At 35.6% G+C, this 122,047-nt stretch overlaps 1 protein-coding gene across 1 annotated transcript; it reads left to right on the forward strand.

The window, feature by feature from the left end:
* Positions 1 to 51,528: 51,528 nt before the first annotated feature.
* LOC113080298 (low-density lipoprotein receptor-related protein 1B-like) lies at positions 51,529 to 118,947 on the forward strand (the record flags this gene model as incomplete). Its single annotated transcript, XM_026252496.1, has 15 exons — positions 51,529 to 51,685; positions 67,751 to 67,888; positions 85,912 to 86,031; positions 91,434 to 91,562; positions 94,278 to 94,535; positions 95,758 to 95,920; positions 102,053 to 102,275; positions 105,982 to 106,168; positions 106,389 to 106,532; positions 108,212 to 108,448; positions 108,654 to 108,834; positions 114,960 to 115,179; positions 115,882 to 116,071; positions 118,288 to 118,355; positions 118,936 to 118,947. Coding segments are annotated over 15 exons (2,427 nt in total), but the record flags the coding sequence as incomplete, so codon positions are not given.
* Between the last annotated feature and the right edge of the window lie 3,100 nt (positions 118,948 to 122,047).

Below are 122,047 nucleotides of genomic sequence, written 5' to 3' on the forward strand. Positions count from 1 at the left end.
TAAATAAGTCGCCCCTGACTATAAGTCACAGGTCCAGCCAAACTATGAAAAAAAGTGTGACTTATAGTCCGGAAAAAACTGTATAATTTATTTATTTTTTTGTCCACTGCTATGTTCAAGACATGGTTACGGCCTTAAGGGGACAATGCAACATCTAGAAACTTAAAAGTAACTTTAAAATAACACTGTTCTGGTTCCTTGGCTGCCAGGTGTTATTTTTTAATTATATTTTTTTTTGTGGGCCAACACTAACAGAAATTAAACACACTTTGCCTATTTGTAGCAGTTGCCAATACTGATATGCATTTAAATTATTCTATAAGCTTCTGATTGGATGCACAGTACACGTTAGTGATTGGTTACCACACATCACTGCTGCTGCTGCTGCAAAAAATAAAAAAATATAATAATAATAAGAACACTTGTAAACGCATCGTAAATGAGAGATGAGAGTCTACAGAGACCTGGCAATGCTGTGTTATATTGATACCGAAGTCACTCTGCAATAATATTGCAATTCCTTTTTAGAGTTAAAGTTATTTAAAACTGATACATTGTGATCTTTTACTTATTTATTCAACTTTCATCAGTCAGTGCTGGACTTCTGGGCTTGGCTCATCAATCTTTTTTTCACCTGAAATATTCTTGTGAAAAATTAGTATAAATATTGACTGGGGTAAGAATATCAATACAGTATCATGATGTAAAATATTGCAATACTTAGTAAATTTTTTTTTTCAGCAGCCGTAATCATAATTTCTATTATATTTTTGATTTGTGCAGCCCTGTTATTTTATTAGTAGTGAAATACACCACACCTGAATACCGAACCACTACTAGAAAATAACAAGGATACACATGACAGTGAAAATCCATGTTTTTGGATTAGTAAAATTCTTGGATGGAGGAAAGGCTTAAGGGATCATACGTTTTACATTTTAAAACCAATGCTTCCATATTCAGTGACATCATTTCAAAAAACAGACCATGTGCCATTTTCCTCAGGCAGTTTGGTGTAGCGCCATAAAGCACTAGATGTTCCTGGGGTTTTAAAATTTCTTGTGGCGTGGTTTATAATTAGCTAACGGTAGCAATGATAGACAGCTGTCTGATTTAAGTAGTGTCCTTCTTTTATAACTTTCGGTAACATACAAGTTCACTCATTTCTTCTGCTTGAGGTCATTACTTAAGGAAATGGGAGATTTTCAATGGCAAACCTGTTTTGAATATGGGCATAAGTCTGCATGAGTGCAGTAATGATATATAGGGTTTACCTGATTCGATTGGGAGTCCTGGAACATGGCCAATTTATACTGAATACCTATAATGCTTTTATTATGCATAGGCTGTACGATAAAGTACAAAGTGTGCTTAAGTAGAACCGTGGACCTTAAAGGACTGGTGAGGAGACGGACCGCTGTCACTGATTTTGATTATGAGGAAAGGCGGTAATACAGGCAATTCACCTCTGACCACCAACACACAGAGGAAAGCAATTTAGAAATGTATAGATGACATTAAAATCTCCTGCCAATCATAGCTCTCAGCCACCTTTAATTAAACGAGGAATCTGAGTTATAATAAGCCAATGCCCTTCGGGAAATGCAGCAGCTCAGATTTCATTTTACAGACCGTTTTATTTGGCAACTGCACTTCAGCCGCCCTCTCTTTTGCTACCTGATCACAGACACTGATCATTTCTCCCGGTGCGAAAATTGAATTTCACCTTTTTATATTAGCCCAGCTTTATCTAGTATGATTACAGAAAGAGAAGCTTCCTTTATATGCCACTCTGGATTAATTTGATTTGCCTGCTTTTCTGTAGCACATGTAACTTTCAAGATCCTTTGCAGTTGTCACCTAATTGAAATTTTCCGCTCTGCTCTGATCTACTGATTTATTCCATTTGCATCAAATTCTGCAATGGGAGGCATGAACTGAACTGCAGTTTATAAGATTTTAAATCAGAAATTTTATTTCAACGCCTGGCATTCTTGTACATATCCTTCAAGGGCTCTCAATAAGAATATTATGAGGGGCTTTTATAGATTTTTACGTGCTTTTCTATTGTGGTGCATTGAATTGAAAGTTTGATCATTGCATGCACTGTGACAGGATTAAAAGCGCAATAAAATGGCCCGATTGTGGAATTTACAAGTCTGATGAGTTCTAGACAGCCCTAGCTTTATGAATGTATCTGCCCAGTTAATGATTTAACACATTAATACCCCTAATAGTCTCTTAAACATGTTACCGGCATTAGCAGGGTTCAGTGTCTTCCCATAATATTTCTAAGACAACTAGAATTGCACTGTTTGGAAAGCACCGGCCTAATGATTTTGTTTACTTCCAGGCAGCAATTAGTCCATACTAGAAATCATAATTGTTTTTTGTTTTAGTTTTTTTGAGTCTGTTCATCCATCTTTGTCCATTCAGCAAAAGAACAAGATGTTACAGAGTGACTCCATAAAAGCACAGGATTCAAGACAGGAGAATTGAAATTGTGCATTTGTATGCTCCGACACAGCAAGCGAGACGATGCATAATATGTGGGCTTTGTTAATGCCATTCTGTGAGGCAGAGCATATTGTGCTTAACGTGTCTATCGTAGGGGTGTGCAAAACTTTGCATCTTCTAAATCAGCTATTCGGTGGGTTGCCTGAATGACTGGTTGGCTAAATTTTCTAAGGAGGCCTGTTTCCTAGGTGGCCTTTAAGTAAGATGCATTCTTGCATTTAAAGATATTCAGACATTGCGCAACAGAATGGAGCACTGGGATTTTTAAAATGCTTTTAAATTGCAGTCATTATGATACAGTCGATGATTTATCAATGCTTTGATTCTTTTTTTTTTTTTTTTTTTTGGCTGGCCCCTAAAGAGATAGATTAGTAAAAAATTCACACTAACCTTCATGTAATTTCAAACCTATATGGCTTTTTTTTCTTCTGAAGAACATTCAGAACATCGTTGAGTTTTATTGAATCAAAAAAAAAAAAAAAAGAGACAAAATAGAAAAAATAAATAAATAAATAAATAAAAATGTCAACTCGATTTTCCCCCAAATCGTGCAGCCCCAATGCAGACCTAATGCGGCTGGTTTAACTGGTTTACATTTGGGAAATTACTATTGGCGAGCTTTAACTAGAGGAAAAAAATCTCCCTGAAGACAGAAGCGCTGTAGCTTAGTGGCACATTTCAATCAGAACGAAACAGCAGGGGATATGTCTTCCACGAGTGGAATATTTAGTTCTGCTCAATATGGCCAAAAGCGATAGAAACGAGACTGAAAACAACAACAAGAAACATTACCATTCTGACTGTATTTTGTCCGGGCACAGGTTCAGACATTTCATGTAACTCATGTCATTTTTGTATGCTGTTAGTGCCTCCAATGGAAATGATGATTCTGTGATCTTTTCCCCGTGCTCTCTCCATGTTTTCAACTCATTCAATATCAGGGCTTATTTTACAACATTCATACCTGTTCAAGACGTGTTGGCTTTTCTTTGATTCTCTCTGAAACAGGCCACCTGTTTACTTATCTGATGTGTCGGCGGTAGATACAGTATGTCATGTATTTTAGTTGTTAAAGCGCTGGAGTGAAATTTCATGCCCTTCTTTGACTTTAAAGGCTTTTTGACAAGCCCCAGACCAGAGCGGTTATTGCCTGAAGGCAGCCCTTGGAGCAGACCCATAAAACCTAGGTATAGATGTTTCCAGGGAGGGACTTTGTACCTCTTTGACCGTTTAGCTTTTTAAGAAAGCCACTGGAAAACCTTTAACCTGTTATGATGATGTTCTCAGGCTGACATTTGATTTAGGATCTTTACTTTATGTGAATGCCCCTCGGCAAAGGTTTGGATGATAGTACCACTGAAACGTAAACGGGGATGTTATTGGGCCAGTGGAAAAAATGATTTGCAATGGTTACCTTAATGTACCTTTGTTGTTTATTATGTCCTGTAACCCTTTTTTTATTAACGTTCATTAGATTTTTTGTTGTTGAAAGCAATACTTTTATTAAGAAAAGATACAAAATTAAAATGATTTCTTCTGTCGAAAAATTTATGATTTTTTTTTTTATTATTATTTCAAAGAAATACAGTGTTTTTGAACTTTATATTAATCTAAGATTCTTGAAAAAAAATCAGCTTTGCTATCACAGAATTAAATAATCGATTTTAAATAAATAGAAATAGAAAGGTGTTTTATTATGCAATAATTGTATTTTTTTTAACAAAATTTTAATTTTAACTGTTTTTTTGTTTATTTGTTTTTTTAGATTTATTAGGATGTATTATATATTTACATTAGAAGACGCTTTTATCCAAAGCAACTCACAAATGAGAAAAATAGAACATTATTAGGTCATCATAACATTAGTATGTTCACTATATTTCAAGTCTCCTGAAGCCTATATGAAGCCTATATAATACAGCGCAAGTCATATAGACTGTTTTCATGGATATTTTTACGTTGTTTTCAGTCCTATGGGGAGCTTTGCAATCCATGGTCACTGTGAACTGTTCCACAATATTTTGTATTCCACAGTAAAAATAACAGCATAAAGATTTAGCATGACATTTTTGGGTGAAGTACTCTTTTAACATTGTTACAAGACAACATATTGCCTCCTTTCTGTTCCTTCTCACTAATTCAATCAAATCATACTTTGGAATCAGGATGTGTTTTTCAGGATGCCGGCCATTGTGGCAGGCGGGTTTGGCTGCGGATGCTCCTGTGTGATCAGATTTCCAGATACTTGGGTAATGTAGTCCAAACTCCTCTAATGAGAGAGCAGCTCTGGGCTCAACAGTACATGCCAACGCACCGAGCCAAATCACGGGGTGTGAAACAGGATGTTTGCAATTGCACAATGCCAATTTACTGCTTTAGTGTGGCTGTTATCAATGGAACTACAGCAGTTGTCAAAGGCACTTTCCAGATATAAAAATCACCACGGAATTGTTCAGTCAATGTGTGCTCATGTCACTTTGTTGCAGGTCAGGCATGTCAAATAGGTATGGTGTTGTGCAGTGGCGAGTTTTAGATTATTGGCATGTGTACAGTATTTAATGTATGCTTCTCTCCTGAGCACACTGCTTCAGATGGCTTGATCAGTGAGGTTGATGATTTTCTCCCTTTTTTCTTTTTTTTTTTTTTTTAATTGGCATGCCGACAACCTGGTGTGCATTAGCTGTTAGACAGCTGGCACAGTAAAAACCTCTTGGAGATGTTTGGTCTTTAAATTCATCACTTTTAAAGCAGCAATGCTACAGGCAGAAGAGTCAATCTGATTTGTCTTCTGTATATTGTGTTTAAAGATCGCATTATAGCAACCCTCTGATTAGGAGTTTTTATATATATAAATTTTTTTTTTTTTTTTTGCATATCTGTATTTTTTAGTATCTGAATTTTTCAAGACTTGGACTTCCTGGAGACAAAACTGCTTTCCACTGTTTGAGCTCCTTAGCTTTGCTGTTTGTGTAAAGTAAATAATAGTCATGGTATTGCTATTGACAAAGCCATTAGCCATTACAGTATATTAATGTGCTAAGTTATATGTAATTACAGTCTTTCAACAACTGTGAGAAAGCTTACGTAAAAGCTTTTTTGGAGCTCTATGTATACCCAGTAGGGTTCAAAAATCTGAAACCAATGATGATGCTTTTTATTTTAATAATTTATTAAAAATGGTGTCATTGCACATAAAGTTACTAGCATAACATATTTAAGCACAAAAATTATAAACGCAAAAAAACTATTTTATGAAACAATTTGCAGAGATTACCATTTAGAGATTTTTTTTTTTAAGTCCTTGATCTCATTATTTTTAATTTTTTAGAGGTTGGCGTTGTTTTAAAGGAAGTGATATATGAAACAAATTCAATTTAAGTTTTTATGCTGAGCATGGTATTAAATATCTACACGCATTAAGCACCAGCGTTGTATGGGAAGATTTACAGGTGATTTTTCTAGTCTTTACTCATTTATTTATGGTGCTGTATTGCAGCCTAAGCATTATGCATCTCTGGGATCATCCGTCAGTTGGGTTTGGCTCATTGGAATCGTGGGAATCAGCAGACTGTTCCAGGCTCAACATGAAACTCTGCCGCTCAACATTAACACAACAGCACAAACCTAACAAGCTCCCATCAATCACTGCAGGGATAGAATATTATTCTGAGCATCTGACATGTACAAGTGCCTTCAAGTTTATTTATTTATTTCCAGATTTAATATATAATATATATAAAAAATAATTTAAAAATAATACATTAAGAATCAGTTATTTGAAAATACAGTATTATGAATATTTCACAGTATTGAGCCCAACCCCATCCTCCCAACACTGGTGAGCCTAAGGGACTTCTTACACAAAATTGTAATGACCCAAAACCTTTAAACAGTATAAATATATTAGACGTTTTAAAGGGTTAGTTCACCCAAGAATGAAAACTTGTTTATCTTCTACTCACAATTGGAAGGATTCTAGGTGTATATGACTTTCCTCTTTCAGAATAATCCAATCTGAGTTATATTAAAAATTGTCCTTGCTCTTCCAAACCTTTCAATGGGGGTAAGCGGGTGATTGTTGTGAACAGTTCAGAAGGCGTGAAATAAAGTGCGCACATCTGTAATAAAACGTCCCTCACACAGCTCCGGAGGGTGAATAAAGGATACCTGTAGCAAATCCATGTTTTTTTGTAGGATAAATATCCAGGTTTCAAACTTAATAAACACTTTTTTTCACACTTCATCTGACCGTTGGGAAACGGAAGATGTGCAGAGGCGGATGACGTAGTACGTCAATGCTGATTGGTTAGTGACGAGTGCAGAGAGAGAACAAAACAAAACATTAGCAACGAATTAGAGGCACAAAATTAGGATTTGTAAAGAAAAACTTCGGAGGATTTCGATATAAGCCAAGAAGAGACTGGTTTTCTTTTGCCAAAGTAATGAGACTTTGTTTCCTTTGATCCTACATTTCCCAGAGGCGCGCGTGACACACATGCGTCTTCCGCGTCCCACAATCAGCAGATGAGAGAAAAAAAAGTGTTTATTACGTCCGACTGGATTATTCTTATAGAGAAAGTCGCATACACCTAGTATGCTTTGAGGGTGAGTAGAACATTACTGTATTGTCTTTATTTTCTGTAAAGCACTTTGAATTACCACTGAGTATGAAATGTGCTGTATAAACTTAGAAAGTGCCTAGAAAGTCATAAAGCTGAAACTTGAACACAAATTTGTAACTGTTTCTCTTACTCTGTGACCTGAGAAGGTTGTGATTGCTACGATTTATGGGCCTGAGAGATTCAGCTAATCATAGTCATCTCTTCTTCACCACCTACTCCCCAAAAAATAACTCCTACACACAAACATTCTCCTATGATTATGTTAAAAGGAAATCCGCTCCTGCATTTTTGAAAGACAAATTCATTATGTGGAACAGACAAATAATTGAGGGTGGCTGTAATGAGCATGTTTGAGTCCATTGTTGTAGATCTTCACAGTGCCTACAAATGGAAGCTCAGTGTAGTGAGTCTAATGGCATATTGCTTTTTGATGGGACCACTAAGCCTCTTAATGAGGTTCAGATGCCGTGCTCTACATGCGCGTACGGTTCTGCTCAAGGTAACATATTGTCCCCCTCTTGTGACCAAACTCATTCATTTAGAGCTTCAAACAATGTCTAAACATGAGGGGCTGAAACTCTGAAAAATGGCACAGTTAATTATTAACACTCTGCTTTACATATTGTGTGGTACTGACAGCCGGTAATTGAATGATTTGATCGCACAGATTTGGGAATAAACTGGTTGCTACCACAAGGCCGCTGTTAGAGCTATGATGAGCTGGAAAGCAGACCGCAGACATGGCGCCGGCCTCCCTAACGCCAGGTCTCTCAGTGCATGACCTTATTCCCTATGACATACTCCACCATTAATCTTTCGACATGGAGTGATGGAGTACCCTTCCAAGTCACAATGTAGCTGTGTCACACTGTTTGATGTGTTTCTGATGGGTCGCTCGACCTGGTTGCGAGTCACTTTGCTCAGCCATGAGGTGGCTGTAATTTAATCAGCTCTACCTGAAGGATCACTGCCTCAGGAGTTTGTTTTTTGTTGAAAGCCATTCATGTTGTATGTGTGACATTGCACTTTTTTTGATCATATCAAACCGAGAGCCAGTTTGCATATAAATTCCCTTTGGCTAAGTATGACTCACTGACGTTTCTTTCAGTGACTCATGAAGCAGGCCTGAATGGTTTTAGAATTTGTAGCACTTTTCATATATTGTAATTCAATTGTGCTTGATTACTCTGTGACAAGGGATGAGGAAGAACAGCTACAAAGTAAATAATTTGTATGATAAATGAAGAAAACATTCAGTGAAATGAAATGACGTTTATTCTTCATGGTGGATCACTGTTGAAAGGATAATTCACCACAAATTCATTTTGTTCTTATTTATCTTCACGTCATACTAAACTTCCATGAAACATACAAACTTGAAAGCTTGATCCTGATGTTTTTTCGAACTTCTGTTAAATTAAAATTAACATGAACATGTTTGGGAACCAGATAAAACAGATAAATTGACATTAGATAAATAAACCAGATAAACTGACATTCAGGCCATTACTGCTATCCCATAAACAATAATATATATATATATATATATATATATATATATATATATATATATATATATATATATATATATATATATATATATATATATATATATATATATATATTTTTTTTTTTTTTTTTTTTTTTTTTTTCTGTAGCAAATAACATATTACATTGAAGTCTGTCATACTAATCGTTTACATTGCTTCAGATGACACATTATATATATATAAATACATTTATGTTAGAAAGATTTCTATTTGAAATAAATGGCATTCTTTTTAACATTCTATTAAACAAAGAATCAATACATAGAGCCACAGTTTTCAGTATGGATGGATGGATGGATGGATGGATAGATAGATAGATAGATAGATAGATAGATAGATAGATAGAAATGTTTCTTTAGGACCAAGAATGTTTTCAGAAGGATCATGTGACACTGAAGACTGAAAAATGGAATGAAAACCCAAATTCAGCTTTGCTGTCAGAGCAATTAATATATATTTTTTAATATATATTTTTTTATTATGATACATAGAAAAATAATAGACCCCAAAAATGTAAACTTTATTTTATATATAATGGATGAGTATGGATTAAATTTATAATTCTACTTTTGTTGTCCAAGGACGAAAGTCAGTCATACATGTTGGAAACAACATGAAATTGAGTAAATTATGATACAGAATTTATTTATTTTTTCTGTGAGCTAATACTTTAACAATTTATTGTGTTGTCTGTGTGCCATTTGACAGTGAGCACAAAACCCTAAAGCAGAGAAGACAGATATTACAGCAGTGACCCTGGCCTTTTATCAGCCTCGCTGTACCATAGCCTTTAATAAGACTTTATAGATCGCAGTGATAGGCAGGTGTGTGGAGGGAGTTTATGGATCCGCTGATGAACAATATCGCCCCACTCTCATCCTTCTATCACTGTGGGCCCATACTAAATTAATGCTTTTCTCTCTGTTCAGTAGGCATTATTGCCCGAGGCTTCCCACAAACACTGCTGTGATTCTTGGTGATATGTTTTCATGATGAATTGTAGAGCGGCTGCATCTAGGAGAACGCTGTTTGTCCCAATGTCAAAGATGTGCCTCTGCTTGGAACATTTATTTTTGTGAGGACAGCTGTTGCAGCAGGTTCCCTACAGCACTCTGCGGTGCCAACCACCTTGGCATCCCTTAAAAAATGATGTAGATAAAAGGGCTGCATTTGAGGCCATGTCTCAGAGCACACAACATATTGTCAGCCCTGAATAAACAAAAAAGGCTCAGAATAGATCACAACAAGCTGTGCTTTTACTGCTGCCCATCTGCTGTAATTTTTAGTGATACAATCAACTAATCCTTCTCTAAACATGATTATGTTTCGTTTTTAAGTTTAATTGCTATGTTAAGACATCAAGAGAGTGACTCATATTTTCTTTTCTTTTTTTCTTTTTTTCCTAGTTAAATTTAAAAGCTGATGAAAGTCTATTGACTCCTCGTCTAAGTCATTTAGAGCAATTTTCTGTTTTCTTGAGAAGTTTTTCAGTGCTCAAAGAAATTGGTTTTATCTTTAGCTCTCCTGAATTTTCCTCGAGACATTTTCTATGAATAGAATTCAGATGGTGTTCATGCAACTATTATCCAACATAAAATGAACATGGAATAAAAAAGTGTCTTCTTTTGAATAATAAAAATAATTTGAAGCTTAATCAGCATTTTATTTTATTTTATTTTATGGTTTTGAGCCAGTTCATTCTAATTACACCCTTTTCAGTATGTTCAAATGTTTATGGTCAGTGTCAGTAAGATTTTTTCCATAAGATTTCTGGAATAGATAACTATTACTCAGCAATTGAAAGTGACAGTAACTTTGTCAACATTTCAACATTTCAACATTGTTATTAAGAATGCATATTTAGGAAGCATCAAATAAGCATATAAGAATGATTTAAGATGGATCGTTTGACTAGAAGACTAGAATAATGGCTGGACATTTTATTTTCTCTGAGTACATTTATTTTTAAAATATATAAAATAGAATTTCAGAATTCTGATTAAGTTGTAGTAGCATTTCACAATGTTACTATTTTTTACTGTATTTTTGATCAAATAAATGCAACTTTGGTGAGTATAAGTATATTAGTAAGTATATTAGTATATTAGTAAAACAGCACATAATATTTACAGTATTTTATTATTATTATTATTATTTTTTAAAAGAACTGTTTGGGCCAGACTTTTAATTTTGGCCTAGACATTTCCATTCATGACCAGTCGTCTCCATCACATAAGAATTAGCAAATGAAACCTCGGTGTATGCAGAATTTCTTTGGCATTAGCTCTTATTAACCTCATTCCAGATTTCTTTCTGAACCACCAAGGTTTCTGTACCCAAAGGCATTTGCTTTCAGAGCGCAGGAAGGGCTCGCCAGTGACCCTCATCATTTGAGTGGCTATATTGACAGGCAGAAGGAAGGGTAGAAAGCAAAGCTGCAGTATTACTCCCCTTGCGCTTCAATTTCTCATTTCGGCCTTTGAAATGATACTGTGGCACCCATGAGCCAGAGACTGAATTAATAATGAACAGTCAAGAGACACCCAATGTCCAATTCAGCCAAATATCACCTTGGAGTGACTTTGCTCAGGTATTGAATCCCGATGGGGGGGAAGATATTTGCAGCAAGGTTTTCTCCTTTAACCCTGCAAAGAGATGAATATGCTTTTTCTCTCCGCCGTTGGCCTTGGCACCCAGATTCGGAGCTCTCACGTCATTGTCACAGGACATAAGCTTCAGTGCAGGGAGCGCTGTGTGATTTTCAGGGTAATTAAACCCATGTCCACCTGCAGTAATTTTAGTCACTTTTTATTATTTGTTTTATTATTTCTGTTGTACTTTTATTTTTATTTCAGTTGTAGTAATTTTAGCCTTTTAACCCAATAAAAATGCTAGAAATAACTAGCAACTGAAACAATAGAAGCTTTTCATCTAATATTATATTATCCGTGTTATTTTATGTTTCTTTTGTATAAATACTGGAAATGACATCCATCCATAATTAGTACTGCTGTTAATTTTTACTTTTTTTTTTTTCTTGATGCATCCCCATGTATTTTTCCATTTTAGTTGACAAACTATGCAAAATTAAACCAAATTTTAAAACATTTTATATTAAGTTAAACATGTTTCAGCATGACATTTTATTGTGCAAAGTGCTTCAGTTTGCCGAGGACCATTCATTGTTCAATTTGACCTCGTACAGCTTAAGTGACTAATTCCTCATCACTGATGATAACTGGATTATTATTTTTTTCTAATACATTTTTAATGCATCAATAATTTATTGAACAGTTGTTTTCTCACATTTTTTAAATTCAAAATGTTTAATTATAACAATTGATGCCCATTTTTCATCTCATAGACTAATGATTCATGAAAAAACTTGCTTTAAAATTGCATTGACAAGGTTAACATTGATTTAGACCTGACTTTTCCTTTTGTTCATTAATTATGTCCATAACAGGTCTGACTCAATAATGTAGCCTTTCTTACTGATGTGACCTTTTCTTACTGGAGCTACAAATTGAGCATGTTGCTGGCAGAGTGTGAAGACACAATGTTATTTGTCAGAGTACTTTTGAGCCTATTCCAGTGAAATAGTCCCAGCGGTGTAATAGTCACCCCCTCTCCCTGCTGTAAAAATAATACCTCTATACTACATGAATTCTCAAAGCTGCGCTCATCAAAAATAGCCTCCTCTGAAGACCGAGACTCTGAGAGGTGCCACTCCAGCCTGATGAATCTTTGTGCTTCACGCTGATATTCCACCTCCGCACTTCAGATACGGTCCTCATATGCTCGCAGTGAAAACTGTAGCCGCTGTACACAATAGACATTTTTTGTCCCCTGTTGTGAAATGGGCATTAGCTTGTGTGTAGGGGTCAAAGATAGCAAATGGTCAGCAGGTCAGTTCAATTACACAGTGGGTGATTGTCTTCTCGCACTAGGAAGTGGGAGAAGTCTTCATGGCAACTCCCACATCATTCTATTTCTCTCCATTATCTCGCAACATAAACCTCTGTGCATGAGGTGTCGGGGCTCTGGAAACACATGGGACCAGTGAGCTAAATAAGAATCTTTACTGGAGCAAAGAGCAGTGCACTATGGCATCACAGGACGCTCTCGGAGTCTCCACTAATGAGCTTGTTAAACAGATGATAGAATATGTGCAAAAATGGTGATTGGCGAAAAGATAAAAAGTTCATGTTTACAGTTAAATGGACCTTCTTGGCATTAAACATACAGGATTGACTTTTGCCTCTGAACTGTGTGGGAAATGCTGTCCCACCCGGCATATCATTTGGCTAGGAGCTGAAAGGAAATGAGAAAAAGAATAAAAGACAGAACGTTAAAGAATTGAATTGTTCTTTTTTTATGTCTTCTTTTTAAAGACATCTTTAGCCTTGATTTGAGTACAAGGTTTTAAAAGTGGATTAAATATGGTAGCATTATTAAGTGCTTGATGGATGTTGATCATAGAATGAATTATATGAAGAAATTCTTGACATTGTTAGATCTGAGATTGCCTTTTTAAATCTGTCTAAATTGCTGGAATTCATCGCCTGGCATGGAGCACTCTTAAAATGAAAAAAATTTAGCTTTGAAGGACGTACCTTTTTATGCTCGAGAAGGAAACAGAATTAGACCTTGCTAAATGTATGTCAGCAGATGCATTTGCATATCTGGAACTGAATCTGTAATGACAAGGAGGGATGTGCTAAATGAAAAAAGTTCAAAATCGACTTGTTACCTTGAAGGACTAGTCGATTAATCACTGCATTCCAGAAAAAGCCAGTGGTGGGAAAAGCAACATTAAAACAGCGTTTTTACATTCATGACAGTAACATTTCTCCGTTATATTTAGGGCTCTAAACTGGTTCTAGGAATGAAACGAAAACCAGAAACAAACTAAATTTTGACAGAACCAGAAACGAAATCAAATTTTATAGTTCCGAACAGAATTGAAAATTTGAAATGGACATTAACCGCTTAATAACTTTATTTTATTGTTCCATTTAGGGTAATATTTGAAATTTTCACTTAAATAATTGACAGATTGGCAAAAAAAAAAAAAAAAAAAAATTCCTGAGTTTCGGTTCATTGTGATGCAAGTTCATTGAAAGGTAAACGAGACAACCGAAAATTGTTTTCTTTATTTTGCAAAAGCTTTAGAGTTTTATTTATTTTACAGTTTTATTTATTCAGCAAATCTTAACAGTTTCGAATAAACAACCAGTGTTTGGTATGCCCATATCACGCCGATGCCTCACGCACAAATGCAGACACTACATATTTTGCAACATTGCAGTCTGTTCATTATCATTAAAATATCAATATCAAATATCAAAGCTGAATATTGTTTGACCTTGAGTGTCACACATGGTCACACCAGCCCTCCATATTTCGTATATGTCTCCCTCATTTATCACACCTGATTCAACTCATCAACTCATCAGCTCATTAGTGGAGACCGCAAGACCTAAAGTGGGTTTGTCAGGCATAGGGAGACATACAAAATGTGCAGTGCTAGGGATACTTCATGGAGAGGTTTGAAAACCACTGTCTTGGGCTTTTAAAAACAGAGCTATTAGCATTTAGCCTTTAAGCCATTACTTGGCTTAAAATGCATTGCTCAGGATCCCTCAGAAAATATCCAACTAATCGACCTTTTCTTCCATTACATGTTGACTGTTGTGACCTAGGCCTTACAACAAGTTTTGTTCTAGCTTTGTGTATTATTGAGACATCTTCCCCTTTTGTGGCACCAGCAGTAGCACTGGAGAAGGCAGTTGGGAGGGGAGTTGATGGTCATCAGAGATAGGTGGAATGAAGCGTGCAATAGCCAGGCACAGGGGTGGACAAGCAGACCTTTTTGATGGAGAGCACTGCTGGTTAATGTTGACTTATCAAAACGAGAGACCTCGGCTGAGTGACTGCCCAGTAGAACGAGTTTTGTCCCTAGAGATCCTATCCTGGAGAGGACAAAATTCCAAGCACTTAGCTTGGAATTCATCTCACTAATCGCGGTCGAAGAAACGAGAGAAAGGGGCTATCTCGAGTCCCTGAGAGTGATGGAGACGAATTGGTGCTTCCATCTCTCGCAGATTGGATCTCGAGCGACTACTGATGCCATTGGATAGATCAGACATGTAGTCATGTGATACAGATTTCCAGAGTGGGGGCCTCCATCAGTAATTAGAGCTAAGTTATTATGACAAGCTTTCAAATGAGAGCAGCATAATGTATCGACAGACTGATGTTCCATTTACTCTTTCCATGTTACAAAGAACTCCATTTTTAGATCCTAATGAAATACCCTGCCAATGTAAGTTAGTGAAACTGTGAGTCTTGAGTTTTTAGACGTCTAAAGATGGGTATGACTGAAGTGCCATCTTCATACAAACTTCATACAAAGCTGTGCTGTACACACAATTTGAGTTAATAGATTAAACTGTAAAGCTGGCAGGAAAGTTTTGAAAGAAATTCCTGGCAGTTATTGAATTCGTTCAAGTTTGGTATTTCCACCCAGGTTTTGTAGTATTATATATTATATTTACTGAATTTATGACTTTAAATTTGATGTATTTGGTTAATTATGATGATGATAATAATAATTATTATTAATATATTTAAATACATATTTTATCTTCTCTTATCATCCTCTCATGTGCATGCAGTTGAAGGAAAAAAAATAACATAATGAATTAAGGTTTCTTTTCTTTCTTTTGTAAGCACATTTTCCAGAAACAGCATGAACAAATATCTTTAAAAAGGAAATATACAGTGTATTGTTTTTTATTTTTTATTTATTTTATATATATATATATATGTATTACTATTTTAAAAAATACTGTCATGTTTAATATTATTTAAATGTAAAACAATAGCATACACATAAGCAAAAATAAATGAAGGACTGAACAAAAAAACATTGAAAGTTAAAAACTGTTTGAATAATAATAATAATAATAATAATAATAATAATAATAATAATTCTTATTATTTTTATTATTATTATTATTATTATCATTAAAAAAAAAAACAGTTACAGGAACCTTATGAATAATTCATACATAATTTTCCCACTTGATTTTCTTCATCCAGAACAGATTCTGGACCTCATAGCAGTCTGTCATGAGCAATGTTCCTGTGCAGTCAGCGTACTTTCAGCTGTGTCTTTTAATTGAAGGAACTGAGAACCATTTCATGTGGGATGAGGTGAATAGATGTTTCACCTGCCTTTAGCACGCCAAGAATAGAAACAGAATGAAAGAGAATCTCCTGGTGCTCTGTAATGTAATATTACCCCCGGCCACCTATTTTAATAGCAAGGGGTAGGTTTTCTAGTGTGGTTGCATTCATTTGTGAAGCTTTATCTTGTCTTTTTGTCGTACCACTGGGATGTAAGGATTTGCAAGACCCTGCCATTAATTGTAAGATTTTTAATTGGCTCTTTCCCCAGATATGTGTCAGGTTTAAATTTTATTTTATTATAATTTTTTTTTTTTTTATGTAATATCATCCCAGTTGACCTTATTGTGCAATAGATCTCCTCTTATATTTTAAGCAATAATGAAGGAAATGAAGGATGATGTATGAACAGGAAATTTGAAAATCTGGGTAAAAAGAGCCGCTTGCTAGATGAAAATACCCACACCTGAGCGCAGATCACACTGCACTTGATTCCACTGCCAAATTACTTTTTAAATTATGCATTACTTTTTAATTTGTTGGGCTTGTAGTGGACATAGGCTTGCTGTGCAGATGTTATTGAAAGTAAATAAAAAAAAAAGGAAGAGGCAAACAGCATTACCACACACTCCTAGCAGAGATTAAAACCCCAACAGAAGGGGGTGTTCAATCTTCTGCACCCGCAACTTTATTTTATTTTATTTTCAGTATCATTTAAGCGATTTTGAGCATTGCACACAAAGTTTACATTGGTATTTTTCACTTTTTTAAATGACAGGTGTTTGCAAGTGAAGTATGTGAAGTTGTGTAAATACCGTATTTTTCGGACTATAAGTTGCACCTGAGTATAAGTCGCATCAGTCCAAAAATACGTCATGATGAGGAAAAAAAACATATATAAGTCGCATTGGACTATAAGTCGCATTTATTTAGAACCAAGAACCAAGAGAAAACATTACCATCTACAGCCGCGAGAGAGCGCTCTATGTCTTCAGTGTCTTCAGTGTAGACAGTGTAGACCTTATAGTCCGGAAAATACGGTATGTATTTTTTATTTTCTCTTTTTTTCCCCCCAGGTCTGATTATATCAATCAACATGAAAAGGTCATCATGTCATTACATTACATTCTATTTTTAATTAGATCCAATTAGTATTTTCCTTGAGAATGTAAGAACTACTGGAATACTTTGTCGTCCCAGGCTTTAAAATTTGTGCTCTGTAATATGCGTAAATATGTAAAAATCACAGTTTGTATGTTAAAATATTCCACCAAGAGCTCACAATTTTCCCATGCAGATAGGAAATGGAAATTTTTAAGCTCAGTTACTTCATATGCTCTCAGGGTAAAAATGTACCCTAAGTTTTATCACATTCCTCCAAAGTGTACAGCACCCCGTGTCCTTAGCCCCCATTGACCTTGGTGACAGAAGTGATTACGACCTCATTCTAAACCCACAGGATTAAAACTAGTAGCCTGCTTGTGTAGTAAATCACTTCACCCAGGGTCCATAAAGCTCGCCGTGTGTTTTTTTTTGTGCTCCGAGTGACTTGCTAATGCTAACTGCATCTCGTAGCACTTACTATCCATACGAAAAATGACCCAGCCTCCCTCTAATGCATCATTAACATTCCTGGAAAGGTTCACAATTTATGCGCTTGCAGTGTGTGAAGAGGGACAGGACATTTAATGTTGCACAGATAAAGCGATTGTGAATGTTTCAAAAAGAGAATGATTATTGTATGTCCTCAAACTGTTTAAAGGCCATTAATGAGAGTACTGCATTTTTGGATGTGTTTACACTTACTGTCATTTCATTAGATTTTTATCATTTATATTTGACCCACAGAAATTGGCTGCTGACCATCGTTTGTCAATTATGTATATGTAATATAATTTTGCAATTGCTGTGATTGACAATCAGATTGGCCTCATAAGGTTTTCTTTTTGAACGACATTGTACATGAATAATTACTGAAAATATTTCCAAATGAATGTTTTGAAAATGCCCTCAAATGTCAGTAACCTCTAGTGTCATTTCTTCTCCATGTCATTTTGTTGTAGAATCAACCGTTTGCCAGTGTCTTTGTTTGTACAGTACACCGTCATGGCCTCTCTGAAGACTCAACCTTTGATTTTCATAATGAAACCTTGTGTGGTCTGCCCTCTATACTAGACCAGAACGTAGATGCCAGCAAGCTGGCGTGGTAGCCATCCCACCTGTAGGCATTGCCAGCCTCTGGCGAAGCTCAATGAGCTGCCATCTGACAGGCCTGGCACTGCCCCTCTACCCTCTCAAACCCAGTTAAACCCTGTAGTGTGTGTGCCATCACAACACAGTCCTCATAGTCTACAGCCATCTGGGCCTGTACAACCGCCTCGAGGGAGAAACATCAATTTTCATGTCTGCCTCTGAACTCGGGCATTTTCCCAACAGCTCAGTTTCCACCTGTGAATGGACGTAATCAGTATGTCTGCTTTTTTTCTATCTATCTATCTATCTATCTATCTATCTATCTATCTATCTATCTATCTTTTTTTTCCATCTATTGTTTTATTGTTCTTTATACAACAGTTCTTTCTGGTCCTCGACTCTGATTGGCTGAGAGCCTTTTCCAGGAATGAAGTTTCAATAGTTTTTAGGTGAGAATGTAGTTGTTTGGACTTTAAATATGTTAATAATGATAACATCCATTTTAAAATATGGTTTGACGTTTTTGTAGATGTGAGCTCCAGGGTACTAGCATCTGTTCAGTGCTCATGGACCCTCCAAGAGCAGCCTAACCTTGGCCAGATCATCTGGAATTTGCCACCGGCTCTGATGTTTCTATAGTGGTTAAACATGAGATATCATTAGTTTTGGGGAAATCTAACTGGTAGTCTTTGGTTTCATTGGTCTGATCACTAGTTCTAAAATGAAATTTTTTGAATCATTAATGGAGGCTTGGGCTCAGCTGCTCAGCTGTCAAACTGAGATTTGAATCTGTGGCAGGCGGAAGTAGTTTTAGGCAGTAAGGACCTAAGAAATTAATTAAATGATTTGGCGAAGGGATATAGAAGAGTAATGTGGTCAAGACCTGGAGCTGTGTTAGCCATGTGATTCCTGAAGAGTAATTGCAAATCTTGGAATGTTTGTCATCAGATTTAAGCATTCAAGAGCCCTGTTATATAAGTGTAAATTAAATGTAATACCCACTTTTCACAATCAATCAATACCCGAATAATAAAATATGATTCTGCTGTAAATTCATTTTGTAATTGAAACATCATGATTCAGTCTGAAATATGTCATTATATGACAGGATGATGGGTTGTAAATGGTGTTACATGCTGACTTTAAGTTGTACGAGACCATTGTTCACCATGAAAGGCCCTTTTTTTTAGGCTGCGGTAAAGAGGAAAATATGACACATTAATGGCATTATTAAAGTTAATAGAGGGAAAAGTCTCATCCATGATTGGTAAACACATCACTGCCAGGCTCTGTGTACTATAATTGAAATGAGAGAGAATCATTCATAACAGCAGCATTTTACTTCTATTCCTAAGCACACTGATTAGATCAGAGGAAGGGGTGGATTTCTGTCAGCAAAAAAAAAAAAAAAAACTGTTTGTTTCAGCCTCCTTTATCATTTTAATGTTCTGCAAAACTGACATGTAGCAAACAATGTGTTTATATTAATACTTTGATGCTTTTACTATAAATGTTAAACTACATACAGATGTATTTTTCTGATCTGATAAAGCCTATATATATATATATATATATATATATATATATATATATATATATATATATATATATATATATATATATATATATATATATGATTTAAGAAGGCACAGTGATTGATGGTGATTGAAAAGCTATAGCTTAATTTAACCCATAATTGCCCATTTTTTACATAAAAAGTGCATTAAGATTCAACGGTTAATTACATTTCTGAAGGATATTATAATTAGTTATAGTGCTGGGTATCGATTCAGATGTCCTGATTCGATTTGATTTCTATTCTCAAGCTCTTGGTTCGATTCGATTCTCTATTTTATTATTTTTATAATTATTATTATTCAGTGAATATAGTTTTAATACAAATCCTATTGATATTTCTAAAAAATGAACAGTAAACATCAGTTTGCAGATGGTGAATTAATAATAGAATTAATAACCACAGGCCTCTTCTTTAAACCTATTATTATTATTTTGTATAGGGTACTTTTTTGAACAATAATAGGGTCCTATAAAATGGTCTTCTTGTTTTTTTTCTGGTAATCAGATGAAGGCATAAAACATTAATTTAATTTATCCTAAGCAAATTAAAATTAAACCCTTTTATTTTTTGGCAAACAAAGTTCTGCACAAAAGTGGTTTACTATTAAAATTGAAAAATAAAACAAATGTGATTATTCCTTTAAAAATAAAGATTTATTAATATGTATTAGCAGTAGTACCATTAAGTCTTAAGACTGCTAAATAGTAATATATTCTTAAATTTCTTAACATTAAACAGGGGCGGCGTTAGGGGTGGGCTAAGGGGGCTGGAGCCCCGAATGTTTTCAGTAAAGCCCCGAATGTTTTTATTACCACCATGCCATCAATGAGTTTTCATGCCCAATAAAGTAATTAGTATATTATATATATAGCATACCAATTAATATATTAGAATTTAAATAAATAAAAATCTCTCGACTCTCGTGTCTGTCAATTTACGCATTGTCATTCACACCCGACGAAAACCGCCCACTGAGTCTAGTGCTTCTGACTGACATGTAAACTGGCCAACCATCGATGAGCGTCTGTACGATCCAGCCAATGAAATTAGATCTTTTGGAGGCGGGCGGTTTGTTGTGTAGTATTTTACTAGATCAATTTATTTGAAAATTAAAATGGATATTTCAAAATAAAAAAATAAAAAAAAAAGGAAGTAAAACACCCCCAGCCGACACTTGAACGCCAAGATACAACAGCTTCAGGTATCTGTAACTTTTAATAATAGTATTATATTTCTTTTTCGGGTTTTAAATTGTGTCTGATTTAACGTTACATTTTGAACATCTAACCGTTAACCGTCTTTAGGACACACACACACACACACACACACACAAAGCAGTTATAATGTTTGCTTAGCACGGTCTGTGGCAGAATTTTCTGTCAGGACAACAATTCAATATACAAGATAATAAAAAAAGAAATGGTTCCAAACAAAGCATGTTGTTGTGCTCTGCAGCAGCACACAGCAGTGTTTACTGAATAAATTTGCTTGAGTAACTTTTAGCGTACTTTTTTCTGAATGAATCATCCGTTTCAAACGAATCCATTGACTGACCGACTCACTCATTAAGGCAGTGGCATGCCGCCTAGTGGCAAAGTATCATTCTAATTTTTTTTTTCATAATTTCATATTTCTGTATTCCAAATGTTATATTTGATACATTAGCCTCATAAGATTATTTATGCAATTTGTAAGTTCTGTGTACGTGCTCCTTAAAAAATATAAGTGTACAGAGCCCTGCGTTTATAATTTATTTATAGTGTTCCTGTAGCTCAATTGGTAGAGCATCGCGTTATCAAGGTTGGGGGTTCGATTCCCCGGGAACAGGTGATATGTAAAGATTGATAGCCTAAATGCACTGTAAGTCGCGTCTGCTAAATGCATAAATTTAATTATACTTGGCTTTAAGTGTATAAACACAGAGATAAAGTCCTTTGACTGGTATATCTTTGTAGAGTAAGAGTATGTCAGTGCACTGCTTAATGTTTGCTTCTTATCCTTGTTCTACCAGGACGAGTGTAGCCAGTCAGGCTTTATTGGAAAAGAAAAGAAAACCGAGATAGAGACGAAAAAAAGTGAGATAGAGAAACAACATCAGCATATGTGTCAGGATACATGGGTTAAACTTTAAATAAAATGTTTTACATTTGTTTTTTGTTTTTGTTCTTATTGTTTTTGTATATTTTAAACAAGGTAAATCTTTCTGATTAAAATAAAAAGTCACATATATGGATTTTTCTGGGCTAAGCCCCGGATCTCCACTCACCCTAGAACCACCCCTGACATTAAACTATATCGTTACTTTTATTTTGACAGATTGCCGTGGGGAACTTGCAGCTGCTGTGTATGTGATATGATGGTAGTTTTCTCAAATGAAATGGTAAAATGCTAATGAAGTGAATCTTAGAGCAGCTGGAGATGATATTCGTGTGTATTCATATCATTATAGGAGACAACAGAAGCTGAAAACACACCGAGCGTAGTCCGCGCTTTAGTATGTGTGTAAGATACGTTAGTAAACAAAACATCCGCACCATCCACCATTCATCATTGATTGCGGAAATCATGGCGCCTCATGCGTGATATCAAATGCTTCTGCAGATTTATAGTATTCCTATAGCATTTCACCTAAGTATTGCGAATCACGCATACGGTTTGTTATTCTCATCAACAGTATATCCACCATGATAAGTGCTGAATGAAAGACAGGCTTTCCGTTGGAACATTGCACAGGGTAAATAAGAGGGTGACATCTAACTTAGAGGAGAAAAGTAATAATAAGATTTGCGTTAATCAGATCTTGTTTTAATTGTGTGCTGAAATATCGTAAAGATAGATTTGTGACTTTTGAGAATCGATATCGAATCGACGTCATTTAAAAAAACGATTAATCGAAAAAGTTTTTTTTTGTTTGTTTTTTGCCCTGTCCTAGAAAGTCATGAAGCTATTGATATGATTATAATAAAAGGTTGATAATAATCTGAAGTGTTCCTTTATCTGATTTCAAAAGGACAATTAACGCAGTTGAATGTGACATTTAAAAATGTTATGTGTCACTGTTTTCACGTGTCTATATGTGTAATGATGGGCTCTTGCATATGGTAACACTTTTCAAAGATTATTTAGTAGTATCAGACATTTAATTGATTCTATAGACAAGGTCTGAGTTGATTCTATAGACAAGATATAGCTATATTTAGTTGACATATACTGATATTAATATTATTTTTTACAGCTTATAGCATATATTGTTGAAGTTGTGATTAATTTCATTGTATACATCAATATTCAGAATAACTCTTCTGCATTGACTTATTTTTTTTAATGGTTTCATGTTTATGAAAAACGAAACCGTGTTCAGTTACTGACAAGTCAGGTTACATCCATAAGCTTGTTGAGCTGATCCATTTGTTCCCAGTTGAAAGTCATGCAAGCCAATCTTAAAATCATTCTGTTTTATGATTATCCCACCACTGATGGCTCATATCAGATTAAACGTAGGTGTCTGCGTCTTACACTGATGGCGCCAAACAAGACATTCACTGAGAGACTTGCATTAAGAGGTCTATTAAGAGTGTCAGGGAGCTTTGAATATATGTGGATGATTGCTACATGAAATTGTATACCGCCATTAAGATTCTTGTAAGTGCATTGATACTCTAAGATGGCTTTTGATACTTGTCAAATGACAGAAATCCATTCAGTATTCCGGTCAGATACTTGTTTTGCATATACTGACTCCCTGACCTATTATGGATTTCCATTTTTTCAGATGTGTCTGCATATTACACTTTCATGTCTTATTTTTATGTAATTATTTTATCTGAAGTAGAGTTGGGTGATATACCAGTAGGCACAATTATCCAGTAGAAATTTGTCAGTTGGTAGAGATTTGCTGTGCTATATGGTCACGAAAACCTAATGTTTGTATACTGTTTAAAAACAACTAATTTTAAGCTGTTGAAACAATCAACAGTGAATGAGAGCTCATTTCACTATATCCCTGTGCTGTCTGAAAGATTGTTTCTAAGTGCTGTCAGAGAGGCAAGCGCACGTGAAGACGGTGCTTGTAGGGTGTGGGAGTATTGAATACGAGTTCGTTTTTTCTGCTTTATAGGCCTTGATTGCTAAGATACACACACTTGTATGTGTCAGAATGTCTGTCTTTGCAATTATCCTTATAAACACAATAATTTAGGTCTAAAGTGAAAGCAAACATCATGTGAAGATCCAGGCAGCTCTTAAAGTGACAGCAGTTTAATATTCCTGCTCTATGTGACTCATATTAATCTGAAAACAAAAGAAAGAAAATATCTCACTGCTCTTGACTAAAAATCTAAATATTTAATTTTTATACAGTGAAGAATAAGCAGTGTTTTTATTTATTTGATTACTTTATTCAATGTTTGTAGCATTTCTTATTTATTTGTTCTACTGTAGTTTTTTTATTATTTATATATATATATATATATATATATATATATATATATATATATATATAGTTTTTGTGTGTGTGTAATTCTGACACTGGTGCGAAGAATTATGAAATGTCTATGGTATCAAAAAATGTGTCTTATCTGAAGAGACAGGTTTATATATATATATATACAGTACATTCATCCATCTATCTATGATCATTGTTTTCTTAAGGTTAAGAACCTATTTTCTATTTTCAGTAACCATTTGCTGAAAAAAAAAAATGCTTTAAAGAATGTCAGGCCCTCTTTGTAACAATTTAATTTGCATATAACTCTTTCAGCACCACTAAAATATATCTAATCGGTGCACATGTGTGGAAAGAATTCCACCAATTACATCGTTAATCTACCACCTTTCCAGACTTATGACTGGCATGGCTCACTCTCTCGCTTTCACTTTATCTGTCTTTCACCGTTTCTTTGAGCAGCCTTCTCATGACAACCATGTAGCAGAAGCTCTATTTGTGGACTCTGCATGTGTGTATGTGTAATATATAGGGCTTATACTCTGGGCCGCAAGAGCTGGGAGTGTGTGGAGGAGATAGGAGAAAACGAAAGGAGACCCACTGTTCAGACCTTCGCACCTCTACATGGAACTAACGGCTGCCTCAAGCCCAGCATTGCCATTTTCTTTATTGGCTCATGACAGATTTGGTAGGAATGTTGGGAATAGGCCTGGCAGACCTCAGTAAACACACTGGGGTCAGCGGCACGATTTCTCAGTGATAAGAGCACTGGGAATGGCTGGATTACCGAACAAGGAGGACGTCGATGAGACCAAGAGCACCATTCTGCTGAGATTTCTCCCTCAACTTCACACGTATAAATCTCTGGACTGCACTGATATATTGCCTCCAGGCCTGCATTGTTTACAACATGCTGGCTGTCCAAATGAGTTGTTTATGCCAAAGAAAGGAGGCAACAGCTATAAATCTGATGTGCAAGATGCAATGTTTGGGTTGGGCGGCGCAAGGTTGCTACATGGAGCACACCTGTTGTGTTACACCGGGCTGATAGCCTGGGGTAGAAAAACGGCGGCATCCTGTGGACATTTTATCATCGGCAGATGCTTGCGGAGGAAATTAGCTGTTATACATCAGTAAGACAACATGAGCGCAAACAGAATCACATTAGCGAGTTGTTTTCATTATCATTAGAAGGCATCACGCAAACACATTTATTTGCATTGGTCGACTGCTGTAAAGTTACTTGCAGTAGCATTTGTCACCTTTGTACAAATCGCGCCTCCGATAGTTTAATTACACGGTCGCCTCCACCTGCGTAAATACCGTCTGAACCATCAAAGTAAAGACGCTAACGATTGCTCATGGGTAGATAATTTCAGTAGGACGGCTAATAGGAAACGAGGCCTGACACATTTATTTACAATAGGGACGCACAGTCTGTGGTGCCCATTAGCAATGTAAATATTTTTAGAGGACGTATTTAAATCAAAAGTAATTTCCTCGAGGAAATCTTAGCAGCATGTGCTAATTGGTTTGACTTTGAATGAGACAAAATGGTAAAGTTCCTGAGTGTGCAGTGGAGTGTGTGTGCGTGCATCAGAAGTTACATGCAAATGCAGCTTTCGAGTGCTTGTAAAATCTCTCACTTCTGCGGCTTTTCAGATCTAGCCTCCTGTAGTTGCTTTTTTAAAACTTCTCCCAAATAACTTGACAGACCTTGAAATGGCCTGGTACACTGTACGGAGGATGATGTCCAAGGTCAGACACTTCCTCTGCTTTTAAGAAAATCTGTAATAAATAATAATAGCATCTTCAGTGAGTTGTTTTGACAGAACTATTCTGAGAGATCTTGTGACAGTCAGACCATTACCATATCTGTCTATCTATCTGTCTATCTATCTATCTATCTATCTATCTATCTATCTATCTATCTATCTATCTATCTATCTATCTGTCTGTCTATCTGTCTATCTGTCTGTCTGTCTGTCTGTCTGTCTCGTCCATCCATCCATCCATCCATCCATCTGTTGCCTTTCGTTCTCTCTGTCATTCTAGCTGTCTCTAATTTTATAGTTATGACATTGTCTGTTTTGCTGTCTATATATCTATGTATGTGTCATTCTGTTTATCAATCTACTTTTCTATCTATCATTGTATTTACCTACAGTATCTGTCTGTCTGTTTACACTATCCAAATACAGTATTGCTTCATTGCAGTTAGCTACTTTTTATTAGTAGCTTCTAGAGTAGCTAACAACTTTTTCTGAAAGCTATCTAGACTGTAGTTTCATTCATTTTTTAATTATGAGTAGCTTGCCCCAAGTTACAGTTTCATATTAACTTCTTCGACACTGGTCATTTAGCTGTCACACAGTGAAAGCTGAAATATCACATCGGTTTTGCATAATGAATCTTTACCATGATTGCATCGTGTATATGCATAGTGAATTGTTTTGTTGTTGTTGTTTATATTATGGAGTTGTTTCCAGCTGAATATCCCCTTGAGGATCAATAAAGTATTTCAGTTTTTCTGTCCAAGCTTGGCAGATGGAGTTTCATTTATCCAGATGGAGAGAGAGAGGGGTGGGCCCAGCAGATGGTGGACTTAAGTGGTGAGGAACGGATGGGTCAGTGTTATAACAGTCAGGTGAAGGAGAGAGAATACTCAGAATTCACTTCACTCTTTAAGTCTGGAAAAACATGTCGCAGTGTACTATATGTTGATATTAATTTTGCAATTAATTATGCATAACATATCAAGTTATATGTGCATGTAAATTTATAACTCTGCTGTAATTATTTATAATATCAGAAGCTAGGGTCATATGACACAATGGCATAAAATAAAAATACCAGTCTCAGTGGAAAAAAGGTATAATAATAAAATACTTTGATGAGGTTTAGTTTTTATATCATCATATTCTGAGCTCATTGCTGGAAATTACATGAACAAATGTTTTTTTTTTTTTTTTTTTTTTTTTTTGGATTATCAACTAAATTAAATTCTTAGTAATGCATAAAGATATATAGTATTGAAATTATTATATTTTTGAACTTGCACAAACTGTTATATACTGTTTATACTATAATTATACTATATACTGTTACAGTGGTGTAAACTTAATACCAATTTAAATGAATTGATCATATTCCCCCTCCCAATTTGGACAATACAACGTAAAGCAAGACATTAGTGTGATTATGGCGACTTCAGCCAATTTAAGTTAACTTTTGAGTCATTTTTGAAAATGAGTCTCAAAGACCTTAACCTTTAAGATAAATACCATTTTAATCTAACCTGAATCTCCAGAGCATTTTTAAAATTTTTATTGATGTCCTACTTACTAGAATATTACATGTCTTACACTGGCCGACGAATCAGTTGCTAATCACTGGGCTTTCATTGGGGCCCTTGCAATTAAGGGTCGTAATTGCTATATTAACATGTATTATTAATATTCCAACCGAGGTTTGATTAATGGACTGCAGTTTAAATATGTGCCCTTCCATCACTGAACTCAGTAATTAGTTGCCTGGAAGAAGTATGAGTGAACGATGTAGAGTTTAAAATGTATGAGTGAACATTAGTGATATTTCTAAGAAGAGAGAAGAGTGACCAGCCAAATGCGTCACGGGCAGAGTTTCTGGGAAATTTCCCAAGAAGTTTGTTAAATAAAATGGTCTTTATCTTTAGACACTGAAAATCAATGTGAGGCCCAGGGATGCATTATAGAAGTGTTGTGTGCTGAGAAATCTGAAATGGGATCAATAATTTGAGATAACTTAAGGTCAATATTTCCTCATGTCAGCATCGGCAGGTCATCTTGGTAAATTACTCTAATTTGACTCAACATTTATTTCCACTGGATCCCTTTTAAATTGTTTCGTGATTGTTTTTTTTATTATTTTATTATTTTAGCAAAATCTGAGATTTAGTTTGTATGAAAACCAAAGTTGCAGCCGAATACTGTTTGTGTGTTTTTTCAGACTAAAATGTTCAAGTGCTCTTCTGAACACCAGACATTTATGACAAAGCCCTCTATTTTTTAGAGTCCTTGAAAACCAGCATTTTATATCTGCTATTTTCCCCCCCTTTGTTGAAATATTCAAGTTAAAGTAAGGTGAACTTAAATGACATCATCCTTTTGTCCAAATATGCATTTAGTGGACAAGGCCATAATTTAGCATAAGATCACAGGTCTTTTACTGCCCTCACAGTAACATTATCAGTGGCAAGTGGGAACCAATGGCAGAAGACTTCGTATCCTCTAGGTGAGAAGACATGAAGAAAAAAACTGAATAAAAGTAAAAGTAACACTGTGCACGAGTGAATAGTACAAATGAATAGTGCATGATATAATTTTTGTTAAGCATAAAGAGAAACCAGATCTGTGACTGTGCACTATAATGCAACGATGCTTAAATTCAGAAGTTGCATTTAAGATGATTTTGTACTTTATTTTTGTATATATATATATTATTATTTATCATTATAGTATTCATTAAAAAATAAACTGACACTAGGAATCAATATCTTGCTCTCCTTATGTTTCTATATGTGTGTTAACACAATTCAGCAGCAAATGAAGACTGACACCAGGATGTGGTTTTTCCAAAAAAAAAAAAAAAAAACATTTTAATTTGATTTCAGAAATAATTGAAGTCATATAAATCACTGTTTACACAACTCATTTATATTACACTGCTCATTTATATCTCATTCCTCACTTACATTACACTGCTTACTTAAATTACTCAGTTATATTATTCTGCTCCCTAATATTCATATGCATCTTTGCTCTTTTGTGTTTTTTCACCTTCTCCGAGAGATTATGCATTTTGGTGACACCTGTAGTTGTGTATGCAATGTCCGCCACGCTCTCAGGATGGAACAAAATGCAGTGGTAAATTAGCAGAATACCATCCTTGAAAATCCTCGTTTATACGATTTCCCGGCCTTTGTAGATACTTGTTTGATGTTTAAATTTGGTATTGGTTGTTCTAATTCTTTAATTGGCAATATATCCTTATTGCTACAACGAATGAATGGTATTTCTTTCCATGACACGATAGAATTTATCTGCGCTGAGGTAACGTTCGCCGTGATGTCAATCAAGTTCAGCTGACAAAGGCATAAATGTCCCCGTCTCTCTCTTTTTTTTCACATTTGATAAAGATATTAAAGTAGTTTTTCAGTTTTTCTTGTTATTAAAATTCAAAATAGTTTTTAAATATTATTGGATGTCACTGTTCAAGGTTACACATAATGACGAAAGCACGTTAGGGCTATCATCATGGTCAATCATGGTTTCCAGCAAAATATTAAGCAATACAACTGTTTCTAACATTGTTAATAATAAGAAAATGTTTATTGAGCGCCAAATCAGCATATTAGAATAATTTCTTAAGTGTATAAATATGGACTGTAGTAATGGCTTTGTAATCGAATGGTTTACGATTTGAAAAAAATATATTAAAATGGGAAACGAAAATTGAAGCTATATTTCACAATATTACTGTTTTTTTTCTTTTTTTGATGAAGTAAATGCAGCCTTGTTGAGCATAATATGCTACTTTCAAAAACCTTTAAACATGAGTGCAGTATTAACAAAAAGATTTTGCTTACTGTTGTCTCTAAACAGAACTTGACAGTCAGTGATTTACCAAGGGTTGTTGTCTCATAGAAAAGACCATATTATTTCTTGGGTGGTGTAATTCAAAGTTATATGACAGCTCTACTTCTCTATAAATTATGCTATATTGACAATCTTTAGAAATTCACTTAATTTCTTGCCCATTCCTTTATGGCTTTAGCATGACATACGCTTAACATATGACAGAGTCCATGAATGAGTGCCCCTACTTTATAAAGCATCCGTTGTGATTTGGGCTTGTTTGTTGTGCACGCTGTAATTAGCTGGGGCCATGAAGGGCACAGGCATACGGAGGGACATCACTTGATTATGCCCATTAATCATGTCTCAGCGAGACGACCGTAGGAGGATTTGGGAGCTGAAATGGACTGTGTCATTTTCTTAATGCTCCATTTCAGCTTCGGCTTTCGTCTTCAAACCTCCGCTTACCAAAAACTCCTTTCTTATGTACCACAAAACCATCTGCTGAGTCATGTATTTCACAGAAGTGGCCCTTTACCCAATACTTGTCACATAAAATCTATAGTGGACTTCTCCAGCACCCCATGTCCTTAAAGCATATGCCTGCAATTTGGTGTATAATTTGGAGTTGATGGGGCATTTTTGTGTAGCAAAATAATGTACCACTTCCATTGTGAGAAAAAGGGCATAAACCCGCATCCCTCAAACTCGCCCTGAGAGAACGCCGAAAGCCATTTGGCGCTGTGAGGCGTGTTTCTCCTCTAAGGGTTTCAGGGCATTTTTTCTCACTTCTTCCATTAGTCTGCATTCAGAGTGAATGTGAAAGCAATACCTGACCTGCATAACAGAGCTAAAGAGCTGTGATGCTGGAGGTTTCAAATAGAGTGTAGAAAACAAGAATAATTTCTTGCATGAGTTTAAAATCAACATCTGTCTCTTTAATGGTGAAAATTGGTGTCAGGTCTGTGTATTTTCTCTCTGTCCATTACAGTCAGTTATACACTATGTAGTCGTGTTAAAGTAAATATTCCTGCCTTTTTTAATTTCTTTTTTTTTTTTTTTCACTGCAGAGACCATGATAAGTAATCCTTTAAAAAAAGAAGCACTTTTTTGGGAAATAAGTTAGTGGAAGTCGTGTCCTAGTAGTTAGGGAGTATGATTCCTAACCCTAAGGTTGTGAGTTCTAGTCTTGGGCTAGCAATACCACGACTTAGGTGTCCTTGAGCAAGGCACCGGACCCCCAACTGCTCCCTGAGCGCCGCAGCATAAATGGCTGCCCACTGCTCTGGGTGTGTGTTCACTGCTGTGTGTGTGTGTGTTCACTGCTGTATGTGTGCACTTTGGATGGGTTAAATCAGTAGCGTAGCCAGAAAAGAGATTTTGGGTGTGCATATGAAAATCTGGATGTGCCACATTTATTGTCATATTACTGTGCAAAATTATGGGATAGAATTTTTGTCGCACTGCTTCCGTCCAACCATACTCCTAGTGGTAATTTGCAGGTCGTGTCAACATGTAGTTAATTGTTAAATGCAATAATTTTCTTCCAAAGACGATAATTTTGAACTTCTGGTACGATAATTTTGAACTTCTGGTATGATACTTGGACATTTCCAATCTGGCAACACTGTCTGTTGATGTTGGGCCCGGGGAGGGAGAAACATCCTCATCAGGTGTAACGTTAAGGCCTTGTGTCCGGCTGTCCATCAAGCCAAAGGTTTTTTGCTAAAAAAAAAAAAATAAGAAAGGAGCTCTGCGACGTATCGCTAGCTAGCCATGTGCAATCAAAAATGATCTGTTTATATCATAGACTGCTGGTGTCACAGTCAGCTGCTGTTTGCTGATTGGTTGGCAGTCCAAATGTCGACAGATATATTTTAACAAAAATAATTTAAAATGTAAATTACATTTTAACATTTTGAGCATTATGGCACCATATATTGGATTCTTATTTCTGTGCCCCCGAGAGTATGATTTAGAGGCGTCACAGACAGAACTGCCAGATTCAAACAGCTTTCGCGCGTTGGCTGGCACTGAGCCAGAGACAGACGCGCTCAGCGCTTGTCATATATCAGTGTTTTCAACCACATAATGTTTATTTTAGGTTTCATACATTTAAATATACATAATCACTAGTAAAAAAAATACATTGGTAGTTTGTAAAATACACACTGATGTCTATGGAAACAGCAAAAACTATCTAATCAAAAGAAATTTGCATACGTGTTGTATTCATATATCAGACACACATAGCAGAACAATAAAGTTTACTATATTCTTCGTCCAGTTCAACAGCCACTTACTTTCATGTATTTCGGGAGAAACTGGGGAATTCAAGTGTTGTATGTTAAATCCGGCTGACAGGACTCTGAACTGCAGCTCTCATCTCGTTATAGATCAAGACAATTTATAAAGGTTTTTAAACGAAGAATCAGAATATCAGATAGTTGACATGGTAAGCAAGTTTGTGTATATATTTTAATAAAAAAAGAAAAACTAAAAACGAATACCGATACATCTGTTAGTGGCTGCGGCGTGTCACGTGACAATCATGACGCGTTGCCATGGAAACAAGGGGTCAGTTAAAATATTTGTAATTTGAGCAAGCAACGCGAGCGACGTGCTCCCTTTCATAGTCTAGTGGACTAGACGCAAGCGTCACGGGCGATGCGTGTATGCAATACACCATTCACGCACCTGTGGGGTAGTAGAGTCGGGTGATATTAGTAGAGTCACGGGTCGCGTGATATTCAGATCACAGTGGCAACTGAAGAGGAGTGTATTCTGTTGCTGATGAACTATCGTATAAATGTGGATGAATACGTATAAGTGCGCATAATTTTTCTTCTTCGCCCGCCATTGTATTCAAAGCTTCTTCTTCTGTAAACACTACTTGAATTAATGTACAATACTTGCAATGTCGCCCCCACCGACAACGCATAGTATTGCGTGCATCGGCGCGTCGCGTATCAAAAACTAGGACGACGCATTTGGCTACGCACCGACGCATAATGGCGGCCGAAGAGTAACGATGCATAGCCTCGGGGACGCGTATGCATACAAATGCGTTGACTATGAAACGGCCCTTACGCGTTAAAGGGTTGATTTAATATATATATATATATATATATATATATGTAACCCCTCTCACCCGGGTCCTCTCTGACTCTCCTCGCTCCGAGCGGCGCTCGAACCCGGGTCTCCAGCATGGGAGGTGGACGCACTAACAAGGAAGCTAAATGGCTACAGCCACTAGTGCGTCTCTTGAGAACGGGGAGTGAGGTTTACCTGCACAACACCACTCGCTGGCCTCCGTTACACTCACCCCCCTAAACCTCACTCCCATCTGGGTCACGGCACCAATGTAACCCCTCTCACCCGGGTCCTCTCTGACGCTCTTCTCACTCGCTCCGAGCGGGGCTCGAACCCGGGTCCCCGGCATGGGAGGCGGACGCACTAACAAGGAGGCTAAATGGCTAGTGCGTCTCTTGAGAACGGGGAGTGAGGTTTACCTGTGAGGTTTACCTGCACAGCACCACTCGCTGGCCTCTGTTACATATATATATATATATTTAGTAAACATTTTTTATTGAGACTATAAAAAATAATTCTGCATCTATTTTTAGGTGTGCCAGCTGCCACTCTGGGTGGCACAGGCACAGGAACACCCTGGCACACCCGTGGCTACGCCACTGGGTTAAATGCAGAGCATGAATTCTGAGTGTGGGTCACCAGCTGTATGTCACGTCAATTAAAAAAAAAAAAATCAATAACTTTATGAAAGGACTTATTTCAGTTCTCTTTCTCATTCGTTAACCCTGTAAAAACTGACATTATTGTCAGAAAAAAAAAATATATATATATATTAATCGTATACAATTTATATGTTTATTATATATATATATATATATATATATATATATATATATATATATATATATATATATATATATATATACAGTATATAGGCATCGGCTGTCAAAAAACACATATCGGTCGACCACTAATATGAATTTTCTAAGTCCTTTTGTGACTAAATATATGGTCACCTTAAATGTAGGTAGGCAATCATGTGTTTTTCTTTCCTCAGCAGGCTTTTGACCCAGACCCAATGACTCAACATAGCTGTGAGCCTCACGAGTGAATTACTCCTTGCACATTAATCAGTAAACTCACATGGCACGTTTCCCAGCGTACCTCTAAACATTTCTTACACGTGATATTTTAACAGAGCATGACAGAAGCACTGTCAGTTATCTTTTTAATTAGGCTTCTAATTGTTCAGAGTGTCTTATCTGTATGGTCCATACTATATCACGGTGCAGGTGGGGGCAGCGGTGGACACTCTACATGTGAATCCAGCACTCGGTCTGAGATTATTAATTGAGAGCATCAATAACGGCGAGCTTTGTTCTTCTTTGCCCCGAAGAGCACATTCATCATATGAGGTCAGTGCAGTCAGGCCGGGGAAAATGGGACAGCTTTGGCCACTAGGAGCCCAGATTCACTCCACAGTAAATCTCGCTGGCCTCACGGCACTGACAAAGTACCATAGCAGCTGAGACGCTTGGTGTGAGATTACTAAAGCATGTTCCTGCCTGTGGTCGTGTGCTGGGGATGATAAATCCAACCTGGTATATGGCTCACTTGAATGAAGAACTGATGCTAGATACTGTACATAGAATCGGCTTTGAGACAAAGACATGAAAACTACAGAGCACATGCACAAGGTTAAAGATGGTATAGGGTTACTGGATGTCCATGTTTTTTGGGGGCAGTCCTGCTTTTTTACTGTGTGTTCCAAACATCCTCAATAAAATTGGTTGTAGAATGTTAACTATATGTATAAGAATAAATAAAAAGAAACAGAACATGGGAGTGGTGAGTACTACTGGTAAGTGTACTGTATGTGTGTATGTTATTGATTTCTCACCATCATTTCATTCCAAACCCGTTAGACCTTAAATGAAGATGTTATTGATGAAATCCGATCTCAGACCCTACATAGACAGAAATGCAACTGACACATCAAGGCCAATAAAGGTAGTAAAGACATTGTTAAAACAGTCCATGTGACATCAGTGGTTCTACTGTAATATTGTGAAGCTACAAGAATAATTTTTGTGTGCAAATAAAACAAAAATAATAACCCTACTGGACAATTTCTTCTCTTTCGTGTCAGTTTTGGATGTGCGTTCACGGCAGTACCACAACAGCTTTTGAGTTTGGACTGGATGGTGCCAGACATTTATATTTATTATGATTTTATGATGGTGAAATATTAGTTTGGAGTTCAGGTTGTTTTGGCTAGGCTTAGATAAATTATGTGATATGTTTAGTATTAGAGTTTGATAGCTAGTTCTCCTTTGGACTGGATTGCACCCAAAGGGAAAAACAAAACAAAACAAAACAAATAAGTTTGTAAGTAGTTCAAATTACCTATGTTTTATAAAGTGAAGACATAAATTTAATAAAAAATCGTGAATAACTCAGAAAAAAAAGTGTTCAGTCACCCATAATAGATGCCTTCCTTTATCCATTCAAATATATTTTTAGCCTTTTTGTGTTGATCCTAAAGCTCGTGGACGTTATATATGAAGTACCCACATACCTCATACAAATGAGAAGGACATTCTCTTTTGTTTGCTTTCATATGTAAATACATCAATCTTTGCTTCTTTTTCTGTTTTGTTTTATCTGCTGTGTCTTCAGCCTTGGAAGAGGAATTTTACTTTGAATAGCATCAAAATTAAACTTTTTTTTTAGGAAGGTTTAGAGCATTCTTGTGTGGTGTTGCAAGGGTCTTCTAGATTATTTATTTATTTATTTTTGAAGGAGGCAACATAATCAAGATTCCTACCTTTTAGCAGGCACGTGCACAGGTAGGGCTCAACCTGTGCAGAGCACATGCCCTTTTTGCCCTTACACTTCGAAGTGCCCTTTTTTTGGTTGTTTTTTTTTTTTTTTTAATCAATGCTATTGGTCACCCTTTACGTCTGTCTGTCTGTTTTACAAATATTTAGCAAATGAAAGTTCTTAAAACGAGCTTGTGTAAATCTTATTCGATCCTCAAGCTGTCACCAAGCTGAACACCGCCCCCTCTATGTTCATTGAATCAACTGAAGTTCCACAGCAGCTGCACAGTAACAGCGGAGCTGAACAAAGTTTTGCGAAGGGTAAATAAATATCTTGTTGTTTGAATAAGTACTACTAAACACTATGTCTATAAAGGCTCATATTTTATGTATTGGATGTCTGTCTGACTGACTGAGACATGTGGGACGTCGCCTGAGAGAGAGGGCTAGCATTTGCCATCTAGTCATAGCCAATACATAGCCAACACTTAAATAGCCTGTGCATATAGTAGCATTTCATCTTTTATAAAATGCGATTTTGGCCAAATGCATTTTACCAGAGGAAAAACTGAGCGCTCCATCTATATAGCTAGAAAAAATCGTTTGTAACCTGTAGATGAAAATGTAATGTGATGCCGTCGCCGTTTTAATGACGGACAAAAAAATTTCACATTTGCACACATTCGCTGGTCAAAAACTATATATTGATAAGTAATACAACAACATATAATTTGTTTTTACCATCGGAAAATCATAACAGGTGCGCCCCCGCTCTGTTTCATACTGGAATTTACACAAAGCGACGAGTGATCCTCGTCACCAGATAACCAACCCAGTCTCATATAAAAACGTACCCTGACTACGTTGGTCCAAAGTGCAAAACGTAGAGGGGTTACAATAATGGCCCTTGAATTGTATGACTGTTACGTTTTTTTTTTGCCTATTCTTTTCCTATTGTTTAGCAACCCGATAACATATATTTCTAAGAAATTCTTCTTTGATTTATGATTGCTGATACACTTAATTTATAATTTAGGCTAATCATGTTATGTTATACTCTCCGCTCGTCCTCACATGTATAAAATGTAGTAAAACATGGTTGTACTACAGTAATGTAGTAGTAACTAAAAAAAAATTACAGAAGATCACTGTGAAATCTTTATATTTCATCATGCAGAATGAAATTCATGATTCATTCCAAGGCTTCATTTATTTGATCCAAAATACAGCAAAAACAGTAATATTGTGTAATATTTTTACAATTTTAAATAACCGTTTTCTATTTGAATATATTTTAAAATGTAATTTATTTTTGTGATCAAAGCTGAATTTTCAGCATCATTACTCCAGTTCAGAACTCTTCAGTGTCACGTGATCCTTCAGAAATGCTTTTCACTGCAACTGTACATTTCACACTATTTTTATGTATTTTTTCATTGCTGGCTTATTTTAGGGAAAGTGTAGTGAATAAGAGACCTTCAAGAGACCAATATCGCTGGTCCACCACAGTATCAAATTTTTTTTCTGGAATTTTTCTGGAGTTGGACATAATTACTTAAATTATATTTCAAAAAAGTTTGTCAAAAATACTTGACTCATTGCTCACCTTCCCCTCTTCTCAATGTCATTCATAATCATGTAAACCAAATAATACAAATTAGCTTATAAAACCAAACAGAATAAAAAAGATAATATATATAACTGATATAAAAAAAGGAGGGGGGTGCCCTTTTTCAGTTTCAGCACATGCCCCTCAAAAGGTCTGTGCACGGCCCTGCCTTTTAGAACAGCATTTACATCAATAGTGCACCTAAAATGCCTCTGTTGGCAGCTTACTATCTACTGGATTTTGGTTTTAGAACACAATATGAATGGTTATGGGTTTTTTCTTGAGATATTTTTTTTTTCAATTGATCCAAGCACTTAGAAGCTGTCCAGATTCATCTTTACTTTGAAAGTTATGCCAAATAGCAGACAAACCAACTCTATTTCATTGAATTTGAAGGACATGAAATGTTATGTCTAGACAGTGCAGATGCACTTTATGTACTAGTAGATAGGCTAGTCGTCATTAACTAATTGAATAAACTCATTAGAAACATAGAGCTTAGGGGAATTTCATTGAATGGGCTCTTTCCATGGGAAGAAATAGACTATAAAATGGATTTTAATGTTGAATAGATCTGAATGAGTTAGGGGGTATATCTGTTTCTAAGAGAGCTAACATCTAACATGTTCGATACCTCTCCTGAGCATTGCACAGCTTAGGGGTGCAAAAAAGTGGAAGTGAAAAAATCAAGAGTAAAATCTGACAAATAAATGTCCTAGCGCTAGCGCCTGGGGTGTCAACATGAGTGGGGGGAAAAAACTCCACCATGTGGAACATTCATCTCTATCTGAACTCTAATGTGATTTTAAATAACTAAAAGGATTAAGAAGACCATTGCATAATCCAGATTTCAAAGTGTGGTGATTTGTGATGTTTTGCATCTAGTTCCTGTGCTTGTGTGCAGGTTTTAATCCTCAGCAGTGAGTGATTCCCAACCAGGGGTACGTGTACCCCACATGCTTCCAGAAACCACTTGGAAAGATTTTGTTTTTTATTTGTTACGCCTATAAAACAATATTATAAATACAAATGATTAAAATAAAATAAATTATTGTAGAATTAACTGGGGCAATCAGGAAAATAAATGGAACAAATTTGAACACTCATTGCGGCTGCAATTTTCATAAATTAAAATTATGCCTTTTGCTTAAAAGAACCAATAACAATACATAATTTAATAAGCAGTTATGAAGATTTCTGTGTTTCGCCATTCATGTAGGTAGGAGCAAGGTGTACTTGTAACGAGGCTGTTCTAGGTGGGGAGTGAACCCGGGTCAGTTTGGTCCAAAGTCACTGAATTAATGGATTGAGCTAACTCCCCACTAAATGAATCCAAGAGCAGGGATGATCAAATGGCCAGGAGTCGTGGGTCTTCAACAAGACAAAACTTTACTAATAAAAAGTGCAACAAAACAAGTGAAGCTGTGCTTCCAAAAAACTGTACAAAGAAAAATAGACACAAGGGTCCAAAGACTTAAACTTAAACTTTGACAGACTTAGCTTGCAACAGGTAACATAGGCTCAAGACTGAACAATAAGGCATGGCACAAACACACTTAAATAGGGCAAGACACAGGTGTGAGGCATCAGGCATAATGAGTGGTAGGGTTCAGCAGGAGTCTGGTGAGGGTCGCCACCTGCCGACCAGGAGGAAAATAGCAGTCATGTTAAGGATTCCTTACAGTACTGAAATCAAAGTTAAAATAATTTCTGTTTATGTTATATGCAGATTAAAAAAGTATGCAGTAGGTACCGTATGTGTTTCAAGGCCTCTTACATTAACCAACAATAGTGTAGGGCAGTGCATTTAAAAAAAAAAAAAAAAAAAAAAAAAAAAACTACAGAGATGATTGCCTTTAATTACATTTAGCTTTAATTTTGCTCAAATACCTGTATTTTTAAAACCTGTCCAGATAATTTCTCAAATATATGGCTGATTCATGGCTACAGTGTCTGAGTCACACAGAATTGTCTATATTGTAAAGAGGCCTGCCATCTATCTGTAGCTCAGTTGCCAAGCCAACAATTGCCTGTTGCACTACAGAAGTGTGTACAGAAGGGATACATGATGTTTGTGTACAATATCTGCCTTGAAGTGAACTGGAACAGAAGCAGCCCGATTGCTGTGTCAGATATTAAGACATTCTCCTAGGCTTTCCATGAAACAGAATACACAAGTAAAGGAGAAATCCAGTTTCTTTGTGGAGAGAAATTTCAGCTCATCAGTTTTATTGCTGATCAAGTGCACATTAAAAAGGTATGAAGACATCACTGTCAAAACCACAACACTGACCCAACCTCCACCTCCTGATGAACTAAAATGGTTCAGTTCATGAACACTTTGGCCTACAGGCATAATTCTGGTTTCTTTCAAAAGTAGGTTTGTTGTCCATTTGTAGTCTGAGCTTTTTTTCTGTTCTCTCTTCAGACTGAATTTCTAAATGCCCCTCATACTTTTTAGAGGATTTTTGCATTGACTATATGTCTTTCAAGGCAATTGGTTTCTTTCGGCAGCAATTTAACCTCTTCTTGATGAATGGGGAAATACCAAAATCTATATTTTTAAACTTGCACTCCAATGGCGCATTTCAGTCACAATTTAGTTTGGGGACCAATTCGCACTATTAACTAACTATTAACTACGACCTTTTCCTAAATAAACTGCTAATGTGCTGCTAATTAATAGTTAGTAAAGTAGTTTTTATGTTAAGGTATGGATTTGGATTAAGGGACCTAAAATATGGTCAAGCAGAATAAAGCATTAATGTACTAATAAACAGCCAATATGCTAGTAATATGCATACTATTAAGCATCTTGTCTTATAAGCGAGTTATTACTGCAAAATAGCTTCAATGCGCATGTGTGACCTGCTCATAGGTGTACAGTAAGCTCATACTATTCTGATGACGAAATTTACGTCATGCACACTTGTATGCCCCCCCCCCCCCCCACCCCCCGCCCAATGAAGGCAGAACTTGAGTAGAGCCATAATATTGGGCATTACAGTTTCTCGCATTCATTGTAATGCCATGGTTCCATCTCAGCTCTATAGTCTTGAACATAGTTACAGCTATTATAATTAATTTGACTTTGCAAATTAGGTCAGAAATGGCTCCATTTTGGATGTTTTTAATTTACATGAATTGCTGCTAATATTACTGCTCTGAAGCAGGCATTTGATCACATGTAACAAAAAAAAAAAGCATGGGAAAGGTAGAGTTAGATGGCATCATTAGCTCTAGTACACATTTCAGCCTGACAATCAACTACCATTGTTCCCTCAAACACTTTCCTTAGGCCAACATTTTAGCTACTGCCTTGACCCCATGACATTGCTTTCTCTCCAGCAAGAGTGGCCATTATTGAGCTTGCCCTCTACACAAACCCACTCAAACAGGCCCTCATATCACACAGTCATTGGATGTCTGTTTCTGCTGTTCACATGGAGGGTGAGGAGGGGTATAATTCAGGTTTTACCTGTCAGGAAGGAAAAAATTGAAGGCTCTTTGAGCCTTTTAGGGTGGAAAAAGTGAACAGCATTATTTGTGTCTGGTATAGCTGAAGTGACATGAGTCTTTTTCGGTGACAGGCTTCGTCATGGGTCTTTTTGGCTGCTATTTTAGATCCACTTTGGAAGCTAGAAGCATTTGTGCAGTATATTTTATATTAAGTCTTATTTTGCTTGTAGTGGAATCCAGTTTTTTGCAGAAATGAGAAAGCTGAAAATGAATAGACTGAAATGAGACTGAAAACGGTTTTATGAAATTTAGTGTTGAAATGTTTGAGATTAGCCAGCATCTCTGAGGATGTGCAGTCAAAATACTTACTAACCTTCACAGAAATGTACTAACCTTTTTAAATTATCCCATAAAACAATTACTAGGACAAATTTATGTTGTGAATGTGAGGCACTAGACATTTAATGAAGAGGATTGGGGTTGGAGGGATCTGATTAGCATAAATATGTTAGCAAGGAGCAGCAAATTTAATTTTATATGAAATGTGTATTGACGTTTTGGGTTCATACAATGAGCATTAGGTAATGAAGAGTTGAGGAAAGTTGTTTTTAAAATACAAAACATTTTAATGATGTTCTCATGGCAACGTCATCTCTCTCTCTCTCTCTCTCTCTCTCTAGAGATATAAGACTTTTATATTTTATATTTTTATTCTTCAGGCATTTCAGAGTTAAAAATAAATGTTGGAATGGACTTCATGTCAGACCGGATATCACAAAAGGAATATTTTTCTGTAACAATTCTTTTAAATATCATAAATGGACGTTTGGAAGCCATCCCAAATGTCACATTCGTAAATAATACATGTCAACTTAGAAATCAAATATGCTCAGAATGAGATACTGAGGGCGGGAATCAGGCAAAACTGGTACATTGGCAACAAAATGGAAAATACTGGTGAAGCAAATGTGTGCTGAATTTGACTACTGACACTTCTTTTCCTGTGTGCAGCTTCATCCACACATCTAAGGGTTTCCCAGGAGATTTCAAAACCCTTTCCTTGGCCTTTAATGAGTACACCATCACTGTAGCACCCGGGCTGTCACCAATTCTTGCACAGTTTGAATACAGATGCATTGAAAGCACAAAACATATTGCAGGAATAAATAACATGAATTGGAAGTTTGTGAGGTTTATCATTGTCTAACTAATGTCTGTGAAAGTATTGGTTTATCAAATTATGTAGAAAATGAGTTTGGAATTGTATAAATAACACAAAGTTTTAATGACATTACATGTTATATATTAAGTGTGTGTGTGTGTGTGTGTGTGTGTGTGTGTGTATACACACACACATACGTACGCTGCAGTTTCACTATTGGTATTCATTTCATTCACTATATCCATCTATCAAATAGTTTATAAGTCAGCAATATATCTTGTACTGTACCTCTAATTTGTACGCCATGATTTATGGCATTGCAAAATTCACTCAAAAACAGTGATGCATTGTCTCTGACTCTGTTTGAGTATTAATGTGATCTTCCGTGGTGTGAATGCAAAGCGATTAAAAGATTTATTTGCCAACTTAATGAATTAATTAAATTTCAAAGCTCTTTATGTCAGTCAGTTACGGATAATTTTTCAGTGCGCTTCTACATGTCTGACAACGGAACTGTATTTCTTTACATGCATCTGCTGTTGCTCTATGTATAAGATGCTATACTTGCAATTACATACTATAATTATGATGAAACGGTGTGTCTGGAAACCTGTGCTGCTAACAACCTTGTTAACTAGCTGCATGAATGAGGTCACATGTTAAGTAATGAGGCCAGCCACTAAGATGCACTGTAATTAGACACTATTTATTGCAAATAGCTATTTTTCAATTTAGCTGATCATTGCCTGTATAATGTTTTTGTTTGTTTTTTTGTTACTTTTCTAGGTTGACTGACAGTGTATCTTTGTCTGCGTGCATTTGACTCTTTGAAAACTTGACTAGCAGCTAAAATATTTGAGTCCAGTTTTGTCCTACCTTAGGCTGTTAAAGATGGATAATTTGAAATGGGCTGTTTTGCCAGTGTTCATGGTGTGTGAAAATCAAAAGCTAGTGGGATCAATACTGAGCCCTGAGGTTCAAGATTATGTGAAATCAATTCAGCCAATTGCCATTCAGCATGACAGACCCTTTATGACCCCTAACCCTCACATGCTCCATACGTGCACCGTTTGAACCTATCATACTAATGCATATGGTCATCTTATCTTAATGCAACTTCATATCTCACATTATTTCCCCTATAGTTGATGCCAGGTCAAACTTTGCTGCTCTCCAGAGGTCTTCTGCAGCAGATACTTTTATGTTCTCCACTCTTCTACCTGCAGAAGAAGATAGAGCTAATTGACTGAATAATTTGCGGCGTCAGAGACGTGCCATACCCTCCTTCTGCACTCATGGTTTATAAGGCTTTTAAAAAGCAGTGATCGACTCGCATGATAGATTCAAATGGAGCATTCCGGCCTCGTTTTGCTCTTCCACCTGTTCATTGGAGTCTAACCGGACCCATATAACAGTAAAGCTAATATTGATTTTGTTGAAAAACACTCATTGGTTTCGTTGTCACACTTAATGGTTGTGTCAAAACATTTCAGACTTCCTGATAGCACACTTTTCCTTTATAATCTGACCTCAGGGCTCAAAAGCACCTTTTAAAAACTCTTTAAATGGTTTTAATCTTTTGTCAGTAGTTCTAAGCTGTTATCATATCTTATACGGACGGAATTGTATTAAAACATTGTCAATAAGCTTTGGAGCAATGATTTTATGCTTTGAATAGCATTAGCATATAACATATAGAATAGCATAGGAGAATGAATAGCTGCTTTTTGTAACCCCCTCTTCCCCCATTCTGACTACAAAACAAACTTGGGATTCCTTTTCACTTTGTCCTTTTCTTTTGCTCAGAGCATGTCAAAGAGATCCTAAAAAGCACTTTAGGTAATTACAAATAGAAGCCAAGCTTTAGGCCCATGGGAAGAAAACTTCTCACACTCAGCCCTGTGTAATGATTCTTTAGTTCGTTCATCATTTTCTTATCTCATTGAGCTTCTAGACCTGTGGCAATGACTGTACTAGCCCTTGCTAGAAAATCAAGGGCTTCATAATTCAAAAACGATGTGCTTTTTTTTCTAGTTGAGCTAATCATTTGTGGATTTAATAGTGACTGAATTTGCTCTAGATTTCATATGGTCTTGTAAAAGGTGGGAAAAAGCCTTAGTTTCAGTATATGCCAATAGACTAAGCATTTATGCTAATTGTCCCAGCGGTAAGAGCCGACAGCTCTAAAGTCCCTGGAGAATGGCAGGGTCTATTGATAATTGTGGTATCCTGGGTTTATTCAGATTAGCTAAGTGACTTTTTCTCCATTAGGACTGTGAATCCAAATAATGACATAAATATGGAAAGATGCAAATAGACAAACTGAATTGTCAGAGTTTTAACCTCCTTCACAGCCCCCAGGGGATAAACCCCTTCACCTGAGAGCAGCAAAAGCAGTTTAATTCAGCATTTCACAACCACCCACATTATACTGTAGCATTTCAAATGATCTCAGCATATGGAGCAACACTTTATAAGATTAGCCCATTCAGCCGTACTTATCACCACCCACATGCATAGTAACGATTACATACATATTAACTTCACCCAAAACATCAGTTATAGCCCATTATTTTTGACCTCAGATACAAGATCATTAGCAGCTGAAGGCTCTAACTTGATATTGTTATGCTAACTTTACATTTAGATCTAACGTGTGTCCCTCTGATTTTAGGGGAATGAAACTAATCAAACCTTCTGGAGAAAATGTCCTGCTGCGTGAACCCCGCTGATTTCATCGGCAGATAAACTGCAGAAGCTGTAATATCAGAAGAGTTTGGGCATCTTAATCACAGCCCCCCTCTGCTGCCTCCCACACAGTGGGAAACTCCTACTGGAAATAACGGTCCAAAGTGGATAAAAAAAGTCTTTGTTAAGTGCTAATTTGGGAAAAGACTCTTATCTTTTTTCTTAAAAATGGTAACATGGATTTCAAGGAACTTGAAAAAACATATTTTAATTGTGTAAATTAAAAGAAGACGCATTGACTTGAAGTGTATTGTTCGAGTGCTCTTCTCTGTTATCAGGACTACAGAGGCAATCTTTCCCAGCTGTAATGAAACAATGATATCGAGAGAATAGAATCCTTCACGTCTTCCTCAAGAAGACATGTTGTTTAGGGAACCTTGACTGGTGGTTCACCTCATGGAGTGACTGAGATACTGCCTGCTTTAGTGCCCATTATCTTCCCTGATTGATAATCATGGCATGAGGGATATAAACCCATAAATGAGGCTTAGCACTGTTAAGAATGTCAGCTGTCCATGTGACCTTGAGCGGAGAAAGGAGATTTTGCACAATTCTGATGTTTGATGAATACGGTATAGCAGAGGTCGCCAGAGATGCAAATAGGGTCATGAGAGATTTATATGAAGTATGACAGAATGTATGGCATTTGCAAATTTATTTTTAAGTAGAATTTTTACAACTGTACAAAAAAAGTGTAAAAAGAAATATTGAAATCTTGTTCTTCTACCTTGTCTTTGGATTAATCTGTTCACAACTTGAAAAAGGTTTCCTGTGAAGACGTACTAAAGTTTTAGCAGTACATGCAAAATTAATAAGATTAATTTAATGGTGTATTTTTTGTGAGACATTATCTATAGGCCTATTAAACAAAAAAATACAAGGAAAACAGTACACAAATATTGTGAAATATCATATGTAATTTAAAATAAATGTTTTATATTCTCATACACTTTAAAATATAATTATTCCTATTCTTCCTTCAGAAATCATTCTAATATGCTGATTGCTGCTCAAACAAAATCTTTTTAAATTCCAAAAAAAAAAAGTGTTGTAAAAGGTATAAGTATATATATATATTTATTTATTATTATTATTATTATTTAATGTATAGGAAGTTTATTTGTTTTTTGCAACAGTGTCTTTACTGTAACTGGGTTACTGTGCCATTTTGAATGGTAGTCTGTATATGGTGCTTAAAATATTACGTTAAATGTAGGTTATAATGAATTCAAAGGTGACCTGGATGCAAAGATGAACTCCATGTGTCAAACCCACAGCCTCAAAAGATGAATATGCAAATATGCAAGTCTCACTAACTGAGCGTCCTTAAACTGCTGGCACTTTCTGCATATTTTTTGCACTTATTTTAAGCTCTCTTGTTCAGTCAGTAATAATGTATATATAGTAAAAAGTGTTGTTTTCCTCAAGAATGCCACCACTTATAAGTGTGCAGCTTAATTATTTTAGACAGATGCAGTGTTAAGTCACAAAATGTTTCAGACATGTTTAAAAGGTTGAGAGCCCTCGCAGTATAGCTTTTGATGCATTGCTTTTACATTGGCACTGTATACATAACCCTGAAACAGCATACAAGCATATAGTCGCCTATGATGCATTGTGAGTTTAAATCTATCTGATGTGTACAGAGATTTAGATTGTGCCTTTATTTGTCTTGCATCGAGCAACACCATGAAAGGAAGAATATCTTTTGAGGACTGTACATTTAAACTCACGCTCATGAATAATTCATTGTTTACAAGGTAGATTATACCAAGCAGTCGGCTTCTCTGGCAATGACTGTTAAAAATCTGACTGCGTTCCCTTTGATAATTTGTTGACATGCCCCCGCTGTTGTTTCGAAAATAAAAATGACCTCACTGGAAAAGTGAAGGTCAGGCAGAGCTTAATGAAGGCCCTGTTGTCCTTTCCTATTGATTTCTCCGCTAGCCTGGCTACACACAGTCCGACTGGCTCAGAGTTGCCATGGTAAAGGTCTTTTGGCAGAGGATGTGTTTCCTGGATGGAGTGCCTTGTGGAATTTGTAAATGTGCGGCACCTCCGAGCATCATTATCCCCTCCCTCCTCGAACTCAGCTGGCTGGCCGCACATGGGCACAAACCGGAGCCTCAAGCATGGTCTCCGCGAACCCCATTTGATGTGCTTTTTCAGTGGAAACGCAGATCAATATGAATGAAAAGTGAAGCAGAACAAATAGTTTGGCTCTCGCACTGACATTCACTGGTGTTATATGGGTGAATCTTGCTGCTAAATGACATTCTCAAGACATTTATGTAATAGGTGTCTGGTAATATTAATGTTAATCATGGTTTTCTGATCAAAACTGAGGCAGCTGACATTTAGATCAAAATACCATGTAGTATATGTCAAGGTGAGAATTAAATAGTTCACTGGCCGTCTTGGGTTGGGAAGCTCAAAAAGAGGAGCGCATGATGGTTGCATGTGTTTGTGTTAGACGCAAGGTTTAGCATGCGTGAGGTTTTATCCTTTCACAAGTGTCAGAGAAGAATTATATGGATCATATCTAATCTTGAAGGATTTTCACAGCCTTAGAATGACTTATAGCAAGATTTCCTATGAAATCTAACTAGGAGAATGTCATAGTACTGTGTACATTGACCTCAACATGAAAATGTCACTTACATGGCCTAATACCTTTTTAGTGCAAATTAGGTAAATCCTTCTATGCTGTTGACATAGTTATTTTCTCTTAGCTATTATTTAATTGACAGTGATTATCTTTCTTGAGTTTGGAAATTGTTATGTTGTCTTTTCTATTATGCCACGGTAGGGCTGTCAAGGTAAGGAGACAGTCTTGGGTGCGTTGCATGACAGCGAACAGTTGGAAAGATAATGAGACTGAAGGGGCTTGAACAGCTGTTGAGCATCCAGTTAAAGCTTAAATTAAATGCAAGGTGATTCATTTCTGAGGGTTATACTGGAGCATCATTGATTCAGGCTCATTAATGGGGCTCAAAATTGTAGATGAGCATATTCAAACAGTTGTTTTGTTGTCTTTGGTATATTAGGGATGCAATATGAAATGTAACAACATAGTTAGCCTAAGGTTAAATGCATATGTTTTTTTAGAGGTTTTATAATAATTTACTTCAATCAAATTAAAAATTGTACACTGAAGAAAATAAAACATGGATTATTGTATGTGTACATCAAATTTATTTTGGGAGAAGTATTATTTTCCCTATTTTTACCCAAAATAGTATGAATTGGCCATTATAAAGCACTATACACATATATATATATACGTATATATATATATATATATATATATATATATATATATATATATATATATATATATATATACACACACACAGTACAGAAGTTTGGAAACATTACTATTTTTAATGTTTTTGAAAGAAGTTTCTTCTGCTCATCAAGCCTGAATTTATTTGATCAAATATACAGAAAAAACTGTAATATTGTGAAATATTATTAAAACTTAAAATAATAATTTTCTATTCGAACATACTTAAAAAAAAATATATATATATATTCCTGTGATGCAAAGTTGAATTTTCAGCATCATTACTCCAGCCTTCAGTGTCACATGTAACATCCAGTCTATCAATATTCTTATTTATTATGAGTGTTGGAAACAGTTCTGCTGTCTAATATATTTGATGAATAAAAGGTTAAAAAGAAACTGCATTTATTCAAAATATAAAATTATATATATATATATATATATATATATATATATATATATATATATATATATATATATATATATATATATATATATATATATATTCTAATAATATATTTAATAATATATAATTGAGTATGACTTTCAGGTGCTTTATACACCACTGTTCTAATAAACACATGAATTGCATATGTTCAAACAGCGCGGCACGAACTTGTGGAACTGTCTCGTTAAGCCAGGGTTCCAAGTCCAAACTGCAAGGGAGAATTCTGCGTTGAAACTGTTATGGAATTTTCACACACAGGACGTGGAATGTGCTGCGCTATGGTACTCATTCATTTCTATGTGTGCCGCGCGAGGACGATTTGTTGCTGCATCAACCAAAGTGCATGCGAAGCGGAGCACACCACTGGCGTGCAAGCTGCCCTCGCAAAGTTCAAAACAGTTGTGTGTGTGTGTATATATATATATATATATATATATACTGTATATATATATATATATATATATATATATATATATATATATATATATATATATATATATATATATATATATATATATATATAGCAAATTAATTTAAGTATTAAAATATATTTTATTTTATTTTTTTATTGCAAAATGTATCAAATGTATTATGGAAAATGGAAATGGTTTGTGAAGATGCTTGAATGGGTTGTGCTTGAATATTTGGATTAAACAACATCATGTATATGAACTGAGCTTACTCTGTGGCATAGGCGCCTAGCGTCAAACAACTATTTTCCTTGACATGTTCATCAAACAAGATTGGCAGAGCCTCCATCTAGAGTTCTGAAGACCATCGCTTCTATTCACCAGCTCCCTGTCACAGTTTTACATATCGAAACTGACGGAATCACAAAGGCTGAGGAGCTTTAATGAGCCAAAGTTCTCTCCTCGTTGAGGTGGCAGCTTGTGTCAGAAATGAAGCTCATAATAACATGCCAGTCCAAGCTTCACTGAACATTTCCTACTGTTATGGTAATGGGTTACCGCTACTTCATCAAAGAGTTAGGGCCGTTGTTATTTTTATCTTCCTTCTTCGTGCCTGTATGAAATTATCTCTGAATGACCGCTGCATTTAGTGGTTCAGTGTAGCATTCCCTCCTTTCAGATGTTAATTCCGTTTTTGTGTCAGAAAACAAATGATGCAAGATTTTATTCCTTGACAGGTTTGAAGTGTTTTGTGCAGTTTTTCTTTTTGTACATTTTGAACTTTCTGTGGAGAATTTATTGAAACAGAGCTGTGGAAGCATCAAACACTCGAGTCAAAAAGTGAAGGCCTCTTGAGGTCTGCTGACGGGAGGTAAAGTGGCATCACTGGTCATTCCAATAATTCAAATTGGGCTATGCTTTAAAGGGCATCCCGACATGAAAGCAGATACACATCTGTGGACAGATGCCGCTCCAAGGCTCTGAAGTTGCCTCTTTTATGGGTTTTGCAGCTTGCGAAAGAAACTCTCCTCAGGTAAAAGGAATGTTTTTTAAATGGTAACCAATTCAGCTGCAAAGATAAAGATGCCTTCAGACTGGACTCAGGAGATCTTTTATTCGGAGGCCTGACCAAACCTTTCCTCTCCTTGGCTATTTTTCATCCAGTTGAATTTGATTCAGGTGAACTTTTTTTGTTTTTAACTGTCAGTCAGCATTTTCCTGCAAAATATGAAGCTAGTATCGCTTTGGCTTGAAATCCGTTTCAATAACCACTCATCCGAAAATATAGACATGTCTTTTTAAAGCCACTACAACAATCAAATCACCGTCACTATTCATTCGGGGCAGCAGAATTGCTGTTGTTTTTGTTAGTAAGAATGAAGGACAGAGGGCAGTCCTCATCATATTCCCTGTAATTGCTTTTTGACTGATGTGCAGCTGCCATTGAATTGAATCAGGCCAGATTACCAACCGAGTTTCTGAGCCACTGTGGCTCAAAAGAAAGTGAATCAATTGTAGAAGAACCCAGCCCTCAAACAATTTGCTAGATCCATTCTTTCCCATAGAACTAATCTTCAGTCATGCTAGAGAGAAATGGAGCAGTGCCTCTTATTATAAGATGTGCAAGAACACATTTGGATTTTAAAATTATGTAGGATCAATTTGTGAAGTCAGTTGTCTGGTGCTGAATTCCCATGTTGCTGCATTTGAAGATGTGTATCTGTGTATTTCTAACCTAACAAAACACCAGTTTATAATTACACGACATGTTCAATAGTGCAAGTGCTTTGTTCAGTTCCTAGTGAGATATTAAAGAGATTAAATTTAATGTGATTGACTCATGCATATGTCAACTTGAACTTCTTTCGCGTTCCACCAAAGAAAGTCATAAAGATTTGAAATGAAACTGAAGGTGAGTAAATTCTAAAAAAAAAAAAAAAAAAAAAAATCACATTTACTTCATCCAAAAATTTGAAGCTTCTTTAAAAACAAAGCATTGCAATATAGTTTATGGATTTCATGTGACCAGAACCAGAACAAGGTAGCATTCCTTGGCATGTAGCAGTGAGCTACAGTCGTAGTGTGTGGAATTGGGAATTGTTCAATATACAAGTTACAAAATGTAACACTATCAAAGCATTAAATGTAGAGGTGTAGTGAGAAACGCTGTTCATTTACAGTTTGTTGTGGCCTAATTTTGAGGCCTGCAGCTTGAAAGAGATAAAGAGTTTGAGAAAGACAGAGAGGGAGAGACTGGGAGCAAGATGAAACCGTTTGACATTTATAATTCTGTCCCTTGATAGTGAATTTGCTTGGCGGGGATTGTGTGTGTGTGTGTGTGTGTGTAGTAATGTGGTGGTGGGGCACAGCAATGACAGAGAGCAGTGGTGCATAGAATTATCACTTGCATTCCTGCTCAACATTTCAGAATTGGAGCATTTTGGATCATAATCATTTTGATATGTACATAAATCATGTAGCTTCTTTAGAAGGGAAATGTGTGGCCCAGTTCTGAGTAATACCTGAAGGATTCTCATGGCTGCTTGATATTCTGATCTTATAGTCGTGTTTTTTCTTGTAAATATCACTGGACGTCAGGTTTGTTGTACTGACAAAAGAGAACGGAAGAATGATGTTCTGATGTTACTGAAACTGAAATCGCCCTTAATACTGATTATTCCTGTCTGACTGTTCAGTAAAATTTATTGACATCACATTCATGTCACTATAATGAATTATTGTGAGTTCATGCATTTCATGGATACTTACTAATCATTATTTTTATTACACAATCATGTAATTTAGACATTTAATAACTGTACTGCACCTCATTCCATACTCCATCTCTGTCTCCACCCCCTCTCTCATTAGAACCCATTTTGTGTGACGTTGGAGAGTTTCTGTGCGGTGACCAGCTGACCTGTGTGTCCGAGAGCTGGCTTTGTGATGGGGAACCAGACTGTCCAGATGGTTCTGATGAGGTTCTGGACAAATGTAAGTAACCATTAAACCAACCCACAATGCCTCAAAACAGATCATTATGTCAACATCACTGCATTCCCATATCTCTGTGCACCAAATAATCAGCATCAGCCTGCGCATTAATGTTCCTCACTTTATTTCATTCCAGGTTGCACTTCACATGCAAATTGTGGGGAATGATAGCTGGGAATTTTAAAGAGATGGAAGTGTCCTGTTTTTAATATTTAATTGTATTCATGAAAAGATCTATCAGTTTAGGCTAAAACCTTGTGCCCAATTGCTTCATGTAGATGCAGGACATTTCTAGAAGAGCTTAATTTATTACAGATTCCAGGCACAGTGGGTCAACTATTCTCACCAGTGGTATTCTATTATCATTTAGATTAATCATGTTCGCTCTGTTTTATTTATAATGTCTTAGAATGGTTTCCAGGCATATTTATCATGGGGATTTTGTGGGGCTCATTACCATAGATTATGTATCGATAGGAAATGCGTTTCAATCAGCTTTTCGCAACAAAATGTGCAGTGCAATTTAATGTGTTTGTAAGCCAACACAGATTGCTATCGCATGAGTGTACTAACAGCACTCCAATGGCATGGGTAATTTTATTCATGTGTTTGTGCATATATTGGGCTTCCCGAGGTTACCGTGTTGCTTACAATAGTGGAGTAAAATCAATGAGTAAGCAGTGCTGTCCCTTTAATCTATGAGGCTGTATGTATGTATACATACAGCTTCATATATTCATAGATGTATTTATCTATGTAGTTAGACAGTCCTAATCATATAGAGCTGCCAAGGACTGAAATAAGCACATTAGAAAAATAAAACAATTGTCAATGTACATTTTCTCCATAAGAGGTAAAATAAAGATCTAAGATATAGATTTTCCAATTTTAAAACCATATAAATTGTTTGGCTAAAAATTATCTATTAAATTATTAAACAAAACATTTTCCAAAAATGGTAGCTGTGGGGTAAGGTGTGCCATCTGCTTCAGGAAAAGCAGTGTCAGTAACTCAACTGATGTTGATGATAAGCTTTGCATTTAAATGCAGGAAATACTTTGGAAATGCATTGCTCTTGTTAAAACTGTACCCAGTTTCTTTTCCAAAAAGCTGAGGGAGTGCTGGCAAAGAAAAAAAAAAAAAGAATCAAGAATTTGGTTCCCACACTGAAGAAGCTACCTCAGCCACACAAAAACTGGACAACTACTACAGTAGGACATATTTCATATTTACCAACAGCTTTGGTTGTTGGAATGTGAATTAAGAAAATATATACGTTTTTTCAGTCTAATAATGGATCTTTTGAATGCTTTTTTTTTTTAGCAAGAGCATAATTAGCACTAGTTTAAGCCTCTAAAGTTGGATAATAAAATGGGATTTTTATGTTATTTTGTATATCATTATGAGCTTATTTGATTCAGTTTAACCCCCTCAGTCACCCCTTTTTATTTTTATTATGCAGTCCTTTTTTTCCTATGGTCCTGCATTCTGGACACTTTCCTCTAATGTTAGTTGATAGCAGACATTGAAATTTAATAAGATTCATTAATTCCATCTCTATCTTCTTTCTCCTTGACTAGAGGTTAACTTAAGTAAAAGGTGACACAGCTTACCCCACTCTGTGCTCTAACTACTTTAATTTAGCCTCACCTTTTTTAGGCTAAGACACTTCATTAATTTTAACTCTTGATAGAAAGGACACAATTTATTTAAAGTCATCGTTCTGAGAAACTGAGCTGGAATTCTTATTCATTGGTTAATACTCAGACCAATCTTCAAAGTAATTAAAATTTTGAAGCATCTTATTGCTTGTTGTAATTGGCAAGTACGTGCCTAACTAATGTATCACTCACAGTGGGACTGTTTATATTATACTATGTCACTACTGATATTCCTCAAGTAAGACTTGCTTGAGAACACCTTAAACGACTGTCTCCTTCTTCTTATGTAACTGAATCTAGTTATAAAGCGATACTGCAGAAGCTTTTGCCTCTCGGCTCGTATTCATGTCTCAAGTCGCATTATATTATGATATTCAACTCTTAATTCTCTTAGTTTTATAATAAGATTCACCTGTAGTGTTTTTAATTTCTGAGTCTAGCTGTTACCTGATATTAAGTCCTTGGTTTTCATCTTATAGTTATTGCTTTTGCTGTTCCAGTTTCTGGACTGTGCATATTCCTAGCGTTGGTGTGCCCAAGTTCTGCCACCACAGAGAAATGTAATCACCGCATTCCCAGGGCCTCCAGGGAAGGGCAGCTGCACATTTTCAGTGCCACATGGCCAGCGGGGACCTGGATAGGCTGCCCATCCAGCTTCCCTATGGGACCAGCCCGACATCTTGGGTTATCAGGGGAGCTGGGAGACAGCCCACTTTCCTGTAATGAAGAAAAACGTGTTGTGATGACAGTCTTAGAGCTTTCCAAGCACATCGTGCTATTTCTTATATTGGTCAGTGGAGTATGGCCCGTCATGTGCAGTGAATGTTTTGACATGAGTTATGAGTAGAATGACCACACAGCCAAAATGATTCCTGTATCGCTGAAAAGAATTATGGGTAGACTAAAAGCTCACAGAGAAACGGCTTCTTAGGGTTTTAATGAAACGATATGGTTAATTTCATTCTGTTCCATATGCTCCTGCCTTTTGTCTTGAGCACAGTGTTCTTTATCAGGAAATACAAAGACATGCTTCAGTGACAAATTGCTCAACTCTTTTTTCTTTTCTTTTTTTCTTTTCCTCCCTTGAAGTTTGAATTGAACAGAGAGGGTGAGCGAGATTGATTTTTGTTTTGTTCTCATTTTTGTTCTGGGCAAAACATTAACTCACAACACTCAGGCGATGCAAGCGGTGAGCCACAAGGCGAGCACATGATGTTCTTGTTTTTGAATAGATGACAGCTGTTTTCTTTAGACATCTGTCAAGTTAATTGTACATTACTGGCCCTTAAACCCTTCTTTGATCAACTATGATATACTGTAGAACCTGGATTAAACTTTTACAAGAAGCTCTTCATGTAATTTCATTCACACAGAAAACTACTTTTTTAATGTCATTTTATATATAAAAGTTAAATATGCAGAAGACATAAATACTTATATTTAAAGAAGTTGAAATTAAGCTAAATGCAAAATTAATGTAAAATATTCAGTAAATTTACATAATATACAAGTACAGGTACATCATTAATGGTTATAGTTATTATAAGCAAAACAAATATGTGTATATATAATCTTGTACAATATATTTTGTTTTGTGGTCTTGCAAAAATAGCTTGTTTGTCGCTTTCCATGTAGAATAGAATGCATAGAAACGCGTATGGATTTTATGAGCACTCCTCTCCGGGCAGTTTACTATGGGCCCTTATACTGAAATAAATGGAGAGTAAATGTGCCTATTCCCCAAGAGAACTGACACCTGCAGAAAGGAGGTTTGAGAGGTAATGTAGCATAGCATCTTGTTGTTGAACTGTGGGACAGGCATTCTGCATTATGCAATGTTTACCTCAATAGCCGCCTCTGAGCGTAGAATAAAATGCTAAGAAAATAGACTGTGCAGGGGACATTTATGAGATCATCAGGTGACATTCAACATGATTAACATCTTTTGAGTTCTGTGTTTCATGAGGAGACGTACAGTAGAGTATGTGTTGGAAGTGAATATGTACCATTACCACTAATATGTACCATTTAGGAGTAAACAGGTACAGTTATGTACATTTTAGCTTTTGTACCATAGGTTACTGTCCCAGTTGCAGCTTTGTACCCTTTTTTTTCAGAGAGGAATGGGCATTGTTTTGCGTGTTATGCAATTATTTAGTGCTGTCAAACGATTTATTGCATCCAAAATAAACGTTTTTTTGTACATACTATATGTGTGTACTGTATATGTTTGTACTCTAAATATACACACATGCATGTATATATTTAAGAAAAATATATGTTTATAATATAAATATATACATGTAAATATATGTAAATATTTTCTAAATATGTACTGTATGTGTCTGTATTTAGATATACATAATAAATATACACAGTACACACACATATATTATGTAAACAATTTTTCTTTGGGATGCGATTAATCGTGATTAAACATTTGGCAGCACTACAATTATTTGAGGCAAATATATCGTCTGGAAATGTTCAGAGCACAAGCTGCTGTCATTTTTTTTTTTTTATGATTTCTGTATTGTCTCACAACATCAAGATGAGCCAAATCAAAGCAGCTTATTAGAATGACATTTTTAAAATGGGAATTTCATTATTGGTACTTTCTAATTTATCTCAGTTGTTAGATACAGTTACAACCCAAATATATAGACATCAAATGGTAAAATTTATGGTTATATGCACTTAGGCATCTGTACAGATTGAAAATCCCTACTACTAATAATAATAATAATAATAATAATAATAAAAAGTCTAAGCCTTTAAAATCATGAAAAATTGCCCACAGAGAACATAATTTAAAAAGCAGGCAGTGTTCCTTACTAAGACTTAAATATAGTTGAATTGGCAAGTACTCAATCAGATTAAATGTGATAAAAGAGTAAAACGTGTTTTCTTCACCTTATTGTGGCCATCAAAATATATTGAATAAATGCATGCATGAGTGTGTATAGCATATATATCATAACTTCAGACATCCAGGGGGTTTGGCATGTAAGCAGGGAGCTTTGGAGATGATCCTTTTAATTTAGTGGGAGCCTCTGTGCAGTGAGAGCCAAGCTGATTCACTTCCTGTGGATGATGCCATCTGCTTGGGGGCAGCAAACAAACAGACAGACCAAACAAAGGCAAAGCTTTCTTCACTCTCTGTGCATGAATCATGCAGAGTTGGGTGCAGCTTAAATAAGATTGAGACTTTATTTTATTTTTTTAAACTGAGAGATTGTCAGATGTAAAGGTTTTACCTAGTGCGTATGCTTTTTTATGTGTGTTGTTGATTTATTTTAGCAAAAAAAAACTATAGATTGGTTTTACTATGCAGGATTTTATTTTATGTGTTACAATGTTCTGGGTAAAATATTATTACTATGTGATGTAAATAAATTATTGTTAATATTTTTAAAAGATGTAAATATTAGTACTTAGTTGTCTTTCACCATAATAGCACATTTTATTTTATTTTATTTTATTTTATTCACAAAGGGGTCAATGCTGTAGCTTCTAAATTGAAAAATAAATGTATTGCAATTAATTAAGATTCTGCCTTTATAATAACAATATTTTAAACCAAACTTCTTGAGGCTATTATTTTAATAGGCAATTCATTTATAGTTTTACTTTCCATCTTGTTATTAATTTTTTATGACATCATCTTAAGAAAGTAAAACAGCAGCACATGTGCACTGAGCATTTAAAAAACAAATTGTAATATATGAAATTATAAAAATACTTTTATAGTTGTTCAGTCATTTGTTTGTTTGTTTGTTCATTTGTTCTTTCATTCTTTCATTCGTTCAGTTGATTGAAAGTTGCTGCTTAACAGGAATTAATTTATATGTATAAACTTATATGTAATGATGTCTGCTGTTCATTCTGTTTATTCACTCATCTCTATAGTATTAATGCTACATCAGGTCTGGTTACATTGAGTTTGTAAAGATTTTGTCATATTATATTTTGGAATAAATAGTTTTTCTTGGCAGATATTGTGCTGCCATAGTTAGAGATTCTTTTTCTTTTCTTGACAGATCTTCGAGTTTCACTGCCGTCTTCTCTCTTTCGCTCCTCTGCTCCCTTTGTTAGGGACAAAATCACTAGCTTGTCAGCAGCAGCCCTGTGAAAAGAGCATATTTCAACACCTTGACAGCTTTGCTGTCACGATACCTCTGGATGACACCAAACTACTAAAGCCTACATTAGCCCCCTGCTGTTGTCTAAGAGAACTCTGTTGGTATACGCTAAGCTTAGAGGCAGGAGAGCAAACAGATGGTTTTCATTCAGTGAGGAAATTGTCTACTGTGAGGCACAATAGCATAGGGACCTTCACCTTCCGCAATAATGACGAAACTAACACCACATCTTTGTGAATAATCTGTGCCTGTATGTTATGTGGCAGCATGATCCCTTTCAAAAACGGATCCTCAGTTAAACAAACAGAAAAGTCTAGACGTATTATAAGATCATTCTAGACATGTTTCAACCCATCGTCTGTTATGTCTGCAGTGCTTCCTACAAAGTGTTGCCTTTGCCAGAGCTACTTTATGTGCAATTCAGACAGATCTCTAGTTTAGTCAATGAATCATGCCTTTGTCACCATAAAATGGTCTGATCGCAATAATATTTGTAGGTATTTATACGTAACACTTGCATTTTCCCTTCATTTGATCATAATGCATGCAAGAAATATGTGACTAATAAAATCACATTGCAAACAACCATATGAGATAGAGAACCGCCAGTGTCATCATTTACTCATCAGATGTACAGAATATGAATTTATTTCTTCTACAGAACACAAAAGATGATGCTTTGAAGAATCTTGTGGTCCGGGCAACATTGGACCCCATTGACTTTCATTGTATGGGCATTTATCTTTGAAAAAAGTATAAACAGCATCTTCAGATGGCAGGAAATGGTAGACAGTTCGACTGGACAACAGTCATATTGTATACAGTGACAGTCACCGAAGACATGCATTTTAACATTCATTCCGCGGTTTGGATGACCAACATCCCTTGAAGGCAAGTCAGCATAACAGCATGCTGGAAAGTACAGTAGTCTATTTTCTCTGAAGGACAGGATGTGAATCTTTACAATTATTAATATCACAGAATAATTTTCTCTATGTGAATCCTGTCTGCTATGTCTGCAGATCTCTTTCCCCCGAATTTTATAGAGTTGGGACCAAGCCAAGGGTTATTCTGTTCTCATGAGTACAGTACATTTATTCCCAGAGTAATGGACTGGCAGACTTGAAAACAATGCTGTAAAATATGTCCTTTGCAAATAATTGTTTGCAGAGAAGTTGTTTTTTTGGCTCTGTTTCTCCAAAGAAGCTATGCATTATTTATATGAATGACATTAATACTAAGGTGTTTTCTCTGGAATGGAGCCCGTACGGCGATCTACATAACAACAGACATCAAAAGATCTGGGTATATAAATTCTATCAGCTTTGCAATGGATCCAAACACAAAACCTTCTGAATGCACTGGGTCTTTGAAAGGGACTAAATAGCAGTGTTTAAAAATGCATGAAAGTGTGAATGTGCCGATTCTCCTGCAGGGGCTTGGGTGTGATGTATGGACACTTTATTGAGCAGTGAGTGGTTTTGAATGTGATGTATTAACAGACGGTGCATTGGAAAGCATAGCCCGGCGGAGGAAGTGATGGCTCCATTTCATAGGATGTTGATTACATTACTCTGTGATGATGAATTAGTTTAATTAAATCCAACCAATGATTTACAGAGGATACATGCCAATAAGCAGTGAGAAACAATGGGCTCTGTGCATGTTACTGCCCTGTGGAATTTCCTATTGAAGTTTCTGTTTCTTTGAGGGAGGAGAGGGAAGCTGTGGTGTAGTTGTTAAGGTCCAGGTGCTGGTAACTGAAATGTTACACGCATGATCTCGCAAATTGAGTCGTTATCTTGTTTATGATGCCATTACATGTCATTCATTATACAGTTGTTCCTGTTAGTTGAAATAATACAGTATATATATATATATATATATATATATATATATATTTGATAAAATACTATATATCATTTTTTGCATTTGCTTAAGACAACATACACTGTTTAAAAGTTTGAGATCGTTTTATCGCTGTTGAAAATATATAATTGTTTTGTTAATACTTTTATTCAACAAAAAAAGCATTACATTTATCAGTAATTCACAGTAAAGACTTGCATTGTTACATTTCAAATAAATGTTATTTTTCTCTTTTTTGAATCCTTGCAAAAACACAGTTTCACAAAAATATTAAGCAGTGCAAATTGTTCTTTAAACAATGGTACATTTGTTTAGTCAACCAAATATGTCTCACAAGTAAACAGAATATTATACCTGGGCAAAAATCTGTCAACATTTCACTAGGCAAATTCCTCAAAAATAGGCCATAGGCCTTAATTAGGCTGTCAGCTGTGCCATTAAAAACACATCCTCATCTAAAATATCCTAGTTTTTAAAATCCAATAAATCCAAGTGTTTTCATTAGAGCCCCACATAGTGTATGGACATGGGAGGGGGCATGTGAAATTGTCCTTACATTGAGATAACAGATGCAGACAGTGTGGCCTGAAGCTAATCTCTTTGACATTTGAAGATAAACCCAGGTGGACATTGGATGGAATGCCACTGCCTCTCAGAACCAACTTTAAGAACACAAACTCTGCACCCCATGTAAATGACAAATATAGCTTCTGAGAGTAAAGAAAGGAGGGGAATTACAATGCTTCTCTCTTAGGATAGTGAAAAATACACAATACCGCAACACCTACGCAAACCTTGACAGATTGCTGTACTGTTGCCAAGAGCATCAACAAGAGGCCGATAACTAAAAGAGCTAATAAACAGCACGAAACAAGGAATTCAAGTGACATGTTTGTACATAACCACAAGGGTTGTGGCTGCTCAGTCAAAGGTGTTACATTTTCAGAGTACTTCAATCCTTGTTTATATGAGTGAATTTAAACTAGATTTGTGTATCCTGAAGGAAATAACAACTGTTTACAAAAAATATTGTGACGGTTTTCTGAAAGTTGACGATTTTTAGCTTTGATTCTGTGTAAATGAAAGCCAAAGGTTATGACACTAAGCACACGTCATGTTTTCTTATTCCGAGAAATGCCTTTGAGACTCTTCTTCTGTAAATGTCTGACAGACATACATGTTTGGAAAGACCCGAGGGTAAGTAAATAATGATAGAATTTGCATTTTTGTTGTGTACGTTGGTAGTGCACGACACAATGAAATTAGCCCAGCACAACAGAAAAAAGCCACAACACACAAAAAAATTGAATAACAGGGCGGAAACAAGTCGCAAAACATCATAAAAAAAGTCACAACACAACAGAAACGAGCCACATCACAATGAAATTAACACAACCGAATCAAGTCGCAGCGCAATGGAAACAAGCAACAACACAGCAAAATTAGTAAAAACACGGCAAAAACAAGCCACATCACAATGAAATTAGCACAACACAACGGAAACAAGCTTCAACACAATGGAAACCAGGCACAACCCAGTGTAAAAAAGCTGCGACACGACACAATTAGCACAATACGATTGAAACAAGCCACATCGCAGCAAAATGATCACGACACAATGAAATTAGTGTACTACTAGGCCACTGCATCAAACAGCATAGTGTGCATCTGAACATATAAGTACATGGAAAGTGGAAAGGGAAATAGGTTGTATGTACATGACGTCATTGCTGTGAAGCGAAATTCAGCTGGAGGGCAGGAAGTTTATATATATATATATATGAATTTATAGCAAGCTCAGAATGCCTATGTTTTGCATTGTTCATTAATGCTCAAATCGGTCAAACTGAGAAACCACAAGGAGCTTTTATCATGTATGAAAATCTGTTGTACATAAGTGGGGAAAACACAGGAAAAAAGTGTCTGTAGTTGGGAGGAGCAGAGTCGGATAATGCTTTTGTGTGTTAATGGTTAATATATGATATAATAATAAATTCAGTTATTAATAAAGAAATATATAAATAAATACAGGTCCGTCAACTAATAAGACATTGTATTTGCAGTTTGTAGAGCTTCTTTGATTATATTTTCTGTACATTGTGAGATTGTGATAAATTAACGTGAGTGACAGCTTTTTAGTTATAGTGGAAGTGCTATTTTGTCACTTTCTAGGCTATAATCAATTCAGAATTTCAATAAAAGTTGTTTTACATGCTACATACTAACAGGATCAACGGCCATATAACCTGTAAATGGAGCAAAGTTTCAGGAGTGACATAAAACCCACATACCTCATATAAATGGGGGATTTACTTTCGAAATAGCTTGTTTGCAATCGGGGTTAGTTGCTTATCCTATATCCACTGCCTCAATGGCAGGCAAGTATTTCAATAGAGTTGTAAAAATTGCTCCTCTTCATAATATAAGGATCACATCCAACATATGTTGTGATTTTCTATTTATACCCTTCTCTTTTATTAGTGTCTAAATCAGTACAGTACAGACTTTCCTCCATCTCATCCATTCTGCTTTTCACTTTCTGCCCTCCATCTGAATTTGGCACGTCATCAGAATCATGTGACTGTAAACAAGCTCTTTGCCCAACAGTTATTGCACACCACCTACATGAGTACTACATGACGTGTCTAAAATAAACAGTGAAAAGAGTTGAGGTTCAATGAGTGGAATAAAGGCAGCTGAATATATAGTATGTGACATACAATTCATCTACGGTTTCTTGCCAGGCAAAAAAAAAAAAAAAAAGGCTATTATTTTGCTCTGTTTCTTTTCATAGCTGTAAATGTGACCAGCAAGTTTACGTTTGATTTTTCTCATTTACATTTATGCTTTGAGGAGATATACCTTCTTTTAAATCACTTTAAAGTGTTGCAACAAAAATATTAGACTCATTTGCATATATATGAACAATGCATCTTGAGGCTTGTGCTCTTGTGCTGAATGATGATTAAATAACCATACCGAGGCCTCAAACTCTGAGAACCCCATATGGAGGCCCATATGATCTCTCTCCTGTGAAAAATAGACAGCACGTAAACCGCGGATGGGAGCCATAGGGGTGTCTTTGAGGAATAACCATTGTAGAGTTGTCCTTTGGCTTGTGTTTTTATTGGACCTGAGGCTTTTCTTTGGTTCTGAGAGATATTGGTGAAAGTGGAGCTCAGAAGGCATGCCCAGGGACCTCATGTACTGCGAACAGTTTGCTTTCCTGTCCAAGGTCAGTTTTAAACTGGCTTTTCTTTCGCGAATGCCAGTGCACTGAACATTTCAAATGTCACTGACCTACAGCAAGGGAGGGAAAATAAATACCGTGTCTGAGTGACTCTGTGTGTAGGAGAGAAAAAACAGATTGCAGAAATGAAGATAGAGGAAAACACTCTTACCGTAAAAAAGAAATTACTTTAGGAGTCTTTAATGTGGGAGTTTAATATACAATGTCGGAAATGTTATAGAAACATATATACATTGGCAGAGATATACACATAATCATGAAAGGAAAACTGGTTTACATTGGGGATTCAGAATATGGCAGAGTAAGTATTTCTGGTTATGGATAAGATGTATTACTCTTAATCTATTAACTTGTGCATCATTTAAATGGGCTGCCCATTTACCACCCCCTGTTGCTGTACAGAAAAGCATGGGAATTTTTTTCTATAAAAATAAAAATACTAATAAAATACTAATTACTATTATTTTCAGGTGCACTAATCATATTACTTTTTGCTGTGATTTCAAAATTGCCATTGAGAATTACATTTTACAAGTTTCCCTTGAGCTTGCCATGAAAAATTTTTAATTATTTTCCTCAAAGAATTCATTATTTTAGATTCCTTGATTAAAGAAGCAGAATGGATGATTTCATATGAAAGCCTTTCGTTAAACCTTAAGTAGATGGATTAGCTGATCTCTCTTCTTTCACATTGAGAAAAGTGGGTAGATATCACCATGGCTTTTTTTAATTAAAAGCAGTATGTGAAAGAGAAGGGGGATGGTTTATTTTGGCAGTGGACTATCTTTAAAGTGACACTAAAGCCATTCCAACAAATGAATGAAAAGGCCAAAATGCTGTTCACTTGTGGAGGCCCTACTTTGTATGGAGCAGGAGTGCATTTTCCATCTGTATGCTTATTGTTCAGCTCAAATCATTTGATTTCCTGAGACTCCTGGTTTCTTTGGGCAACTAATTGAGGCTCGTATTTACATTTCATCCTGAAGTCCTTTTACAAAGCCAGACAGCTGGCATAGCAGAAGACCTTGAACAGTAATGAATTCTAGTGAGATAATGTGTGCATTTGTAAGAGAACTTAAAATGTTATATATATAAGGTATCAGTGCAATTACACCAACTTTAGACTAGCACCTCTTCACCATCAGAGGTTGAATAGCAGTTTAGAACTTCAGCCTTCTACAGCCTTACTTTATAATGCATTATTCAGTATGCACAGTCCTGAAATGGAGTTGGCTATTTATTTTATTTGTTTCATATAGTGAAACCTGTAACAAATATTATGCCAATTAAACAAATAACTGGCAAAGGTGCACATTTAATTTTTTTTCCAAATGATCCTGTTTGTTTGATCTGTTTGAATTAGACATACAGAACATTGGGATATGTACACTTTTATGTAAATCTGTAAATATGAAAATTAGCTCACCTGCAAACTATCAAAGATGTAGATGAGTTTGTTCCTTCATTAGAACATATTTGGAGAAATTTAGCATTACAATACTTGCTCTTCAATGGATCCACTGCAGTTAATGGGTGCTTTCAGAATTTGAGTTCAGAAAGCTGATAAAAACATTGCAGTAATCCATAAGTTATAAACACTAATAAACTTCATCAATTAATGTTGTGTAATGTGAAACACTCTATATTTTTAGTAAATGAATTGAGATGTTTTTAACTTCAATTAATTTCTTCTGGCTTAAATGCAAGTCTTCTATTCATAATATTGATTTCTTCAGTGAAACAGTCATAAATCAGGTGAGAAATATGCAACAGATCAAACAATGTTGTAATAAAGTTGAAATCAGTTCTAAAAAAAATGTGACCCTAATCCAGACATCCAGGCAGAAGTAGCATGGGTATATTTGTAGCAATAGCCAAAAAAAAAAAAGAAAAAAAAAAAAAACAATGTATGGGTCAAAATTATAGATTTGTCTTTTATGCCAAAAATCATCAGCACATTAAGTAAATATCATGTTCCATGAAGATACATTGTAAATTTCCTACCGTAAATATATAAAACCTTAACTTTTGATAAGTAATATGCATTGCTAAGGACTTCACTTGGACAAATTTAAAGGCAATTTTCTCAATATTTAGATTTTTTAGCACCCTCAGATTCCAGATTTTCAAATAGTTTTATCTCTGCCAAATATTGTACTTGTCCTAACAAACCGTAAATCACTGGATATTTATTCAGTGGTACCTTTGTGGTACAAGGTCACAGATATGTTGGTAGATTTTGATGTGAGAAGACAACAGGAGATTGAATTTTTCACAGTAGGATGAGTTATTTTGAATTATGAAATGGTGTCTTGGCTCGAAGCGATGGTTTAAAGTTAATGATGGATTTGTTTCTTAAAAACACAAAGCTTTTCACTTTACAAGTCATGTAAATTAAAAGGCCAAAGGCATACATATTCACAATAATTCACTATAGACTGTTATCCTATCTCTAAGGGGTTTTTTTTTTGACAATTTTCCTACATGCAAGTATGATAAGCATGTGTTTTCCGTCTCCACTTTCATGAGTTTTCTCATGATGGAGGATGTTTCACCATGAGTGCTATCTGGCTTCTAATTCGGTACAGGGTGAAGAGACAAAATTTCCTATCATCCCTCAACTGCACAGACGCCATCTGTGTTATCCAGCACGGTGCATCTGAAACTCCTGAATATTCATCTCTCCCTCTCATCTGATTAGATTAGTCCCCAATCAGTTTGTGAGTGGAATGATTCTGTATTTGACAATGCAGTTTTATTAGGATAATCACAGTTTGTCACAGCCCCTCACTCCGCTGCGTTAACAGAGCAATACATGTGACACAGGCCCCTCGATTGTTTTGCTGCCGTATTTACTCATGAATAATGGAAAAGTGCCTCATGAATGCATAATTTGAGAGATGTTTGCCAGTATATCTATACAGTTTTAATTGAAAATTAGCATGGCTATTAATCAACATATTTGGGCCCCAAAATCCCTCTGACACTGTTAAATCAGCTGAGTTGTGTGTGTGTGTGGATGTATGGCCAAGGATTGAAATAAATGGTGTTTTAATTGAAAAGCCTGTCCTGTGTCTTCTCCTCAAGCTCTCTGAAGAAAAGCCACGAGGTTGTGAGGTTGATTAGCCTGCCTTTTGTACTCACGTTTGAAATATGAGTATGCAAAGTTGAGGTCACTTACATTTGACTTTCCCTAATTTAGAATATCCTTGGGGCTCGGAAAGAGGTGAAAAAAAAAAAAAAATAGTTTCAGTACATTTCCATGAGCACGGAAAAGGGAAACGTCTGTGAGAACAATGGGATACTTTGGTGAAATGTGAAAAGCATAAATGTGCATCGGCGGATAAATCATACACTTGTTATATGCTAAGGGATGACAGTCCCCCATTAAACGCCCCCCTTAATTACAGCGTCATTTTATCTCATGAAGTCTAAATGAAAGCTGATGAATAACCTCGACTCTTCCGGAGGATGTTTTCAGTTGTGTAGGATCAGAGCTCAGAGGAAACTGGGACTCCGGAGATTTGTAAGAGGTCCTGTCACATGCGCTATAAATCTCACGCTAAGTGGCTGTGTTGCAGTTATGGTAATTGATACCAATGTAGTTAAGGTGCAATGTGACATATTCACAGTGTGCGAGATGGAAGTCGATGTTTCACTTAGACATGTTTTATGTGTTCTTGTGGCTGCTCAAGCAGATGAGGGTCACCTATGTGCTTCATGAATCTTTAAACAGCTGCTTGGTGCAGCCGTGTCAATAGATATCTCAGAGGCTTTGGCTCGGTCTCTCTCTTTCGTCCTCTCTTTCTCTAGCTCTCTTTCTCTTACACACAGAGTGATTCGGAATAGCTTAGCAGCATAGCCTACATGCGAACGTCTGTTTACTGTACAGAATAATGCCTTCAAGTAAACTCATTTGCATTTGTGGCTGCATTTACAGACTGTTGATGTATTTTTTTTAAAGGAGAAAAGGGCTATTTACAGCAAAGCTATCATTTACTGCATGCAACCTGTTTTAGTGAAGCTTTATTGTTTATCTGGAGTGCTATCTTTGTAATGGTCTGAATAATATTATTTCTGGAGTGTTTTTACATATTGATTCTAACCGTTGTATATTTAATTTTATTTACGTTAAATTCATAATTTTGGGGGGTTTTATATTAAGAACCTAGTTTATAGAAAGTATGTTTAAAGTGCATTGCATTGTGCATTGCAATGTGTGTGTGTGTGTGTGTGTGTGTGTGTGTGTGTATGCATGCACTGCATATAGTAATAAACAGTAATATTGTGAAACTTTACAGTTTACAATAGCTGTTTTTTACTTTCATATATTTGACATTATATGTTACTTCTGTGATGCAAAGCTGAATTTTCAGCAGTCTTTACTTTAGCCTTCAGTATCAAGTGCTAGTTCAGAAATCATTTGAATATGCTTATTTGGTGCTCAAGAAACATTTATTCTTATCATCAGTGTTTTTTTTTTTTTTTTTTCAGGCTTCTTTGATGAATAGAAAGTTCCAGAGACATCCAAGAGAAATTTCAACATTTATTTGTAATCTTTTGTAACTTTTTTTTTGATCAATTTAATCTGTCCTTGCAGATTGGTTATAAATAGGTAACAATTAGTCATTTCTACGTTGTTATTATTTCTACTTTCAAACAAATACCAATTTGCTTTAATGGTTTCTGCAACCTCATTGCACGGCAGAACTTTACTTTTACAGTAAGAGACGTATTGGCTTTAAGTTGCTAATTAAATTAGCATTCATTAGGATAAGAAAGAGCAAGGTTGAATTGTAAATGAGAAACCTGTATCCATTCTATTAGAACTTTTCTAAAGGACCATCAACAGGAAATGATGCTGAAGAAAAGTTTAGCCACAAAATGAAATCACTCTGAGGCTGGCAGTACATTTTAAGCTGAATTCAATCAACTGGATTGTTTCCCATTTTCATTTGCATCCCTCAAAGCTTAGCAAATTAAAGCAAGTGACATTTGTCTGAACCACGTAGATTTGCATAAAACTGTCTTAGCAGTTATCAAAGTAATTACTGACAATACAGTGAAACTGTGTGGATGATATGTTTTCACCAAAATCACACCAGACCTGTATGACCAGACCTCATTCTTTTCTGTTCTTTAGGCAAGGTGGAGGTGATAGTCAGATGTCCTCTAAATCACATACAGTGTATTGGGACGAGAAAGTGCATTCACTTCAACAAACTCTGTAATGGGGCGAAAGACTGTGAGGACGGTTTTGACGAAGGAGTCCACTGTCGAGGTGAGTACTATAAATTATAATGTCTTTGCTAGTCAGATATCTATCTTGATATGTCAATATCAGTAAGCTCACTGTTTGGAAACAAACAGCCTTTATATTGACAGCGTAACGCTGCATATCTTTACATAAATTGGTTTTACGCTAATGGAAGGCAAACAGGTGAATGACGCCGCAGGTGTGATGTTGGACACTATCAACTCTTGTTCACAATCATCCAGACCACAACAACAAGCCGGTGGAGCCACCTGGTCTCTGTGATATGACAATACCGACTCAGCAGTTGGCATTGGGTGGATGCCCGTTAGTAGAGGCGGCACACCTCAGATTGGCCAAGAGTGCGACCTTTGGTGAACTGGAAGAGTGTGGCACCCAGCTGGGCAGTGCCATGAGCAGCTGATCCTGCTCTTTGATCCAGAGCCTGGCTGAAAACTGGCTAGTGATCCATATAAACAACACCAGATTATAATGTCAGGTGGATTGCTGGGGGGTCCTGAAGGGTTGGATAACAACATGTTTCTCTAGACTTGAGAGACTGGTGGAATAATAATAATTACTTTTGTATTACCTGAGAAATATGACTTATGTACATGCTATTAGGTTTGCTTACAGAGTTGTATCCAAAAATTTAGTTTCTTTCTTTCTTTCTTTCTTTCTTTTTGGAAGCCTGTTTTCACCAAAGAAAAGGTCATTTTGTGACTCTTTTTCTCAGAATTCTGTTATTATCTCAGAATTCTGAAATTATATTATATTGTATTGTAATTTCAATAAAAAAGTCAGAATTGTAAAAAAAAAAAAAAAAATCACAATATCCTTTATTTTTATCTAATAGAAACACATTTTATGATTTATTTACAGCAAATTAATTTAAAATTTAAACTAGTCCCAAAAGACAATTTAGTTTAGATTAGTTTTTATTTTATTTTATTTTATTTTTTACATCACATTTCTCATTTTATTGTATTGCAGAAACAAGCTTCCATAATTTTTAAGTAAATATTTTATTTTATTTTATTATTTTATTTTTTAATAATAAAAAAATAAATAAGCCAAGTTTACTAACAGCTGAGCTAAGATTCATTATTTCTGGGTTTTGGAAATTGTAAAAGTATACTTTAAATTGACTTCAAATTATATTTCCTCTCATAGAAACAATGGAAAGCTGCCTGTTTTTTTTGTAGTGTCTACATTGGTATATAAACATGACATTATTAGTTGTATTACCCTGTATTGCCACCATATTAGCTAATTCCTTATAAGCCAAACCTCACTTCTCAGGTTTATCTGCCCTAAAGGAAGGGCTGACCTCAAAACATCTTTCTCTGATAGAAAAACCAATCACCTTCCAGTGCAAGGAAAGAGACTGGTCTAGTTCAGTGGGCAGAAAGATTAAGGTTTTGACTTGACGTATTGCAGATAAAGAGAGAGGTGCTCAGAGCCTGAAGTGATGTATCACAGAAAGTTATCCTTGGGTGTTAGGAAGCATTAAGAGACATTATGTTCATTGTTCTCCTCCTCCATTTGTTTGTTTTTAGATACAGCTAATTAAGCAAGGAGTGCCTGGGGCAATAAATCCTTTTTTTTTTCATTCCACTCTTGCTCATTTTGCAGACTTCTGGGCCTCAGTTTACTTCATTACAGTCCTAACGCAAATGTTCCCTTACTCAAGCGTCTTCATTCTGTTTAGTCTTTCACCTCTATATTGATGTTTTTGCAGCTTGTGTGCAAGGAAAATTACATTAGCTTTTAAACCCCATGCAGATGTTGGTAATGATACGTAAGACAGATTTAGAGGTTGCACAGAAGTGGAAAGTCTGGACGTGTTTTTGTTGGTGATTTAACCGTCTGCAGAACTAAGCAACATAGTATACTTCATCAAAAGGGCTAATTGAATGAGCGAGCACTGGCTGCTGAGTTGTTTGGGCTGGGACATTCGACATGTGTTTCCAGCCATACACCTGCAGACGGGAGGAAATGAGGTCACCGCAGAGAAGTTGGTTCATGGCAGCTGGTTCTCCTCTGAAACTTTCCCTCCCCCTCTCGTAATGAATATACATAATGAATCCCAGGAGGGTATTACGCAAAACTGTGGCCATATGGAAGACAAAGACAGCATTCTATTTCACCTTCACACACTTCTGCAATTCTTTATTTTACTGGTTGTCCTTCAGTGGAGTGGAGACTTTTTTCTTTTCCACCGCCTGGCCGCCTCTTTTTCACTGTGCAAAATCTGGCTTCTCTCAGCCAGTACTGCTTCTTGACAGGTGGAGATGAGGAGAGGGCATATTTGAATTTAGGAGCTCTTAGGTGGGATTTTCAGAAGTTCCTCAGAAGCTGTGAGCATACAAGTGGCAAGAAAATGTCTGGTAAAAGCATTTGGTCATAGTAACAGGTGGTTATATACATAAGGTCTTTCAAAGGGACTGTCAAAGACTTTTTTGAATATTTTCTTTCAATAAGCACAGGTTTTATATTTTCTTTTTGGAACTGAGTGGTCCTAGGCTTTATTAAGTGCATTTACGTGCACATTCTTTAACTAGTTATGCTTAATAAACCGCATGGTCATGTAAACGAGTTAAATCATTTTTCTTTATCGAGGTATGTTCATAAATGGCTTAGGAATAAACTGATTGACACAGGTGGATTTTTGCCTATTTTCGCAACTTTTGTCAGTATATAAACACCTTAACCTGCCTACTGTAGGGTAATTTAAGTGTGCATGAGTGATATGTAACAAAAAAATGTCCAACCACAGCGAGTGATTTGCAGTGGAGGAAGAAGTATTTCGCAAACTTTTTTTTTCAAAAATGTTTTCTCATTACATGCAGGCATAGGACAAGGGCTACAGTTGTACAGTTTTTTGGCTAGAAAATGATTTGTGAAAAGCAAGCTAAAATCAAAACAAATTTTATTTACATTGTCTTTATGCTGAAATGCAATAACAAATTAACACCCTTAGGTAATTTCATCGATTGTGGTATGTGCTTGTATTATGTTCAGTCATTAAAAAGCAGCTCATAATTCCCTTTCTCAAAAGCAATTACATACCAATTAAAGTAATTACAGGAGTAGAAAATAAAAAAGAAGAAAGCTTAAAGTCTCTTTCAGTACAAAGAAAGTCTCTTCACAGCCCTGAGATGTGATTACAGAAATAGTTCTCTATATGTGTTGCACATTAAAACTGCCTGCTTACTGTTGTACAGTCTAGATCCATTGAGATGCTTCTCTCCCATGAACAAAAATCTATCTATGCCTAAAGACATGCACAGCAATTAAACAAAATTTAAATGTTGTTTTAATTTAATTTCAATTCAATTCATTCAATTTCTCCCTGCTCTGTAACACGCACTTTCTCTCTCTCTAGTTTTTTTTTTTTTTTTTTTTTTTTTTTTTTTGCCTCTTACTCCAACTTTGCATGATATGTAATCACAATAACCTGCTTTCTGTCAGCTTATTGAAGTGCTCATGTGTGATACGTGACAGGAACGCATTATTAGTGCAGATTTAAGAGCATCTAGACCAAGCAAGCGTCTTGAAGTAAAGAAAGAAGGAAATATATCACAAAAGACTTTTTCATGGCTCAGAAAATAATATAAATTTGTTCAGAGAACATGCAGCAGAAGTAGAAGTAGTTCAGTCACAATTCATAGTTTATAACTGCATGAGAGGATAATATACAAGCTGCAAGTTTCCCGACATGTTGCAAGCTTAATTTAACATCATCTGACAAAAGTATAGAATACTCTTGAGTCAGATATGCAAATGATTATATTTTGACGTCACTACTTGGAAATAACCTGATTTATTAATCAAGTCATGTAAACGCAGCTTACTTGCATTGTCAGGTTAATGATGTTTATGGAAATGGTGAAAACTGATTATTTTAATAAGCTGATATTTGTGAATTATCAGCTTACTAGTGTGCATGTAAATGTGCTCAATTAACTGTTCCAATAATTCACTTATTTTCACATAGCTATGAGAAGTGTTATACATAGATACATGTCCAGTTGCTGTACTGTATTAAAGGGGACATTTGACATTGCTAAAAATAACATTATGTTGTGTATTTGGTGTAATGCAATTTTATGGGGTTTAAGGTTAAACATATATATTCACAGTGCAAAGTTGATATATTTCCTCAGCAACCAGCTCGGATCAGCTCTAGGCATGACGAAACAGATATCATTCTCTTTTGGAACATCAAACAAAGTAGTTTCGCTTTCACAATGAAACACACAGCATCTCCACAACATGGCGGCGCGGGAATAACAATACTACAGCCAGAATGAAAGTTATGCCTCCTTTCTTTGGGTGAACATTTGGGAGGTTATGCAAATCTTCCCACATCGTGATGTAGAAATGGGGAGTCTTGTTAAAACAAGCCGTTTTAGGTACGAGTGGCTGACTCTTAACATTTGTAAAGAATATCTCTTTGGATTTGAGATTTTATTCTTTGCAACTTTCCAGATCTTCTTTTTGCACCAAGAGCTTGTTAAACTTGTAAAAAAAAAAAAATGTTTAAATTGCATCATGTGAACCCTTTGAAGCTTTAGTCAGGATAAATCCATATATTAAAAGCTAACATAAGCATTTACTAATAACAGCATATCTAAAGGTATGAGACAACAACAAACAAAACACACACCATTAAGAGCTGTGTGCTGGCACAGGTTCTGTGTGATCCTCTTCACTAATATTCTCTGGGTCTCAGTCAGGCTCAAATTAATAAGCAGTATATTCGACAACGCCATTGTTTACAATACATCTGGAGCACATGTGATTTAGCGAATCACAACATACTGGGCCAGCTAACCAATCTGAGCCCATTGTGTATTTCTGAGGGTGGGGTTTCATAAAACCAGGAAATCACCGGCGTTTTCATGAGAGAATGGACAGAGTGGTGTAGAATAAAGGTAAATTATGTGAAAAATGAAAAGAAAAAAAAAGCATTAAACATTAAGCATTTATGCATTTAAAGTGTTAGACTGCACCCCATGAACACAGTCAAGCATAGAAAAAAAAAACACCCATTTAATTGTTTTTCTTATGTTCCCCAAAGTGTGCCTTTATTTAATCAACAGCAAAGACAGTAAGATTATGAATTAGTAGTACAATAATAAATATTAAAATAACTGTACTATACATATAATGTGTGTTTGTGTGTGTGCCCATGGATCCCAAAACCAGTCCTAAGAAATAAAATTAAATAAATGCAAAATTGTTTAATAAATGTAATTTATTTAATTATTTTATTTTATTATATATATATATATATATATATATATATATATATATATATATATATATATATAATTATAATTTTTAATCTTGCTGACCTATCGTCATAAGTATTGATGCAACCCTACAAAGACAACTTTGAAAATTAACTATATTATTCAACAAAACCTTGCTGAAAGTAAATTAATCAGTGTGCACATCAGCAGGCATTAACTTGTCGTAAGTAAAACAAGCATTTGCATAGTTGTACAAATTTGGGGATGTCATTGTTAATAGATAACACTTCTTTTGCAAAGTAATGAAAAAACATGTCACAGATGTACCTTCCCTCCCTCGCTTTGCCTCTCAACAGCATTCAATTATTTCACTTGATTAACTTTTAATTTCCAACAATTCATATAAACAAACAAACAGTATCCCCAGGGTCAGGATGGCAGCGGTAACAATGGTGCAAATGTAAATATCCACAAATGCAGTGCAAGCCATTTCCTGTTTTCTCTTCAGTTTAAAGAAAAGTGGAGTGCATTCACCTACACATAAGCTATTAGCATATTTATTGAATTTGTTTTGTGCAATGATATGTAATATCATCCAGAATCCATGAAGCGTTCCCCTTGCTAGCTGCTGGTCATTTTCAGATGAAACCGATGATGTTCAGTGATGCTGTACAGTTTGTGGCCGTTCACTGTTGTTTGAAGATGGCTCATATTGTTAGTCTCAGCGGGTCATGCACCTTTCATTATCAGGCTACCATAAATGTGAAAGTCAAGTACCTCATTTGAATGGTATAATGACAGTGTAGCACTCAGTGTGGAGTTGACTGTGCTTCCTTTGGGGATAGTCCTAAACTGTAACGTGGGGTCAAATTTGTGCAATAACAAGAAATCCCTGTTGACTTTTTGACCCGTTTGAGTTCATAAAGGCATAGGCTAACTCTGGAGGATTAACCCAGGAACCAATGCTTCTTAATCCAGGATCCTTCGGTCAGTTTTAGTCTCATAGTCACATTATTTTCACTAATAGGATTATCTAGAAGAGAAGGAACAGTCTTTTTGGTAATGATCGCAGCAAAGCTGCCTCATGGTTTTTATGCATGACGTTTGTGGTGTTTTAAACTGAAGGTTGTGTGATATTCCATGATGAAACTCACACATGCCAACAGGAAATATTGAAATACAAAAATTAAAATAGTTTTATTATTATTATTATTATTATTATTATTATGTACTCCAACAATCTTTGTTGTTTTATTAACATCTTTTTAACAGTAAAATGCTAGAGCATTTACCGTAACAAACTCTGTGTGCTGTACTAACTCTAAGTTAACTCTAAACACTGTGGCTGACTTAAAGTTTGGCTTTTTCACTGCTATTTTTGACTTCTAGAAATGCCAGTCTTTTTGCATTAGTGTTTGACGTGCTTCTCTGTTTTCACTGTATCGTCTGAATCATCTGTCAAATCATTACCTTTTGTAATATTTTGAAAGAACCCAATACAATCTGGTGATATCAAATCCAATTACAGCATTATTCTTATCTGTAGAAAGGGAGGTTAAAAATGTATTGAGACGCTAAATGATTTACACTGATGCTTTTGTCTTGCATATTTATGGGAATTTCCATCACTTAAATGAATACAGAAGATAATTCGTAATGCTTATTGCATCAGGATTGACAAGAATATGCACAGCTTGGACATTATTAAAAATATATATATATCATAAAGTAACAAACAGATAAAAATATATAGATGTTTTAAATTCAAACTAATTGAAATTAATACTCTATTTGACTGTATTTTCTATCAAATATATTTTTTCAAATTAATTCCAATCCATCAAATAATACCATCAGCCTTGGTGAACAAAGTGTTCTTCCAAAACATTGTATTGCATGTGTATATCAAATTTATTGCAATTTAATTAAGAAATGCTTTGACTTTTCATACACAAACAGATGTTGATAAATATGGCATTTACTTTAACATCAGGAATGCATGAATTTGCACACATACTGTGTGAATTTTAATTTGTCAAGAGAGTAAAATTTTTAACAAATTTAATTCCTCTCAGAGAGGCAGGCCTACGGCATGCTTATTAAACACTATTGCTTCTTCAATGGCCATGGCTTGTGCAAAGATCAGCATCTTAATTTGGTCCCAGATTAATTAGGGGGCCCTGAAAACCAGGCAAATGATTGGATTAAGACAGACCTTGGAGAAACAAAGGCCATGAAGGTCTCCAGAGCTGGCCTGTAATTAATCCATATGGGAAAGTAAAATTACAGACTTCTGTTGCTCTTTCTTTTCACTCATGTTTGTGTGGGTGGGGTAATAAGTAGTTTTCAGGCCATCTGTGTATTACTTCAATAGAAGAAAGAATCTTCTCTAAGTTATTGATAAGAATAACAACTTTATCATTCATTTGCCACAGGTTAAATTTGATGTTTTCCAAGTTCTGTTGAGCCTCTCAATGAAATGAATAATAGTTGGAGATGTGATCTGTTGGGCGATGCATAAACATGCATAAAAATTCATAGGCAAAGAACAATTTTCAGCCGTCCTTACGTCAGTCTTCGATTTTACACCCTTCCTATATGCTGATTTGGTGCTCACTATTTTCATTGTGTTGTCTAAAGGGATAGTTAAATGAAAACACCACCATTTTTCCATATTCCACTATGTTTTCCCTCCGTCTCAGTGAGTACACTCAGTCGCTGTAGTGCGCTGCGCCACTATGCTAGCCTTTATCTTAGCACCATTCATTCCTTAGGATCCAAACAGGGATGAATTTAGAACCCACCAAACACTGCCATGTTTTCCCTATTTAAAGACGGTTACATGAGTAGTTGCACGAGTTCTAAGCAGATAAAAAGTGTTAACTATAATGTATGGCGGAAGAGCACTTTGCAGCACTTCGACCTTGGCGCAGTAATATCATCATTTAAGTGTTTGGTGACTCCTAAATTCATCCCTGTTTGGATCCTAAGGAATGAATTGTGCTAAGCTAAACGCTAGCATAGTGGCACCGCGTGCTACAGCAATATAGTGCACGCACTGAGACGGGAGAGGTATCAGCCTGATCTCACAGTCAAAAAGTACATATTTAGACGTAAATTAAAACTGTCCAATACGTATGTGCCTTTACGTATTTACAGTGTCATTTACGTATTATCTGGACGTAATTACAGGTTCGATACGTATCGAAATTTACGTAAAAACAACCTCAAATACGTACAGATAGAACGTGGTCTCTGACCAGTCAGTTATCCATAGAAATTTGCTCATGAAGCTGCTATTCAATGCGTATCTGATTTTTGATAAATGTAAGATCCCTATACCTCACCCGAACCTAAACCTACCCATTTTATACAGAATGTTAAAAGAATAAAACATAAAACACAATTTTAGTAAAAATATAACATTAAAACGTTTTTTTTTTTGAGCCACTAACATTAATCTTACACCTACCCCTAAACCTACCCATAACCATTTCTTAAAACTACATAATGTTACTGTTATAAATAAACAAATAACAGACAAACAAACATAACTTTAATGATTTATTTTTTGCGTAAAAATATCAAAAGTGGTACCAAAAGTAGTTCAAATGATAATGAGTTCCAGTCGCAGTCCTCTCTGGAGGTAATAGTTTTTATAGGGTACAGAGCAGAATTTAATTTATTAATCCGTGAAATTATGAATCTGTCTTCTCTCCGTGAAGGCGCACTGGCGCAGTACTGATTTCAAATGTCTATCACCTAAAACACGACATGTCGCAATCTGTGACGAATCATGTGAGAACCAATGAGAGTTCGATATCAGTGCCGTAAACCATGTCGTAACGTTTTTTGTTTTTGATTTTGATTTTGATTTGTAATTTTATGCTGTGCTTTTGTATATCTATGGTTTGCAGCATGCACAGAAATGTTATTCCTATTAAGTAGATGAGTAAACTGCTTTCAATAAATTCAATAAAAACATTTATTGATATGACAATTAAATACAACAGATTTAAATCATTAAAGCCACGATTTTAATATTAATACATGGGAATTCATATAAATTGACACTTTACGTTAGATTATTTACGTTTTTTTTAGCTGCTAACACGTAAGTATTTGTACGTTTTACTGCTATAAATACGTCTAAGTTGTATGTTTTTATGTGCATGAAAACATAAGTAAATGTACGTGTGGTAGAACCACATTTAACGTGAAAATACACACGTATACTCATGAGATCACGTTGGAGGTATGTATCAACTTGTCAAAGCTGAGGGAAGAACATGAAAAATGGTTTCGTTTTCCTTTAACCCCAAAATAAAAATGATGTCATTAATTACTCACCATCATATCATTCCAAATCTGTAAAACCTTAGTTCTTTTTCAGAACACAAATTAAGATATTTATCTGAAAACATGCACGCATGTCAAAGACTGACATGGAAGAGAAAAAAAAAAGTTGTTATTTTTCTTTTCTTTGTGCACAAATAGTATTCTCGTAGCTTGATAAAATTACAGTTGAACCACTGATGTCACATGGACTTTTCAAAAAGGTCTATACTACTGTACCTTTCTGGGTCTTAAACATCTCAGTTGTGTTGCTGTCTATGGAAACTCAGAAAGCTCTCGGATTTCATTAAAAAAAAAAAAAAAAAAAAAATGTTTTTTGTTTTCTGAAGATGAACAAAGTTCTTACATGTTGGTCTTACAGGTTTAGAATCACATGATGAATAAAAATAAATATTAACACCTTAATATTTTTTGTGAAAATTATACTTTCTTATGATTCATTTATAGATAAGAGTTGTGTTAATACAGTATAATTGCTGCCAGTTTTGATCTATTTAGCTTGGCTAGAACAGTAGAGCGGCAGAAACATATATTCGCTCTCTTGAGGGTAAGTAAATGTATCTCCCTTTAAGACAATTGTTTGCATATTGGACTTACTTTTATTTGAGAGTTTACTGTATTTTATTGTATTTTTGAAAGTCACGGGATGCTGTCATCAAGGTCAGCAAGTGAGGACCACCATTGATCTTTTGCTACTGTATGTTTTTCAAGGCTTTTAAAGTTAGTATCTGTCCTTGACATTTTTCTGTAGGAATTTTAAAGAAAAGGTCCCTTAAAAGGAGATTGTTCCCACTTGGCTAGGCCAGGGAGTCAACAGCTTACTGGTGGCCCCTCGTGTGGCAGAACACCCCGAGGACAGTTTGTGATGCACAAGAGGAGGCTGGCTCAGCACAGGAGAGATGTGATGCTGGATTTATGGCAGTGGTGACAGGGCACAATAAGCATCAAGTGAGCCTCGTCACGCACTGCCAGCAGCATTCCGTTATCACGCCCCTCCTGTGGTAAAGCTTCATGTGGGCTGGGGCGACAGTGATTGGAGGGGAGGCTGACCCTCTGTCACAAGAAAAATAAGTGCTTTGCCATGGAGAATATAAAGGTTTACTGCTTCTGGTCCCAAATTCTTGAAACATTCTAAAGTAAAATTCTTCTTAACTGCTATTTTCGTCTTGAGAATAAGTTAAGAGTATTTTGCATTAAAAACAAAACTTTTGAATAATTCCTAAAAATAATGTGTCTCATTCACTAATAATTATGTGGATTATTTGCATTTATAAGATGAATTTGTACAAACATTAATTTGTTCTTAACTTTGTTTTAATGTTAATGAATCTGGAATATTTTAAATAAGCAACTCTGTGCCAGAAGTTAGGCATTTGCATAAAAAGCAGCCAAACTAGTGGCATAAAAGGGCTTTCCACTAAACTCTCCATTATGGCCTTTGTTAATTCCCAGCAAACATGTTATACTTTCTAAAAATACAAATTTTCATCTGAGAGATGCATTGAAAAATCTTTGAGCAATGCTGCTTTTCTCAAAAACCGCTCGATCACAATAAACACCTTTAAAAACAAACCAAGATTGCAGGCCTCTTATTGGTCAGCTGCACATATGCATATTTGTATTCATTTTAGTATGGAATTTAATGGTGAATTATGTTTTTCTCTTGAAAACATGCATAGGTAGATTGGTGTTTATGCATCATTACTGAATGAGATCATAAATAGCATCTTAAAGTTGGGATAAAAACTTTTAAGTTCCAAAAGTTAAGATGTTTACTGAATGTATTAGTTTATTTACAGTATCTAACCGTACAATATAACACTAGCTGTATAAAATAATCCAATAGGGAGCTCATTTTTAATTTAAGAAATTGTAATTTATAATTTTCAGCAGCATCCAGGGCATATGAGAGCACCCATAACCAGGACACGTTCTCTCTAGCAATACACATACTGTGATACAGGACACATTTATAAAGTGCAAGAAAGACAGAGAATGAATGAAACGATGCAACATTTACAGAATGCAAATGATTGCTACAAACCACTCTACCTTGAAATGTTTCTTTAAAAATAACTATTTAAAATAAAATTGAAAAAACACAACAAGAACAAGTGCTAAACTCATGTCAAGCCAAAATATTCTCACAAAACATTTAAAAATAGATTTTTGGTGGACTGTCCCTTTAAAGATGTGTTGTACTTGTCACATGACTCTGTTTTAATGTTTAGAATTCTCTGATATGACTTCTGTAAACTTTTCTTTAACTTTCCCTAGTAAAGCCATGACATTTTCAGCATCAGCAAAAGACATTGTTGTGAATATCCGTTTGCTACGTGCCGGGTCATGAGAGCTTACTGATGTTTGAAAGCAGATATAAGGATTAGTCCTATCTGTCAGCATACCATCTCATCCCTTTGCTTGGCCTTTTGTCTCCACAAAGCAGGTTGCATCCAATAAAAAGTTCATGAATGCAGCTGCTTAGAGTTATGTAATACCTGTATGAATAACAAGATCAGATCTTAAACTAGTGTAGCTTTTTTTCTGGACTATCAAAACACAACAGGTCCTAAATGTGCTGTAGGCAATTTTAGTTCAACCACATGCTCTTTCTACAAAACCCCAACCTCCAATCAGTCCACCAACCCCATGTCAATAACCTGAATGTCCAGAATAACATGCAGAGAGCATTTGTGATTGGCTAAAAATGCATTTACCTCTCTCCTGACATTTTTTGGTTTGTTTGTTTGTTTGTTTATAGAGCTGAGGACTGTCACAGCGTTGGTTGTGATTTCTCAGGACACTTATTTCAGTGATATTTATCAGATATAGGGATGTTTTATAAAAAATAAATAAATAAATAAAGGGAGTGGGGGGGGGGGGGGGGTGTTACAGCACTTTTAAAATCTATGCTTTGCCTTCTAAGTAGGGATGTTCATTTTAACTGGTTAACCGTTAACCGAACTTTGATAATTTTGACCTATTATTGCAACCAGTTAAATGGTTTTAAAAGTAACATTCACAATAAAAACAAATATTTGTGCTTTTGTAAAATAAGCCTAATATATATTTAGCCTAGCTTTATTATGTTTTTCTCCACTTGCAGAATCTCTGCAGGTGGGTGAGGTGATATAATGACTGTGTGGATCCTCATGTTCGGTTGTTTGCTGCTTTTTGCGTTTTTGCGCATGTAAAAAAATTTTCCCGGGAAACAAATGTTAGTATTTCTAGCGGGTCACAAGTACTTATCCTTTCTAATTTAATTCTATTCTAATTTTAAATAATTTTGTCGGTTAAAGGTTAATAATTGGTTAACGAGGGTCAGTTAGGAAAGATGGCTGAAATAAACATCCCTACTTCTAAGATTTTTTTACTTGTTGCATGCTTACATTTGTAGTGAATGGTGTTGATTAATCATCAGAAAAACTAAATAAATAAATAAAAATAAATACTATGCTAGTCATTAATTAGATACTAGCATATAGCCACATGTAAACATTTGCTTAATTTCTGACAAGATGCAGTGCAATTGCTATTCAGATCTTTTGATGCTGAGAAAAGTTCCTCAATTTGATGTTACTTGTAATGTTTTCAAAAGGAAAATTATATTATTCGTTTTATGTTTTAACCCTCTGAAGGGTATTTTTGGGGCCTGGAGAAGTTTTGTCATGCCCTGACATTTTTTTTTTGTCAGTTGATTATAAACATCTAAATGGCCAAAGTCTAATATCACTGTAATCAGTAAAAAAACTGGGCTATAATAATATGTGAGCAGCATGTATGTACATGATTGTGTTTTTGAGAAAAATTATGTTATGCTCACATAGTGAAAAACAAAAAAAAATTTAATCGCTTGAATAAGGCAATAAAACACATAAAGAACATTGGTTCCCGGGACTTTTAAGAACTGGAGCTTGTAGGCTAGACTTTTTCTTTCTAAATTATGTGAAAATCATCTTGTTTACTCACTCACAGAAAACAATATATTGATTTAAATTTTCGAAGACACTTTTTGTTTGTAAAAGTCATATGCGAGTAGGCATCAACTATCATGCATATCATTGGGATTTACACCTGAGAAGACAAAAGCCCGCATAATGAGCTGCATAATGAGCATTTCGGTCAGCTGTGTGACTGAGAGGGAAGAGTTACAATAAATAATGTGAGGACAAAATAAACGTATATAATTTTATGTTTGTAGTTTATTTAGAATATATTTAATTATCCCACAACATAATTTAATATCCACTTGCGAGTGCAGATAAACACATTATTAGGAACAATCAAAGCTGACTTTCAAAGCTGATTTTTTTTTTGCATCATTACTCTAGTCACACAATCCTTCAGAAATCCTTTTAACAATCAGATTTTCTACCAAAAAAAAAAACATTTATTATTATTATTATTATTATTATTATTATTATTATTATTATTATTATTAATGTTAAAAAGAGCTGAGAATATTTTTTCAGGTTTTTTGGGGGTTGAATTGAAAGAACGGCATTGTTTGTTACATTTGTTACATTTATATTATTTACATCATTCATTTTGAATGGTATAGTAATGCCCAGTAAATTGTTATTGAAACTTCATAACGTTTCACTTATTATACATTTAGTAAGGAATTATATTTCTGAAAAAGTCTAACTTGTAAAATGTTTACAAGTCATGTGAAAACTAGTACAAGTATATAAATAAATAAAAAGAGACTTACTCATGTTTATGATCTCTGCTGAATGTAGCGCTTCATTCTTCATTCATGGTCGCATTAGAAGATAATGAAGGGATACTCCCTAAATCTTTGTTGACTATTATGATCCAACCTGTATTTGCAGATTCTGTAGCAAGCATAGTTCCATTTAAGCATGGCACTGGTGTTGCTGCTAGGACATATCATGAAACTTATGAACCCATAAATCTTTCATATCTACTTTAGCATGGCTGCTACGTGTCTCAGCCATAAATTTAATTTTCACAGACCAGCTGCGTTTGTTTTATCTGTCTGATTTCAATTGCACACATAACTGGAAAGCACTTTTTTATTTTATGTTATTTTATTTTATTTTATTTTATTTTAAATGAAGAAACTCAATAAATGTTACTTTATAAATATTGTATTAGTATTATTAGTAGTAGTAGTCATATTTTTATTGATTAATAATGCATTTTATTTTGGTTTGTATTAAACTCAAGAGTCAAGAGTTTCGATGGATGCTAATTTTATACATGTTTTGTTAGTAGTTGTAATAGTAATAATAGTAGTAGCATGTAAATGTATGTAGATTGATGTATAAAATCAGTATTATAGGATGCACAGGGCAGAAAAAGAAAATGTACAGAAGTAGATTTGGTTTGATACAATGAATAAAATATAACCAGATATATGGCTTGATTCTATTAATGAATGCTCTTCTAATGATGGTAATCAGACACTAGATGTAGGAAATCAAAAGAACAGATTTGCATACATTCCTTTAATTAATGTTAACAGTCACATGTCTTGTAATACCTGAAGTTAAGCTCTTCTTTGTGAGGGCTCATTATTTTAGATCGGAATAGTGTCTTATTCACATGTGTTTTTGTGAAGCTGTTAAATCAGTTGTCTTTGTAGCAATTGTAATTATGCAGCTGAATCCACACCCACAAATGTCTTAAGAGTGCAGTGAACAATAGCCGGTTGGAACTAAGGAACTGCCAGATGATTTAATATGTGACAGGCAGACAGAGGGGTTCAGAGACGTGCTGATGTGGCCTTTGTTGCACTGTATGAAAATAATTTTAGGTTGTTGCACTAGTATTCCACTGAGACCTTCCAGAGAGAATGATAGACGGCACAGCACGCAAGGCAGACAAAAGACACCTCGAAAGTGAATTTTAGGGTCGTCTTAGTAGAAAATTGTCATGTTATGCTCATTTTGTCAGATATTCCACACACAAAATGCAATGCATTTTTGATGTTTGCCTTACAGGATCTATTGTAAGAGCTCAAATAAAGAAAATAAGTAAATAACTTCAAAAAGTATTATTAAAGTGGTTTGGGGTCTCTATTTTTAATCCAAATGATATAAATTATGTTTTGTGATTTGATGTTTATAGCTTACAGTGACATTTTTTAATATGACTGTATGTGTTACTACGGAGCCCCGCACATGGCATACAGGGAAAAAAGTAGGCTAAATCGTGCACACGATTTACTATTTCGTTCTCTCGATTTGCTAAATCGTGTACATGGTTTATATATCGAGAGAACAAATTGTGCGGACGATTTAGGAAATCGAGGGAATGAAATAGTAATTGCGTGCATGTTTTAGTACATTGAGGAAACAAATGAGAAAACGTGCCTACTTTTTAGTACATCGGTGGAACAAATTAGTAAATCGTGAGGTTGCGCTGTTTCTTCTTGATAGATGAGTTTTGTGTCATCTTCATTTGTTTCCTTGATCACTGTGTACAGTATGTGTGTATGTACATGTGAGGCAGAGATTTCAAAATAAGGGCCTGTTGGGTAATGGGTGTGTCTCTTTTGGTGCTTATCAGCATCATTTGGAAAAAATCATTTAGTGCACCTTTAATTATAGCTATGTATTTACTTACTTAAACTTGTGAAAACTTCCAAGACTTGTTAAATTCACCCTAAAACACCAACGTGATCTCATGAGTATACGTGTGTATTTTTAAGTTAAATGTGGTTCTACCACACGTACATTTACTTACGTTTTCATGCACATAAAAATGTACAACCTAGACGTATTTATAGCAGTAAAATGTACAAATACTTACGTGTTAGCAGCTAAAAAAACGTAAATAATCTAACGTTTACGGCACTGATATCGAACTCTCATTGGTTCTCACATAATTCGTCACAGATTGCGACATGTCGTGTTTCAGTTGATAGACATTTGAAATCAGTACTGCGCCAGTGCGCCTTCACGGAGAGAAGACAGATTCATAATTTCATGGATTAATAAATTAAATTCTGCTCTGTACCCTATAAAAACTATTACCTCCAGAGAGGACTGCGACTGGAACTCATTATCATTTGAACTACTTTTGGTACCACTTTTAATATTTTTTGCAAAAAATAAATGATTAACGTTATGTTTGTTTGTCTGTTATTTGTTTTTTTTATAACAGTAACGTTATGTAGTTTTAAGAAATGGTTATGGGTAGGTTTAGGGGTAGATGTAAGATTAACGTTAGTGGCTCAAAAAAACATTTTAATGTTATATTTTTACTCAAATTGTGTTTTATGTTTCATTCTTTTAACATTCTGTATATAATGGGTAGGTTTAGGTTCGGGTGAGGTATAGGGATCTTACATTTCTCAAAAAAAAAAAAAAGATAAAAAGGGAAAATACACATAAATATAAAAAAAAATTAATCAGATACGCATTGAATAGCAGCTTCATGAGCAAATTTCTATGGATAACTGAATGGTCAGAGAACACGTTCTATCTGTACGTATTTGAGGTTGTTTTTACGTAAATTCCGATACGTATCGAACCTGTAATTACGTCCAGATAATACGTAAATGACACTGTAATACGTAAAGGCACATACGTATTGGACAGTTTTCATTTACGTCAATATGTACGTTTTGACTGTGAGATCAGGCTGAAAACACAACATGCAAAATACCATTATATTTAAGGAGAAAAAAAAAATCGGTATCAGTGGTTTTTATGATCTTTAGGGTCTTTATGGGTTAGACTGCTTGTGTCATTGTTTAAAGAGCTTGTTTTGCATTTGTTTTCTGTACTTATTGCAACTGGAAAATAATATGGCCTTCAAACTATTTTTTTCTTCTTCCCCTATGAGATGTAGTTCATTGGGATCATGAACCTTTCTGCATGTGGTACATTATAATTGTATTTTTGTTCCTCAGTGGCATTTTTGCAATAGTAATGGAAGATTCATATTCAGTTATTAGAAAAAGGCATTGGATACCAATCAAAATGTTTGTTATGGGATGTCAAACAATCATGGAAAAAGCAGCACTTCCATTCTATGCTTGCTAAATATGGTGTTCAGCAAAGGTTTACTGTGGAAACTATTAATGGAAAACCTAATAGCAGTTGTGCACAAGTCTTTTGTGGCAGGTTGATTGAGTTTTGAGGACCGAAGGCCAGGAAGAATTGCTAAAAGCTTCTGCAGGTCTCCAAACAAAACCTTTTTCTTTCCCCATAGAATTTTCAGCAGAAAGGTTAGGTATTTCTTCTAATTATACCTCTTTTTCCTTGTGTGGAGCACCTCTCTGATTCCACCCTCACGGAGTGCTATTGATCCCCGCCTCTGGCTCACAACTGTCAGTACGCTCTGGCACATCCTTGCGCTGATGGCAAGGAAGGGCTTTTAGAGGGAGTGAAATCAAAAAGCAATTTACATGTTTTTCCCTCTCTCAAACTCTTTCTCTCCCTCTCTCTCCTCCCACAGAACTCCTGTCAGCCTGTCACGAGCTGCATTGCCGCTATGGATGCATCATGACCAGAAACGGCACATTCTGCTTCTGTGCGGATGGATTCGAGGTGGGAGATGATGGGCGTAGCTGCAGAGGTAGGCACTCTCAGGGTCACACCAGGCATATCAGACAAATGATCAGCTTTGGGCGATGAAGGGGGGAGAGGGGTGGCTGTCTGTCCCTAGGGTGTCTTTTCACACCTCTGTCCTGCTTTATTTGACACATGGCATTGACTTCAGAGGTCAAAGTGACTTCTCGGCCTGGTTTGGCCTAAATGAGACCCTCTGAATATAATGTTGAGGCTGGTTGTTTTACATGATGGTGAAATATAGCTGATCTATTGCCATGTTGTGACTAATTGTCTCAGTAGCAGAAATCAGAGGAAAGATTTACAGCAATGAATCTGTTCCAGTCAGGGAATGCTGTACACAGTGAGGTCTCTTCCCTTTTTAAGCATCAACAGCACAAATCCTATACTTTAGATTACAATCTGCAAAGAATTATGTACGTATACTGAATCTACAGTGTACATTTCTGTAATTATAGTGTATCTATAAAAAACGTAAATGTATGTATAAGGAAACAGTATGTTATGTTAGGGATAGTGTACATCCAGCCGGTTGTTCTCTTAGAATAAACCCAAACAGGGGTATCAGGACGCGGTGGGGTCTTGTATCAGCCTGAAGGTATTTATTCTAAGATAACAACCGGCTGGATGTACATTATCCCGCTTATAACACAGCTTCTTGCCACATAAATAAATAATTAGATGCAAAATATTTATTTGAGTTGAAATATTTGAACACAAATCTTCTGTGAACACTGCAGTTGTGAGCAAGCAGGAAATTCAAACTAGATGGACATTTAAGGGAAATGACACAGTCAAACTTATTACACAACATTTCACTACATAAATAATTAAGGTAATAAAATAATTTTTGTTTGTTAGTTCTCTTATAATCCAATTCAGTGCACAAAACAATCATAGCAAAATGGCAGCAGCTGCGTTTGAATGAAACGAGAGAGCGAGTCTCTAGGATGACATAATTAAATAATTGTGCACCATTTCTTTTTTTTTTTGAGTTTTAATATTTTATTAGCTAAACAAACGCAAAGCTTCCAGCAAGAAAAACTGTTCCTAGCAAGAGTACAACGCTGACTTCAGTTACCCGGATGAGCCTGTGTTATCAGCTTTTACCGGTTGTTACCTCAGAATGTCACGACTGACCAATCAGAATCAAGTATTCCACAGAGCCGTGTAATAAGTTTGGGTGATAATGGGGTAACAACCAGATATGCAACCTGCAATAACAGAGTAAGTAAACTGAAGTTTCGGTGTAACTTTAATTATTATAGTGAGCCTATTCAGTTCCTCTGTGTAGGTATAATGGAATAATATGCAATGTTTGAGGAATAAAGGGGTAACACAATGTAAAACTACAGATAATTTATACTTTAAGGATTTTGAAGCTAAGGGGTCCCTATTCTAATATTATGTGGTATGCATGGTCTAAACAACAATCTTATGTCTGGGAGTAATTTAGAAAGATAATACTTTTTATAATTTTATATTGGTAGACCTATTTTATTATAGGCCTGGGTATTTTTTAACCATTCTATTATTAAATGACATATGATGGAGATTACTGAACAACAAAACTAAAATAATCTAATTAAATGAGTTAATGATTTTCTGCTGAATTATATTTCATGAGTCTACTTACCTTATGAAAGCTTATTAGTCAATCTCAGCTGAATCACAGCAGTAACCTCCCAACACCACTATCACCAAATAACTTAAAACCATCAAGGTGTTCAATACAGATAAAAACAAACTTACCGCTTTCCAGCTGTTCGCAGAAACAATACACAATACACCATTTGTATTTCAGTGGATGTATACTGTGATGTTTTTATAGTCAAAAGAGTAGAGGGTTTAATTTGGCAATAAAAACAATTCAATTAAAACTAGCGCAATATTTTTCTCAGTAATTACTGTGCAAATATAAACTTGTTCTGTGTTTAAGTCCAACTTTTTCCTCTCTTGTTCCAATCAGTTACAGGGTAAATAGAACATTTGCAGGTTGTAAAAAAGCAAAGCAACTATAGTTTATACAATTAAACCAAATTCTTTTGAAAAGCTTGCTTAAGAACACTTTAAGATTTTGTTCAATTTATTCATGTTTTTCAGCCACTGACGAAGCTAAACTATTATGTCCAAACCACCATGCCAATAAAAACACAGTAATAAACACTGAAAGTCAAGATTAAACTGTTTAATATAGTAAACTGACAGGATTTTACCATCTTTGATTTTACCGGTTTGATCATCGTCCCCAAGCACCTTTTGACTAGTTCAGTTCCTGGCTTTACCATTCATCAGTCACCGCTCAATGTTGTTGGACATACTAAGACAAAACCCTCCAGTTTGAAAAGAACACATTCCAGTTAGTTTCAAAAAGCTTTCTCCTCTTCGCTTCCGGCTGTTTCCAGTAACAGTTCCTCTGCGTTTCACATCAATCTCATGGTCTACACTCACTGATGCAAGTGCTGAAGAAGTCACATCAACACCTCTTCTTCATGAGACAGCTGAGGAAGTTTGGAATGAGCCTCAGAATATTCTACACCTGCACTGGTTGCATTACTGCCTTGTTTGGAAACGCCACTGCTGGCAACCGCAGAGCTCTCCAAAGGGTCGCGTGAACTTCTTGCCACATTGTTAGAGGTTAGCTTCCCTCTCTTCAGGGCATCTACACCAGGCGGTGTATGAGGAAAGCCCTGAGGATCATCAGTGACTCCAGCCACCCATCCCACAGACTGCTTTCTTTTCTGCTATCAGGAAGATGTCTCCACAGCATCCGATCCCACACAAGCAGACTGAGGGATAGCTTTTCCCCCAGGCTATCAGACTAATGAACAGTCAGAACTAATACACCCTACTGCAAAATCCTACAGCATAAACCCACAATATGGTAGGCCACACACAGCACTTTAACTCCAACACAGTTCAATACTGGACTATACATACACACTGCACTTAATACAATAATATATCTGCTACCACTGGATAGTATCCAATGCACATCCATGATATTTTGCATATCCAGTTCATGTATGATCAGTTGCACCCTTGCAAATTTTGTGTATATATGTCTACATAATGTCGAATGTGTGCCTACTGTGTATAATGTGTATTATTAACTGTAAGTATGTACAAACTGTGTATAATTTGTATTGCTAACTGTAAGTATGTTTAATAGTACACTGTGTGTACTGTGTATAGGTATGTGTATATTGCATTTGTTCATTGTCATCTGTTTAAATCTGTATGTCTATATGTAAATTGTTTCAGCACTGTCTGGAGCATGCTCCAAAGAATTTCACTCACCAAGGCACATGTGCTGTGGTGATGTGACAATACAAGTGATTTGATTTGATTTGATCTTAAAGGGGGGGGTGAAATGCTCGTTTTCACTCAATATCCTGTTAATCTTGAGTACCTATAGAGTAGTACTGCAGCCTTCATAACTCCAAAAAGTCTTTAGTTTTATTATATTCATAAGAGGAACATAGTCTGTACCGATTTTTCCCGGATAAACAGGAGCGCCTAGAGGCGTGACGTGTGAGCTAAAGAATCACGAGCGCCAGTAGGCTTTTGCGTTGAGAGCGTTTGGAAGCTGTGACACAGATCCAGAGGCTGAAATTTAACAAGAGCAGCATCAGCAAAGGTGTCTCTATGTGGTATGTACTGAAACTGTATATATTTGCTTAGCGGATTTGGAAAATGACTAAGTTCCACTTTATGTTGTCTTTTTTTTTTTTTTTTTTTTTAAGCTGTACATGTGGAAAATGCAGTTTGATGACAACATCGCATGTTGTTTATTTGATGTGCTTACACGCCGATAGCTAAGTTAACAATACAAAGATATTTGAAGCAGTTTTTCTCACCGCATGTGGTTCCAACACACGATCGTGACCCTTTTTCGTTGGGACTGCATTATCCTTAAGAAATAAACGATGTGCAAATCCGGCGTCAAACTGGGCCTTGTTTGTAAAACAATCATCTTCGAAATGCAGGGAACAAACAAAAACACTTGCACAACTCCGTTGATGCTCTATAAAAATAAACTCCATCCACTGGTCCCTTAATGCTGTTTCTCTTTTGGTAATCTATGCAGGGTTGTCTTGCCCTGGCAACCAAAAACACACTTCTTCTGTGACATTTCGCGACGCTCTCCCTCTGATCAGTGAATCTGTGCTCAGCCTCTCAGTGCGTTGCTATACGGGAGCGCGTGCTCTTCCGGCAGAAGTGCCTTAGGACCCATATAAGGAAATTCCACTCCATCTAACGTCACACAGAGCCATACTCGAAAAAAAACTTTCCGAAACTTGTGACAAATCGGAAGAGGTTTTTTTGGAACAAAAATACTCCTTCAAACGTACAACTTAATTTTTGAAACTTTGTCCATGTTTAGCATGGGAATCCAACTCTTTAACAGTGTAAAAAACTCAGTATGCATGAAATATCATTTCACCCCCCCTTTAAGCACCGCAGACATGGATTTCGTCGCACACACATCCATTCGCGTTTGAACTTGCGAGACTCGCTGCATGCTACCTTTCACATCCTCCACATTCCTAACACATCATCGTCTGTTTACTGATTGCTAATATTAACCCAAATTGGGTCAAATCAAGTCAGCTTTCTAACCCAATAATCCCACATGAGCTTTTGGATTGAAACAATTACATTATATGATTTATTTATTCAGTTTGTTTTGTTTATTTGTTAGGAAGATATGCAATACAGTAAAAAATAAATATGTACAATTCATTGAAGCATTGTTATTTATACTAATTTTTATAATATTATTATTGAATTTTCACCAATCAATCCTTAAATGCGGATATGGCATACAATTGTATGTACTTACATACTTATTTTTTAATACTGCTCCAAACTGTTAAACATTACATTAGAATTATATAAGATATGTTTTAATAAATATTGTATATAGAGTATATGCATTTTGGTTCGAGTTTTTTTTTTTTTCTAAGAGAGATTTTAAGGTCTTAAAATTCTCAAAAATAGATGCATACTTATGTTGTTATAGATTTTGTGTGAAATAGCTTTTATTTATTTAAGGTCACAAAATCCTATATATTAAGTATCACTCCACCACATTGCCTTTTTTCCACTTGCTATACATTTGTTGGAAGAAGAAAGAATTTTTAGGCTCTATTTTATACCCTGATCGAAGAAGGTGTCTCCGGACATTCAATTAATAAAAAATCTGTAAATCACCAGTGGAACATTACACTTCAGTACAGCTTAAACAGGCAAAGCTCTAGAGACTGGTGCAAGGCAGGACTTGCCCGGAAATATGAGATGGCATAGGGAGAAGCCACCGAGAGGCCACATTAAGTGGATTTTATGTATTTGGGTCATGTTTGAGCACACCTAATTTGTCATAAATGACTTTTCCTCTGTGTACAGATCATGATGAATGCGCCATGTACGGGACATGCAGCCAGACCTGCATGAACACCTATGGGTCATATCGCTGCAGCTGTACAGATGGGTACAGCCTGCAGCCGAACAGACGATCCTGCATAGCCAAACATGGTAAGACCATGATAAATTAATGACCGGGGATCTATAAGCTGCCTGAAATGTTGTCACGTCCTGATATTGTTCTTTCACAAGAGTGCACCGAGTTGAAACGAGGTGGATTATTACTCTGTGTGATATGAATGAAATTAACTTACAGCTGCTGCAGCACTGCCTTAAACTGGGAATTTTCTGACCTTGAAAAACATGTTCTGTATGCTTGAGAAATATGCAATGCTTATTAGATGTTGGGTGTATCTGAAATGACTTGTATCTGAAACAACTTCGTTCTGCTTAGTGATCACCACGCAGATAGGAGAGATTGGGGCTAGTTGTCTCAGAGGGCAGATGTCACATAAGATTTAACAAACTTTATATACATATATAATTTAATTTCTTCTATATACCTCACAAAGTGACAACATTCCCCTTTACTAAGTCAATGCTTGTTTAAACTTCATTTAACTTATTTTATTCTTCATCGAGTCATTAGCAATTCTACGTATGTATCAAAATTCTTCTCAGTTGTCAGGTTTGCCTTTTCCAAGTAAGCTTTCAGGGATCACGTATGAATCTAGACTAAACCCGTTCAGCCACTCATTCTCATAAGGACCTGAAAATTGAGGCAGTTTGCTTGGGATATTCTGCTACAAGTCCTTATATCAGTATTGCTGTGCCAATGGACAGAAATAATGGAGCTATTGGTGGAAGATAAGCCAGACATTGAGGATTAAGTGGAGGCTGAGTTTTATGAAGAGCAGGGCCTGAAGGACAGCTATTCTCTGTCTTTATCAGCCCATGACAATGATTACTTGGCTAATGGCACCTGCCAGTGAGAGTGTCTCTCCACCAGCCACAAATCCAATCAAGTTTATCATTAAATCAGCTGCTTTTGTAATAAGGGGGTTTTGTAGGGAAAACACTCACTACAATGCTTAATAGATTCTAATCCCTTTTGTAGATTGGTCATTTGTTTGGGCTCAGGTAATTGAAGTCGTTTTAATAAAAAAGTGTTATTGAGTCCCAAATGTTCAATAACTAGCTTTTTTATTTAGCTGTGAGAATTATTATAAAATAAGGAGAAAATGTGCCGCATGTATTTGAATGGCTTAAAGTGTTAACAGTGGGAAACTATATAGATTACAGCAAATATACTCAGTACGTACAGTATATGAGTGGATCAGAGTGCATTGTCTATAAAGTATTGCTTTTTTGCTGCCTTTGAACACTTTTGTTCAGGTTTGCTGGTTTTGGATTGGCTGCTGAGTCTTAGCAAAATGGTGAAAAAAAAAAAAAAAAACACCTTTTGAAATTACATTTTAGTTACAGTTTACAGCACCATTCAAGGAGTAATTCACCCAAAATGAAAATTTGCTGACATTTTATTCACCCTCAGGCCAGTTAAGATGTAGCTGAGTTTGTATTTTCATCATTGCAGATCTGGAGAAATTTAGAATTATGTCACTTGCTCACCATTGTATTCTCTGCAGTGAATCCGAAAGTAATCCAATCCATTAATTCAGATCTTTTGAAGTAAAAATCTGCCTTTTTATAATAAACAAATCATTTATTAAGATCTAAAGAGTAGGATAAAATACGAGTCTTCTATCCATGATATTGCGTTCGCCAGTGAGCTCTCATTCTGACACTGCAGAAGATCTATTTAAGCATAATTTTTATGTTTAAACATATAATTAATATTTTTTAAAGATTTACATCCATTTTTAATGATAAACGTTGTGGGAAATATCAGCTAAATGTTGTTAGAACTGACTGGGACTATCTGGGAAATTATACACTGCAATCAATTAAAAAAAAAAATCACCAATTTTTGGTGGCCTATAATGTAATTTGCAGTCCTATGATTTTTAGCGTTATAAACTTGTCCCTGCTTAAATTTATTATATTTAGTACACACAATTTACAAATAACGTCTGTTACAGTGTGTGCTTGGTGTGATGGCTTCAAAAGATGCCTTGAGCAAAGCATTTTGTGACCTAAAAAGATGATGCGTTCTAGTATTTATATTGGTGTGGTACACTGCAACTGGTTTGCATATGTGTTTTAAATTAAATGGAGATTACGACACTGTACGCTCAGTGGGAAATAGCTAGCAGGCAGCAGCGCACCTTGCTGCTGGATGCGGAATCTGTCCCGCGTTTAATCAATGTGACTGCTTTCCTATGAGGAATAAACTGAATATCATTACCCATAAACTTAACTGAACTCAGTGCTCACCCACATTAATATTAATTTAGCAGAAAGAGGTTGTTGCACTGGGATAACTATGGGGTTTCCATTAAATGTAAAAGCTCATGCATATAAATTTCAATGCATCATCTTTTCCCGGCCGTCTGACGGGGGCCAGCGGAGGATGACATAGCCATTAGAAAGGTGAATGTTAAATAAGACTCTTAAAAATAAGTGCACTGCAGAAAAATTTAAAAGAAAGATCTGTGTTGGTTTATTTTACTTATATACTGTATATACAAACCTGAAAATAAAAAAGTATGTCACTTATGAAATACATTGCAAAACTGAATAAAAAGAGAAATGTCCAGCTAACCGCTGTGTTCTGAAAATGGGTTTCTCTCCTAAGAGACATGCTTCTCAATTACCCATGCCCTCTGCGGAAGCCTGTATTATCCTATTCTACTGAAAGCATGGAATGCCAAGGAAATGCCTGGCCTCAAGCTGTCTTGACACTATTTTCCTATCCATCTATTCCAGAGACCGGTGAAAACCCTGCAGCACTGCTGATTGGAGGCTCGGATAATATTATAATCACAGCCCTAAACGGATCCCGCCTGCAAACCCTCAAACAACTGGACTCAAATGGAACTCATGGTTTGGATTTCAACCATAAAGAGGAATCAGTATGCTGGGTCACATCCTCAGAGTCCTCCGGACAACTCCGGTGTGCCAGGATGAGGAAAGCAAGTGGTTTCACTAAAGAACAGGAAGTAAAGACAGTCCAGAATCTCCACGGTATGATTCCGGTTTAACTCTCCTGCTACATTGAGAATGCAGTACCTTGAAAGAAAAACAAGATTTCTCTAAGAATTCTCTAAACTACCACAAAATTAAAGAAATGTTTTGACAGTGTTATGAAATATGTCTGTAAAGTCCAAAGTAATTTAGTATTTAAAAAAAATGTAGTTTGAATTAAATAAACAATAAACTTCCTAGTATTAAAAATGAGTTTTATGTAAAATACTTATGCAAGGTAAAACAGATCTGGCTTAAAGTTGAAGTTAAAAGTTCAGTACATTTTCTCCTTTACTCATGAGACCTTATCTTCTCAAGCTGAACAAAACATTCAGTGTAACATTGAGTTCTGCTTGACTGCGTAGTGCTTATCAATGCAAGCTGTATGGAAGCTAACAGTGCTTATAATTTATTTACCACTACAGGAAATGGCTTATTCACATTTGTATAGTTCATCCTACACTATGTATCCATTAAGTATTCATTAAAAGATCTCAAATCGAAAATGATCCATTACTCTTTTAATAATTAGCCTATTAGTTTTCAGTGTTGAATCAGAGAAAAAGAACATGCTCTCATTCCAGGATATTGATCCAAAAATAGCCTCTAAAACAAGAATTTCTTTGACTTAACAAAGCATTTCAGTTCTAACATATTTCAAGTCTGGCACAGTGCATTAAGAGCCTCTAATGGCCCCCGAGTTTATGATCTTAAAAAAAGTAAATAAATTGTACTAATATGACTTAGTTTATTGGGCACTTTTTGTTTTTGTTCAGTGGTAGGCTTTTTATATTTTTAGTTTAAAAAGTGAACTGTTTGTTTTAGTTATTTCTTAAATATTTCATGCCTGAAAAGTGTGTTTATCTTAAAGTGTGTTTATCATGCATGTTAATGCATTTAATTGCTTTTTTTTCTTAATTCCATCTCAAATCCAGTTAAAATGGATTAATATTCTATTTAATACATCATATAAAGCAGCATTAACAACATTTAAAAATGAAATATGAATAAAAAAAGTAAAGTAGCAATTGTAATATGTAGATTAGGAAATTGTTTTCATGAATAAGGACTTTCATGAATATGATTGATTGATTAACACTTCATGGCAAGAATTTGCAATGACTTATGCGTGAACGCATGCCAATTAATGTTGTGTCACATCAATATACAGTATCATCTTGTTTCGTGTAAACTGACATGTGCAAGTTTTCCTTTGTTTCAGATGTTGATCAATTAGCCTTTGACTGGCTCACGGGAAACTTTTACTTCGTGGATCAAGCAAGCGACAGGATATTCGTTTGCAACCAGCATGGAGACACCTGTGTTACGGTGATAGACCTCGACCTTTTGAACCCTAAAGCAATCGCTCTGGATCCTCTAATGGGGTGAGCTGAAAATGCATGAAGCGAGATTTCATTTTTGACAAGGCCTTTGATAATCTGAATCCTCTCACATATATTGCAATATTTTAGGCAAATATTTCTCTGAATGTGTTTTGTCTGTACTGTTCCCAGAGCTCAATATTTACTCTTCTTTTCGACACTGTCTGGATGCATGATTGTGCTACAACTCCCACAGTCAGGAGTGCCATTAGTATTCCATGATTTATCCAGCATCCCACAGTCTCGAACGCCCTTGCAGAAATCTGCTTTACATGAGTTTTGTTTTGCTTTGACACCACAAAGCCGCAGTTGAAACAAGGGGGTGACGGATCCCTCACGTCAGCACGGTGATTGTGGAAATGTTTCAGGAGAAATGAGTAAAAGAACACAAAGAGTCCTCAAAGGAGAGGAGGGCAGAATGATTATTCTAGTCATTAGCTGCTAAAAGGAGTGCCATGGTAATATTCCCGGCGAGCTTAGAATAGGAATTCAGGAGAGAGTTTGTCCCATTTATTCATGAGAGTGCAAGGACAGGCAGAGGACTCAGTTCCGGGTTTTTTAATGAGACGCCTTTCGCCCTGTAAACCTAAATTGTAGCACCGGTGTTCAGCAGACTAAAGACTGCAAAGAGAGCCCAGGCCATCAATTTTGCTTCCGTTCTTCGGTGTGTGGTTGTCATGCTTTTGTTTTCGTGCTGTGACTCTGACAAAAAACGAAATCCTGACTGCCCTGAATGAAGGCGTGTTTAAAGGAAATGACAGCCGTTTATCTCTTTGAGTCTAAAGGCTGTGTTCTTTCTCCTGTGATCATCAACAACCTCGCAGATGTTTCAAAATCTTTCAAGAGATTTTGAATGGAATGCACAGAGGACTGAATTCTCTAGTTGCATTGCTTTAATGTTTGCCATTTTAGTACTAAAGTATTTTTATTGCTGTCTGTACAGTATAAGGCAGAGGTGGTCCATTTGTACATATGGTATGAATGATAGAAATTCAAACACTCAATAAGGTCGCTGTCTTTTTGCTTTAAGGTAAAAATAACTTTTTTTAAGGTAAAAAAAAAATGCCTTTTTGCTAAGGCATCTCGATGCTCAATATGTCTGTAGGAATAAACGTCCATTTCACTCTAAACCATTTTTTTCCATCTAAACCAGTTTTTAATATTACCTAATTTACATATTGTATCTGGTAAGGATACATTATATCAATAAAAAACATGTGCCTTTGTGTACATATACATTCAGTGATATTAAAAAATATATATATATATTTTTTACATTTAAGAAAATTAGCTTATTCATTAAATGAATGCATACACAAATGCAAATATATATATATATATATATATATATATATATATATATATATATATATATATATATATATATATATATATATATATATATATATATATATATATATATATCAATATATCGAATGTACTAAAGAATATTATGTTCAGTGGTGGCCAAAATTATTAGAACACCAGTTTTTTTTTAAGCATCTGGAGACATTGCCACAGTTCTTCTGGATTTAATCTGTCTCAGTTGTTTCAGTTTCTTCACTTAATTCCAGACAGACTGGATGATGATGAGAAAAAGATCTATGTATGGAGCACTGGCTGTTTTCAGACTACTTGTGCAAACAAAAATCTCACTGGATTATTACAATTAATGGCAAAATGAATGCTTGGAAATATAAACTGATATATCCTACTGGCACACTAAAGCAAAATATGGAAATAACTGACTTAAACCTTTTTTGGCTGGTGAAAATACTAGTGTTCTAATAATAATTTAACAATGGCCACCACTGTATGCATTATGGGCAAATAAATATAAATTGGCTATTACGATTTGAAAGCAATAGTTGTACAAACTGCACAAATAAAGTGAAAGCAAATGCTTCAGTCTTTTTTGGCCAAATGAAATGCTTGGCTAGATTCAGAATTGCTTTGTTTTTCTAGCTTTCAACTCTGCAAAGCTCTCGGTGTGCAGTACATATGCTGTAGGATATGGCTTTAGAAACATATGCTTCTGGTTTGGAGCTTTTCTCTTGGGCTCCCATATGTTTTTGGAAGATCCCCTTATTCACCTCACAGAGCCGACCTTAAGCAGAAAATCCGGTTTTGGAAAAATCTTGAAGTTGGCCCTTTTTAGCCTTATCAAACAAGCTCAACACTGTTCCTCCTCCATTCACTGTGAACATGCCTTTTTGTGTCCATTTATGGCCTATGATGAGCATGTAATTGTACCAACTTAAACGCTTCTTTTATTTATTTATTTTTTTATGTGCCGTTGGTGCGTTTACATGAACATAACCCACGGGAATGGCTCTCTCACATTTGTACATGGCCTTCAGTGTATCCAGCCAGTTTCCTCCCGGGAATGTGGGAAAGGAGTACAGCGGTTTAAGCCTCCAGGCTTCAGCAAAGTGCTGTTTACTACATTACACTGCCGTTCTGCTTTTCCTGGTCCTCCTCCTGTAATTGGCGAGATGAGGTTGGAGCTGCATGTGTGTGAGGGAGGCTGATGGATCACAGGAGGTCTGTCAGCCTGGAGCGCTTGAGTGAAAACAAAAGAAATTGAGGCGGTTTGTGATAGTGGCTCAGCATGAGGTATAGTAGTTATGGAAAGAGTTCACAAAACGTTAAGTGTTTCGTTTGTGGTTCAGAAATAATTTTCCTTCCCTAATTTTCTTTTTTTTTTTTTGGTTCAATTTCTCGCCTGCTTTCCTGAAGGAGTCTCCGTCCTCTTGTATGCTTCTAGAGAGGCTTTATATAAAATGTAGCTTTCTAATTTGAAACAAAAATCCCAGAGAGGGAATAAGACTGAACTTGGTTTAACCCCGCTTTTCAAAGTCTAACTTATTCCCCAAATCAATTCTAAAAAGCAGGCATTTTTTTAGTCAGCGGAGATTGGGAAACTAGAATTTTATTTGGAGCAAAATAATCCTGTTTGTTAATCTGTTTTAGTGAAAGAAAGGGGAGGCATTTTCTGTTCTGTATTCTCTTCAGTAATGAAATTCCCCTGCGGTCCGGGTTTGGGTTGGACCATTGTGTCACCTTGCAGTGATTACTTAAAGTCAGGGTTGAAAGGTCTAAAGAAACAGATGAGATATATGACTGGGTCAGATTGGTTCCAATTGTGTTTTGTCTGGGTTTACTGAGTAACAGATAACCAAAAAAATAAAGTATTTTTGATGTATTATTCTGTGGTTATTGTTGTGTGGTATTAGAATGCAACATTCACTGCAATAATATCTTCTGGATCCATGTCTCATCTGTTTGTATTATTAAAATCAGATGTAGAAAGTATATACACAGTACAGTGAATACAATAGTGGAAAATGTTTGTTTGCCTCAAACACATACTCAGAGCAATATATGGCATAAAAACAAATTATAGATTTATTTTTTTAATTCATTTTGCTTTATTGCATTTGTTGTCATCTAATTTTGTAGTACTGTTCCTTGGTGTATTTTGTTGGAGATATTGCAGACCTGTTGAATGTCGCTGATAATAACGTTATTAATTAATATAATTTATTTTAATAATTCTTCATTCTAGATTTTGGTGAGGATTATATGTTCTCTAAATGTAGCAAGTTGCTAAATTGCTTGGCAACAATGTCTACAGTCAGCCTAACGGACTGTATTGTTCATTACTAACTTTGGCAGGAGAATATTTTGTTTTGATTAATGAAAGGACCTATTTTTTTATTAAATGATGACACATCACTATTCTCGCCTTGATTTGCTGAACTTTGCTATGCAAACACTAAAAATAATTAAACTACTGTTAAAAATCTTGTCTGTTTTTAATTTTGAAATAATATCATTTGTTTACCAATAAAATTAAACAACGTAAAAATAAAACAGCAACATACTTTTTAAAAAATATACTTAAATCAAGTTAACATGTAAATGTGTTTTGTACAGATTAAACTGCTTTATCATAGTGAGAATGACCCAACCATCTCGCAGATTACATATGGATGAGTAAATAATATCATGGATTGCTGTATGAAAGATTTTCTTCCATATAATGGCAGGAAAAAGACACTGAACTTGCAGATACCTTATCAGCTTTATTCTTATGTATGTAATTTATTTTGGTGTTAAAAATCACATTCAGCAGCAATTGAATCTAATGGCAGTGGGTGGCTCAGAATGAGATGGATCCCTCTTGCTAACAATATATAATATAATCATTTATTTAAACAAAACATATATTATTTCAATTTTAAACCATCTATTTTAGTGTTTTTAAAAAACATTTGTTTATTCGGTTTATTGTTTATTCTTTAGTTTAGGGACCAGTTTTGCTGTTTGCTTATTAGCATGCTTATTACTAGCATATTGGCTGTTTATTATGTACAAAGCACATATTGATGTCTTATTCCAGCTTTTACCAATCCCAGTCTTCACGCCCCCTGCATATTTAGTATATTTCTCTTATCACATACATCATTTGTTATATTCAACCATAAGTGCCCTGTGAAGTGGACATCACTGGATATTCCACCATGATTCCAGTTCAAAACGACTGTATATGTTTTATTCAAAGGGCCATTTAGAATTGTAGTTTAGAATTTAAATCCTTCAGAAATCACTCTAATATGCTGATTTGCTGCTCAGCAAACATCTTTTCATCTTTTTCTTTTATCTTTTGTAACATTCTAAATTCCTTTGATGCATCCTTGCTGAATAAGAGTAATAATTTCTTAAAGAACACCAAACTTTTGAACAGTGGTGTATATTATTCATATTATGTAATGTATTTATTCCTCACTTTTAAGTGGCTTGTTACTTTAGTGTTGCATATTTAAGATGGTATGTCAAAACAGTGAAATTTGCCAAATTGAAAATGTGCTTTCCAGTATTTGTACAATATGCATTAGACTGCGGGCAGTCCGAGGATGTGGCTGAGAGTATGTCTATCTGATTTTTAATCCTATTTGTACAAATTTGAACATAACGGAACAATGCAGTTTTTTTTTCTAGTATGATTTTTTTTTTTTTTTTTTTATGGAACAGTATGGTATCCCTTTCTGTAATGAGGGCTGAGCTGTTCCAAATTAGAAATAAATAAATAAATAAAATCTGGCTGAGAAACACAGAGCAAGTCAAACACACCAAAGTGTACTGGAACTTTGTATCTGATACAGGAGCCAATTAGTTTTTTTGTTGGCAGGCAGAAGAAGCATCACTGATGCATGGTTCAATTATTTCTAACATTCAGAAAACAAAAGATTTGAGGAGGGTCAAGAGGCAGAAGCCTTAGAGAGACATGCTTTTTACATCATTTACTAATATTCTAATCAGCTAAAAGTCTGACTAAACATTTAATGAGTTCTCTTACTTCAGTACCCAAGGGACAAACGAAATGACTTACAAGAAAATGTTGATACTGCACTGCAAAGAATTCTGTATAACAACAGACTACAAGATGGATATCCCATGACAAAAAGCTCCTTATGGTTAAGGTTTTTTGAATTTCCTTTATGTTTTATGTTTGCTTCTCTGGAGCAATTAAGCACTCGGCGACTGCTGGCTGTGTGTGAATTCTTTCCCTGTTAGATTCCTAATTAAATTATGTGTTTGCAGTATCAGCCACTAGGTATCTGATGTTGTTAGAGCTTGAACTGGTAGACTTTTTGTAGCTGTTTGTAGCCTGGTCATTTATTTTCATACACAAAGGGCAAACATATTATTTATTTATTTTTGAGGAGGGCTACTGTAATTGAAATACTTCAAAGGAGGATGGCGTCATTTGATAAATACATTTATGTCACTAATGAGGTCTTGCTTTAATTGGCAACATGTTTTATGGGTGGAAACAAAAAGAAAGTCTTACAGGAACAGCCGGTGATGAAAAATTGTACTCATGAGATCTTGCTGTTTTATGTGTCACAGAAATGTGTACTTAGGAAAGAATGTGTCATTATTTACTTTTCCAAATGTTGTTTCAAACCTGTATAGTGTACCGAATGCTTCATTGGTCACTTCTAGCTGTTGTCTTATGGAAAGGTTTAATGGTGGTGGAATGCCATTAAAAATTAGCAAATAGGATATAAGTTACATTTTTTGGGTGACCTCAGTAAAAAAGACATTGCACTTCTTGATCACTTGCAGGATGCTTTTCTTTACTGACTACGGATATCAAGCAAAACTGGAACGCTGCAACATGGATGGCACCAACAGAACTCGACTCGTGGATTATAAGGTTGAGCGGCCGACTGCCGTGGCATTGGATCTGGTAAAAAAGTTGGTGTACTGGGCAGACGCATATCTGGATTACATTGAAATGGTGGATTACAATGGCAAAAACAGACACACTATCATCCAAGGATATCAAGTGAGTTATTGTTCTGTTTTTGTTTTTTGTTTTTTTTGCATTGGTTTGTCATTTTGCAGCTTCATACATTAGTGTTTAAAGATTTGGGGTTTAAGAATTTAGTTTGTTTTGCAAAGAAGTCTCTTATGTTCAACAAGGCCATATTTATTTAAGCAAGAATATAGTATAAACAGTAGTGTTTAAAAAATGTGGTGCTCAAGAAACATTCATTGTTGTAAGTGTTAAAAACACTTGTGCTACATTATATTTTTGTGGAAATTTCTGTCACATTTGATCAATGTAGTTGCTTAGCAGCAGATGGTCATAAAAGAGAGTTCTTCTTAAGGTTATCCTAGTCAAAATGTGCAGTCACATTTACTGATGCTTGGCGAAATTTTGTTTGCAAAAATCCTGTCATTTCATTTTGAATAAGCAAAAAAATTACCTATGTTGATTTCACTCATTTTCACATTGGTCATGCAGATTTTAAAGATTTGGACTTTCAAAACTGCTTGGTTTGAAAGTGACTTGTGCGTGACCTGCATCACTACACTATTGACAATGGACATTTTTGTCTGTGAAATCTTGCCAAAATTTAGCTTATTTAGCTTAATTTAGTTACCATTTTTAATACACCAAAAAATATGTTGTTTAAATTCTTGAGCTCTTAATAGAAAATTTTAAATGATATGCATACTTACCAATGGTGATGTGAAGGGAAGTAAAGGGTTGTTTGTCTGTTGCAAGATTTAAATTCTTTCCTGATAGGAGGAGAAAGAAACCAACACAGTTGTACACAGATTGATTTCAAGTATTAATTGGTTATGGCATTTATACCCAGCAGCAACTGTATCTATGTGGTTTCATCTGTATTTTAATTGCTCGAGCTAGTTCTTGCATTAATTAGTTAAAATGAACACGGACTACTGAAACAGATTCACCATTTGAATATTTTACCTGAAGTGCACTTAAGAGGACGGTAATTATGGATCATTATTATTCAAAAGTAGACCTCAGCCAAGCCACCCAAAGATCTTCTCGTTGTTGGAAAGTGTAGAAGGCCACGTCCATTGAGCAATGGATGACTGTATGCAGGTAGGTGCGGGTTTGCTTGGTTTAATGGAGCTCTTAAATGTGAACTGCAACGTATTGGTGAGAGGTTGCTTACACATTTAATTTCCCTTCCAAATTAAGGTGAGTTTCTGCGAGTCCTGAAAACGGCATCTACCCCTTTTCAACTTCATTGTTTTTCTAACAGGTTTCTTATTATGTGATGATACCCTTTCTAATTAGGCACCCTTGCAGAACTTTTTGTTTTTTATTTAAAGCATGCTCTGTTCTTTGCTCACTTACTCTCCACTGCACTCAACTGTACTCAGTAATATATTTTACTAAATTGTTAGCTTGAATGCAGTGTAAGTCGCTTTTGGCTCTGATAAATGCATACGTTTAATTTAATTTAATTTAATTTAATTTAATTTAATTTAATTTAATTTAATTTAATTTAATTTAATTTAATTTAATTTAATTTAATTTAATTTAACGTTAGCCAATAACACGCTGACTTAAGTCACAGCCAACTTCTTCTTTTCTAGATTTTGGCCAAATGTATACAGGCTACTAAAGAAACAAACAAACAAACAAATCTCTCAACGCTTTAACGACATTAAAGTATTTTTAAGATATTTAATAACGTTTGCTGCATTGTTAAAAAAAAAAAAAAAAAAAAAAAATATTAGCCCTATTACTTTCTGAAATAATGAAGGCTAAAATGCCTAGTCTAAAGCAAAATGTATACAAACATTCTAAAAACAGTTATTAGTTTCTCTCCAAAACAAATCTTCTAAAGTTTAGGCTATAAAAAACATCAATCCAAAAACAAATTAATTTAAGGTGAAGCTGATGCCTACCTCCCTCATTCGGCATGAATCCAAATATATCTGGATACTAAAATATTATTAATTATTAAAATAGTGTTTGTACTTTCATTGACATAAAACATCCTTCACATCGACTTTTATCATCACAGTGAGGCGTGGTAACGCTGACCGCAACATTTTGTACAACGGAACAGTGTAACTTTTTATTTGTTTCTTTAACTCTATTTTATTTTGATAATGAACAGGCTTCAATATATGTTCAAAATTATGTTATGTGTGCGCATAAGGTCATACCAAAGCTGGTTGGTTATACAGAAGCAAGACATTATTCAAAGCTGTCAAGCTTTTAGAGAATAATTCAAATTGTAAAGCTTTTGCAAAATAAAGAAAACTAGGGGCTCACTCTGCGGTTTCGTTTTCCTTTCCGAAAACTTTGGAACATGTAACAATGAACCGTAATTTAGCTAACTTTTTCTTTCGTTTCGTTAATCTATCAATATGATTTAAGTGAAATATATTTAGTGTATATGCCTATACTGCTTTTTATGTAAGCCTATAGTTTTTCTGTTTTCTCCATTCACAGAAGCGCTGTAGGTGCGTTTGATCTGTTAAATTCATCTCACACTATCCTCAGATAAACTCTAAGTGTTTAGCCTTTGCGACTTACCTATGATGAGTTCACAGCTGAGCGATATTTCACTCATTGGCTTTAGCATCACATTTGCATAGGACATACTACTGAAATTCATGATTGGTTGACAGCAAATTTCAAATATTAAATGGAACGATAAAATAACGTTATTAACTGTTTAATGGTTATTTAAAATTTTTGGTTCTGTTCGGAACTATAAAGTTTGATTTCGTTTCTATTTCTGGTTCTGTTCCTGGTTTTCCGGTTTTTGTTTTCGTTCCTTGAACTGGTTCAGAGCCCTGAATTATAAGTACTAAAAAACAACCAATATGGTATTAATAGGCATGCTAATAAGTGAGTAGTTAATAGTGAGAACTGATCCATATAATAAAGTGTTACCCTTCTCTCAAAAACTGTATCAACCCAAAGGTGGTTCACAGGTGGAAACTGGCTTTCAAATAGTATCATTATGAAATGTTCTTTGTTAATATGATGGACCCCTGTGTGAACTCACTTTATACATATACTAAAACTGATCTCAAAACCATTTGATTAAAAACTTTTTTTTTATTGTGCATTAAGTGTCCAAATACTTTGTGGGGAAACTGGAATATCCACTCTTGCCCTGGAGGAACGGTTGAGTACCTGACTATAAATTTAAAAGAGAATAGCATTATGAGCCACACTATTTTGCTACCATTTCTTACCTCTTGTAGTTAGGGAAAGAGAGGATGAATTATCTCCCTGTGGGTTAAGGTGAAACACAATGCACTTTTTAATATGTGTGTATTTGCAGGCATGGTTCAGCACTCCCAGTCTGCTCCTGTCACATGTTGCTTGTAGAGATAGCATGTAGGCTAGAATCACTCCACACAATCGAGGTGTCCCCAGAGAAACACATGCACTCTAGCTGACCCTGCCAAACGTCCTGAACTGCCTGAATGCATAACAACACAATTCCGTTAACTTCAGCCTGTCTGCAAATCTGCACCTCTTTATTCAGCTTGTGGGTTGTTGCCAGGTCAAATTAAGTCTAATAACAGCTTTAGCTAATGGCTAATTCAATGTTGAATGTTGATGTTGAATCAAATGGAAATACCAAGGACTGTATCTGTGCTGTTCTGCTTTTTGTTGAGCTTACAAGGTTATATTTACCTTGCTAAGTAGCTTCTGGGTGTTCTAATCAACCTGACATAGTCAATGTTCCTTTTTCTAGGTGGCCCACCTGCATGGATTAGCTGTTTTTGAGGACTACTTGTACGCAACTCGCTCTGAACCCTCAAGTGGAGCAGTGGTAGACATCTTACGGATAAATCGCTTTAATGTCACAGACCCGGAGACGCTAACCAGCATAGGAAATGCAAAAACAATACGGGTTTACCACAAGCTCAGTCAGCCGAAAGGTAAAGTATGTGTTTGGTTTGAATTGCTTGTTTAGATCGAACGGCATGCATGTCTATGCATCTTTTTTTTTCTTCTTTTTTTTCTTCTTCATCATGTGCATCACTTTTTGGCTTTTGTTTCAGGTTTTGTATTCCATATTTATAAATAAAACATTATTCAAGATTATATGCATATATGAATATGCTAATTGCAAATGTGACACCCGTGTCCTCTCTTCAGTCAAGGGCCATGCGTGTGAAATTGACCCTTATGGTAAACCAGGAGGATGCTCGCACATCTGCCTTCTCAGCGGGAGCTACAAATCCCGGAGCTGCCGCTGTCATACCGGATTCAGCCTGGGAAGTGATGGGCTGTCCTGCAAAAGTCAGTCCACCTTAGTTCACAGCCTTACTTTTGTGCACTGTAGCTGTTCAGATGTGTTGTTCTGAAATAGTATGATTTATAATGATAATAATGATTATAATAATAATTAAGTCACTTTTTGTAACTTTTAACCTTATAAGCATGAATTATCAAGTAATAGTATGAAAATATATTAACCTATCAGACAACAGAAGGCATCTATCAAGTATGATACAGTATGCTTTATAGGATTAATGCAATCAGTTATAAAAAAATATATATATATATAAAATAAATTCAGTGATTCCCTATTGTGTTATATATAGCAATTGACCGTCCTAATAAAAATATATTTCTTCTCTGCTACAAGAGTGAAAAATTTACCCAATGATTTTATGTCACATAATGTCACGTCATCCATGCAGAAATGGTGATGGAATATGCCTTTGTTTTATTCGATTCTCGTCAGCAATCTAGACCTGGAAATTGAAATGTACGTGTTGTTACACTAGAAGATTGAGCGCTTCTGCATTTGCGCCAGTCTTGGCACTGACAGAGATGGAGATTAACTTTTAAGGAGATTGGCCCACGTGGTTGTGATGTTATTTTATTGACTGCCTATAGCATGATTCATTACTGCCATTACTGCCATTTCCACTCTGTTCCCCCATACGCAGATCCTCCTGATCAATGGACGTTTTACTTAGTTGACAATGAAAGCTATGGGTCAATTAATGACGATCCTGAGTTAAGCATGAAGTGACTGCAATAATGAACCAAGCTCTGCATCTTGAGATGTTTCTGATTTATACCGCCACCCAGATGTTCTACTTCCTGCCTCTTTCCATCAGATGAGAAGCTATTCTAAATGACTGTGGCATCCAGTAGTCCCTGTGTTGTTTGATATATAGGTCTCAAACCGCTTAATTGTCTTCAAGGTAGTAGAGCTCTTCAATTCAGAATGATAAATTGAAGTGATATTTGTGTGGTCTCACCCACACTGTTGTGGTCCCATGAGGGAGGAGGTGTATGTTGGGGTGAGGTCCCTCTCATTACCCAGAATCCACTTCATTCCCATTGGCCTGCCACATAACAGACAGGCCAGGCTGCCCTTTGTTTTATCCCCACTGTGACTAGAGGTTAGATCATTTGAGCTTGTTGCAAGCCCATGGATAACCTCAGTCTCTGTTGTGTGCTAATCTGACAACAGGAGATTTATTGTTTAAACAGAGTCCCAATGAAAAAAATATATATAATTGCTGGAGCTTGTCAAATAAATACTCTCAATCAAGATAATTTCTGCCTGAGGATGCTGATTGCTCCATTAATTTCTCTAACTTTTCCAGGCCCTAAAATCACCCTCAGACCCCAGGGGGTTAACACCTCTGCCTCTGCCAGTATTGGGCTTTGTAGATCTTCACACAGCTGATTTGGGTTCAAAGTAAACAAAAATAATAATAATAATAATAATAATAATAATATATAAAATATATATATATATATATATATATATATATATATATATATATATATATATATATATATATATATATATCAAAGTAGCACTAATAATAAGTGACCAGCAAATCAGCATATTATAATGATTTCATGTGACAAAAAAAAAAAAAAAATATTACAAACTTTTGACTAGTGTATATGGCATAGATTTATGATAATACTTTCTATCTGTGTCTTCACAGAACCCAGGAATGATCTATTCCTCTTCTATGGAAAGGGACGACCTGGGATAATCCGGGGTCTGGACATAAATGTGAAGTCTAGCAATGAGTACATGGTTCCTATTGAGGACTTGGTGAATCCAAGAGCTCTTGACTATCATGCTGAAACAGGAAACATTTACTTTGCCGATACTACAAGTTTTTTGATAGGGCGGCAGAAAGTTGATGGAAGCAGTCGGGAAACAATTCTCAAAGATGGTAATTACTGAACATTATGCATTCTTCTTCATATTATTGGAGTTTTCAGTTTGTAAAGTTGTTTCATTTTCTTACACAAAGACTCTGTTTACACCTGAAATTACATGAATTGAAGTCATATAAATGGTACAAAGGTTGTTATTTTATTTTATTTTTTGTCTTCGATAACAGTTTTTCAGCTGCTGAATTGTGTGTGCTCTTACAGATCTTGATAATGTGGAGGGAATTTCAGTGGATTGGATTGGAAATAATCTCTACTGGACCAATGATGGCTACAGAAAAACAATCAGCGTGGCTAGGCTGGAGCGGGCATCTGAAACCAGGAAAACTCTTTTGGAGGGAGACATGTCTCACCCTAGAGCCATAGTGGTGGATCCTCTGAATAGGTACAGTAGAGGGAACAGCTGTCACATCATCACAATCCTAATTGTAGATGATGTATTATACAGTGATTTGAAATGCCAATCGTCATTCATAGATTTATGATTTGGATAGAAGCATCTGTTACTTTTTTATATATTATTTAACTCCCTGGGCTTTTCATATATGGTCAAAGGTTTCTATTTCATGTGTTTTTGCAGCACTGAGTAATGTAGCCAATCGTAGACATTACTTTATGCATTGTTTTTCCTGAATGCAGTGGTCATTCAGAGGCGTTAAAGTTAGTCACTCACCGCTCAAAGGGTTTTGTTTCAGTGCAAAGGTCTGCACGTTCGCAGATCTTCTCAAAAGAAGGTGTAGATACTATGTAAATAAGATATTAACTGTGCAGTGTAGAATTTTACCCATTATAACGTATCTTCATGAGATCACGATGAATTACGATGAGTGACAGCCTTTTAGTGATTGTGAGAGGAGTGCTTTTTGCGCATTTTTTGCGTACTCACTCAATGATTCATTCTCGAGACTGCAATGAATGACATAACAATAACCATTAATCCAAGATTGCCACTTGCCATTGTGTAGCATTTACTACTTCAGTTAACTGGACGAAAGTAGAGCAGGTTCGGACTGGTATGTTTGAGTGGAGACGGGGGGCTAACTAGCATATTCATGGTTTCACACATACTCAATGAGGTAAAGGTGTAGAGTTATTTTCAAGAGATATATTCCATTTTAAGATGTAAATAAATTGTTTTCATGGGGGAAAAATACATAATTTTGATGAGAAAGGTGAGAAACCAGCCAAAATATCAGGCATCCCTAAGCATGTTCTATGTTTTGTGGATATGGCCATATATTTCCACAGTCCACTTTAGGCATTCTACTAACTATAAGTAACTTTTCAAGTTCAGGTCAACTAGCTCTAATAAGAGTATTAGTAGATTAGGTTTGGGGTTTGTAGAATAAATTGAAATGTATTGGCAAAGTTTCTTATAATCATTAAAATGTCTGTTGGGGCACCAATGAAATTAAGTGTTAGCAGATGTTAAGCAGGCAATTTACTAATGCTCTACAAGCTAGTGGTTGATATATAGTTGCAAAGTTATTTATAGTCAACCAAATTTCTAAAGTGAGTAGCAAAATAAAGTTTTACCAACAAATCTGGATGAAATATGCTTGGAAAAACATGATTAATCTTCCTTTACATCAACATTTGCAATCTGGGATGAAATGCTGAGCTCTACTCACTTTCCACCTGGCCTGAAGAATAGTTCTCGTTCCAGTTTATTTACCAGCATTTGTTTACACCGCATGGCTTCAGAGTCGAATGCAATTGTACATAAAGTAGTGAAGCATGCGTGCGCCCAGCCAAGCATATCTCCGTCTACACTGGTTAATGTGTGTGTGTACCAGTAAGCTGACATGGCACGGCCAGTAAAAAGGTGAGTTTGATGGCCCAGAGCCAATCTCATTATCACCCTCCCTGGGTGTGAGAGTAACTCATGAATCCTGAGGAGGTGCACCAGCCAAGGCTGAAGAAGCGAGATACTGCAATGAGGAAACAACCACTCTCGGTCTTCTCAGATCCAATCAGACAACCCGCTCACTCTCTTTTTATCTGATTAAAAAGTACTCAAGTACCGAAATACTGATTGGTCGTTGGTCGTCAGATCTTTTGGGGCATTCCACGTGGTATCTTAAGGGTGCTTTGAGTACTTTTTAATTAATTTATTTTGAAATCTCTGTAAATAAAATGGCTTATTTAAAACAGTGCACTTATTCTTAAGTAATTAATATACATTGGAATAGATTTTTACCATCTTTAGTGAACCCAAGTGGTGTTGATTACCAAATCATTTGAAGAGAGGGAAAGCAACTGCAGAATAATTTCATTATTTCCAGACACAATGGGTTCATTAGCTCAGAGCCATAATTATATTCATTGCTCAGACCTCACGCTTGTACAATTTATGTGACTCTCTCTCTCTCGCATTTAATGACGCTAATGTGTCTTGAATGGCAGTGCTAACAATAAAATAAGCAAGGGGCAAATACAGGAAGCTAGAAACTGTCAAATACTTGCAAATAGTACACATGTGCGTGAGTAAAACGTGAAAATGCCATCTTATCTCCCAGTCACCACCGCATGTCACTCCCGATGGGATAACTTCAGTGGTGTGGAAGTGATTAAAATCTGCATTAAAAGCATCGTCTGCTGAACTGCCAGCTCAGAGGATGTCACGCAGACTACTTGACACTATTCTTTGGGAGTGGAAAGCTAAGGCTTTCTGGAGGTAGCACTCAGACAGGAAATGAGAGGCACACCTCTTCTGAGGTGCCATCGATGTGTCCTGTTTTGACAGCCAGTAAAAAAGCCCCTGAGGAAAAAGTTGAAGGTGGAAGATGGAAATGTGGAGCGGATGCAAATTTTTGGCCTCTCTTACAGGGCATCAGAGGAAAGAGTGCATGAACTTTGAATGATGGCTAAAATAGAGTGATTCATGTACTGTGCTTCAAAGCTAAGCTAGTGTTTTTTGGCTGTTTTTCAAGTCAAGAGTTAGAAACTTATCAGATTAATGATTATTACATTTGATATTTGAACAACTGAATCATTATTAGAATGTTATGCAACATTATTATTTTTTTTTTTTTTTATTAAAACATTATAATTTGACCATTCTAATATGCATTCCTCAATGTCAATATACAGTCATTTAATGCAAAATATTATGTGTATATATAAAATATAGTGTTAACAATACTTAAACAATATTTTTATTAAATATCTGAAAGGAAACAAAATCTAAATATTTTTGATCAATTCAGAATTTTTTATAATCTCTAGTTCAATTTTTCAGTCAAATAAATGAAGCCACCATGAGCTTTAAATGTCTTTCAGAAACATAAAAAAATATTATTGACTCCCGAGCTTTTTAATAGCAGAGTAAGATAGCTTATTAAATTTATAAGTTAAGAGATAGCATAGTGTACGGTGGCCGAGACAGCTCAACACGCTGCAACTTAAGAAAACGCAAATTGAAAAAACATCTTCACCAGTTTGACAATACAAGTGCTGCAAATCCTCAAAACACATGCATATAATGAAACGTGCTGCAAATCATCACAACACATGCAGCAAAACGCACTGAAAATCATCACAACACATGCATATAACGAAACGCGCTGCAAATCATCACAACACATGCATATAACGAAACGCGCTGCAAATCATCACAACACATGCATATAACGAAACGCGCTGTAAATCATCACAACACATGCATACAACGAAACGCTCTGCAAATCCTTCACAACACGTGCATACAATGAAAAGCCTGCTAATACTTCACAACACATCCAAATTAAGAAACGGTGCAAATCCTCACAGCACATGCACATTAAGAAACAATTAATGAAGCATTGCAAATTTATTTTCATTAACCTGAAATTATATTTAGCTGAGGATATAAAAAGTTAGCCATCTTAAGTAACTTTTTACATTTAATCATGTAATTATTCATCTTATTTAGGCAATAATATCCAAAAGATAAAGGAATCAAGGTGTTTTAAAAAAACACCATGAAAAAAAAAAAACTCACCTTTCAATTCACCAACAACTCCACTGACCAGTAGCCACTGCATGATAAGCAAGCAAATCCAAGCCGGGTCTGACACTTTTTGAGGTCTCCTTGAAACATTTCCATTGTGGTCAGTGCTATTTGCAGTGCTTTTCGTTATGTGCATGTATTGTGATGATTTGCAGTGTTTCTTAATATGCATGTGTTGTGAAGGATTTGCAGCACGTTTTGTTATATGCATGTGTTGTGAAGGATTTGCAGCGCGTTTCGTTATATGCATGTATTGTGATGATTTGCAGCGTTTCTTAATATGCATGTTTTGTGAAGGATTTGCAGCGTGTTTTGTTATATGTATGTGTTGTGAAGGATTTGCAGCGCGTTTTGTTATATGCATGTGTTGTGAGATTATACAGCACGTTTCGTTATATGCATGTGTTGTGAAGGATTTGCAGCACTTGTGTTGTCAAACTGATAAAGATGTTTTTTTTTTTGTTTTTTTTTGCTGGTGTTTTTTCAATTTGCATGTGTTTTGCAATCTGCAGCGCGTTGAGCTCTCTCGGACACCGTAATAGTGAGATAATTTATCCAATTTGATATTTTTCCAATTTAAAAAAAAATCTGATATATAAAAAAAATCTTACAATAATGTCAAAAAAATATAATGCTAAAATATAATATGATTCATTTATTGATATTAATAAATGTATCAATATAAATGTACAATTTGGTTTAGTATTTAACATATTTGTTGACCCAAACGTATTGTTATACTGTATGTGTAGTAAATATTAACAATCCAGTAAAAAAACTTGCAGCCAATTTAACCTTTATTTTAATAATCTCTAGTATAAATGTGGCTGTGTTGTTCTGACCCACCTCAATGGGCTTATTTATAGAAAGGGGGTTAGGCCCCATCGTTAGGGGTTGGCCATCTATCAGGTGAGCAGGTGGCATGTTGATCTTTGTCTGGTCTGCTGGATGGGCTTTCCCCCTGAAATAACACCCACCTGTCCTGATTTCTTTATCTCTTCCACCCATACAGTATACATCTCTGTTGATGCCACAAGCAGCCTGTGATAACATGATAAGAATAAACTTGCCTGCCTCAGTAACTCTTTTCTCTCTTTTGGTATCTTGTGTTCTGTCATTTGGACTTTCAAGATTTACATCTCTGTCTGTCCATTTGTTTGATGTTTTTATTTATTTTATCTCTACTCTGTGATCACTTCATTGCTGTCCTATATTCATTCCCAGGAGGAGATTTTCTAAGCTGTGTGATTTTCAGCCGGTCAAAACTGATTTTGTAAACTCCTTTGTTGTCCTAGCTTGATGCTCCAGTTTAAGGAATGTCTCGCTCTCATGCTCTTATCCTCACCTATATTTACTACTTATTTTTGTCTTTCATCCACTCACTCTCTAGCCATTAACATTTCACAAACACTACCATTCAAAACTTTGGGTTCAGTAATTTTGGGGGGAAATAAATTAATACCTAGAAAGGGCATTGAATTGATTAAAAGTTTCAGTATAGAACAACATTGTTGTTATCAAATAAATGCCATCAGGTTGAGAAGTTTAGAAAAATAAAATTTTACCAACTTCAAACACTGGAACTGTATATACGATTAAATCATGATCACGATCATCACTAAACTAAACATTTATAAAATCCTCATAGAAAATGAACCAAAAATAAAACTGGTCATATAGGTTTGTTGTTGTTGTTTTTACCTTAAAATTATACTGTTATATTAAAAATATTTGATATAATATTAGGTTAAACACCTCTTTCACTGAAAATAAGTTGAAAAAGTTAAAACATACTAACAAGACTTCGTTTTTTAAGAGCCTCAGGCCCTGTTTTGTGCTCTACTCGTGGAAAATGCCATGTAATCTTTGCTCATTTTGGTTAGAGCCTGCATGTTGTTACATTTTGAACAGTACAGGATGAGACTTAGAGCATGCTGTTTGCCTTCTGAATAATTCATGGGGTCATGTAGCCAACACACTGGGACAGAGAGCGCTTGATTTGCCCTCTATCCAATTCTGTTTTATGTGATGCACATGAAGTACGGCTTCTATCATTGATGAGACAGAAGAGCTTGCGTTGACCGCTGAGTAGTACTCAGAGGCAACAAATCCCTTAAGCACACTTACTAGGGAAAGGATCATGTCAGAACGTTGACCCAATCACTTTTCAAATATCACTTACCCATTGAGAGTCACAGTTCATGTTGGCACAGAAGTCTATATGCCAGAAACACAGAAAAGGAAAAAAATAAAATAAAATAAAATATATATATATATATATATAGATGAGCTTAATTTCCCCTAGGTGTGAGTTGCTGACTTTTTTAAGCATATTTTATTTGTTATGTTTAGTTAAGCTTGTGCAGTTTTAGACCTCGTGGCAATTTGTTTCAGTCTGCTTCAACTGTACATTTCCTGTCTTAACGAGTAAGATGTGACTAATATTCATGACTTCTTCAAAGTGAATACAAGAGCTGTTTCCATGGACTACACTGAATGGGTTCTGGTTTTGGTTGCAGTTGGATGTACTGGACCGATTGGGAAGAGGATGAGGTGAACGACAGCATTGGTAGAATAGAGAAAGCCTGGATGGATGGTTCCAACAGGAAAATATTTGTCACATCTAACATGCTGTGGCCCAATGGACTCACTCTGGAACATGGAACCAGTACCATGTACTGGTGTGATGCCTATTATGATCATATTGAGAGAATCTATCTCAATGGGACTGGCAGAATGGTGAGTGAAATTACTCAAATGTTGCTATTTCTTAGCTTAAATTGTAGAAAACAAATGGGATTATTATTAGGGCTGCACGATAAATCGAATGCAATATTTAATGCACATCTTGTCAGTAAAGCTGGTTCTGTAATCAGCATATATATATATATATATATATATATATATATATATATATATATATATATATATATATGTATATATTAACCAGGCAATGATTAAAAAATTGACATTTCAGGTCTGGATTGCAGAATGGGAAAGTATCTTCAAGTAAAGTTCACTGCAAACTTTATTTTACTCCAGATCGAAAACCACTATTATAAAAACCCATTACAAATTCCTGAGGGAGCTCATGGAAAATTAGCTTTCTGAATAGGTCTATGGATTGACGTCATGACTAAACGGCTCTATTATTGAGACAAACGCTGACAGAATAAACATCTAGAGCTATAAAATGTATGTCGACTGCAGAGCTCAGATAATTTGTTCAAAAATAATTCAATGCATTTTGAGAGTTTGCTGGCATATACTTAAAGCATCGTTAACATCACTTTTTAAACTTTTCATTCCATCACTGTGTAGGAGAAAGGAAAAAAGAGAGAGATGTTAAATGGGAAAAAGGGTTTATCCTCTCACACAGTTGTCAGAACAGTGCATGCTAATGTTTTTTTTTATTTTATTTTTTTTTGCAATTCACTGTAGGTTGTGTACAGTGGCAGGGAACTCAGTCACCCGTTTGGGATTGCACAGTACCAAAATTCCATCTTCTGGACGGAGTACATGAACGGCTCCATCTTCCAGCTGGATCTGGTCTCTGGTGAAGTCTCTCTGCTGAGGAGTGAACGACCCCCTCTGTTCGGGCTCCGAGTATATGATGCACAAAGCCAGCTGGGTAAAGTCACTTTAACTAGAGAAAAGTTACAAGATGACACATTTTTTATCTTTTTTTTCTAAATTTTGATAAATAATGGTTGTAATATTTTTCGATTTTAATTCATACAGGTAAGTTGGAATGTAAATTAAATTGGCCTCAACACAGAGGATTTTGATTTGCAATAACAGGAAATGAAATTCCAAGAAATGAATCTAATTTTGATTGTTGGCAGAGCAGATGACTTCTGTTCATAGTCTCCATCTTGTGACCTAATTAATAATAGTTGCTTCTATTTTGAAGACTATGGAGTAAATTAAACCATTCTGGAAAATTAAAGAATGTCAGTTTATTAATGTACTCTACCATTACATAGCCTGGGCTTAGGAAGTTGCCCCCCACCCACACCCCCTTCTTTTTTAAAGAGTGGGACCTGCTTTTTTAATACAGCAGGAAAACGTTTATTGAATAAAAAGTGACAGTAAATAATAAATAAAATTATATATATATATATATATATATATATATATATATATATATATATATATATATATATATATATATATATATATATATATATATATATATATATATGTATATATATATATATATATATATATATATATATATATGTATATATATATATATATATATATGGTAACACTTTAGTATACGGTCCAATTCGCACTGATAATTAGTTGCTTATTAGCATGTCTATTATTAACATATTTGCTGTACATATAATGCATAACAGCCATAATCCTACCCAATACCCTAAACTTAATAACTACATTATAAACTATTAATAAGCAGCAAATAAGGAGTTAATTGAGGCAAAAGTCATAGTTAATGGTTAGTTAATACTGACAATTGGACCCTAAAATAAAGTGTGGCCATATATATATATATATATGGTATATTTCAAATAAATGCAGCCTTGGTGAGCACTAGCGTACCTTTTGCATGCTTTTAAATTAACTCCTGAATGATCAGCACTGGAATTTGGTACATAATGGTGAATTTTACCAAATTGTAATATGCATGAATTAAGTAGACGAAAAAAAAAAAAAAAACTGGTGGAAAAGTGTTTTACGTATTACATACAGTAGTGCATTCTTTCAGAAAATTCATAATAAACAACATTTTTAAACACATTGCAGATACTACAAATGTTCATGTCTTTAGCTTTGATTAGCATAGACCCAACTGCAGAGCAGGAGCCTTACTGTTGAGTGGGTGGGTTTAATCCACTGAAGTGGGGACTAAAGCTCTGTTTAGAATGTTTAACTCTGTGTGGATGTCTGAGGCAAGGTGGGATGATTACTGTCATCCTCCCTCATAACTGCCAGTCACAACACGCAGAGGGAGGGATGCTGCTCAGCGGGGGCCCTTGCACATGTAGACGAGCGGCACAGAGAACGCAGCCATGTGTTCGACTCCCACATGTTTCATCTCTTACTTACCTAAGGGTGGTGCAGTTTCAGGAGAGCAGACAGTACGCTGCTTGTCAGAGAGACTCACTCTTTTGAGAATGACGATGTAGGCAGTGGGGACCAGTATCATGTTTTAAATATTATCCTCTTGACATCGAACTTACAGAATTCGTAACACCAAGACTTCTGACAGGGGAAGGTGAGGAACTGCCATTATGTCACGCATGAATTTCCTGGCCCGAAAATGTGGGCTTTTTGACAGTCTACGTTCTCAGCAGAAGAGGAATTTCTTCAAGTGCTTGTCAGGAGAAAGATTAATTGTGTTTCCGCTTCCTGGAGTACCACAGAATGGACATTACAAAACAGTTTTTATCTCATTGGTTCAGGCAATGCCTTTCAACCCCTCTCTAAATGAAACCTTATTATTGTCCCCATGCCTCAACTTAATAAGTGACAGTTTTCTCACAAAACTGTGTTTTTCTCCTCTCCTCCCCCATCGTAGGTGTCATTGCCCACACAACGAATTATGTCTGTGAAAGAAAAATAATGTCAAATGGCTCTCTTCTCCAGTGTTTCCCATAATTTACTTGACGTGTGATTAAAAATAATGCCCCCGTGTACCACCGGCATCCCAGAAGACCAGGAAATTGGTTCTGAGTGGGCAGTGAAGAAGAACTTTATGTTCTGTGCTTCAAGGAGAGACGTTGCTAAAAGCCATAAAGGGATGAACACATAAACAGCCATCCTGCTGGTGGGAAAGAAGATTTGTAGATATCTGTTGTTTAGGCCTATGTTTGTTTTTAGGTGACAATGCCTGCAGGGTGAATTATGGTGGTTGCGGTACCCTCTGTTTGGCCATCCCAGGAGGCCGGGTATGTGCATGTGCCGACAACCAGCACCTGGACAAGAACAATGTTACGTGCTCTGGTAGGCTGCTTTGAATACCATTCACTTAAAAAAAAAAAAAAAAAAAAAAAAAAAAAATCACACGACAAGAAGTCTGAAAAGGAATAGGAGTTTTACAAATTAATAGTGCATTCATTCATGATCATTTAAAATCGAAGTACATTTCACAAATTGACAAAAATAAAAATGTCATCTTTGATATTAAATAAAGTTTATAGATTATAAATATAGTTTAGTAAATAAAAATATTAAATATAGTTTATTATTTAAAAAAAATGGAAAAGCTCAATATGTTATTACCTTTTGGGCGAAAATTCCAAAGTACTCTTTTTAAAATGTAATTTAAAATCTTATTTTCTTTTCTTTTCTTTTCTTATGTGATCTTTGTAACATAAGTAAAATAGTTGTAAAATAAAAAAAAGGATTTTGAAAACTGATTTAAAACTATTAGAAAAAAAAAATTAATTATACATTTGTTTGTTTGTTATTTTTTTTTTTTGTTTTTTTTTTTTCTTTTGTCGTTGTTTTGTCTTTGTCTTGAATTAGGTTCACTCCTAGTCCTCCGTAGAAGAAATCAGTTACTCAAATAAAGACAAATAGTTTTTGTCAAGTTGCAGTGAGAAGTAACACACTTGATTTGTTTGAAAAAAGTGGCTTGAGTATAATAGTATAAATTCAAAAAGCAATCTGTTGCTTTATTTGTTGTATTAAACTCAGACTCCACATCACCCTTACATTGTGACTGACTATATTTACCTTGAAGTTCTTTTTCTACAATTCAGTTTTTCTCTCCTGAAGACTTTGTAGGTCAAGAGGAGCCCCAGCGGTGCAAAAATGATGAGTTTCAGTGCAGGAACTGGCGCTGCATACGAGTCAATTGGATTTGTGATGGAGATGATGACTGTTTAGATGGCAGTGATGAGGTGGCCCACATATGCTGTACGTATCTTGCTGTCTTTCTCTTTAACAGCGATGTATAATCCCTGTTGTGTCTGCTTTACTGAACCATTAAACCTCTTTGGGCCTCAAGCTGTGTCATTAAGCATGCACATAGTGTCATATATGTCTGTGATGTATCACTCAATATCAAATTTCCATTCTGTTCAGGTATCATAGGTGTCATCAGTTCTTTACCAACCTGGCAGCAAGATGAACACTGCAATAATATATATATATATATATATATATATATATATATATATATATATATATATATATATATATATATATATATATATATATATATATATATATATATATATATATATATATATTCTTTTTTGTTTTTTTTGTCTTTAGTATATGCAGTTGTCGAGTATACAGTTATAATATGATATTTATGATCATTATGCAAAAATTTTCAAACTCACAATGCCCCAAATGAACAGCCGAAAGCAATTATTCCAGAAAGCAGTATAATAAGTAAATATATATGCTGATAAAATGTATACCGTAGCTTGAATTGCACTGGATAAAAGCATCTACATAAATGTAAATCTGAATAAGCAAACTGTTTGCATATAATTTGTAGATAATTAACAAGTTGCTAATTGACATCTCAGGGAAAAACGGCTGCAATATCAAACGGGAAGAACGCCAGTATCAAATTGTTCTTCCACGCACAGCATTCCATGGCACAATCATCTCATGAGCTAATCGATAAGATAAGCACCATGTTAAACGTCGGGGGCTGAGTCATTTTTCACTATGAGAAATACTTTAACGTGATGTTCTGCCAGAATTATCAGAATTGCAAAATCAATTTTCTGCTCTGCTGGGATGTCCTACAGTTTAATATGGCTGAAACTTTACTGTCTGATCCCACTCGAATCCGGTTTTTCATTTCATCTGTTACTCATTGTCTGTTGGGGACGCGTTGAGTATCCAGGGTTATGAGTAATAGCAGGTTCTATTATTAAATAGAGCAAATAGTAGAGGAAAACACAGGCGCTACTTTAAATAAACTCAAAAGCCTGAGGGCAAACGCATATTTTTGAGATAAATGTGAAGCTAGCTCAAGAGAATAGATGAATAGCACAATGAAAACTGCTGTGTCAAAAACAAAAGTAGAGTATTATGCATATGAACACACTTATATGTAGAGCGGGCTGTCAGCAGTATAACAAAACGTCAAAAAAATAAAAAATAAAAAATACAAAATAAATATATGTCAAGCTTGGAAATGCTTTGTAACAATCTTAGATACAGTATGTTTTTTTTTGTTTTTTTTTAAAGCAAAACATTTCCTGTTTGGCATGCGCTGAATTTTTTTGTTTCTGTTGTTCCTTCCAGCTAACCACAGTTGCCCGGTTGACCAGTTCAAGTGTCCCAATAATCGCTGCATACCCAAAAGGTGGCTTTGTGATGGAGCCAATGACTGTGGAGATAACGAAGATGAGTCTAATAAAACATGCTCAGGTAGAGCTTGACTCCCTCATACATATTAAACAGATCCATCCACTAATATGTGCCAGTAATACATTGGGGTCACTTATTATAAAACTCCTAAAACTTATTAACCCTCTATTGAAGGATTTTAATATTTTTTCTTTGTCTTCCTGTCATTAAGTCACATAACTGTAGAATCATAAAACGAGCATTAATATGACTTAATTATTCATATTTAATAATGAACACCATATAACATCATCAAGTAGCATAAATGGCCAGCAAATTGCCTTGGCAGCATTACTGAGAAATTACATGCATATTTTCATGTTTTAAGAGGCAAAATATTAATTCTTAGATCATATATACTATTAGTTACAAAAAGGCTTTAAAACATGGTTTTCAGTTGAAAGAGAGTGACAGCATCAGCCAATTCACCTTCTATTTTTAAAATGTTGGTCCGTTATTTATCTCAATGTTTGAATTCATAATATCTGTTAGAGAGTCATGCTACCTTCTCAGGTACTGAAAGGAGCACTTACTCTCTTATGCGAGCAATGATAATCAATAAATGCGTGTGTGCAATGAAGTGAACTTTCTCGCTATGGATTGTCAGAATCACTTTTTCCCAGCCTTCTTTTTACAAACTCGAGTAACACCTGGCCCGTTTCCAGGAGTTAACACTCTTTCACTAGTTTAAGTGCTGTAAGATCAATGGAAGGGAAGAACAGATGTGATAAATGCTGTCAACAGTCTGACATCCCACTGATAAAGCTGACCCCTCCAGCCGGAGACGGCTCAGACCTTTGTTGACTTGGCAGAAGCAGTTAGAGCAAAGCGATGTGGAACACAAGTGATTATACTGAATCAGTGAGGAGCTGAAATTGACAGCAGATGTTAAAGCGATTTAATATTTCATGATTCAAGATGATCTGAAGCAGAGAATTGCTTGAATTGGCTGTAAAATAGTCTCTGGTGTATCAGGGCAGTTTTGATCAGTAAGCTCAGAGTTAAATGATTGCCTTTTGGTGGGGCTAATTCCTGGAGTCACACATGAGATTAAACTACCTTAAAGAAATTACCCTTATACTTAAATTGATTGTCTCTTATAGGTGTGTTTAAAGTATGGCCAGCAGAATAGGAATCAAAACTGGTGCAAGGTCATTTAATTGTGTGTGTTTAAAAATAAACTTTGTTGTTCTGTTAATGGTTTTGTTTTGTTTTGTTCGGTTTTGAAACAGAACAAGAATGCTGGTTAAGAAGGGTAGCC

This window comes from Carassius auratus, unplaced genomic scaffold (assembly GCF_003368295.1).
Source record: "Carassius auratus strain Wakin unplaced genomic scaffold, ASM336829v1 scaf_tig00030803, whole genome shotgun sequence".
Lineage (NCBI taxonomy): Eukaryota > Metazoa > Chordata > Actinopteri > Cypriniformes > Cyprinidae > Carassius > Carassius auratus.